Genomic DNA, 142,516 nt, shown 5'->3' on the forward strand with positions numbered 1-142,516 from the left:
CCACCTTTCCTTTTCTTTGCTGCATCAAGGAGGAGTTATGCAGTTTAAAGCTGTGCTGATCAGAGGATACCAAACAGACTGAGCCCTTCCCACCAAGAGTCCCTTTGCCATCCCAGGAAACTCTAGCATGCAGGATTGGTTCAGTGTCAAGCCCCAGAAAGAGTTCCCATTCGTTACTGACATCAGCAGAGCATGACCCGAGAACTAGGACCCCTCATTTGCAAATACTTCCATGATGCCATCCAGCAAGTAGCTAGAAGTTAACTGCACACATTGCAATGAAAATGGACTTGTAGAGGTCCCCCTCACTGTTTAGTATGGTTTCAGTTTGGGTTTTGGGTTTGGGTGTGTTTTTTTTGGAAAGGGAAGAGGGTTTTTGCGGGTGTAGAAGACTTGGCAGTGAAGCATCAGAGGAACAAGTTAAACAGACGAGAAATAAGGACTTTCATTTTTACATCTCTTGTCCTTAATCTCATCTTTCCTGCAACTAAATTTATGGGGAGGAATGTAGGGTGGGAAATCTACACTTATTTATTTCTGGAAGTTAAGATGAAGTCATTATGCCTTGCACAGTATGTTTGCTATTATGAAGCTGCAAATGGAGCTACAGAAAGGGCATTTAGTGGGAAATATTGTCAGCTGGCAGTCTCGGGCACTTGAGTACCCTCCATAACATGCATAACGGAATCAATTTAAACCTAGTGAAAGGGACATTGTCTGATAAAGTAATTCCTCTTTGAACACAAGATGGCAGCCTTAAATAAATGCAACCCCGCACAGCTTTTAATCTTACACATCATTAAATTCCTAATTTACACATTATGTTTTCATGGGCCAACCCATAACTCATTAGTGTTGAACTCATGAGTTGTAAAGACCAACACACTAGACAAATGTGGGTTTCTTTGTCTGCTTTTCTTTGGGTGGCAGTTCTCTTTTAATTTACCACAGAAACAGACTTCGAACTCAACACTAAGAAAGCTTACTGATCTTGTGGGCTTTGTGCACCTTCTACTCCCCCAAAAAGCCCTCTCTGATTACTGCTCAGATTTTACGGACAGAGCGTGGAATAGGGAATGGGGAATACCAGGTACTTTCCCCTTGTTCAAGATACTGGAGATCCTTGAAAGATGTATCTTTCTGCAGGAGGATTTCAAACAGACCTTGAAGTCAAAACCAAAACAGACTGCAAACAGCATAGGGTTTGAAGCTGGTCTTCCCACTTTTCCACAAAACTTAACACACCAACTCATGTTTTGCTCTCTTGACTTTCCATTCTCTTGTCCAGGTATTTTCTGAAGAAAGACAAGTCACAAACACCATCTGAGGAGGAGGGGCTCCATAGGGCTCCAGTACCATGACACGAGAAATAACCATACCAGAATGGATGGAAATGGCAAGAGAAGGGCTACAATCGCTTTCTCTGCTTTGGGAATGACTGCAGGTCAAAAAATGTCAAGTGTAGAAAAAGTCTTTGCAGAGACCTGGTGCCTCTGGTTTAGTATTGCATGTTAGGACACAAATGACTATTGGAGCAGGTCAGGCCAAGGACCATTTCGAGCCAGCCCCTGGTCTCAGATTCCCTATATAGACAGTGGCAGTGGGAAGCTTGACTCACTATTTGGGATCGAGGAAAGCAGAGCAGCAAGGCAAGGCTTGAGGCTAAGTTTGTTCTTACTGGACTGGGCTGCAGTTTGTCATGGCCACAGGGTCACCAGTCTGCCAGAGCTGCTACTTTGAAAAAGACAACCTCCAGCAGCCCAGGGCCCTGTGTGCCCTGCTGGAACTGGACTGAGGTTTATAGGTGGCTGGAAAGGCTGCTCATAACAAGGAGGAGTTCAGGATCTTCCCTTTCTACCACAGTTGAGCAAGCTGCTAGAGAAAGCCCATACTCCTCAGGGGGATGTTTTGCTGCGTTACTGCCCAAGAAAAGCCACAAGCCTAAGGACAGGGGAGGAATATTCACACCTCAAGTGTAAAATATTCCAGGATCTCCTCCCTATCCTCCACTAAGCCAAGTGGAGGCCATCCGCAACACCAGCAGAAGAAATCTGGATGAAAGTCCCCATCTATTCTCTTGCTAGTCATGTTTCCAGCATCTCACAGCTATTGCACCACTTGGCACCTTCAACTATTTTAGAGAATGATGGTGCTGACACAAGTCATCTGCTTGGCATCCCCATCTAGGTAACTTCTTCTTCCTGTAGGATGGATGTCTTCACCCTCACCCAGTCCATTTTACTGTTTGATTTATTACACAGGCATTCATTTTTCTCCAGTTTTCTTCATCCCTCCTTTCTCTTTCTTTTGGTAGAGGAGAACATGCAATTATGTTTATCCACCTAAAGAGGGAAAGTCAGTATAGAAAGACATAGCAACCAGTCAGAGTATCTTTCTACTGACACTGCTTTCCAAGGGCAACCTTCCAGTGAGCTTGTGGATGGCGAGGGACATGGTGTAGCAGTGGGGGACGTTCTTGTGTGGCAGGTAAAGGGACTTAATCCTTTTCCAGAGGCTAAAATACCTGGGGAAGAAGGTGGGCTTGTGATGTGAACTGAACACCAACATCAGCAGGTTTAGCTTCAATTTCTGGAAAAGATTTTCAGTATGACTTAAAATCATACTGGGCTTCTCTATGCCTTGGTTTATTCCTAGAGGAAATGGGTGTAGCACTCAGAGCATTTTTATGATAATTCCTCTTCATGCACCTGCAAACACCTTGAGACATGGAGACCCAAGTTTGCATTCTGTCCTTCCTCCATATCTTCCCCATTAGAGATCACTCTAAAGGTCTAATGCAACCCCCAGCAACATCTGTGCAGCCTCGTGAGGACATAATTTTATAACAATGCATTGCACAAACACACCAGGAAAGGATGGATTCTTTTCATGGTTAAAGCACGGTAGGAAGCCCTTCAAGATTTAGGTTCCATTCTCAGCTCTGCCCAATAGTTTGAACAAATCATTCAATCTTTTCAATCTTCCAGTTCCCTCTTATGAGAGGGGAACAGCTCTTGATGGGAATGGCCATGAGGATTAATGCAAGTGACATTAAAGAGGTGAGGGCTGTACTGCTCGAAGCATGACAGTGAGTCCTCTCCTTGGCTTGCCAAGTCTCCTATATTCCTGCCAGAGATGGGACACACGCACTCCAGAGGTGGCAATTAGAGCACTGCCAAGTATTACAGTGATGCGTGGCACACGGCATGGCCACCCCTCCTTGGCAGGGCGCCTCTCCAAACAGGGCTGAGCCACACAACAGCTCTGGGGCAGGGCAGTGCCCCTGCAGGCAGCCCAGCCCTGCCCACGCAGCTCTGGGTGTCTGCAGAGCCAGGGCAGCTGGCAGGCTCCGTGCCCTCTGCCGCCTCTGCTGCCGTGAGTGCGGCCGTGGGCTCAGTGCCTCCAGGGCTGGATCATGTCCTCTCTGCACTGCCCTGCTGCTCGGCCTGCCTGCATCCTGCCTCTGCCACCCACTGTCTGCCTGCCCTCCCTCTGCCATGCTACTGCCTGTGCCTCCCCACTGCATGTCCTGCCTGTGCTGCCCCACTGCCCGCCCTGCTCAGGCTGCCCACACCCCACCCATACCACCCTGCTCCCCGTGCCCCGACTCGCCAGAGGCTCACAGACGGTCCCACACAACCTTCTGTTCCCTACACCCTCAAGCTCTGCACAGTCCCTCTCCATCTGCCCTCTCTCCTCTGCACACAGGCCTCTCTCATGCACAGGGCTCAGACAACCCTTTACACGAGGAGCAACCTCTGCAAACCTCTCCAGAATATGGACAAAACATACCCTTCTTCTACACACTGCCAAAGACAGCACCTCACACCCTGCAGAGGGTTCCCTCTCTTTTGGCCTCATCTGCATACCAGACTTACTCCACACCCTACACAGACAGACCCATTCACTCCCGAGTACAGCCCAGGCACCTGAAGCATGCACGCACCTGTGGATTCAGAACAACAGAGGTACATATAATCGACCTTGAACAGGCAGGAGACTGAGTGGAAAGACAGCAAGGAGGTGTGATCAGATCATTAGCAGAGAGAGACCTTAAAACCCGGTCACCCAGTGTGCTCCCTCTTAGGAAATGTTGTTACCACATTTGCAACTGCATTTACCTCACTCACAACAAGCAGCTCCTTTACACACAATGTCACAAAGTTTTCATCTGTACTCACCACTCGCCTGTACCCCACTGACATTTGTCATCCAGGCTGTTCTCTAACACTGCTGTAATGGACAAACCCTGCTGCAGAAGCAAATGTTCTGAATCCCACATATCTCCCCACCAGTCTGGCTCCCCATGTGCAAATACACAAGCCCTGGCCCCAGGACTGTGCTGCATATCTCCCAAGAACTGCCCACGCAGCCCCATACCTGTACACTTTCCAAACTGCACATTCTTCTGTGAACACCCCAAATACAACCCCTACACTTCCACAGGAGTGATTTCCCAAGCCCTCTGTGCAACTCAAACACCGCAAGTGCATCCACACCTTCGCATGGATTTTCACACTATCCAAGTCAACAGTGCTCTACTGGCAGGGAAAGTTACATTGTGGTTGCCAAATCAAGAAACAGACCCCTTAGATTTTCATTAGAGGTAGACGCAGTTTGCCTGGAATGGAGATTCAGACTGCTTAGGGCTTTATTCAGCTTATTAATTTGTCCACTTGTATTTAACAAATTATTTTTAAAAATCTAATATTTATTTCTATTTTTGCAGCATTGTGTCTGATGTTGTGTGAACACAGATCATGGGCTGACCCTTGCACCAGACAGAATATATCCTGAGTAAGAAGACACAACAACTTGTAAGGACTAGAGATTATGGCATTATGTAGAGTTTTTCTGTTGTCTCCTCCTGCTTTACCGCATGAATTTCCATTCTTCACCCTGCAGTGGGCTGCTTTATGCCTTCCTGCACTTTGGACAGTAGGGAAAAAAAACATTTTTTTTTCTCTCTCTCATACTGGTGGCATAATCAGCTCTGCCTTGGTTTTCCCTAGCTTCCGTCACCAGCTCCTGGTCACGGTAGTGCCTTTGGTAAGATTTCACCCCATTTTTACGCCCTTTCCATTGTCACAAGGTTGGGTCACTTCCTTAGAAGTAACCTGCTGTGCTCAAGGTTGTTTCCTTGACCTGGTTTATTGCCTTCTAAATGTTTTAGTGTTTTGACTGTTTCTCAGGTTGAGCACAGAATGTTTGTTGCACTGGTAAGAGGTTAGTACTGCGAAGCCTAGGGAGTGATATATGGATGGTTCATGCTTTCTTTTGGATTTAATTTTTCATCCTCTAGTGCTCCGTGGTGAAAGGAATGTTTGCTGCTTGCCTAGGGAGACACCTGACATTTAGACTTTATCTTCTGTAAAGGCTTGGGCCAAAATTCTCTTCTCTGACTTTGGGAACGGCAGAAAAGGGCACACAGTTGAAGTGAAGCAGGGGGACAAAGAGGGATTTGTGCCCTTCTCATCCCAGGCCACAGTAAGGAATGGTGTAGCCCTCTGACAAAATCAATTCTCCAATATGAAGGGGATTTTCATCCCCACGTGCCTTGCAGAAACTCCTCAGTCCCATAGTACTCCTAGACCTGGGGGTAGAGTAGAAGAAAAGAAGAGCAACTTGGGCTACAGTGTCCTGCTATAATGTCCTAACCAAGGGAGGACTCAAATTCTGGGTTTGGAGCTTTCACGGCCCCTGAACACCCAAGTAGAATACAAAGGTTGAAGAAACTAGAAAAAATCTTTCCCTAGAATACTTAGTGCTCAAGCTCAAAACACTGAAATGCTCAGGGGTTTCCTTTCTTTTTCTCCCTCTTGCTGATTTTTTTTTTTTTATAATGAGTCCTAATTTTACATTGTCCTAACCTGATTTGACTGCCCCTGCCTCTGGCTCTATCTCATGTCCTGAGCCAGTAATGTTGATTTAACAGAGACAGATCTGACAAGAGCAGAAAGAATAGTATAAGGACACCTTTCTGGAGACAACCTTCCAGTGTAAAATAGATAGGTGTGTGAATCTTCCCATCTCCAGGGCATCAGGAGCAATGAATGTTCTCTCCAGAGCATTCACTCTCTAAGAGGTAAGTACACTGGCTTCCAGAAACTCTCCCCTTGGGTGCTTACATCTGGTTTGCTAGTTGGTGTAGATAGCACCCAGAGATGCTATGCTGGTGTTCCCACAGCTCTTCATTCCTGACTTTCCCTACCCCAACCAGTCACAGCAGCAGAGGACAGTTCTGAAGGGGAGGGCTATTCTGTGGGAATGCAAATGGCTGATCATGGATCAAAGACCCCAGGAGAGGTTTCTTCTGTGAATGAAAGCTTGAAACTTTGTGTTCTCCATTCCTAACACATGAACATCAAGTTAGTTCATACTGCCTGCACCCACACCTGCCCCTCCCAGTCATTCAGATATCTGAGCTGCAATGAGAGATGGTCCCTTAATAGCTAAAAAGCCCCCTTGGCACAACTGATAAAAGAGGTATGAACTTTCTCTAAATGGCACTGTTTTATAGTTGTTGGAAGAAATGCTACTTAGCTCGTTTCTCTATTTTGGATAAGGACTTCGTGTCTTCCTTGATGTGCTCAGTGTGAGAAAGGATCAGTATGGTTGCATTTCATGGTTGCCACTGCTGGCCTTCCTGTGGATAAGGAGTGACTGCTTGCAGAAGTGTAGGTGAACATCTTCTGAATAATTCTTTTATTTCATCAACTATGATGGGCTGTAAAAGATAGACCTGCAGCTTTTACTCCTATGGAAGAAGGACACTGTTGTGTTCTGTCCGGTCAGGTTTTTTTAAATCAGAAATTTCACTGGCAGATTGCATCTGTCAGGTGGATTCTCCATAGTACAAAAAGGCTGGGGAGCTTTCCTTGTCATGCTTTGAAAGGAGGCCTGAATGTCCTTGGTCTGATAGAATTTAGAGTGTGTTTAATTTCCATGTCGCTGAAATAAAATAGTATTTGTTTTAGAGATTTTGTGAAATACTGTTGTTGTTTTCTGGGATGACCTTTAGAGGCTCTGTATTGCCGTGGCAGTATGTTGCTATGGGGATCACCTCACATGGGTGAGAGCACGAACTAGTACATAAAGATATAGTGGGTGCTTTATGCTGCACCTATTCAATGGTGCTGTACAATTGGAAAATGCTCCCAGAAATCTGGTAGGCTGACTCATAAACACAGAGGCAGAGTGTGCTTCAACTTACATGCCTTTTTTTCCTGTATTTTCCTGTATTGTTTGGTGAGGGTAACTTTTTTTTTAGTTACTTATTTTCAATGGTGCAATACACTTTGTTTTCTATTAGCAAATATAACTTGCAGCAAATTGAGGATCAGTCCTGGAGAGGTCAGGTTAAGCCAAGGGTTTAAGCTATACATATTTAGGATGTAATTAAGTAGTTCCCTCTTTTTTCCTTTTTTTTTGTCTTGTTTTTTATATTTTTACATCACCTGTAAGGTAAAAGTGTGCCAGTGTTTAATTCCTCCTGGAGAAATCCAATACAAATTCAGAAATACTTTGCTGTTGGACAGATGGCTGAAAGGAAATGATTAATCTACTAACCTTGGATTTAGGAGATATGGATTTGAGTCTCTGCTTGCTGCAGATTTTCCATGTGACACTGATGCGTAAATATCCTCGAATATGGTCACTATCCCCTGTGCTTGAGTTCACAGACTGCAAAATAGCATCACCTTGTCTCTCGGGGCAAGGTGAGAAGAATGAAGGCGCACGGCCTCAGCTGGGTAATCCTGGCTTCTTTACAAGGGAGGCTGCTAGCCCACAGCCACAGGGTAGGCAGAAGATGGCTGGGACAGTACCTGAATTGAGTGAGGAAGAGAAGGGGATGGCAAAATATTTTGTTACAGTTCTGGAGTGGTGTAGACGTGCTACAAACTGAGGCTATTGGATGCTGTGGGGATGGGTACCACCCAAGTGCCTGGCAAAGGCAAGGCTATTTTCAGGAATCTAGACCATAATTTGCAACTGCTCATGCTGACACAGATTTTTCTATAGTCTCATGTCTCAAGCACACTTCTGTTCTGCATGGACATAATTAGTGTCACTGACCATCTCCTGAGGGAGTGTCTGAACTGGAACTCAGCCATCCTGAAGACGCAATAAGAAAACTATCCAAGGAAACAGGGACATCCTCCTAATCATCCTACCTGATCTCTTTCTCCGTCGTCCTCATCTCCTCATCCTTTACACAGACCCAAGCATTTATTAGTTCCTCAACTATTATGAAGGATAGACCCATTATTTGCCACCCTACATGCAACATGAAGCACCCCACAGGTTGACTATAAGCACCATATCCCATCTTCCAAAACCACCATACAAGTCAAATGCACAAGTCCCATAGAAGGAGTCTTTGCATGTGGAATGTACTTGTTAAATAGGTGTGATGGTCCCTTTAGTGATTAATCTACAAGGAAGAATAGTTTGTGTTTGTTGTTAAAAACTCTGTCTTCAGAACATCCTAAAAAGTGGAGATGAGGGCACACAAACCCAGTGTTCCACACAGCTCCTCACACATCTTCCACAAAAGCACTCTCTCCCCTCCCCCTTCCAAAACAGGTCCTCTCTATGCCTTTTTGATGAAAAATCCATCATCAAAAGTATTTGGTTTTTTTAAGTGAATCCAGAAACCCAGTCTTCGAACTGCTGTCTTTTGCAATTTCCTGAGCCAACCCCACTTCTCTACACAATTCATCATTGCTTGCTTTGTGCTCTGTCTGCTCTACCCCCAAGAAACATTCAAAGACGTGGAGTACAGGCCTTAAAAGTACACAGGCCTGCACACGGCTGTCTCTACACATCCTGAGGCTGTATAGGCTGAATTCTCTGGGATTTGGAGCTTGGGGGAGGAATGCATCAGGCAGACATGTCACAGGCAGCGGACAGAAGAGGTATTGGCAGAGTTAAATGTAAAAGTTGTTGTGTTGGAGAGAAAAATCACAAACATTCCCCAGCAACTGGCATCATGGTCCAACTCCAAGAAGGGCTTCACATCTGGGAAGAAACTGCCTGCAGGTAATTGGGTTTGCTAGAGTTGCCTCTCTAATTAATAAGTGATTTGACTTGGAGATTGGAAATAATAGTTGAAATGATGGCATAAGCACAGGGGCACTGGGGCTGCTGCTGCTGTACTATTAAGAAAGGACTTTCCTGCACAATCTAATGACACTGTATGGCAGTTTGAGGAATGTGAAGTTGTTTGCCCAGGAGACCAACAATGTGATAATATTGGCATATAACCTTCTAGTATTTGAGTAATTAGTTGCTTAGCTACTTTGGATAGGTCATTATTTTGCAAACTGGAAACATTTGCAAGTGGTGATATTTTCCTCGGTATGGTGAAAGAGCTAAACCTATTCTGGCAGTGTACAACTCCTAGAAATATATATGCATAAATTGTTTCTAATGAGACCATCTGCCTTTTATAGCCCCTTTGGAACTAAATAGTACCCAAAGACCACTCTGTCTTTTAGATATCTGTGGTCAGAAAGGCTGCTCCTCGCAATAACAGTATGTAGTTTTTTGCAGATAGAGAAGCTTTTTGATTCCTACATTTCGAGACGTGTTTGTGTGTGCATGGGTGTGCCTGTGTGCATGATACTGGTTCTATTTGTAAAAGTTATTAGAAATCACTGTCCCAAATCTCTTAAGAGATAGCATCTGGTAACTCATCTGTTAAATTAGTATTTTCAAGGATAACAGAAAGTTCGATCTTTCGCATACAGGGCTGGGTGCAGTTTGACAAAGATTCTTCACCATGTCAGTATCTTCCTGTATTTGCAAATGAATGGCACTATTTTAAAGGAATACCCTCAATTTAAAATCACAGCTGAGTTGCTCAGACTGAACACCTCACTTTGAGGAGCTCACATATTGACACTGGTATAAGAACCGTGTGAGTTGCAGGGTACTGTGCACACACAGCTCCTGCTGAGCAAAACATGTTGAGGACACAGAGGCCCTCAGTACCCCTCAGGCTTCAAGCAGCTGTTGTCCTGGTGCTCCCATCAGGCCTAGGGAACGAGTTTCTTCTCTTACTTGTATTTATAACCTCACAGCAACTACTACAAAAATAATATGACAACCTGTAATTCAGCACTTGCTTCCTCCTTGCCTTCACAGGGCTACAGCAGAGCGAAAATAGTGAAGTCAGGTGCTTTTCTTCACGTCAAGTTTTCAGTCAAATCCCCTTTCAAATCCTTCTGTAGCAACCTAGAGCTTTAAAAAGCCTCCACTGACTGTTTGTTTGTTTGTTGCTTTACTCTTACACCACGTGGATGTATTGGCATTAGTCCGAGGCTTTGTAAAGCCATGCTCTGTGTGGTTTCTCTTTAAATACTCCCTGCAGTTTCTGTCTGAGACTTCAGGCATGTGCTGGAGGGACAGCCTGTCTCGGAGGGACGATCTGGACGGGCCAGGCCTTGTGCTCAGGGTCACGTCCCTTGGCAGCTCGTGAGGCCAGATGGAGTCCTGACCTCTGGCTCCAAGCTGACTGCATCTAGGCACACTGGGTGTACTGGGCACACTGGTGAGCGAGCAGTGATCACTTAGTGAAACACCTGATGAAGGACAAGGAGTCCTGGGCTTGCGAGCAGGGAGAGGAGGAGGCCGGGCACACAGGTGGTGAAGCAGGGACACCCAGGGACTGACTTGAGGCAGCTCCATAAACCTCTCCTCCCTGAGGAATCTCTCAGTGTGCAGCTCCAGGCCCTCCAGATCCCTCAGAAAACCCAGTATAGGCACAGCCTTTAGCCTATTTCTAGATTAGCTCCACTAAAAGCCATGGGTGCCCCTGGGACAGCGCACAGGAGGGTTTTTCAGGGCGTACCTGGTAGGTGACCAGCCCTGAGGCAGTCAGATGTTTCCATGATACTCTGTCTCGAATTAAATATTCTCTGCCAGGTCACGTTAATTAACATTCCATCTGTCATAACACAGCAGGGTAGTGAGCTGAGGTGGGGGGGAGGATAAACACTTTTCTATTCACTACCTGCTGTTAATTAGAAGAGAAATTAAATAATAAAAAATAATAAAAGAGAAAAAAGTCTGCACTCTTTTTAAGGGTTGGTGAATCAGTGCTTTGTGGAAACTCAGCTGCTTTGGTTAAATCCAAGGTCTCAACTATAGCCAAGATTAATCCAGAACTTTAGTCAATGAGTCTAGTGCATATTCTCATCTTAATTACAGCCTGACAGTAGCCATGCTACATACAGCTCAGGACAAATGCACATTCAGGAGGCTCAGGGTTGGAGGTTTTTTCAGTCATCATCTCAGATGTCTCCCTTTGAAATCTCACTTGCCCTATTTCCTCTCAGAGGAAAGTTTTGCTGGGAAGTTTGATAAAACTCCTTTGGTGTTTTTAGAGCTGCAGTGCTTTGAAATGTACCTGAACTTTCCTTTAGAGAACTTTTTCTTTTTTTCCCTTTCTTCTTTCTCATCTCAAACACACTCCACAATTGCTTGGCCTTGTTGTGTACCTGTCTGAGGTAGGCTAACTAGCATAATAAGAATATCGACAAGTTGGTGCCTTGTCCTATTTTTTTTTAGTGCAGAAAAATCCCGTTTTCTCACATCAAGTGTGCAGTAGTCAGCACAGGGTTTGCTATTTTAACTTACTTTAAAGAAAAGTATTTGTACACACCATTGCAAGGAATAATACAACACATGACAGTTCTTATAAGGTAGACGGCTCTGCACCAAGCGTGTCCACCACAGCCAGTTGTGAGCAAGCATTGGTGTGATCCTGCCTCATGCAGGCACACTCACATCAAGCTAACCAGTCTCAGTTAGCTTGACAGCTGCTGAAGCTTTGCTCTTTGTCAGGGCTGGTTTTGTAGCTTTGCTGCTACATCTGCATCCACAGCAGAAGCACTTTGCCAGTACAGAACAGTGGTATTCCCCCACCTACAAAGCACCCTGATGCAGGCACTGTGTGACTTAGCTCTAGAGAACAGCTCTGACAAAGAGCTTGGTCCCTGATAGTCTTTGTTCCTGAGATAATGGGATTTCCAAGATATGGGGCTTGGGGAGAGAGTTTACTTGTCTTTTGAATACAATGGCTGGACTTGGTTTTGGTATTGTTTCCAGTGAAACACACTTTAAAGCAGAACTTTGTTTTCGTCTCAACAAGTTTGTTTGTTTGCAAATACAGAGCCTCTATCAGCAGGCCAGGTTTTCTGCAAATAAATGTCTTAGTGTGGTTAAAGGCCGTCCATACATAAAAGTTACCATCTGGTTTGTAAACCACAGCTCAGGGATCAGAGGGGGACTTCCCTTGCAGCTTTTGTCAGAGCTCCAAGATGCTTTTCTCTGGACTAGGTCACAGCTCTGAGCTGTAGTAACATCGTTACACATCTCTGTGCACTCCAACAGGAATGAGCAAAAGTTCACATCTTAGTCAACAAATGAAAGCAGCCCTTACAGTAAATCAACATGAGCAAATGGCTTCTGTTGCATTGAGAATGGTGTGGCAAACGTCACTGTGATGGACATAAATTAAATGTTATGTGCATGGAAGGATGTTCAACCACAGACAGGAAAAATAAAAGTTCAAAAGAAAATGCATGATGTAGGCAGAGCAGGGCCCACAGAAGTGGATGGCCAGAGATGGAGAGCAGGTGAAGAGCAGGGATGGATCTGTGGGAAGTCCAAGAGCGTGCTGGGATTTGTCCCTTTCATGATAATTGTAATTTCCTTATTCAGTTCAGCGCAGGCTGTGTCTCACCTAAAAAAATCCATTGCGCAGGCTGGAAAGGTAAAAGACCTTTCCCCAAATCTTCGTTCGCGAAGATGGGCCATAAATTTCCTTATGTGACAGATCCCCTAGAGAAGAAGGGGAAGTGATAAGACAAATGCCTACATTTATTTCCATAGGTCTGGGTACTAAAGGGTGGAATCCAAACTGGCAGGGTAGTTACTGTCTTGTGGTATTTCACACAGGTAGGGACACCAGTAGGAATTTTTACTCCTTTCCATCTCCAACATGAGGTGGACTCACCAGAAAATACTTACAAGACTACGACTGATATCAGAGCTTGACAAAGTGGTTACGGTTTAGAAAGCATGTCTCTGTGCTGCCGAGTACCTTGTGAATTATCAACCTGAGAGTTTGGGAGGGAGAGATGTACACCAATGGCCTTCACTAAGGTTGGTTCTGAACATACACCACTGGCCCACCACTCCACCTGCAAGAAAGCACTGTGTGTGTCCTTGGCTGGTCAGTCTCACACCAAGGAACTGAACACTGACAGGTGAATTCTGGTCACTGGACAGGGCAAGATCCTAAAACACTGAACTGTCTTCAACACCTCTTCTAGCAAGACCCCTATTTCAGGCAGCAAAAGAAGCAAAGTGTTTTTACACAGAGTGCACATACAGAGCTCAGCTCTATTTGTCAGCTGATTGTGGCTTTCTTAAACAATGCAATCACAGTCCCACTAACAGCATTAATGGGAAAATGTTCTTGCAATAGGGTTCCTGAAGGTTAACTCCTGACTCGTAAACTTCCATCTTCTACCCAGCCGTGTGTCAGATGTGCTAGGGTTGGGGGTCTGTGTGTATCTGTACACAGGAACAGGGTTTTCCTTTAGCTTTTCTGCCTCAAGTACCCCCCTGCAGACATGAAGAACGCAATTGGAAGCCGAAGTCATGAGGGGAAGTGTCTCCACCCCCACCTGCCAGTGCAGACAACGCTCACAGATTTCTAGAAATAGCAAGACCTCCAATAAGCCCTGGTGTTAAAATGTTGTATTTTGTGTTACAATGTTACAAAATGCTACAATAGTGTTAAAAGGTTACCACCAGGATTGACCGGAACCTCTCTGTGTTCCCTTCCTGCCTTTTCTTCCTGGTCTTCAGTTTCAGCTCTATCTCTTTAGTGCTGCTCCAGCCCTTTCTGATTTTATTTTATCCTCTTTGCACAAAGACGCTTTTCTTTTAGGATTTGTCCCTGTTCCCTAAACTATTTTTATCAGTTCCACCTCAGTCTCTTTCCCCTCTGATTCACTGCTGGGAATCCTCCCTTGGATCATTCCTCCTTCCCTCATCCCCACAGCATCACTCCTCCTCTGCTAGAGGTCAGAGCAGGAATCACTTCTCGATTCCTGGCTATAAAAAGAGTGATATCTTGGAAATCTGGTGCCTGAGGGTGGATCAGCGATTGCTCCTTCCAAAAGGGGAGCAAACAGGCTTTTGTGCCTTTTGCAGGGGTTAGCCAAAGTGCCCATCACTTCGTGATGTGAGGTTTGAACCCTTAAGGGAGATATGTCCTTACTGGTTCTGCTTGGTCCCTCTGCATTGCCCTGTGGATGCTCAGTATCTGTCAGAAGGGACTGGGCACTGGGTGGGAGCTTTTGGCCCCTACGTGGTCAGAAACAGGCTACCAGCTTCTCCCTAGAGATGACCACCTTCAAACTCCGTTTCTTACTGATGCCTCCCACCATTGCTCCTGCAGAAAGTTGTTCTCCTTGTCCTGTTAATAAATTTTTAAAGGCAATAAATCTTCGCTTCTTTTATAATTCATTTTCATCTGACCAGATTCCGGGTGGGTGTTTAGTTTCCCACGTTCTCCTAGGACTTTGTGGATGGCAAGGAGCCTGTAAACCACATCATTTGAAAACAGGGGTGCTCACAGACCTGCTCTCAGCCCCCCGACTGCCTGGGAACTGCTCCTTTGGCTCTCTCTGGCTGCCTGTCAGCAGAGGCGCTCAGTGAAGCTGTGTCTTTAAGAGCTGCATGCCCTCCCAATGCCATGCCTTTGAGGTTGTGCTCTCCCTCCCTCAAACCTTAGATTCCCTCTCTGCAGGATGTCAGCTGTCCTGCTTGTCTCCTCCCTTCAGTGGGGTGGCTTCCTCTGCTCTTGCTGTGATAAGAGTTTGTTTTCTTCTCCAACATACCCTGGGCTAATACCCCTCTCTGCATTTTTCTGCTTTGATACCTGCATTTATGTTCTGATTTCTTTCTCTCTCCTGGGGCCATACTGCTTTTCTTTCTCACCCAAAGCAGCTCTGCTGTAAAGACAGGTATAACTAATAACACTGGGCTTTGTCAATGAAGCAGAGTTCAATTTACCCTTTGCAGAGATTGTACAGGCAAGAAACATCGGGCTAAGATTTATGTGGAACTGTTTGTCTAAATGGGTTTCCTACTTCCGTACTTCCATGGAACGAGGAAGCTGCCAACATCTGCTCTGTGCCTGATAGCACTTCCGATTCCACCAGTGGAAAATTTCCCAAGAGGCAGGAGCAGGTAGTTTCCCAGGCTGGTGGGGTTTTTGCATCAGGGGCTCTGTTTCTTTCCACCAGAGAGATGAATAGGTGCAGGGTGAAGGTTTGCTCTGCAACTCCTGGCTGTGCACAGTCTACATGAGCAGTGGAAATCCTTTTCTCCAGGCAGCTCATACATCACTTGGCCTGTGAAGGAAAGGGGAGACACACAGCTTGAGGTCAGCCCTATCACAGGCTGCCCACACTGGGCACGAGAGCAGAGGGGCTCTTGCTTTGCTCAGACACCACGTACTTCAGTACTCCCCGTCCTCTCCAGAGAGAAAAAACCCTGTTATTTCCATTGCTGACGTTGTGCAGGGCTGTGAGATCTGATGCTTCTCTTGCCCAGACTGTGGCAGTCCTGTCTCCTGTGGGACAACATGTGGCTACTGGAGAACAAGCAGCATGTCCAGAGCAAGCTGCATGCTACGAGGTGCTCCCTGGGTTTGGTGTTGAAGGAAGACTCCAGTGAGCCACAGACCCACAGAAACTCTTTTACACCCAGGCTTCAACCAGAGAAATTTGGTTTTCTGCCTGAAAGTTACGTGGTTTATGGTTTTTGGAATGTATTCTAAAGCTCTTATGTGTCACATGTAGCCCCCTGCACTGCTGTGCAAGCATCCCGGGATTTTACTGTGCAGATACTCCTGCCTTCAGATGGAAGGGGATGTTGAAACTAATGAAAAATAGGCTGACTTTTTACTAACCCTGTAACAAAATAAATTGAGGGGAATGTGTTAACTTTTGTTTTATTTAACTTTGCCAACTTTCAAGTCAGCTCTCAAGCACCCAGAAGGTTTTAGAAAATGTTTAATCTAACTCAGACAATTTCCTGAACTCCCTAACTGGACCACCCCATTTTCTGAAACACTGCCAAAAGGCCTTAGTTACTCACAGGCTCCGGCGTGCTGCTCTTTCACAACTTCTTGCTGTCCTCTCACCCCACTCTCGAGCCGTTGCGTGTGCCTTAATATAGCCCAGAAAGAGGAACCTCCCAGACCTCACTGCCAGTGCCTGATGAAGCAAGCACTGCCGATAGCGGTGATGTGCCTGGTGAACGACTGTCCCAGTGTGCTGAAAGGCTGTGCGCTCTGTGAGCATCAACACCCCGCCTCCCTGCTCCTGGTGTGCCTTGCCCACCCTCCCAGCTCCCCCTGCCTGTGGCATGAGCCTCTGAGCTCAGGGCCTGTCCCTAGGCAGCCCAAGGACACTCCCTTTGTGGCCGTGCAGGACGTTGAAGTCTTTTTTCCCCCTGGCTCGCGTGCTGGGTGTGCTGTTCTGATGCCTCTGATGCCCCAACCGGCAGCCACTGCCTGTGCTTGCCAAAAACAAACAGGGGCTATTTCTCAGGAACACAGGATAGAGATGATGGTGAGCATCACCTCTCTTCTCTCACCTCCCTCTCCGCTCCACGCTGAGTCTATACAGCTGTATAAGTAAGGGCACACACAGCACATGAGGATGCTGTGCTGATGCCAGAGCCTTCAAAGATGCAGGTTTCAGGCCTTAAAAATTATTTATTTCTCCAGCAGAGCCAGAGCACAGCACAGTTTTAACAGAGCTGCAGCAAACTGGGGTTTTAGTCACTCTCTCACTGAGAGATGCTTGCTGTTTGGGGACTTATCATCATGTTATAAAAGTTGCCTCCTGAAACTTAGTTTCCTGCTTTTCTCCTGTGCTTTCCTCTGTTGTCCACCCACACTGCTGGCTCCAAATAAGGGCAGTGAGCTCCCTAGAGCTCTCCACCACCTACTCATCACCCTGCTGTCCTTCCTCCCCTGCCTACTTGCCCTGTCCCCTCCTGGTCACAGAGGAAGCAGGATGACATGACAAACTGGCTCAGCTTTTCCAGGGATTTCTGGAGCAATTTGTTCTCTCTCCCTGGACCTGGACCTGATTGACTCATCTTTAGGATTTTTACTGGAAGAGATGTTTTTCATCCACAAACCCAAATGATATAAAAAGCTGGGGGGAAGAGGATAAAGAGAGCAGTAAGAAAAGTGATGAATTAAGCTGCTAGGGTCTGCAGCTTCTTGCTGACTGAAACTGTCACAGAACTCATCATAAGCCATCTGAAGGGCCGGGGTCAGAGCTACCCTGGCAGCACAGCCCTGCCGTGGGATGCTCAGTCCCAGCATGTGCAGGAAGCGGGTGGTGTTCCCAGCTCCCCAGGCAGGGCTGGGGGAAGTGATGAAACCTCCGGAGTGCAGGTCTCTCCTCCCCTCTCCCACGGGAAGCAGCTTTGCTGCAGCGGGGCACTGCTGATGGGGAACAGCAATTTTGTCAAGGCAAAATATTGCCAAGGGCAAGGGCTTTCCTGGAGCCAGAGCCCCCTGAGACTGGCAGGCTTGGGTTTCACATGCTCAAGAGCGATGGCTTTGCTTGGGTCTGATAGGTGACATGCAGCTCTTAGGAGGTTAAACCTCCTGCTTCTGCTCACTGGAAGTCTCTGCTCTGATCATGATGGCATGCAGGGTCTTCCACAGCTTCAGAGTCAAGGAGTTATTGCTCAGATATAATTTCCCTATCCTTCACAGAATTATTGCAGCAGGGAGAGGATTAACAGGTATGCAAATCACAGTGGAGGTGGGGGGAGAGCTAAGCTAAAAAATTAATAAATGCCAAGGTGGTATTGCTGTTCAAGCTCTCCAGTGCCTTTTTAGGGAAACTAAAGTGTTTGCAGGGTGGCTGCAAGCCTGATGGGAAGTGGGAGCCAACCTTCCCCCTACTGGCTCCTGCTCTGGGTCGGGTAATAGGATCTCCTGCACAGCTGGGGTTAGGACCAAGCAGCCAGCACCCCGTGCACACACAGACACACACACACACACACTGTGTAGAACTTCAGTGTGTCCCCCCTCAGATGTTCAGGGCTGCTGCATACGGAGGAGGGGAGGTGGCAAAAGATGGCAGGAGCACAGCAAAAGCTCCCTGTTAAGCCAAGTGAGCGAGTAAAGGGACTCACCAGAGCGTCTGTCTCTGCTGGGACCAACTGTGGTCCCTGACACACTGGGCTGCGTTGAGACCTCATGTCATCCCGCAGCCACACTGCACGCCTGCTCCTGCCGTCTGGCTGTCATCTGTCGGTGGCCAGCGCCAGGCAGCAACTCGGGGTGAGCAGGCAGCAGAGTCCCTCCTTCACTCTGGGCACCCCCCCCCAGTCTCCCTGACCCAGCTCCCTTCCCGGGTCTGATTTAAACGGGAGGCAGCACATCTGCACCCCCACCTCGCCTACCCCAAGGGAGTTATGCACTGTGGGGGAGTGGCTACTGGCAAGCCAAAGTGATTTGAATAAGTGCCCTTAGTGCCCGATCTCCATCTCTAAATAAGTCTGCTTTAAATTACACTGATTTATGATTCATGTCTTTTTATTTGATCAGTCAGCGGTGCTGCAAAACCTTCAGGCGCTTAAGGTGTTTCTAATCTCCCCATCCTGCTGGATGGAGGCACCGCTTGCAAAAGGCTTGTTTTTAACCCCTGAGTCCACCGGCCACTCAGACAGGACCGGACGGAAGCCCGTCTCCTTTCCTCTAACCGAGGCTGTCTCTTTTCCTGGCTCTTGCACATCATGGTGCCCGGTGTGATCACAGCATAGATTATCCAGCATCTCTGGGGTCTCCTGCTGTCACGCCAGGACACCGAGGTGAGGATACTTTGGATACTTTGGACGCTGGTTGTGACAGTACACATCTCTGGGAGTTTACATTTTAATGTTTGTACCAGGAAATCGGCTCTCTCAGTGTCATGGGGTTAGACAAATACCTGATAAAGAAATAAACCTGTCAAATACATTTACTTTACAAAAAGACCAAGCCCTGCAGAAGTCTCTGTTGTGTGTTTTAAAAAATGCCCCACGCCTTCACAAACATTCTGCCTGGGATACTGCATTCCTCCGTGCTGGGGAGCCACCAGCAGCAGAAGAGGGACTGTCCTTGGGGTTGTTTTGCTGTGATTTGGCACCAGCTGCCGAGCAGACCCACTCTGCTCCTCCTCCTCCACATCCTCATCCTCATTCTCCTCCTCCAGTGCTGGCTGGGTGAAGGATGGGGCTGACTCACCTTGTTCTGCCTCTAAAGCAAAGCCGAGGGCCCCATAGCACCGAGAGTTACTGCAGGTGAAGTTTAAGCAAACACTGAGCAGGAAAGACTGTAGCATTGTAAGAAACTTGTGGGACGTTTGAAGTCCTGGAAAGTCAAACGTGGGCTGAGCATGAGGCTGCACTTTTTAAAGTGATCTGCAGCTGTAGAAATAAGCCTGGGAAGGGGCTTTCTGGGTTTCTCCAACCTGCACAGCTCATGCCATGTTTTCCTGCTGTGCTCACAAGATAGCCCCAGCCTGAGTGCTTGGGCGGCAGTGGGTTCTTTCCCTCCTGACATCAGTTGTTTACTATTAAATAACCTTGAAGACTGAGACGCTACTTTGTGTCCGCAGAGCCCTGCGCTGCTCTGAGCCGCTGGTTTCTCCGGAATAACACACCCTCCCTTCTCTAATGTTTCCCAACAGACAGAGCTGCTGCTTCCCGCTACCCGGGGCCTTGATTCCCAGACTTACAAAACACCTTTTTGCCGCAGCATATTTGCATCTCTTTGTTGACTTTGCTAATCAAGCTCACTCCTGAGCTTTTGAAAACAGTAGTACTCAAAGGCACTCTGGCTCTTCGGGCATGGCAGCCATTTCAGGAGAGGTAACCCCTTGGGGACCAGGCACTCTTTTGTCACTAGACTATTAAGGGCTGTGTTGAGAGCACCGGCTGGTGGATGGGCAGAGCATCCAGATTCCAGAGGCACAGGCTCACCCATCTTTCTGAGCCCAGGTAATGCCACACTGCCACCAAAAGGGGCAATGCTTCTTTGACTGTCCCTGACCCCTTGCCCTGATCCCAGGCCCGGGCAGCACTCTCTCCTACGCTTGCAGGGGGCTGGGGTGATCTCCCACCCTGTACCCCCCAACCCTGAGGGTCTTCTGGCTCTGGCTTCTTCTGGTTTAATGAGAGCAACCAGCCCATGTGGGGACATTCCCAGAGGGGTCCACCCCACCCAGCATCAGTAATTCCTGAAACAGGCAGTGCTCTATCGTGTAGCTGTTGCAATCACTGCCCTGTTCTGAGCTGGCCCTGCAGGGAGGTGTCCCAAATCCCCAGGTGCTCACAGCAGCCAGTGGGTAGCATAGGTAGGGTCCCTGGGCTGGGGAAGCCAAGGGACAAAGCTACCCTTGTGACATGGGGCTAGGGGACAGAAGGATGAACTCCACTCTGCACCCAGCTCCATCCTTTGCTTAACTCTGCCCGTGGGTTGGCCCAACGCAGAAAGGAGAATTATTTTTGTGTAGACTGGCATGTCACAAAGATACCTGTATTTACCTTAAGATGTCATGGAGTGGGGAGATAAGATACCCAGCTTCAAACTATTTGTTTCGGTTCCCTCAGTGCTTTGTGCCACCAGTTCCAGCAAGGGAGCCCGAGACTGGCCCCACTGAGTGGTCAGACACCAAACGCCCATTAGATTCCTGTGGGGGTGGAGGAACTTCTCCTAAACACACCAGACCACTGACACAACACGGAGCAGTGGCAGCCCAGGTGTCCCCACTCCCAGTGCTGGGCTCTGTGATTAACAGCAGTGGTTTGAGAGCAGCCAGGCCAGGCTGTCAGAGAAGAGTCCCTTCGGCACATGTTGGCTCCAGCGCTGAATTTGCATACTGTATTTGCCAAGGGTTATTAGTGTTGATCAGCTGTTAAATAATCTGCCCTTTTCATTTCAGGAGGCCTGTCAGGACTTGCCTTCACATAGGCTCTACTTAAACAGGAGTTTTATGGCATATTGGAAAAGGGTTTTCATTAGGTAGCCTTTTCCTTGAAATTTCGACAGCTACAAATACTAAACACTGTCTCTGACATCATGAGTGTCTGCCACATGTGTTGCCTAACCCTCTACATCTTCAGTGTGTGGAAAAGGCTGCAGCCACAGAGCAGTGGAAATCAGGCTACAGTCCCACTGACACCCTTCATTGTGCCAGGGAAAGACCTGAGCAAGGAGAAGAAGATAAAGACAGATCCCAAATCAGAAAATGAAATTATCCCCTGATGGAAAAGGGCACTGTGAGGTTGCTGTTAGAAGTTTTAAAAACAGCTTCACCCTGCTCTGCACTTGTAGGGATACAGTCTTTGGGGTGACTTATGGTTGCATTTCTCCACCCTTGTTTTTAGCTGTGTCTCCTCAGGGCCACACAACCTTTTCAATTAGCCAGAAACAGGAGCTCCAGAGCCTGTGGAGGCTGGAAGCACGGGCCAGTGGTTCAAAGGGAGTGGCTTGTGACTCACAAGGAAACAGCAGGATGGGGTAAGAACCACATTTGGCCTTGTGGTCAGGCAACACCATCAAGGTCCTCCGGAAAGTCAAGTTCAGGAAAAGACCTAACTTGAGGACTGAGGGGAACTGCAATAACCAGCTGGTTCCAACACCTGTAATTATGCCCAGTGCCCTACAAATTGTTAGAAGATCTAGAAAGAAAATGTGGTAGTAGGGATCTGAAGAGGGGTTTGCTATGAATGCTGGCTGGTCTTTAACAGCCCAATAGAAAAAAGTTGTGCTGATTTGCGGCCAAAGGACCTTCGCTGTTACCAGCAAGTGAACTAAAACACCTGCCTGTTGGATGGCCCCACATCTCCCATTCCTCCCACCTGTGGATTTTGAGTGGCTGTTGAATGCCAAGGGCTTTTCCACCACGGTTTCTTCAGCACAGGGGGAAGGAACCCACTGTGCCAGGGGAGGATGCTGCTCACTGCCCACCCGTCATGCTGGGGGCCAGGGCACTGCCCTCCTCCTTCCCAGCCACAGCTGGTGTCCAGGCAGTACCTGTGGGAAGTGCCTGCTGGCAGAGAAAAGGGGGAATGGGGGGATCCCTATGGAGCTGAGATGGCCGTGTTTTCCTCAGCCATGCTGAGTAAGATGAGAGGGTGGCAGCAGGTATCACACCAAGCTCAGTCTTCACTTTCTCTCTCACCACTCCTCTGGGGCAAAGAAACAAAAGCAACCATGAAAACCAAACAATTTGGCTGTAACGAACCATAAAACACGGGATCATCTCCTCGCCTCTGGCTCACCTCGCTGGTACAGTGACTTGGTTGTGCCTTGCTGGTACTGCCTGTGTTACGGTCATCAGGTGACAAAGCCAGCATTTAGAATTGATTAATTGATTCATACATTAAATAGGTATTTGTGCTCAATTATTGACAGGTTTGCTAATGGATTACTATTTAAACAATTGTGATATTTTAAATTACATGCTATTTTATAGATGCACATTTACTTAAAAAAAGAGCACCCCTTGCATCTATTAACATACTAAAAAGAAAATAAAACATTCAGGCTGTTATAATGCACAATGTGGCATTACTCTGGGTGCTTCCTAAGCTAGGGAAATCTTATTTGTTTAATAATAAGTTACCATGAATATGCAAATCTGCATCAGTGCAGTACCTCACTGCTGTCACTATTAATGAGTTGCAAATTAATGTGACAACAAAAGGAAAATCTATTTAGTGACAGATTTGTGGTTCATACCTGGCTCAAGAGAGCAACCATCTACAGTCACGTCAGTCTGCTGGATGATATGTGCACATGGTGTGGACAAGGTTTGCTCCAGGACTGGCAAACCAGAAACAAGCAATGTGCTGCCTTCACCCCAAGGGCAGAAGGCAGTGTTGCTTCTAATGATCCATCACACTCAACCCACAGGAAAATAGTCCCCTCACTCTGCAATCACGGCAAACCCATGAAAAGCACACTAAGGGGTGAAATGCAGAACTAGCAAGGCTGATGTGGGCGGACATCATGGTGCAGATAGAATTTCATCTGCTTCAGATCTGTTTGGGGATTTTGCCCCTGATGTCACTTCAAGCTCAGGAAGTTATACTTGTTGGATTCCAGGCACTTTCTTCTCCTACTCCTCCTTCTAGCAGAAATGCAATGGTGAATGAGCATATTAAGAAAACATCTAATACGTATCTTCACAATTATGGTATTCAACTCTTCTGTCTTGTGTAGTGGTGCCAAGACCTCTCCTACAAACACTGGACTCATACTGAAACTAATATAAGATCTTCTACAAACAATTTTCAGTAGACAATATACTATTTTTCCTGTTACTTTGCATCTGTGCAAGTTTAAAGTAGTAATGTGTGCCTTTTTCCTGTGTGAACTAAAGAAATTATGCTGAATGTTTACCAGCAGCCCCACAGAGCCTGGGAATGGCAGCTGCCTGCACTTACCATTCCCTGACACCTTGTTCATATTAATGCACAAATGATGGGCCTCATCTATAGTTTTATTATTTCACCCAGAAATGAAGGGAGGAGTCAGCTTCAAATTATTTTATTCATGGAGTGAGCTTGGCCCCTGGGAGCAGTTTTTAAAACAATTTCCATTCTGCTCCTGTGATCCTGCAAACCAGAATCATAGAATCATTAAGGTTGGAAAAGATTGTTAAGATCATTAAGTCCAACTGTTAACCTAGCACTGAAAAGTCCACCACGAAGCCATGTGCCTAAGTCACATCTTCACATCTTTTTGAACACTTCCTCTGGCCCTTTCTTGTCACACTGTATCAGTCTTTAGCACAAGACTCCAGCTATGACTCCAGAGTAAAGAAATGAGAGAAGTGGCTGAAGGGACAAATAACCCGAAGGGGAAACTCGCAGGGCTGACCCCACTCTGCAGAACCCAGTCCTCTTGGGTAAGGCAAAGGAGGAGTTTAATACTTTGTGTACTCAGTAGCATCGTTTATCTCAGGGGAAACCTCCCAGCACTAACCATGCCAGGGCTTCCCCTTGTACCCCCCCAAGGCAGCCAGCCTGGAGCTGGGTATTTCCTGGGATTTCCCAGCTAGCAACAAGTAAAACTTTTGCAAAGGAACCTCCCTTCAGTGAGACTCATCTGCCTGCTCTAGCTGGAGATGGGATTTTTCCCTACAGCCCCAGTGGTCCTCCCAACACCTCCACGGGGCAGCACAAGCTCACAGCCAGACAAATCCAAGTGATAAGCACGGGAAATTCAAGGTAACACCTTGGCTTTGGCTCCAACAGCATCAACACTGCACTTCCACCCTGCAGAAGGCAAGAAACAGGATCAGCAGGGTTTTACCATCCCCAAAGGCTGCGTTTCTGTTTCCTTATTTTTTATTAACCTGGAGCAATGCCAGTAGTGCGAAGCAAGCATCCATGGCCCAAGGAGGATGCACAGGAAAGTGCTTTAAAGGAGAGCAGCATGATTTCAGAAACTGAAACGCTGAACACAGCCCCCTCCCAGCCCTACCCAACCATGCTGGTTGGAGCTAGCCCAGTCCTGGCTTTCCACTGTGCAGGATCTAGACAATCCCAGTGCTGGCAAGGCAGCCAGCATTCCAGCTTCCCTGCCTACACTTCCTGTCACCGAGTTCAGTCCCTGCCAGCATGCTACCACCTCTCCTCTCCCCAAGGCAACTATCCCCTGGGCTTGCCTACTGCAAAACTGCTCCTACTGCATCCTGCATCTCCTGTGACAGTCTCTCCCAAACCACCCAGCACAGCGTCAGCCAAGCCAGCCTCATGCATCCAGCAGCGTGGGATGCTGCCCTCCTGCTTCGCTGAACCCTCCATGCTCCCTCCAGCACCCTCACACAGCAAATCTTTTTTTAAAAAGTGCATCCTAAAAGATGAAACGGTTACAGTTATGTCAAGGGACAGCACTGGGATCAGGTGTTCTCCGCCACAACCCTATTTTTAGAGCGCAGACAGCCCCGGGGCAGGCACACACTTGCATTACAACAGCACGAGGCTGTTACTGTATCTGAGCACGGATGCAAGCACCAGCATGGAGAAGGCCCAACTGTACTCGGTGGAGATAGTGGAAAGCTGACTAAGCAGAGATGCTTGGGGAGCACGTGCTCAGGATTATTTGAGGAGGAGCTGGGCAAAAGAGGAAGCCATGTCAATCCTCTGTTTGCCTGAGGGGCTCAGAGAGGTGTTTGCCACGCACCCCTGGAAGTAGCACGAAGCTGATTTATACTCAGCTCAAGCCATCCAAGCATTACATAGCTGACCAGATAAAAGGAGTCTGTAACAATTGCTTTTAGTGTTCTCCCTTGCCTTAATTTTCTGGCTCACCTCTTCTTTCTGGGAAAATCAGGGGGTAAAAGCAGCCAGCAACAGGGAGTAGAGATGTCTGTGTTTCCATACTCCCAGTGTGCTCATATAACCCCTGCAGGAGGGATCACCATCCTCATTATCCAAAGTCTGAAGCAAGACGTTGGTAGTTGTGTAAGGACTGAAAATTCCCTGTCCTGTGCAGAAATGGAACTTCAGCTGCCAGCAGCAGACAGATTTTGGACCCCTCTCTCACCTCTTAGCTTGGCTACAAAACCACCTTACCCACAGAAACAGCCCCACTGTAAGACACACAGGAAAAATGTTTGGCAAAAGACTCTATGGCAACACATCATGAGAAGCACCAGCTCTGAATCTCTCCCTCCACTGCACCTTCAGAAATGAGGCATCATTCTCCCAGACCTTGAGGACAGTGGAGAAACTTTTTCCCAGATGCTTTTCTCAAGATTAACCAGGTGCTCTGGTCGAGACCCTTCTGGTGTGGGTCCTGGCCCTTATCAGAAGAGCAGCACGATTTAAACACCTCAGAGGTAACTGGCTATCACAAGACATACTACTGATAAAAACAGCCCCAAAGTAAAACTCAGGAGTTTGGGTTCACAGCAAGAACTTCTTTCCACAAGGGGAAGGGCAAACACAGATCCCAAAGAGAGGGTCTGCCCAAGCCCAGGGTGCCCAGACTCTCAGATGCGAGTTCCTGAGCTGTGCAAAAGTGACATTTGGGTCACTGTCCCTTTAGATCCCCCTAAAGTGTGCTCACAGCTTTAATGCTCCACATCAAAACTAAAGCATTTCCCCTGGTACTGTTCTCCTCCCCTCTGCAGACTCCAGTGGAAGGAGAACTCAGCCAATTCAAATTAATGCAATAACAAAGGAGGGAAAATAATTGAACATACTCAGAATTCTTTAACTAAAAGGTGATGCAGAAAGCATTGTGAACACCATTTTTAAAATTCTGTCCCACCGAGTGTGCCTGCCTGATGTTTTCTTGCAACTTTGAATTTAGAAAGCTGAAACAGATTCTATCTCAGATTTCATCAGCACCACACCAGCACCTGTGCCAGCCCTGTTCCACTTTGGAAACTACTCCCAGAGCCTCTTTTCATAAACGTTAATGAGGCAAAGCTCATGTCACAGCCAGGCATAGAATTAACGGGAATAACTTTAGCCTCTTCATTTCTCAACAGTTTTATTGCCTTTAAGAAAATTTTTGTAAAATATAAATACAAAGGCAGAAGATTTACTTACAAAGTTAAAACACAGATCTCAAACATAAACACACAATTCAGAAAATTTAGTTTATGTACAGTTTCAAGCAACTTCAACATATGTTAGTTTTTCAATATTTTACAAGGTACAGAAAAAATAGTTCAAAGTCTTCTTTAAATAAAGAGCATAAAATGTTTAAACATATATAAACAATCCGGTTTGATGTGTGAAAACTAAATTTCACAGCTTTTAAATTAGGATATAAAAGTTCTTACAATTAGTTGATGCGTATGGATATGGTTTAATTTATATTTAAAACTATTGAATTATATTCAATAGTGCTTACCTGGCCAAAGCAGGTAATTCTGTAAACAAAAAAAACCAAAAATAATATAACCAAGTGCCTTACCAAATTCTATCTCCCAAACAAGCCACACGACTTTGATCACATCACCTAGAAAAAGTATGTTCTGTGTAATCAGTGCTTTGTATGAAACAAAGTCAATGTGTGGGTGTGTTCTTTAAAAAAAAAGTGTGTTCCGAGTAATAACAAACTTATCCCAAAGCCTGTGTGCATTTAAAGAAACATTATATAACAATTTTGTAAAAACTGATTGAAGTTAAAAAAAAATTCTTCCAAAATCCATCCAACTGGAATTCAGATCTCTTATATAAAGGAAAAGATATTTTCATATTTAATAGTGTCCTTTCTTTACAGAAACAATTTAATTTGAACACATATACATAATAAAGAAGTAGCTGTATAGAGCACTGTACATTAAATGGCCTGATGGTTCACCAGAGGATGTCAAAGGGAGGGTCCTCGTGCGGATGCAACCAGTGAAGCGAGGAGCCGAGCAAAGTCTTGAGTTCGCTTGTGAACTCCACCAAGTCCAACAGCTCTTTGCTCTCTGGGTTAAACGCTTCAAGGTCCGTAGCACAAGAGAACAACTGGCTGAGGGAAGTCTGTTTGTAAAACTCTGCCTCCGTGATGGTGACGACCTCCAGATTGGGGAAGTTGCAGCGGAAGATGCGAGACGACATTTTTAGCCTCTTCACCACGTCCGAGAGCAAAAGCCAGTTTCGTGGTCTGTGGAAGCGAAGGAGAAAGAGGCTCCAATAACTGACATTAAGTCATGGGCTTCTTGACTTGTCACTGTGTCACTGTGTGACAAACCCTCTCTGACCACACCCTCGTCAACAACCTCTCTGACATCAAGGCTGTGGCCCGATATAACAGATGTGCAGGAGTGTATGTATTTATTTGGAGTCCTGCTGCCCACAGCTTTGAGGAAGGAGAGGTCCAGGCATGCAAGGGCACTGGAGCATATAAAACCTGGGCTTATGAGTGCACATGTGGGCCAGCAGCCATCCCAACAGCTGCTCGTACAGCTGGTTCACCTGGCTGAGCCCAACCCCCATTTAGCAAGTTAGGAGATGGCTTATAGTTATAACCACAAAATTCAGCATCTCTGACTTCCAGAGATGCTGATATTAAACAGAAGTAAACAGTGAGTTGGTTTTTTTTCGCAGGTATTTTAAATTTAATCTTGTCCACTTCAGGGAACTTAAGTTACATCCATCACCCAAATCATAAAAAACACGGTAAAACCTGCACTCCTTCATGATCAATATTTAAAACTATTTTTCTCACAGCTGTCATCAAAATTGGTGCAAATGGTAAACAGTAGCTGTTTACAAAGCTAATTTATATCTTGAACATAATAGATAATACAACTCTCCAGGTCTTTGCTTATTATTAAACATCATAGAACCTTCTCCAAGATGCTTATTTGTTTGTTCCAATTCAGAGCTTTAAACCAGTTTTGCTACATAGTCTAGAAAAGCAGTAATGGTGTCATTTTGTCATCCGCAAAAGCGTGTCCACTCAGCAGAACAGAAAAGCCCATAAAATACAATTAACAATACCTTACAAACACAATATCCAAAATTAAGTGCTAGAAGCACTGGTATTTTGGGATGTTTTAACAAGGTGCTGTCTGGGATGAGGGAAGGAATCTTGTGTTTAAACGTCACTCGTTCCGCTTGAGAGTATGGCATTCAAAACTCAGCCCTGACAAATCAGCCTTTCCCCCTCTCACCTCCCATTGGTTTATTTCCCAAAAACCCCAGCAATCACAGCATTGATCTTTCATTCACACTGCATAAATGCAAATGCTTTTCCCCACAGACACAAACTGCCACCAGCCCAAGCTGATCACCTCAGCTGTTTTTACCCCGAAACCTGCATTTGTTCTTACCCCTGAGAGAGACACACTTGAATGTTGTAACACGGCAAGGGAGGCTCATCTGAAAATTCAAATTCAAACACATCGCTAAAGCCATCTTCATCTTCATCACCTGGGCCAGGAGGATTTGCCAAGATGTCAAATCCGGATTCATCTTTCGGATCTGAATAAAATTGAATAAAAGGTGCCAAGTCAGCATTGAAAAGACTGTTGCAGGCCTTGCTTTTTCTTCCAATAACGTGATCTGTAAATAAAATCAGTTTGCTTCCTTCCTAGCTTCCTCCACCATGAAAACTAAACAGCCCCCACCCCCACGTGCCGCATGTTTTTAAAGTCTCCGCATACAAAGAAATAAAGGGCAACATTTGCTCACCGCACACAGAGCTGCCATAGAAATCCCAGTACAAACCAGGGTCATCAACACTTCGACCTTGCAGGTCAGTTAAATACTCTGGAGAGGAAAAAACAACAACAAAAACATACTGATGAGAACAAAAACTGGCCAGTTTAGCAGACCGCGTGTCATACAGGCTCTATATGCATCCTCCATACCTTTCATCAAAAAATCCCACACTATTTTCCTGTTGCACATGCTACACACCATTCTCTCACATCAAATAATGAACCACCACATCAAACAATCACCCAAGGTCTAACAGGGACAGACACAACCCTAAGCTTCAGAAACTGAGAGCAGCATTATAGTTTTGTGAAAACAGGATGTTTTGGCCTTCACAATTAGTCTGGACACTAGCTTGGGGGTGAAACTGTGGCCCCAAATAAACTGATAAAAAAGGTTTTTCCCCACAGATATGTTCAGAAGATGTAATTTTTTTCTACAGACATAATTTGGGAGATTTACTAACTGCATTGATGAAAAGATATTGTAATTCAGGATGCTAAGAAGTCCAAGATACTGAATTTTTCTGGAGTCCTGACACACCTATGGGATTTCTACACTACACCATTTGAAGAGGTAAGTGGGTGAACTCTTAAACTCATTGACTATGAACTCCTTCAGAGGTAGGTTATTAGGGAATGCAGTGTCTTCATCCAAAACTAAGAGGAAGAAAACCCTAAATCCATGTTACAACATGGATATGTTTAAAGACAAGAGCCTTTAATGTAGTTTTACAGCATTTCAGATATAAAACAAGGCAGAACTTGCAAAAAGGAAAACACTTTAAGATAAAAAGCAAGACCATGGGAAAATATGAGTATGTTTAACAAGCAACAATTCGATTTGGCAAGTTTCTTATTTTCATTTCAAACAGAAAGCCGAATGCACGAAACAGTCCACTGACCTCCCACCTACCTAGCAAATCTGACAGTGGAATAATCCTTATGACTTATTAAGAGTTTCAATTAGAAGGAGCCCCCATGCATGGCTGTGCTTCCCACCTGCAGCTGCTGGGGTTTTGCAGGCAGAGAGGGAGCTACTGCTCACCCCAAGGCTTCTTGGCATGGAGCCATCCTTGCCAGGTAGGAGGGTCTTTGGGAGGCCAGGGAACAAAACCCCCCATTTGCCACGACCAGCAAAGCCCCCAGGCAATGTGGGCACTGACCTGTGAGGAAGGTCTCCATGAGCTCACTGTGGGTCATTTTCACGATGGTCCTCCCAGAGTAGGTTGCAAGTGTTGGATCAGCACCATAAGACAGCAACAGGCGGACGATTTCCAAGTGGTCGTTTTCGACGGCGTCATGGATTGGTCTGGAGGGAGAAACAAACAAAAAAAAATCACAGCGTTACATTTTGACTCAACAGTATTATGCAAATGTGTTTGACAAGAAACTTCTGACTGTAGATCAAAGTTATTTATAGAAAGTAGCACTATTAATACAGCTGCCAATCATCTTACTGTCGGTTTTACTTGCACATCACCCCCTCCCCTCGTCTTCACAGTCAGCCTGCTCAGGGCAGATATTTCTGTTACGTCTATTCATTGCTGCACACATTTTGAGGGCCAGTAAAATAATTACACCGCTGTAACAGAAAGCAGGAGTTTGTGTGAAGCCTCACAAACATAATTTTGCTGCAAGTCACTCTACCGTTCCAAATCTCTGCCAATTTAACAGCGTGTTGTGGAGTAAGGCTCGCTCAGGCTGCCTCTGGGCAAGCACGGAAATCAGTTACCCAAAGCTCCTAAATTATGTACACAGAAATAAGTTATGAAAATTTGCTAGGAATTAAACTTCCATGCAGAATATCCTCTTTAAACAGTACTTGTGAATATATTTGCAGCACAATTCAACCCTCCTAATCAGAGAACAGAAAAACATGTTATTTTAAGTGTAGTCCACCCAGAAATTAACATATTTAACGTGGCATGAGCAGTCTATACAAGCTCAGACATAGATTTTGTGAGCCTACAGAAGGATTATTCATTAATACACATGCCTGCAATTCCAGGTTTAGAATTCCTTATCACTAATTATAAATCGCATTAACTTTTGCCTTTAAAATTGATTATACGTAACGGGGAGTTGTCTGGGAGTAGAACATATTACCCTTCAGACTAATGAAGATGTGTTAAAATCCCATCCTTTCCTTAGACAACAAGTGCAGGGAACTGAAAGGGGAGTCAAATGCATGGACAGTGATCACGGCAGTTCAACTCAGCTCAGCTCCTCCTTTAGGCTATCAACACCACTGCCCCCCAAACAAGGCTTTCAAGCCCTCACAGAGCTTGTATTAAAAGGCAAGGAAGGACTTTAACTAGGATCACATACTGCCTTCCTGGAAAGCTTTCAGAATGATGTTACAAGGGGAAGTCATCTGGAAGCACAGCCAAGCAAACCTCTCCGCTCTGTCTACTGATCTGCCAAGCAACGCTCAGCTAACAACCAGGGCTTAAACTCCCTCCTGAGAAGAGGTCGCATCCAACCACTCCTTCTGCCTCCGGTGGCAATGTTCCCTCTATGTCACCACTCTTTTGGCATGAACTGGCATCCACATGAGCTCAGGGCAGAGGAGGGGAGGATCAAATCAGTCAGAAGAGGACGGCACACCATCGTTTTCCCATCTATCACACAGCACTGCTGGGAGGAGAAGGAGGAGGGGGACTCTGACACATCTCAAAAAGATGCTCCAGATGTGTTTACTCCAAGTACTTTTCAGTAGGGCATGACTTAGGGTGATTAATGGCTGTCACACGTGAAGGACTCTTGCTTGCCCCCATCTTGCTGGAGAGCTGTGTGCTATTTTGGCTTTACATATGCACGATATATTGACATGTGGAGGTGCACTTGGGGGCTTTGCGTCTTGTTCCCTATGGAGAGAGGGCTTATCCCATGCTGCCTGCCTCCTGCACACCCCATGACATCAGTGAAGAAGCAGGTGACCCTCAAGCTGCTGAGCGCAGTCCTCAATCCAGCTTGTGCTAACCCTCAGAGCCCTGGCAGCAGAGAGCACAAGATGTGGATGCCTTCAAAGCCCAACATCCTGTTCTTTGGAAAACCACTTTTACATCTTAAGACCGGAGAGGTCCACAAGGATCACTTGCAAAGGGGTCAGGATATCCCTTCTCAGTTTCTGAGGGAACATCTCTAACATAACACTGAAACTATATGATGCCTTTGAGACAGAACAGTGCTGGAGAAGCCAGCATTCCCGGGATCCCCCACAAGCCTCACCCTCCCACCTCCACCTCCTGATTCAGTGCTTCCGCACAGGGACTGCCGCAGCACCACGCGCCCACGCAGCAGCCGGAGCATCCAGGATCGGTGCTGAACATCCCAGGCGACACAAAGCAAGAGGGAACAAATAACAGAGGTGCCGACAGAGAGGCTGGAGGAGTATCGGGTGTTTCTGGCTGTCAGCAGGCGTCTGAGGCCGGAGCTGCCGGGTCACGGCACTCTGAGCATCTACAGCAGGAAAGGTCAGCCTTGCTGCAAACCCTCCTGTCCCCCACCGGGCACGAAGCATCCCTGGCTGCAAGTCTGGCAACAGACACCGGGAACAGGCGAGAGTTACGGCTGCTGCCAAATCATGCTTTTTTCTCCCCCACTCCTTCACTTTACTGGAGTCTTTAATTTCTCACAGTTTTAAATTTAATTTCAGAATTACGATTTTCTGGTTTGGGGAGGGGGGTTGAAGAGTGTTGTGGGATTATTGGCTTGTGGGTTTTCTTGTTTGTGTTGTTAGGGGTTTTCTTCTTTTTAAACTGACTTACCTAAGTGGCTTTTGAAGCAGTAATGAATTCAAGATGATCCCTTAACTTATTAAAAACAGCATCTAAATCACCACTCAGTGTTTCAATTGATTTAACGACACTCAAACGAGTTTATTAAAGGGTGCCTGGGCATTCCCCAGGAAGGAAAAATTGCAGTGCATGGGTTGTAACCCTGTGATGGAACCTCCCTCTCGCTTTCTACAGGTCACCAGGCCCGGTGTGGTGGTGCAGGCAGGCAGAGGCAGCAGGGCAGGCAGACCCACCTTTGTTGTCTAAGAGTGCACAGGGAGGCTGCCCAGGCATGAGAGGGGACTTGATAGAGGCAGGGGGAAGGAAAGGCGTAGTAAAGCCGTGCGGAAGAAGGAAGAACAATAAATAGAAGGAAGGAAAGAAAACACTGGCAGGGAGGGGGGAGAATAGGAGATTCCCCATAGATAAGTCAGGGGAAAAAAGGCAAAAACAGAGCACTGACAGACTCTTTCACTGGCTAGAACAGCTTCTTGGCAAGCTCACAAGTGGGACCATGCAAAGGCAGAGCTATTCGTTTGCTTCTCCCAGCAGGGCCAGCAGAGGAGGGAGTATTTTTCAGTCTTGGCAGAGTTTAACCATCCTCTTTGTAGGATGCAAAAGCGACTATTGGAATAGGCAACTTTTTCAGATGTCAAAAAAATAGATCCCTGGGAGTCTTCTCCTGGAGAGGATTTGCCCATACAATCTTTTCCGCCCTGAGCATCGTGGAAATAAACACTCTCTATCCCTAATGGTACAGTTAACGTAGTGCAGCTCGTTTCTAAAACAAACCCTTCAAAAGGCCCCAGAAGGATCTGGGGACATTCAAGAGCTGCAATATCCTACAGAAGACACACATCTCAACCCTCTCTTGTGTACTGTCGAATTCTTCCGACTATTTTTACCACCACTACAGTTAAGAAAACATTTCACTGGGGGTTTATCATTCCACTACCAAAATTATAAACTATTTAGACCAGTCAGGGTTTGCTCCCAGCCTTTCAGGCACCACCAGAATTTTCCTCACTGCAGTAAGAGGTCTTGTAACTCGACGAGCAATACCATATTCTGGCGTTTTATTTTTATTTCCATCCACTCCGTTACACAACACTGCCCCTCGGAAGAGGCAAGGCACAAGTTGCAAGAGGGCAGCTACGCAGGCTGACTCTTCTTTAACGCAGTTAGCTGCTGGAAGGTATGGCTCTGCCAAGACCAGATGAAAGGACACAGGAAGAGAGCCATCTTGGCATGGTCCTCCCAGGGAAAAAAATTAAAAAAGGCTGAGCTCATCAGCTGCCAGCAAGGAGGATACAGCAAAACTGGCTTCGGAGAGCAAATCTAGGGAACAAACTCTGGAGCAATGTGGAGCCCTCGCTAACAGGCAGGGGATACCTGTATTTTTGGCATGTGGCTTTGTTTCTATACTGGCACCGGTTCAGCTAGGGCATGCTGCAGAGGTAAGAGGAGAAGAACAAGGAGATAAGGCCAAAGACACTCGGCAAACATCCTTGCTAATGTCTGGCACCGGTCGTCGAACACCCCTTGATGAGCTACTGCACTTACTGGGGTCCTGTAAGGGAAGGGAAGCGCTCAACTCTTAAGCACGGTCTATTATTATTTATAGGTAAGACGATTAAGAGCCCTTAGTGACTGCGGCACCTCGGAGACAGGTCTTAAAGATCTCCGGGTTCTACAATAATCTTTGATTAGGCACTAATTGAGCAGCAGACTGCTTGTGTATTCAGGGTCTGCAGGCGCTGCATGTGGTCTATCAGCAGAGTTTAAGGGGAAAAACATCGAAAACCTACCACATTTAGCCTGGCCAGATGTGCTGTGAATAGGGCAGAGAGGGACTTCCTGCGCTGCAGGCAGAGCCCTGGCGCCTAGCTGATGGTGAAGGGAAGGACTGCACCACACCTACACTCCCAAACACTGTCACCTCCTTGCACAGCCACTACAGTCTGGTGCTTTGTTTCTGGTTTCACCAAGATTTCTGATGGTATTAGGAACCAGAGGCTGAAAGCCTGCCTTTACCTACTGAACTTAAGGCAGACTGGCTGGGTGGCTGCATAAAAGGCAACACCAAAGCAAGAGGCTCAGGTATTTGTTTCGCTCCCAGAACACACACGTGCAAAACCAGCACACCGATCAGAGCACCTGCTGCACTTCAGGCAGGACTGGAAGGAGAGATGCACTGAGTCTGCAGAACTTTACTACATCCTTCACATTCACGTGGACAATTTTTTGTACAGACTAAAGACACATCCTCACGCGTCAAAACTTTTCAGAGTGTCCTCCAAAAAGCTGACCGCAGAGGCAGCAAGTAACACAGACCAAAGCTTCAGGCAGCCGAGATCCAAGTGACACCCCAGGCTGCCACATTAACCAACAAGCACACGCAGTTACTCACTCCTCTGTGCTGTTTTGCATTAACTGGCTGAACAGAACTACACACATCCACTGTTACTGTCTGCAGACTTGAAGGCTTCCAGGTGAGGTGGCAGAGGGGACAATAAAAAGCATATTCAGTGTCGTTAAAAAAGCAGGGGAGGGGGACAAGTCTTTGATGATGGGTTTGTTTAGGGTGGTTTTTTTTGTTTCTTTGTTTTTAAGATTTTAGTATTTTTCTAAGGGTTGAACATGTTCAGGAATTTGAATTTTAAAAGCAGCACAGTTGAGGAAGACTGACACTTCTTTCCTCCTAAAAGTTAAAGGAGAAAAACTTCAGGAGAGAAATGGGATTTGTCTTATGAATGTCCTGATTGACTCTGCAGAGATAGAGAAGTCTGGTCCTGCCATAAGGAAAGGGATAACACCAATCCAAAGTTCCTTACAGAAGCTTCTGCTCTCTGTCCTGTCCAACTCAGGGCATCCAGACCACCTTTCATCTGTATATTAGATGTGTTTTGGATTCACGCTGTCTGTTGGGCAGCTTTCCAAATGAAAACGAAGTCTGTCCTCAGAAAAGAGAGGTAACAGCAAGCTGAGTTCTGACATTACCGCCTATGATCAAATCATCATTATGTTCATTTCTAAAATGCATTTTCCCCAAAACAACTTCTCAGGGTACACTAGCCAAGTTTCTTTCTTGGAAATCAGCTCCATCTGTGAATAGAAATCAAAGGTGGACTCCGAACTGGCGGGTGATTAAGACTGATCAGAAACTTCCTGGGGATAATTTTCTATATAGGTTATTCCAGCAAGTGAGACAAAAATAATTTAGGTTTCTTTTTATGGCAACTCGCCGCTGTTGCATAGGTTATGTATTAAAGCTGAAGGCAGCAGAAAATGCGAGGCTGTTTGGCAGCCTACAGAACTCAGAATTCTTACAAAAAAGTGGGCGACAGAGGAGGAATTCAGTCGGAGTCTCAATGTTTCTCCAAAAAGGCTTCCTTTGGGCCGTGATGGGCCAGTGATGGGCCGGTAACAATAGACCATCATGAACTTTTAATGGACCATCCTAACCAGCCCTCTTATTGTTTTCCCGACTCCTCCCTTCTCGAGTTAATAAATAAAGAGCTTAAAAACAAAAGCAGGCTCTTAGTTACGCTAATTTTACCTCCCTGGCTATTTGGATGGTGATAGGGAATGCGATAAACCATTTAAGATAACAAGCTGCAGGAGATTCAGAGAATACAAAGCGACCTGTCTCCAAAATGCATAGACTGAATAACGCATATGCTGAGGACAAGTTACCCCAAGGTCAGCCCCGCAGAGGTGGTCAAAGAGGTACTTTAGGAGATACACAAGAAGCTTGAAAAAAGGTGGGAGCAGCATTTTTATCTCCACAATGCAAAAAAGAAAAGCGTGCTATCTATTCTGCCAGCACAGGAACTAAGCACCCCTACCATTCTGTGAAGGAAACTAAAAAAAGGCTAATTCGGGATTTAAAAAAAAAAAATTAAATCCAAAATATCAAATGAGCAGATAGTTTAACAGTTCAGCAAAACAACGTTTTTATACAGCATATACGGGACTTGCACACCCAATCGCCACAAAACCCCGAAGTGCTCTTTAAAGTAACCCTCCTAACAAGGCAAACCCCACTCTTTTGGCACAACTCAAAGGAACTGGAGGGTAAGCGAGCAGGGCTGCAGCTCAAGTATCCCTCCTTCCTGCCCTGCAGCTGCCAATTTCACTAACTCTAAAAAAAACCCACCAAAAAACAACCAAGGCACAACATATGAAAATTCCCAGAAGAAAAAAAATAAAATTACACTGAACTCGAGTCACGGCAGAAGTGCCCCCACTGCTTTATTAACTGCGTGTGCCTGCCCAACGACCAGCAACAAGGAGGACCTTGGTAGCTTCGAGGGTTTCATGCAGGATGGGGAGGGTGGGACAAGGGGAGGATAATGGAGAAGGCACAGAGGGAAGGGGTCTGGTGGTGGTGACCACCCGATGCTGGGGCCAGAGGTGCTGCTAACCTGGTTCCATCCTGAGCACTGCAGTTGACATCGGCGCCGTACTCCAGGAGATGCCGCACGATGCTCAGCCAGCCTCTGGCACAGGCCTCGTGCAGGGCACAGTAACCCGCGTTGTCACGATGATTCACATCACACGCCTTGTTTTCCAAACAATACAGAACCACTTCCTGGAAACAGGAGGAAAAACAGATGCATCAGAGTTATTTCTCGGTGCGTGAACGCACAGGTTTCTCTATTTGAAGGAAAAAGGGAGGGGGGAAGGGCAAAAGACAAAATCCCTGTGATATGCCCTCTTTGAGATGGGTCAGTCAAAGGGAAAATAGGAGGGGGAGCTGTTGAAAGTCCTATTTATTCAGGAGACATAGCAGAGACCACGACTTCCCTGAGCAGACTAGTTTGGGCAAAGTGACACCGAGAGCTCTGCACCCCACAGGGACCTTCCCAAAACCCGCAACCTCAGGAATCATCACAGAGGGGGAATGTGCACACTTTGCAGACAAAACCCATAACCTTCCACTTCTCAAAACTTCCACACGTAAAGCTAGTTGGAAGGTTTTTACTCTTACATCTACATTTTTCAGCAGAAAATTCTGCAAGCGCAACAGCAGCACAGCCGACACAGTCAGTTCAATTTTAAAAAGAAAAAGTGCGTGACCCGAAACAAAAACACATTTAAGACACACAAAGGATGGTTTGCTATCGGCAAACAAAAACCAGCCCGGCTCTATCAAGATCGGGGAAATCCCATTTTCATCCACCCCGGTTTCTGCATGCAGAACTAAAGCCAGGCGCCAGGTTCCAGTAACGAGCCCGGCGCCGCAGGAAGCCATGTGAATTTAACACGATTCATCTTGCAGTCAAATATACCACGCTCGAGAGCCTAGGCCAGACTCAGCTCTTCGCTGTCCTGCAGCCTTGAAACAATGACTGTTCCATCACTCAACTAAAAATTCAGAATCTTCCTCGACTTGTGTCAGACGCAAAAGAAAGCAAAGCAAAACAAAACACATTTCTAAGAGATGCTCAATGTATAAAATAGCCCACACGTTCCCAGATTAGTGGTAAACCATTAATTTTGCATTTGCTCCTCTCCAAGGCTGAGTGACACCCTTGCAAAGCCAGGTACAGCATGGAGGGGGTGAGTGTTTGCTTTGCCAAAACAAGAGAAGAAAACAACATCGGGTGCGATGCATTTATTCCTCCCGTTTCAGAATCTACCGGAAAGCCCACAATAATCTGTGCTCTGGGTATACCTGACTCAAGAGCCGGTATCCAGGATACAGCATGAAGCTGCTCTTTTAGCAGGCCCTCACTAACCAGGGTAAAGCCAGGAGCTAATGAGCTGCCTGTCCCAGGCACCAGAGCATCCCCTGCACCTGCCACCAGTGATGCACCCACCCACACCTGATTCACCCACCGGTTTAACCTGGGACCCCCACAGTCCCCCCTCTCACCAAAGAGAGCAGGGGTTTTTAATGTTCCTGCTAACCAGCCCAAAGGCCAAAAATTGGTCCAGAACGGATGTTCTTTACCCTGCACATGCTCGAGCCCAGAAGAAAGGGCTGTGCAAAATTATACTGTGGAGGTATGAATTTTCCTTCAAAACCAGACCACCCTGCCAGGCAAATTAGCAGATGGATATAGGTAGCAGAAGCAGCTGCCGTATTCAGCTCTGCTTTTAGCACGCAGTTATCATTTAAAATAGATTCTGCAACTCAAAATAAAAGACCTTTCATCTATTTTTGTAAAAAGCAAAGGCTCGTCCTAGGGTGGAATACCTACTACTGGACAAAAAGGCTAATTTTGTCGGGCAATTCTGTGTTAAGAGGCTATAAGAAGAATGTCATTAACCACAAAATGTAACTATAAAGACCATAAAACTCTACATTGTTAATTAATTAAATGCCTCATTAACTTTTTTTTAACATGATTTATTCAATTTACAAAAAAATTAGCCATCGTTGCCAAATACAGGAACATGTGGTGCCACAAACACACTTTTGGTTTCACAAGCATTTCTCAATAACATTCAGGAAAGGCTGTGAGAATGCCACGGGGCAATTTAATGTCTGCTTAGGTGCTCTATTTAAATCAGCAATCTGAAAATCACTAGCAGTTAATCCAAAGAGTCAAACTAGCACCTCACCAGCCAAGGTATGTGCCACAGCCACTGCCACTGCCTGCAGGTTGTTAGCCAAATTGCAAACAGCAGAGTTAAAATATGCAAATATGCATACTCCATCCTCGTCTGCAAAGATGTGCCCTTTGCATCAGTCTCTCCCACCCAACCTGTACTCTGCAGCAAGTCCCACTCCTTTTCCAAGGGAACAGGTCAGCATCCCTCTGGACATTCCCCATGCACCAGGCACGCCTGTTGCCACCAAGATGCACTACTCCCCTCCATCCAACCTCAAAACACTACCCTTGGGTGAGGTATTCTATGCTGAGCCTTAATACTTCCCCACAGCACCACACCAAACCCCAGGAGTGATGCCCATTTCCGTGCAGGGTGCAGGAGCCCTAGGGGAGCACTGCAAGGGCAGGATGATGCTCAGGAGCTCCTGTGGCAGCCACACGGGAGATCCAGGGCCAGACCCTGGAATATGAGGCATATTCCCAGGGCAAACCCTCTCCCCCGTGCCCGGATAAGCCCTACCTTCATATGTGTTTAAACCCCCTGGAAACAAATATCCTCTCTCCCCCACCCTCTCATACACCACACATTCCTCTAATTTCACTGCCTTCGCAGGAAGGATTTAATACCAAACTGACCAGAGAACTTTGCGAGTCCACTGTCGTGGTTTAACCCCAGCCAGCAGCCAAGCACCATGCAGCCGCTCACTCACTCCCCCATCGGTGGGATCAGGGAGAGAACCAGAAGGGTAAAAGTTGGAAAACTCATGGGTTGAGATAAAGACAGTCTAACAGGGAAAGCAAAAGCTGTGCACACGAGCAAAGCAAAACAAGGAATTAATTCACTGCTTCCCATGGGCAGGTTCAGCCATCTCCAGGAGAGCAGGGCCCCATCACGCCTAACGGTGACTTGGGAAGTCAAATGCCATGACTACAAAAGGTCCCCTGCCTCCTTCCTTCCCCCCACTTTATATACTGAGCATGATGTCACATGGTATGGACTATCCCTTTGGTCAGGTGGGGTCAGCTGTCCCAACTGTGTCTCCTCCCAGTTTCCCACGCACCCCAGCCTCCTCACACCAGCGTGGCAGTACAAAAAGCAGAAAAGGCCTTGGCTCTGTGTAAGCGCTGCTCAGCAATAACAAAAGCATCTCTATATTATCACCACTGGGTTCAGCACAAATCCAAAACACAGCCCCACACTAGCCACTGCAAAGAAAATTAACTCTACCCCAGCCAACACCACCACGACCAGACACACACCAAAAAGCAGCACAAAGACAGCCAGCGTTTCCTCTCACATCAAATTCATTACACAAGCCTTTTTGTAATTTTTTTCCCCCCAAAAGACTCTACTCTCCCTGTAATTCCCTCTTCACAAAAACTAAATTACAGTTTTAAGACTACCATTATCTCAAGTCATTTGTTTCAAACGGGGAAAACAGAATGGATTGGAGAGTGCCCATACACTGGGATGGGTTGCTAACACCGTGCCAAAGCAAGGCATGGAGCAGAAGCCTAGTGAAGAAAAGGTAAAGCTTCAGCAGGGATTTCTAGAGCCGAAGACCATTTGCTGCACTGTCTTTAAGTAGCCTTGTTGGCTGCAGCCCTGCAATTTATCTGACCAGACACAAGCTGCATCTGTCCTTCGGCATTTCACTCTCGCGTCAGCTTTTACACGCAAAACTGTAGCCGCTTGTGTCGTGCTCCCCGCAATGATCTGGGGCACATCTGTGCTGTGGGACTGAGAGCAGGGCAGAGGCACATGACCTGGCAGCATTTGGGCTCCCCATGGGTCTGGGAGTGGCATTTACAGCTTGCCAGCACCTTTGCCTGCTGAAGGTGCCAGCACCGCCTCTGGGTTTGGAGTGGGATGCCTGCACGGCCTCAGGGCATCCCTGCTGCAAAGGCAGGCGGGCAGGCTGCCAAGGGCAGGCACGAGCTCATCCGGTCTCAGGGCAATACAGCATTCCTGCCGCTGCCAGGGCTCCCTGGTGCCCTGCGGTGCCAGTCACTTGCAGCTCTGAGTCCTGAATCAGCACCCGGCGTCCCTTTGCGAGCTCTGGCCCTGACGATGCAAACTCGTCTGCCTCCCCTGCCACCGAGCTGGCACGTGGCCACGGGGCTGCCCGCTGCCTTCGCAGCAGCTATGGGAAGCCCTCGTGTGCCCACCAAAGGTTGCTGCCCTGCTAACAGGGGTGGCAGAAAATAGACACGTGCAGTTGCCACAGCTCACAGACCAGCATATTACCTTAGACTCGTCCAGATTTCTCCTCTTTATTTTTAATAGAGGAATTTGTAACTTCCTGACCATTCTCATGTTTTCTGGAGACAGAGGAAATTCAGCTTTTCTAACTGCTGTAGTCTTGTCACTAGCAAGAAGAACTCCTCACCTACAGAGTTTCCACAACCAATAACAGAATCAGCTAGGTTGGAAAAGACCTCTGAGATCATCGAGTTCAACCTTTGATCTAATGCCACCTTGTCAACTAGACCATGGCACTAAGTGCCATATCCAGTCTTTCCTTAAACAGCTCCAGGGATGGTGACTCCACTACCTCCTTGGGCAGCCCTGTCCAATGCCCAATCACTCTTTCTGTGAAGAACTTCTTCCTAATGACCAACCTAAACCTTCCCTTAAGGGGAGGCAATTTAAGACTGTGTCCTCTTGTCCTGTTGCTGGTTGCCCGGGAGAAGAGATCAATCCCCACCTGGCTACAACCTTCTTTCAGACAGTTGTAGTGAGCAATAAGGTCTCCCCAGCCTCCTCTTCTCCAGGCTAAACACTCCCAACTCGCTCAGCTGCTCCTCATCAGACTTCTGCTCCAGACCCTTCACCAGCCTCATTGCCCTGACCAGCCTTGTTGGCCTAAAAATCATCACAGCTCACCACAGGCCAAATGAAGCCCCAACAGGATGGTACAGCCACCCACCATCTGAGACTTGAAAGACACAGACAGTGTCAGATCCCAGATCTCAGGTGCACACACCAGCCTCTTTCCCTGCCCCCCACTCAGCTCTCCTACTCCTCTCTCCCCCAACAACAGAAACCGACTGCTGCCAACACCGGCTGAGCAACCAAATCAAACGATCTGAATATTTAAGCCTATTAAAAACATGGTTGTTCACGTGAACTTTTGGGTGAATTCAAGTCAGAAAATCAAAATCCCCCATCAGCTAATCTTAGGAAGGCATGGGTGGCACACAAGGTTACCCCCCACCTCGGCAAGCCTGGGCATCCCCAGCTTTCTGCAACCAGCCAATGCTGCAGAGAGCTCCTGCTATCAAAGGAATGGAGAGCCCTGGGCCCCTGCTTGAGCAGGACATCACCCCAACAGTTTCGGAGCTACTCCCATTAAGCTGTGCCCAGTGGAGTGTGCTGAGCACAGAAAGTGAAGTGTCCAAGCATATTCACCCTGTCAGACCCCACGCAGGAAGAAAATACACAGCGATAGCTCGGAGTACATCCTACAACATATTTTGATTTTGGATCCATAGAAAATTAAACCATTTAAATTATGGAGAATACCACAACAATGTTGTAACAACCGTTTCTCCTCCCAGCTAGAGCTGAAGTGCCCTGGGTTAGAAGAAGCCTTTGTCTAGGGTAAACAAAACCTTTCCAACAAACCCTGCCTTCCAGAGCTGGACAAGGCCTCTCTCCATACAAAGGTCTCCAGCTATACAAAGGGCATTTCAAGGTTTCAACAAATTCCCAAGGCTGGGACAGCCCCACCTGGGCCTGGGCTGATGCCACCTTCCCACCTGAGGCTCAAGCCCAGCTCTGAGGTCCAGGCAGCCCTGTTACCACCAAGGCAAACCCTGCAGCTTTGCCGAAAGCAGCAGTTGTTCTGTGCAATGAAACACCTCTGCGCAAGACGTGACATCGAGCAACAACAGCGCTCATGCCCATATTTCCCCAATAAAAGCGTGCTTCAAAACAGCAGAGCTGAAGGATTCATCGGTTTCTGATTTTTGTAGCAACAGGGGGCCCGTTTCATTAGACAACATTGTTCCAGCTACGCCAAGCAGCTCCAGACTCCAAGTATAAAGCATGCAGAGTGCTCCTATGATGCGTCTGATCATGCAAGAGGACACTCCAAGCGCTACATCCTGTGTCACATACCAGATACCCCTTGGAGAAAAGAACATAAAATAAAACCCTTCTCCTAAACTACACGCTCTTCACTAACAACAAAAGCAGAAAACATACAGTTCATTAAAGATCACCATAAAGATTACTTGAAAAAAAAAAAGAAAAAAAAAGGCATTCGTTCTGTTTGCAGATGGTTTATATTTAAAGGGAAGTGAGGGTTACCAATAAAACTTTACCATTTGCTCACTCCCACAGGATGTTGCTCACCCTGTGTCCCTGCCAGTTGACCCAACAGCGGTGGGGACTCACTCCCGCAGCAACCTGCCTCTGAACCCCGCATGCCAGGGAAGGGAACTCAGCAGGGGAAGGGGGGGCAGCAAATTCAGCTGAAAATTTTCAGCACACTAAAAGCTGCTACTTCGCAGAATTTCCACCGACAAAACTGGAAAGAGGATTTTAACTTTTGAAATAAAAAAAACCCAAACCATCATTGTCCCGCGGGGCGCCCAGGGAGCCTTACCTCGTACCCCAGGCGCGCCGCCCGCTGCAGCAGCGTCTCCCCTGCGTTCTTGTTGACAATGAGCCTCCGCGCTTCGGGCGGCATCGGCCGGCTCGGGGTGGTCTCCTGAGGGGGGCTGGCAATCGGCAGCTGCGAGGGCTGTGAGACGGGTAGTAATGAGGGAGTCTGCTGCAGGCGATCATACGGCTTCTGCTCGTACGGCTTGGCTGGCGAGGAGTCGCAGTCTGAAGTAGGCTCCGGTCGCTTCCTGACTTTCCTTGTTACCGTTACCTGTCAAAACCATTATGGTGTTGGCACTTTTTTTTATCTTTGTTTTTACAGTACAGCAGCGGGACTATATTTTGTCAGCAAAGAATTACGCTTTTCCACTCATATTTAATTTTTTAAGAAAGACCCCGCTAGAGCTTTTTAACACAAGATGCCTCACCCCCTGCAATAGTGCCTTTAGCTCAGCTTAAGAAAAACAAATACAAAATGTGCAAAGCATCCACAGATGAATCTGAATGCAATCCCTGCTACCCTGCATGCACGACAGCGCATTAGTTTTAAGAAGGCTGGCTCTGCCTTTTCAGAGGCCAGTGGACAATTAAGTCTAAACAAAGATACCTTATCTTCAGCATTTTCGATATCTGTGGTGTCATCCCCTGTCAGGGATGACCTCCTTCTCCTCTCCTGCAGTGCCAAGTGTTTTGTTTTACACTGACGTTTCCCTGATGGCTTCTCACACTCGCTGTATTTCTGCAGCAGAGATGCATGTTGGAAATCCTCCTCTTCGTCTGTGTACAGCCCATCTGTCTTCCGGCTTTCTTTAATTTTCTGCTGTTTGGCAGCCAACCTCGAGGCTGGAGTACAGCTTGGCTGAGCCTGCCTTTTGCTGTTTGCATTGGTGGATGAAAGGCTCTTCATGTGCGGAGACACCGGGAATACGGGCAAGCCTAAATGGGAAGGAAAGGCATTACACATCGCATGGTGCGTTAAAAGGAAAATGCATTGCTAGCACTTAACACGAGCTCCTCGACTGCTTAAGAGATCTACAATTACATTTTCAAATCATTAATATTTTAAGCATTCCGCATCCCAACTGTAAATAGCGTCTCACCAGTTGACGTTACGTTAACAGTTTATCAGGCCCTCATAAAAATCCCTGAATGAAGTGCCCCGTGCCAGGTGCCGGGGCAGTGCCGGGGCTGGGCGGTGGCGGTGCCATTCCAGCTCGGCAGTGCCGCAGCCCGGCCACCACGGGCGGAGCGGAACGCCGCTGGAGAAAAACTCTCCTCCTTACCTGGGAACTGCTTTATCTGAAGGGGAACCAACTCCTCCGGCAGCCTGGGCCCAGCTGGGCTTGTCTGCCCTTGGCTCGGTGGGGTGCAAGGGCAGATACAAGGGTGGCAAGGGAAGAGGGGAAAGGAAGACAGGTGGGAGCGTGGATGAGGTCTGAATGGGACAGCAGAGGAAACGCTGAGCTTAGTCCCAAGATAGCCATAAGACAGGGAACATCTCCTCAGCAGCATTTTGACTTCAAAAACAAGCCAAGAGAAGAAAGACTACTCAAGGAGCCATCCCTACAGAAGCTCTGTGCAAGCTCTATCAGAAATCACAGGGATTTTGCAGGAAAAACAATCGGATGTGTTTTCCCAAGAACTCCATCCAGAACTGACTCTTTCTGGGACATCGAGGCAGTAAGGCCAGTGCTCTGCTGCCCATGGCAGGATAGTGGCAGGGCTGGGTTTTCTCCAGAGGTCATAGCTCCAACAAGCTGGATGCCACAATCTGGGCCACATGCAAAAAGCATGGTGAAGTTTTGGGGTTTTTTCAGAGTGCAAGCAGGTTTACAACAAAACAAGGACAGGAAAGTTGACTTTTTATAGTCTGAATTTCCCTTAGGAAGAGAATTGAGGTGACCTCAGAGCCAACTCCTCTGCGGAAAAATTAAAGGTTGCTGGAAAGGAAGGGACACTTCGGCCAAACAATACCACACCACTGAGGGAAGGTGCAGAAAAAACCCTGAGCACTTGAGAGAGGCTCCTTTGCTCCGAAGTCTCTGAAGTGATGCTACTTTCAGAACAGAAGAGATGGCAGGAGCAAATAAGCAGGTGCTCACAGAAGAGACACCTTTATTTAAAGAGATCCAGAGCCAGTTGGTAAAAAAGAAAATAAAATCTAGAATCCTCTTGGTGGGCAGTTTCACACTTTTGTCTTCCTTTAAATAGATCTGTGAAAGCAACTCACAGAAGGCTTTCTAGATTAGAGATGAAAACAGAAATCCCTCAGTTCTTTCGAGACACTTTCTAGAGAAAGACGCAAACTGTGGCTTGCCAAGCAGATGTCAGGGAATTTATGGGACACAGGATGTGCAGATTGTTCAGCAAAAATCCTGTAAATTTTTCAGGCTTTGCAATCCTGAAGGAAGGCGCCCAGTCGTAGGCTGAGCCTAAGGATGCAAGGCTGTCTTTCCAACTCAGTAGACAGCATGAAGTAAGGAGTGTTTAATTCTCCTGTTTAATCCCAACTAACCTAACTGAAGTAGCACATAAAAAGCCCAACTCCAATACAGAAGTATCATCATTACCTACTTAATCACTTACTGAAAAAAAAATTAAAAAAGAAAAGCTGGCAAGCAGCAGTGATGAGCTCTGGTGAGTGCAAACGGAACAAACTGTTGCACACAGAAAAACTAGAAGAGAATGAAAAACTGCCAGGTCTGGAGAAGGACAGAAATACTGAAAGGATGGAGAAGAAAAACACAGGAAGGGAAGCCTCTCTCAAAGAACCGCAGGTTTTCCCATGCAGAGATGCCGAGGCATTGAAAGCAGAAGTCTAATAACCACAAGAAAATGTGTATTCCCACCTGCAAGCTTCATGTAAACTGTGCTCCTCTCTGACCCTCCACTGTGGTGGTGACAGCAGGCACCAGGCTAAACGTGCACCGGAGCTAAGAGATGGAGAGGAGCTACGCTATGCCCAGGAGCTTCAGGATCAATAACATTGCAAGAGGTCAGCACCACATGGAACAAGCCAAGCATCAGCCTGGGAAATGCAAGACAACACTGGCAGAAAAGAGGCAAGTGATTAAACCTGGAATCTCACCCCATCGTTCTGACCACGTGAAGGGAGGAGAAAAAAACGGTGAGCAGGAATATCCCGAAATATCCGTGGGGAAAAAAAAAAAAGCCAAAGCAAAAACCCCCAAAAACCCAGACCTCTGACTAATGTATGTTCTGGCAAGTCTGACTTAGAGCAGGACCTGTCTCCCTTCCCGCAGGAGTGGGATGCAGAGAGGTCCACATGGAAAAGCAGCTGCTGCCGTGTCACCTGAATGCTCGCTTGTTCAGCTCCCATCCCAGCAGCTGCCTCCTCCTGCCTGCCAAGCCAGCGGCTGCCACGCTGCCTGTAACCCGAGGCAGCTCTGAGGGGCTGGCAGAGGTTTCCTGGTGGGCAAGATCCTCCTGGCTCCTCTCCTCAGGGCTTTTGGTTCCACGCAGCTTGGGTTTTCTCCTCACACCGGGTGAGCGGCTGCAGCTCCCTGGGGGACCATCCAAAGAGCTGGCTACTGCAGTCCCAGCAGCACGAGGTTATAGCTCAGCTGGGACCCCAGCAGAGACCTTGTGGCTTTTACCTTGGTCATGGGTCTGGGGAAGCAGCATGATGCCCTGAGGTTGCAGGCATCCCCATGCTCACAGACCTGCCACGTCCTGGAGACTCTGTGCAGCAACGTCACTTTGCAAGCAGGATCGCAGAATCATGAAATGATTTGGTTGGAAGACAGTTTAAAGATCACCTAGTTCCAACCTTCCTGCCATGGGCAGGGACAGCTTCCACTAGGTCAGCCTGCTCACAGCCCCATCCAACCTGGCCCTGAACACTTCAGACACTAGGCATCCACAACTTCTCCTGGCAACCTGTTCCAGCATCTCACCACCCTCACAGTCAAGAATTTCTTCCTAATACCTAATATAAGCCTGCCCTCTGTCAGCTTAAATCCATTACCCCCTTGTCCTATCACTACATGCCCTTGTCAAAAGTCCCTCACCAGCTTTCCTGTAAGTCTCCTTTAGGTACTAGAAGGTGCTATAATGACTCCCCAGAGTCTTCTCTTCTCCAGGCTGAATAACCCCTGACCTCTCACAGCCTGTCCTCACCAAAGAAGTGATCCAGCCCTCTGACTATCTTTGTGGCCTCCTCTGAACTTGCTCCAACAGGTCCACGTCCTTCCTATGCTGGGGGCCCAGGAGCTGGATGCAGCACTCCAAGTGGGGTCTCATGAGAGCAAAGTAGAGGGGCAGAATTCCCGTCCCCCGACCTGTTGCCCACACTGCTTTGGATGCAGCCCAGGACACATTTGGCTTTCTGGGCTGCCTGTGCACATTACCAGGTCATGTTGAGCTTCTCCTCCCCAGACATCCCCAAGTCCATCTCCGCAGGGCTGCTCTCAATCCATCCTCCCCTGAAATTATTTTGGGCAAGTCACATGCCAGCTCTCATGGTTCTGGCACTGACCAGGGAACAAAGGGGTGACAGCACGGTGGCAGCTTACAATGCAACACGTGACTCCTCCCACACTAAAATCCCAGGCTGAACACGACTGGCGCAACAAGCACAGAAGTCAGAACCCTCTGTGTTCCAAGAGATTTGCAAGCACAGGCAGCAAATCATCCTGCTGTTAGACTAAGGCTTCACAGGCATAGAGGCAGACCTCAATGTCGTGCTATGGCTCGCTGCTTGGGATACAACCAGCTTCCCACAAGCAGAGCCTACCACATCTGCATGCAGTGCTTGGGCACAGGAAACAGCTGTTCCCAGCTCCAGATTAAAAAAAGAAAGCTACAAACGACAGTGTGTATTCTCACATTGACAATATCTGCTTGTTTAAGAAAAGTTTGAGGACTGGTCCCAGGCAAGACAGACAAGCTGGAAGTCTCTATCTCAATGCAACTATCACACACAGGATGCTGTCATACAACAGGAAAAAATGTCTTCATCCTAGTGAACTAAAGACAAGGAGATTCAAAGATTCACACTTCAACAGAGCTGCTGGAGCATCAGCAAAATGATCTGAACGATCTCCAGTGCTCTGTACAATGAATAGCAAGGCATAATTTAGTCAAGTTTATGGTTTTACAGCAGTTTCCAAAACCAAGAGGTTTTTCATAGCCATAGGGCGACTGAACCTGAATGCCATTGGGAACGGTGCATAAATCAGTGCATAAATCTGGAGCCACCTCTTTTTCTTCCCTTAGGTCATGCACTAGAGAAAGCTTGTCACTGCCATGGGAGGCATCGCAGGGAAAAGTGAGAGCGTCCTTACACAATGCAGCTTCTTGTTAGTGACCCTCGTTTAATCTCTACAAGGTATCTCTCTCTGAAAGTACAAAGGGGGGCAGGTGATGGGCAGGGGTGTGTGAACCGATACCATGCTCACCAAGGCAGCACATAAAGCAAGAAAGTAAGAGTCAAAGCTTCTTTTAAACCAAGTTTTGATCTCCCGCTCCGCAAATCCTTTTGGAGAACCTTCCCCATCAATAAGCATCAAAGTTTGAGGTTTTCTGCCCTCAGATAATCCTACCAAGCGGAAGGACATATGAGGAGCCTTAGGGCCGAAGACAAGTTGATACTTTTGCCTGTGACTGTTTCGGAGACACTACCCAGGAAAACCCCTCACTGGCACAGGAACATCTGGACTCAGTCCTTTCCATGATATGGGATAAGAGGATCCACTCTCTCCATGCTTCCCTCTTTTAAGGGGATCTCAGCTAAACTACAGGTTAGGCCAACTGGAGTGTGAGTGCCTTTCAAGTTTGATGAAGGTCCCAGGTTTGTGAAGGAGGAGGGAGCCCAAACATCCAATTCAGAGCTCCCCCTCCCAGAAACAGCCTTTCCTCAAAAACAAGCAGAGGACTTCAAAGAGGCAAGAGGAGGAAGGAAAGAAGAGTATTTGCAACCTTCTACCTGACAAGTCAAAAGAGGAGACAAAGGCTTGCTGCTGTGCCCAGAGGAGACAGGGATTCACAATCAGGTACAGGGGATGCACGAGGGGATTTGCCACGTGGGCTGCCTGATGCTGTTCCCCACCAGTTCTCCAACTAAGCGGCAAAACATAGCAGGGAAGGAGAAAAGCATCAGAGCAGAAAAGGTGCTTAGGGGCTGAGGAGAGTAGAGACAGGAGAGTGAACTGTCCATCCCAATGAAAATTTGACAGATCGTCTCCATGGTTCCCACTCCCCCAGGACAGGGAACTGGCAGAAATGGGACAAAGGATGGGGAAAAGGAAAAAGTGGAGTTAGGGGGAAAGAAGCTTCCATAAACAAATCAAGGAAAGCTGATGTGCTTTGAGGAAACAACCCCTTAGGAGAGAGCTGCTGGGAAGATCTCTGCCAAGGAGCCAGGAAGTGGGGTGACAGGGGTTTACAGAACATGCTCAGGATGAACCAGCAAGGCATCCTCATCGGGAGGAGGATGAGCTCTGCTCTTGAGCATATGGCCTGGGAAATGCAGGGAAACCCAGCAGTGCCGAGGGTGCTGGAGGTGTTGGGTTCCCAAGATCAAGAACTGCTATCTGTTCTGACGCTTTTTCAGAGGCTCACAGCCCCTCAAATCCTACTTGTGGTTAAACATTCTTACATGAACTAGCAGCCCGTTTGCTCCCTCCCTCCCTCACCCAGAAGCATGCCTGCATTTTATGCCCCCTCAGCTCTCCTCTAGAAACATAAACTTCATCTTTGCATCATCTATTAAAGTATTTAAAGCCAAAACACACACACACACACACACACACACACAAACATATAGTTACACACACAAACACATTTTCTTGTCTGACAAATATCAGCTACAGTGCAATTCTTAAAGAGGAGGTGTCAGTCCTTAAACAAATGGACAGCTACAGAAATATATATATAAAACTTAAAAAGAAAAGAAACAAAAAAAGATCTCAACAATTCCTTAACATCGGTGGCAGCATGCGTCACTGTAAAGGCTAAAGCCGGCTGGTTTCCCTAGTAGTCTCTGCATACCTTGTTCATTGTCACTTGTTTTGAGGGACTCTTCAGACCAACTTCTATTGCTTTTGGCCTCTGACCTTTTCTTGGTGTGCCTTTCTTCTGTGAAGTCTTTGACCTTTGCAGTGGCCTCTGGCTGAACAGCCTCAGCTAAATCTTTCCTGCTTTGCCGGCCCAACTTGCCGGACGGGGATCTCTCTGGTGACACCTGCTGCTCCCATAGTTCCCTAAGATGCTGCAGGTGACGCTGCTTTTTGGGATGGAGCCCTGTTAATTCAATGCACACCTTCAGGTTGGTCACCTCATTACAATTGGGCTCTTCTAAGTGGTTAGAGGAATTGTTTGTCATTTCCCTCTCAGGCCAGTCATCTAATGGAAAAATAACTAAAAATTAATCAAAAAGCCCCCTCAACTTAAAACAAAAGCTACATTTCACTTTCGGGGCATATAGTCTCAGCTTTACCACCACACTATGCATTTTAAAGGTTCGCTTATTAAGGGTTACATGCACTACAGTAACTTGCACTGCTGTGGCTACAGTGTCCAATGACTAGTGCTTTATCCTTATATACCAAGCTTTTTATATATACATATATATATACACATATATATACATACATATATATACATATATATAATTTAAAGTGAAATGACAGTGCTCACATTAGTAACTAGCAAGTTCAAAAATGGAAACACATTAAGCCAAAGGGACATTCCTTTCACAAGACATTCCTTGAAAAGAGACCAAAGCAAAATGCTGTCTTACCTTTGGAGTTCTTCTTCTTTTTTGCTTTTGATATAACTTCATCCTGCTGTTCATCCACAAAGCTTTCATTTTGGCTGCCATCATTTTGCACTCTCTCACCAGAGTGTTTACGCTTCCTGTCCAGACGTGGACATGAATGTTGGCCAATATCTTCTGTTGGCTGGTCTTCCGCTTTTTCATATACAGAATGTCTCTCTAAATAACATTTCTCACTTGAGAGATCTTTCTCCTCTGGAGTTTCAAGAAAATGACCCCGGGTGTTTTCTGTACTAGTAAAGTTACCTAAAAATAATAAAAAAAAAAGAAACAAACTCTACAAGACCTAATAAATACAAAACAATTCATTGTGAGAGAGCTTTGCTCTCTTATCTCTTCAGTCTCATCTCCACCATGACTGATGGCTCATGAGACATGCAAATAAACACAAAACTGTACTTTGGAACAAGTCTCCTCTGGTCAGCCTAAGGCAGCAGTTTTCTCAACAGTTAAGCACAAAACCCCCAAAAGCACACTACTTTGTGTTGTTTTAACATTAATTTAAGAAGCACAATTTTCACAATACTTGTATCCATAGAAACATCACAATATGCTTTTTTAAATAAAGAAACATCTTTAAATACTGAAAACACAGATCCTTTTCAGAAAGCATCCTCACCCCCCAAAACCGTGGCAAGTAACAACCCAAGCCCTGCTTTGCAACTTTGTTTTCAAAAATATCTTCTGATGATAATCCTTATCTTTTGCTAACTTCTCCCATTGCATTGCAGAGTCTGACTTAAAAGCATTCGTCCCTTCTTGTAGAGATATAAATTGGATACGGAACACACACACACACACACACACACACAGGAATACCACTAAGAATAGCTGTGATATTTTGCAAAAAGCGCTACTTGAATCCAAGGTTATAAAAAGGCTTCCTCACCCCAAGTAACCAGCCAGTCACTGTACCTCATACGATCTTTGTCACCTCCTTTTAAAATAGACCTCACTTTTTTCAGGGAATATTTCCAGCAACAGCAAGCGGGTGAGCTCTGAGAAGCTTACTAGAAACTAGTCTGACAAATTAGCCACAAAAACACCCATGTTGCCTTGCCTGCCTGAACTTCAGCTTCTCTCCACTACTGTTCACCCAAATTCAGACAGCTTAAGTAATTTTAAATGGATGCTTGACTTAAAATTACACTTAATCATCATCTTGAATAAGGTGTTTTTTCTTGGGTTTAACCAAATTAGCCAAGGCATGGTTAGGCAGACATGCAGTACAGACTGCAACACAGATAATCAGCTTCCTATTTACAATTCTCACAAACAAGTTGGTTTTCCCATGTATTTTAGCCCTCCTCTCCTAGCTGGCCAATACTCTTTCTGCATCTCTGCTGCTGTTCGGCAAACTATGCTCCATCCTACTCCCCCACGGTTCACTGTCCCTTTTCCTATTCATCCTTCTTGCCCTTCCTCCATCTCCCATTTGCCTTCCCACAAACACATCTGCTGGTTTCCTACCTGGACTCCTGACAGCTCTGTTGTCCTTCCCTCCCCCGATCCTCCCTGACCTTACTCAGTCTCCTTCCCCTCAGCCTGGCCTTCAACTTCTGCTCTTCCCCTTCACCAGGGCAAACACTGCTTCCCTGCAGCCCCACCACAGCAGCATCCAGGCACTGGCAGCCTCTGGATGCAGCCCAACTCTATCCCACCTTATCTTGAGAGCACCCTCCTACAGCTCTGACAACACCTTCTGATTTCGTGACTGTCCTTGAAATACCTGTTGTCAGCAATGGAGGGTTGAGGGGGGAGGGGGAAAAAACTCCTCTGATGAAATTTCTCTTCACTGCAATTTGGAAATGGCTCCAAATAGAACCAGGGGCTCTGGAGATGTTTGCAGGCACCAGAAGACACCCCACATCATTTTTATGCTGCTTGGGAAGCTGCCTGCAGGGCTGCTTATAAAACAACAGAAGATATTGGCCAAGAAAAAGCAAAACACAAGTTGACTTTTTGCAGGCGAGCAGGACGCTCAGGCTGTTCTGCTGTTTGGTGATGCTCCTCTCCAAGAGGCTGTCTGGCCAACACATGCTCCCTTCAAGATTTTAAAACACACTTCGTCACACTTCTTCCAGTCAACAATGCTGACATGTTCCAGAAAACAGGTATCTCAGCTTACTATGACTGTGCCTCTAAATCGCTATGTCCCCCCAAACCAGGATGAATCTGGCAACACCCTACGTTTGCACATCTGGCGTGAAGATGCTACCCCACAGCTTTACCCTATAACCACACCAACAGCACCAGCAGTCCTGTTTCACACAGCATAAAAGAAGCTGGACCAGCCACGTTTTAAGTATCACTTCAGAAATAAATGCTTGTATCAGATTTCATTTTACATTTTTAATGCAATCTGCTATTTTCCTCCTTTCATAAGGAAACATTATACTCCTGTGGTCAGTTTCCCCGAACAGATCAGGTAAGGGCACTCTCAGCCACGCTCCTGCTGTTTAGAGCCTTCTTATCTCCAGCAGTACCCACAGCTACATGCCATGGTTCATGCTGAGTCTCTATGTCGGGATAACTTTCCTGCTCCTAACACCGTCTGGCCTGAGAAAAGGCAGGCACATCCTGACCAATTCCCAGAGAAGCTCTTGCAGGGTCAGAGGAAGTAGCAGGGTGTAGGGAGGGGGGGTGATGGTCTTAATCTTTACAGCTTGCAGGAAACAGCAAGCTAATTCCAGCCTGCCACCACCGAACGCGACCTGCTGCAGATTAATTCCTTCTCTATCTGCAAGAGAACTTGGCACAGGGATGCCGAACGCTGCTCACTCAGACTGTGCTAAAAAAATAAAGAGGAGAGAGACCTCACTAACAGCTTGTCACTGTCAGCGTTTCTCCAGGGCTTCACGTGCTGAGGAGAACAGCACACACCTACTGAGGTTCATCCAAAAGGCCGTCGCTGCCAGCAGCTCTGTGACACCTTGGCCTCCGCGCCCCGGTCACATCCGAGAGGGACCCCTCAGGGGATCAGAGCTACATCTCCTTGGCTGCTGAGCCAGAAATCCCTCTCAAGGACCGCCCGCGGCACACGCGCCTCTGAAATCCGTCCCGCTAGATGCAGTTAAGACCATTAGAGAAGCGGCATCTCCGCACACTAATCCCGGTTGTGTAATCATCCTGCAGCAACACGGGAGGACACCGGCAGTGCGGCCAGGAAGCCGCGCAGGACGCGTCCTTGCCTCTCTGCTCCAACGCCGATGCTCCCCACCTCTCCCACAGCCAGATTTTCAATGCCAAAGGACAAAGGTCAGCCGCTGTTCAGGACACGGCGTAACCCACTGGCTGTCAGGCTCTCTGCGCAGCCTGCACGGACACGTCGCATGCCCAGAGGTTCTTCCCTTTGGCACAGCGGCGACCGCCTCACGGAGCACAGGCTCTATTAATATTTTACCACCAGATTCCACTCTATCCTCAAACTGTTTTGGAAGCAACCCAGATCAGACACGATGTCTCCCCAATTAAGATATAAATGTCAACATGAGGCACAGCAACAAAAGCATAATGTGCATGCCCAACAAGGATGAAGAGAATTTACGTGCTTTTGTTCCCACCAACCCCTTCCCGTGCCATATATCTACAACATCCTTTTCTCCACCCGAGGAAGAAAACAACAACAAAATATTCGGGAGTTTTCGTATCATCATTATTCAAACAGTGATGAGGTAGCCAGAAACACAGGATAAATGCTGAGTTCTCATAGCAACACACCTCTATGAGTAAGGAGATTAAACTCTTAAATTGTGTTCCTTCCTCAAGCCTCTAGCATTTGCCAGTCTCACACCAGCTGTGAGAACCAGCATCAAGAACTCAAACCATTTCTCACCGTCACACCAAACTAGAAACATCTGGTTTCAGCCTGAAGCAGTCCCTCCTTAGCACATGGGTTACAATCTAACGAGAAATGGTTACACATACACACAAACACGCCACCCAAAAAAAACTTACTTTCGTTTTTCCATCTTCCTGTTGCTGTCAGCTGCTTCAGACCAAGCCCTCCCATGCAATGCAAACAAGGAAACACATCTTAGTGTTTAAGCTGAGATTCTTTTGTTCAAATAACATGGCAGCTAAAAACAGCCTTTCCTCTTCCCAGGAGCAACCTCTCATTGCGCTCACTTATGCAAGGCACCCTTTATTCATCCAAGAATGGTAATGACTATCCAAGTGCTAAAACCCAGTATTCAGCACAGACATCACAACCATAAGAAATTCCCTAAGACATCTTCAGTATTCAATTTTGAGTATCCTGTGGGGCAGAGAGAACCCAGCTGATTTCATTTTTCCCTCCAAGTACCTCTGTTTGGGAGCTTTCAGCATTTGTTTCATTCTGCCCAAGACTACCACACTGCACAAATGAGCAACCACCAGTTTCAATGTACAGACTGTTCTGTTTCTCTTCTTTATATTGCACTAGGTCCCGTGGCAGGAAGGTAATAACTGACCAGAGCAAAGGACATGTTTACTGTCTCCATCTTTCATTTGTTCCAGTATACACACAGCCCAGCAAGAGTAAAGCAAAGCAGGGGATTACCATGCAAAGGGACACCAGCACCTCTCCAGCACTGAAGATCAATAGTGTAATGTGCTTTGGCACATCACACCATTTACCTTCACACATAGAAACTGCTTTCACTTCTTCCTCGTGACCTCATGCCTTAAGATCAGGCTTCTAACATATTGGGGTAATTTTTTCCCAGCTAAGGCTTAAACAGGCAGTGTCTTCCTCCTAGAAAATTAAATGAACAGGCAAAACCATGCTGCCCAGTCAAGAAATTCACAGCTTATAGAATTTATTCAATCTTTCACACTCGGGTATGATTTTTAGTTCTAGGAGAGCTTTGTTATGAACGAACATGCGATCATCACATGCCCGTATTGATGCGTGTGTCCGTGCCAATAGCTTAAATCACTTGATCTCTGAACAATCCTATGACTCATGACATATGCATCCCATAATTTATCATGTTTGTGCTATGAAAATGCACCAGAGCAGCATTGCCTCAGCAACATTTACAAGTCACCTTGGCAACAAAGCAGCTTCACGGCTGCTCTCAGATGCCCGGTCTCAGATGCCCGGCAAAACCTAAATGAGATGGGAGAGAGCTAAAGCACTTCTACTTTACTGTTAGGCTTTAATTGCTCATTAATTAGCTAACATGGCTACCTCCCTTATATTGGGCCTTAAAAAAAAAAAAAAAAGGCAAAACAGAAAAAAAACCCCTAAACAAAACAAAAGCCCACCTCTTTCACCTTACTCCAGAAGGCATGATGAAGCATAAGAAGACTCCCAGTACAGCAAAGCCATGCACTGCCAAGCCAGAGGAAAAGTTTAGGCATCGGGTATTGTGCCTTCATTTGCTTCCAAGGAAGTCTGTACATGTGCAATACAGTTAGGGGAAAAAAAGCAGTTTCCATCCCATCAGATGCCTCTGTAAGCATCACCTGCCTGTGTTATTTAGCCCTTTGTGGCACTGGTAGATTTAGAGGAGCCAAGGGGCCGAGCAGCTGCCAGGGCCCCGATCGGCTCCAGTGCTCCAAGCCAAGCACGGCTGCGACTGTGCCGAGGCAGCAGCGGGGGAGCCCTGTGAGCTGGCTCCATGCCACAAGCACAGTTTTGGCTGCAGTTTCCTAATTCCCTGCCGGCATCGGGCAGGTGAAGTGCTGGCACAGTGGGGGTCACACCTAACAGCTCACCAGTTTCACTCCTAAATTCCCTGCTCACACAGGCAAAGGCACAGTGTTTCACTTTAGGATAGCGCCCGACAAACGCTACACTAAACAAGCTGTAACAACTTTTCAAGCAGCAAGATCGCTTGCAGGAGGAGGCAGAAAGGAGAACAGATGAGGCTGCAAACCATCAGCTCGTTCCTGTTCAGGAGCTTTAAAGCCAAAGGCACCAACAGTGTGGTTAGAAATTGAAAGCAAAGAGAAGGCAAGAGGTAAGTAGCCCTGGCTCTTGCTGGGGAAGAGCAGACAGAACTCATCACCCCTTCACCAGTTGCTCAGTGAGAGATGCATTAAGACTGCTGGTGGCTCAAGCCCCAACAGAGAGCACAAGCCACCACAGTAGAGGCATTCAAGAGGTGTGAAACTCGGCTTCCTGATTTATCAGCTGCTATCCCGAGGGGCAGGAGGTGAACCACCACGATAAAAAAACTTTTACTGAGACCTGAATCTGTACTGGTAAGTATTTGCTGCTGCCCAGGCAGGCATACAGAGAAGGAGCTCCCTCGGCAGAACAGATCTGTGCTTTTAGGAGTTCAGACATTCGGCCAAACTCTGAAATAGCCTGTTAAGTCAGAGCTAATTAACAGAGGAGAGGAATGAACTAACCTAAGACTGAACATACTTTCCCTGCTTCCAACAGTTATTTAACAGTCTCAAACACATTTTAGCCAGCAGATTCAAGGGCCGGAGACCTCAATAAATGAATTTACAGACAAACCATATCATCAGCCTTTTGTAAGGATGGGGGGATGGTGTTTTGGCACACAATGATGCTTTAATACTCTTCCTCTCCACAGCCCCCCACCGACCTCCCCACGTCCCAAGCAGCACATCCATGCCCCAGAGCAAGCCTTCCCTCTTCCCTGCATCCATCCCTCAACCCCTCAGCCCACCATCCCCCTCCTTGCTGAACCCATCTTGCCCTGCAGCCAGAACTAACCAGCAAGACTGCTGCTGCTGCTGCTCTTCTAGCTTTCCAGCACATCCAGGGTGGAATTTAACAGAGGACATCACCAGGGCATCCCAAGTCCTCTGAGGGGCAAGGAAGACCGTGGTGAGGGGAGGAGCTAGGGCAGCAGCCTGCCCAGCTCTCAGCTTTAACACGGGGACCACAAAGGCAGCTGTGCCTTCCTCTCCAAGGCTCCCTTGGTATAGCTTAGAGAAGGGAAAGGCCACTCAGCTTCTCCAGGGGCTCAGTCTGCCCCTCCCCACCCTGGTACCCTCTCCAGTTCCACAATGAAAACTTTCCCTTGCTATTTTGCCAGGCTGATTTCTGTTGAGGCCGTTATTCCAGAGACAGCAACACCACAGTAACTTGATTTAGGTGAGCAACTGAGCAAGTACGATTGACCAGCATGCTCTCCACCAAAAGTATTAACCAAAGACCAGAACAATAATTCAAAGTTATTAAATTGCCTGAACAGAATTTTCTACTAGCCCTACTCATGAATCTCCACCTACCGAAGAGCACATTTAACCACTGAGTTACACAGTGCACACACACATGCATGGTGCAGTCTCCAGTGTGTTTCCTCTTGTTTTTCAATGCTTTCAACATAGATTTTTTTTTTTGAGTTGTTCAAAACAAAGCAGCAACAGGAGGAACTGATCCATTCCTTAAATACATAGGTAAAGCAAAAAAAAATTGTAGAAACTGATGGAAGCCACATGGTCACCAAGAGTTCAAACAAAACAGAAGTGATTTTTCCTGCATAGAGTAAAAAATCCCCTAATACCATTTATTTATTTATTTATTTATTTGAGTTTATCTTACTTTTAGGATGTTGCATTTTCCATAGTCCTCTGACACCCTGCCACAGCCTAGAGGGAACTGCCAACCCCATGGGGAATTTCACAGACTCTGCCTGCCTGCAAGAACCTGTGCCACATGCACCTCCCCCAGCCACTGCAGCCAGAAAACACCCAGGCAAACCAGCTTCTCATCATTTGAGGTTGTTACCACCAGCTTTCATGGATAAGCCAGCCTAGCAGATAATGTCCTTTCCCACTCCCCATCACTCTTCTGTCCTCCCTCCTTGATTTGCCTGAAAGCTACAATATTGGCATCTCCCAGTGTTGCTGCAACTTCAGAAAGCTGAACTCCTTCTTGCCTCTCTCTCTTCCCCCATCTCCTTTCTGTATCTAAAATATAACCTTGGACCTCTGCTTTCACTGGCTGATGTGGTACCACACCAATTAAAAGGAGGATCTCTTTATGGCAGTAACTTAGTTAACTATCTCCTGAAACGCAGGTACAGCGGTAACCAGTTACTTGCAAACCCCAAAACAAAGCACAGAAGGCACCAGCTGTGGTAGCTGTGCACCTGCTGAGGTCAAGGCCAGTGACTTTCACCAGCAACACCATGAGAACACACAGATTTGCTTGCTTTCCTGCAAGCTGCCACGGCACAGAGACACATACACGCTTCAGAAAGCCATCTAAATTCGCTTACATCTGTCATTGTCATTTTGGTCAGCAATGGCATCTTCCAGAGCGACAGACTTTGGCTTCTTTTCACTGTTTCCTTTCAAGTTTTCCCAGTCTGCCTGGCTGAATCTGCAGACCTCTGAGTCTTTGGTAGCTGTTTGGCCTTCTCTCTCTTTCATCTCCAACTCTGAGAAGCGCATCATTGCACGCTAGAAAGAGAATTGATATGAAAAAAAAGTCTTGCAATAAAAACTACTTCATTTACCTTACCTTACATGAAAGCATTTCCAAAGAAAAACTGACTCAAAACCAAAGGTTTCAGATAGATAGCTAAGGGTAGGAGTTTAACACACCTGACTCATAAAACAGTGTTCTAGCATCTTATAAGCAAATAGCCACACAATTCTTTCATATATAAGTATATATATATAAAAGATTATATATAAATGTATATTGTATATAAAACAAAAACATTCCATTTTGGAGGTAAAAAGAGACAAAAACAAAAAGAAATAAAATAAAATAAAAAAAACAACAACACAAAACTGTACAATGAATAAAGACGACCATGGCCCACAAACTTCCCTTTGTGTATTTGGAAATGAAATTTAACTCAAAGGTTTATGTAAGAGTCTAGTAATAAAAATTTGAAGAACTGACCTCACAGTAAGCAGCAGGTAGACATAAAATACTGTCCTCTTGTAATCCTTCCATCTATGTAATTAAAATGGGCACTCAATGGATCATTTAGATAATTTCATCCATTTTTATAAGCATAAACCAATTCTTTTCTTAACAATGCAAAACAATTTGGCTTAACTCATCCCTTCATTAAAAGTAAAACACCCTAAGAATATTCCTACACAATATCTGTCTATCATCCCTCAGCATCAACCTCAATACCGCTCCTACTCTTTCCTACGCGTTCGCTTGGCGCAAAAGTTGCCTGAGACCCGCTAATACATGACTGCGACTCCTCTCCATCAAATGGCACATTTGGCATACTAATCACAACTTCTGGGTATGCTTTGCTAGCTGGCACTACAGGCCAGCTGAGAAATTACAGCCATTGCTAGCGCCAAGGTAACATGCATGCCTGTCCGACTCCCCTCGTAACTGCACAAACATTTCATTAACGTGCATTAACATTTTTATCAGATCTCAGTAAAAGCCCTTAAAAGCTTATTAGCCCGTACATACCTAAAAGCCACACATACTATTCTTTACATCGCCTCGCTCTCATTAACAGACTTACTTTGCTATTTAAAACCGTTTCCGGAGAGTATGCTCCTAACAAAAAAAACTTTTGTTTTTCTCCCACCTGCATTGCTTCTCTCAACTTTAAAACTCAACCGTGACTCGCAACAGAGAAATAATGACAAAAAGCGCGGCAGTTGTTGGACCACGCGGACTCACCTGCAACGCCCGCTGCTCCCGGCTGAGCTGGCTGGAGTCGGCGTACAGTTCGGTCGTCACGCACTTGAATCGATCACCTACATAACCGGCAGAGTTTGCGATCCTCTTGGCCAACTTAGACGGCTTGGGCTTCAGTATTTTGCCATCGGCAGATTCTGCATCGTCGGCTCCGTCTTTGGTATAGGTCTGGTTGGTGTCGATGCTCGGTGGCGCAGTCCCCATGCAGAATGGCTTCGCGTCCTCCTGCACCTTGCCAAAAGGCAGAGCTGGAGCATCACTCTCGTGAGCGCCTTCCAAGAAAACGGGTGACGGTTGGACCGCCACTCTCTCTTTAGGCTGGCTCACAGACAAATCTTCTTTCCTTAAGCCGAACACTGATGAACTCTGGGCCTGCTTGAAATTATAGGTTTCATGAAGATCGTTATTTCTTCCAAACTCCTCTCTCATTACAATAAAATCTCTGTGCTGCGGCGCCTGCTCTACCTTGTGCTTTGTAGGGTCATTAGTCTGATTACTGCTTTCCGTGGCAAAGCTGGCTTTCGTTATGTTTGCTTCACTTTTAGCCTCTTGCTCGTCTCGGAGAAGATCTGGGAAGAGGTGTTTGTCGCTTTTTGTCGAGTTTTTATTATGGCCAGAACTCTGGTGCAATTTCATGCTCTTGTCACTGGGCATTTCGAAATGCATTTTCCCACCACTCTCCAGGAGCTCTGGCAGCCGACCCCGCAGAGACGGGTCCTCGTATCGGACCCTCTCGTGAGACCGTGACCTCCTTTCTGGCTTCTCCTCCTTATTGATCTCCAGAGCTGAATGCTGCAGCAGCATGGGGTGCACCATCCCCATTTCCAGTGCGTTCTGGTAGGTCATGAACTCCCCCCGCCCTGCTGGCAGGCTGTAGGGGAGGCCAGGTTTGGGAGCAAGGTGGGTGGGGTAAAGGCTGCCGTTGGGCAGCAAGACAGGATGTGGATACACATGTCCTTTCCCATGGAGGGTGAGAGGGCTGATGGCTATCCCTTCTGGCACCGGGTACGGGAGGTAACTCCTGGGGTAGGGCAGAGGTGGAGAGCGAAACGCCTCGTTGGGTGGCAGGAAGATGGGGCTGGAGGCCAGGGCAGTCTCACTCGCCTTGAAGCTGGCTTCCTGGCCACAGGATTTGGCCACCTTATTGCTCTGTTTTGCAGGGGTGGCGACGGGCTGCCCGACGTGCTGGATAACCGAGGCGGTGCTCTCCACAGAGCTCCGGGCCGCCTTGGGACAGTCCGCGTTGGCGTTGGGAGCTGGTGATGCCGACGCCGGCCGCCCTCCCGCCGACACCGTCCCCGAAACACTGCCCACGACTGCCTCTGTGCCACCCATCCTGGGGCAGGAGGAGCTCCGCTGCTGTGGAATAGCCCAGTCCAGTGCCTTGTTTTTCAGTTGGACATTCTTACCAGCCTCCTCACTGGGGCTGGGACCAGGAACAATCCAGGAGGATGGTGCCGTGCTGATAATTTCAGGCCTGTAGATGGGGCAGCTGTTCCCGGGAGAAATGGTTTCTTTCTGAATGATGTCACTGCCAGGCAAGTGAGTCCCCCCTCCTGCTCTTCCATGCACCAGCACTGTTGGCATAATTTTCTTACCATGGTCCGACTTGCCAGCAGTTTCTGCATCAACCACTTTCGCCGACAAGTCCAGGGGTTTGTCGGTGACATCTTTAGTTGGGGTCTGCTTTTCCAGGAGTGGGGGAGACCTGCCGTCTTTCCGGTCATGGCCAGCTTTCCGTGCATGGGGAGCAGATGGTGGAGGTGCCTCACCAGCATCGCTGCCTTTGGGAAGCTTCCCATTGGAGAGGCGAGAGGGTGGAAATTCACCACCCACGTTCATGTAGGGCTTTGGGAGAGTAACAGCGGAGGAGGGAGAGGTGGTGATCCTGGGGAAGTGTTTGTGGAAATCCGTGTAGGCATCCCCCACCTGGGCGGGGAGAGGGAGGCGGGGGGATGGCCGGGGCGAGTGCGGCAGCAGGAGCGCGGGATCTGCCGGCATGTTGGCAGGGGCCGGCTTGGCAGCAGGGACTCGGGGCTGCTTGCTGCTCTGGATGTGGGGGTAGGCGTGCGTGTCGACAGGGGTGCCTGGGCTCACACCCATCTTCCACGACAAGCTCTTATCCGGACAGTGCACCAGAGGTGGGATGGCCGGTGAAGCCGAAGCAGTCGAGAGCCTCATGGGCGACGCCAGCGACGAAGGGATGTGAGGAGCGACGTAGTGGGAGGGAGGCAGGTATAAAAAACGTTCACCGTTCGTACATACAGGTGAGTAAGCCAGGTGCTGTGGCAAGCTGTAGGTGGACTGCTGAGGTAGCAATGCCTTGTACATGTTCAATGAATACTTATTTGGTGAGTCAAGGAAAGGGTATATGGCAGGCGTTGCGCCCTCCATATAGGGGTTTACCCAGGGGAGCCTTAGGTAACTAGCACCATTGACACCGAGAGGACTCTGCCTGTCACCCGCAGCTCGGTCCAAACCCAGCGTCTCCCCCGTCGGGACAGAGTTTTTTTGTATTCCAGGTGGCGTTTTGTAAATAGCGCTGAAGCCGTTCGGGGCTTTCCCAGAGACAGCTGCGCTTTCTACCGCTTCGGGGGGATTAGACTTAAACTGTATCTCTGGATTTCTTTCAGGAGTAAATCCGAGGCCGGCTATCGAACTTGTAGCATCCCGCGATTTTTCCGAGCCAAGTCCGCACAAGCTGGAATAGATACTGGGGACTCTGAGTCCTTCTCGCATGAGGCCAGACCTGTCCATACTCAGAGCTGCGAGACTGTCAATGCGATGTGCTGTAGTCGCATCCACCTTTACAGAACAAGAAGTATGTTACTTTCACATCTAACTAACAAGACTGCCACTCAAGCTACAGATAGATCAGCATTTCAGAAGATAAACAGTAACAACAGAAACATGGTATTTGTTCTGAAAATGTACAGAGGCTGGTCACACTTGAAAATGGGAGAACAGGAACCTAGGGAGCAACATCAGCACCAATCTCTCCATATCCAAAATTCAACAGCCAGAAACAGAGGTGTGAAGACCCAAGCAGTCAGAAGTGGTCCAGAGACGATGCTCAGTGGCACCACTTCTGTGCGACAACAGGCTTCTCAGCCCCAGCCCTGCCAGAGCAAGTGCATGTGGGCTGTGGCATGGATACCAGAAAGAGAAGGATGAAGTGCCTCTCCTCCTCCTCCAGGACCTCTCCCTCTGCCACAGCTCTGCTCCAAGACTCACCACCACATTTCACAGGGTGAGACTTCTGAGGATGCAGCATGAAGAAAGGTCTACCATCGAATTTCTTTCCCCCATGTACACTCAAAGAAAGAAAAAACCCACCAACTTTGCTGCAACATTGATGTACTTAATGCTTACTTTAACTATTTTTGTTACACGTGCCAGTATTCTGCATGACATTATTTGTAACAGCAAAATTAAGAATCTGACGTCATACAACAACATACACCACAAAGCCAGCATCAAGAGATTAATGAGATAAACAAACAAAGCCCCAGTTTCACTCATGTCCCCAAGCCTGCTAGAGCTGCAACAGAAACCTGTTTTAATCATTTCTCCAAATGGATCACATAATAATATCCAGGGGCAGGAGTTGGGGTGCTGAGGACAGGCACAGATTCATCTGCAGCATGAAGCTTTTAACTTCTTACCACACTGTGATTCAGGTGATTTTCTTCCCTCAACTCCAATCTGCTTTTCGGTGCATCGCCATCATTAACTGGAATTTTCCTATTAAAAAACAGAAACTTACTGTTTGAAAACGCTCTGCACATCTCGGATCAGTACAAAATCATAACACCTCCATATTTTGATCCCCCTCAAGAAGTACCATGAGATAACGTATTTATCCTCCTCTGTACCCAAGCACAGAGACTACTTTGAAAAGCAAGGACCATTTGAAAATAAGCATAAAGGGTTTTGACACCAAAAATACACTAAGCACATCTCAGAGCGGCCTCTTCCAAAGCAAGTGGTTTTTGTCAAGGTCTTCTCTTTTGCCCCTTGCCCTTTTCTTTTTCCAAGGGGAGAATATCCCATTTTAAACGTACCCTGTTCATGTACCACCCATAAACACTGCTGAGGAAAAAATTAAAACACACATGCTAATATCATATGAACGTCAGCTATTCCATGCTAAAGAGGGAGCTGCACATCTGTGCTATACCAGTGTTGCAGCACTGGGGCTTGTTATCACAGAAATCACCAATAAAGAATATACCTTAGTGCCAAATTTCAAATCCCAGGGATAAAAATCGCTGACATGCAGCAGAAGGAAAGTTTCAGCATTACCCAAAAGAACTTCTTTCAATCAAAGTGTTTAAAGGCACACCATCACCATAGAGCAGAAATACGATTTTAATGTATTTGTTTTTAAAAAGATTCACCTTTCCTGCAAATAACATGTAAAATTATTATCCCTCAATAATTGTAAGGAAATTGAGGATGAAGAGTGAGAAAGCAAAGTGAGACACTTGGTCGTTTTCCTTTAGCTTATGTTCACAAATAGTATTCCCCGCAAAGACCAAAAAGTTTCCCCAGCTTCTTGAAGGCTTTTCACACAACAGTGAGAACAGGGGCTGAGAAGACAGAAAAACACTAAAACCACACAAAACCAACACAGAGAACCGCAGGCGTATCTGCAGCTTCTGCTCAGCATCATTCTGCTTTTCAGAAAACTGGGATTTAAGGGAAAAGGACACCAGCCAGTGACTGTGTCACCCCAAGGAAAACTATTAAAGACTGTAATTTTAATCATCGACTGAATTATACTCAAGAGGAAAAAAGGTAGAGGGGAGGAGAAATTCACATGTGGGAGATGGAAAGGCCACTACTGATCCTCTTTCACAGGACAAGCTGTTGGTCCAAAGGCAGGGAACGCAAAAGTCACAGACAGGAGGCAGGAGTTTGAGGCAGGAGCCCCTCTGCCACAGAGTCCCCACAAGAACACATGCACTATTTGGTTTAAATCCCTTTCATAAATACAGAATAATAAATTAATTGTAAAAGCACCTTTAAGGGCTGTAAACCCTTTAAAGGGTGTCCCCACTTCACTGACCCAGGTTGCCTGTTAAATAGTAAATCAGCATCTGCTCTGCTGCTCTCGGGCACGTCTTGTTTCTCTCCCCTTGCCCTCCCTCCAAGCTGGGCTGATCTCGATGCAAGGTGGCAGCTATCTGCTCCACTACTAGGGAAGCGAGCAAACTCCGAGAACCTCACTCTGCAGAATTACAGTGTGGTTTAACTTGCCAGAAGCTTAAATATTTACCTGTCTTCATTAATTCCACACATGCGGACCCTTTCATTGCTCATCCAACTATGAACGTTGCCATACAGGGGAGTTGCAGAAAGCATGACGTCTTCTTAAAAATCACCGCTTTTCTTCACGGTTTTATATTCTATTAGGAAAAAAAAAAAGAAAAGAAAAGAAAAAAAAGTTGAGCAGATTTGTCTAGGAGGAAGTGCAAACACCACGGCGGAGCAGCCAGCCTCCCTCCGGGTAATTAATAATGAATGCAGGATTGGTGCAGGGAGTGAGCTGCCTACGTTAACCGCTAAGGGAGATACCCGGCAATAAAGGAGCAAATTGAGGGCATTTATAGGTCAGAGGAGATGGATCTTCTCCCCAGCGCACATCCAGAAAATTAAGAATCATTCCAGGCTATCGACAAATAAAAGTTTCTCCGCAGCCTTTCATTTCCACGAGAAATGACTCAGCTGGCCAAGTACACACCAGCCCCCAAATCCTCATCTTACACAGACTGAACCAAGGAGGGAGACCCCTTGGGCCTGGAGGAACATGTGAACTACCCACAGGTGCTCACCAAAGCCTGTGGTGCTTTGCTCACCAAAGGAACACATAGGAGCAGGACAGCATGGCAAGAACAACCACATACCCCGTGTATTCGCTACGCTGATCGCTGATAAGGCCTTTACGCGAGGACTTAAAACTGAAGAGACACTGCTACAGAAGGGATCTAAATAAAAACCTCCCCTTTAGCATCTGCACATGACTAACTTGGAGAAAGGGGTTAAAAATAGTAAGTGGGTTGGCAAGCTCCCCACCCCTTGATTTGATTAAGTGCGGAGCCCTGGTGGCTTCTGCATTGGAGCTGCTGCTGCTGCTGCTGCTGCTGCTGCTGCTGCTGCGAGTGCTTTCAGTAATTCAATGATGCCTGCTCACTCCAGGGAAAGAAATCATTAGCGGGCTCACTGGAGAAGTATTAGCAGTCCAAGAGGATCGGTGCCGTGTGCAGCCGGAGAGGCAGGTGAAAAGTAACCACATTTTCGCGTCCAGCAGCAGAGAGGGAAAGGCTTTTCCTCCCCTCTACCTTGCCTAATGCCACCTCCGTTCGCATTAAATTCTAGTTTGCTGCATGAGCGAAGTGTCAGGACAAGCTGCGTTTTATTAACAGGATTATCGCGGCGCATGATTTATTTCAGTGCAAGATTTTAATTGCTCTTCGGAGGTTGAGTCGTTTCTTTTGACTGAGCTTCAGCCTGCATCCTGCTGCTAAATGCTGGGTTAATAAGTAGGGGGAGCCTTTAATGCACAGGATATCCCTCAGCTCTTCCTCTCTCACAAAAATAGAAGCCTTTAAGCAGGAGGCATGATACTCCTTTTACACACACACACACAAACCAGTAACGGGCGATTGACCACTGGGAGTTTAGACTGGGAGTTTAATGCCTAAACGTCTCCCAAAGCATCCATGCTTCCCCAGCAAACTCATTTCCTTTGTCAGACTACAAAATATGCAAATGATCACTTTGGCATTTAATGGGGAAGAAGCCCAGATTGGGCCTTTAACACAATACTTCACACACGTTCAGAGAGGTTTAAGAACTGAAACGGCAGGAAAGCCTTGTTCCCCAACACTTTTTTCTCCCCTCAGAGAGGCCTTTTGTGCAAAATTCTACGTCTGGAACAAATGTATATTAATGAAACGGCATGTTGACACTCCTCTCTCCACAACAGTTAGCTTTCCCTAATGAAGTCCGCACAAATTGCTGTGAGGAAACAAAAATCCGTGGAGGTTGGATAGCGCACTATCATTCAAAAGGAGCTATTTCACTGGAAAGACGTTTTCTGGACAGATTTACTGGTTTCCAGATGCGCCGCTCGTAATGTTTTCAATAGAGGCAGCAGCAGCATGGAGAGAGTGATTTAGGGTTTTACGTAAGGTTAGTAGCCACCCCGAGCGCTGCCTTATCTGTGAGGGACGGGACACCAGCTCGGAGAAGGGCCTCGGTGGCACATGGCCCTGCTCCCTGTGCCCCGCTCTCCTCAGAGAGGCCGCCTGTGCCCGGCCTGGTTTCCTCGGTGGAAGTGTATCATTAAGATAAGGCGCAGTGCCTGAATTAGAGCCCATCAATCCCCTGACACGTGCAGATAGCGAAAGGTTGAAGTTGCACAGGGGGCCGAGAGCTTCTCCAGCCACAGCAGGTAATCTGGAGGCTCCATGTCCCACCAGCCGAGCAAGGGCAAAGCCCATCAGGTTGCAGGGAGGTAGTGGGATGCCCTGGGGGCCACTGGGCACAGAGCCCGCGCCCTCGACGGCTGCCAGTCCCTTCCCCAAAGCCACCCCTTGTCGCTGCCCGCCCTGGGTGCTCATGTGTGCAGTTATAATCATCGCCGCCCTGATGAACTTCTTGTGAACTGTTTAAAAGTGGAGGTCTGCTGAACGAGAAGCGGCGCCACTGCCAGCCATAATTTCATTGTAACAAGCAGCAGACTCTTAACTCTTCGCACACCCCGTCCCTCCCCCCCTCCTTTTCCCCGCAGGCAGCAGCCCGTCGGGGATGCTGGCTCGCAGGGGACTTCAGCGGCTCGGCCAAACGCCGGCAGCTCCTCGAGCCCTCCGCGCTGCAGCGACGGCGGCGGGGGCGTGGGGGGCACCGCACCTATTTATACTCAGCTTCCGCGGGGGAGGGCGCAGCCGGCCCCGTTATGCAACCTCGACGGCAGGCTGAGCGCCCCAGCGCACGGAGGAAACCGAGGACACGTCTCTCTTTTCCTCCCTCCCTCCTCCTGGTCCTCGTCCTCCCTGCCCGTCACCCACCGGGCCACCGTCGGCGCGCCTCGGGGCGCCGCAGCCCCCCCGGCTGCCCCCGCCGCTCTGCGCGGCGGGGCGCGGATCGGGGCTCGGCAGCCGGAGCGCGCACGGCATTTCCTCCGGGAGGTGTCTGGCCGATAAAGCCATTTGCGGCTAAATATAGACGGTGATGCACGGAGGAGGGAGGGAGGGAGGCGCGGGGAGGGGGGGGAGGGGGGCGGGAGTGAGACGCGCAACGCACACGCGGTTCCGCAGCGATGCCGCCGTGCGAAACCAGTTGTGAAAAGCGCCTGCAAGCACTAACCTGCCTCCCGGCGTGCTGCCGAGCGGGGCCCCGGCGTGCCGAGCCGTGCCGTGCGGAGCCGAGCCGAGCCCCGCCGGGAACACCCACCGGCCCGCGCAGCCCGCGCCCCGCCGGCCCCGCGCCGCAGAGGCAGGCACAGACACACACCGCGCTGATTAAAAAGGGAAACGTTTGGGTCTCCCTCGCAACGTCAACAGACTTTTGGCAGCCATTGACGCCAGCAGCAGCAAAGTTTTGTTAACACGCTCCTGGCGTGGAAACGAGAAAAACCCGATGCCCGCGGGGAGGGGGGAGAAGGAGGAGGTGGAAGCCTCCACTTCTCCGCGCCTCCGGGGGAAAGAGGGAAGGGGATGGCATCACCACCCGGGCCAAAGCAGCCTCCTCTTGCCCCCTCCCTTCCCAGCCCCCCCATGACCCCGGGGTGCCCAGCACCGAGTTTGTGAGGTGAAAGTCTCAGCGGGGAGGGAGGAGGGGGGGGTTGGAGGAAGCCCGGCGGGGCCGGCGGCTGCAGCGAGCCAGGAAGCGGGGCGGGAGGAGAATTGCAGCGGCGCACGAGTTCCCTTTTGGCGCCTTTACTCTTTTCCACCTCCGAGCTCCGCCTGGCAGCCCGCCAGTTTCCACTGCACAAGCCACGGAGCCGGCAGCAGCAGCGGCAGCGCAGCGGCAGCCGGCGGGGAGGGCTGCGAGGGGTATAAAAAAAGACTTCTGCGAGCGCCGATGGCACCGACGGAGCGGCAGGCAAACAACCCGGCCTTTCGGATATTAAAAACGATGCAATAAATTACGCGGCTCTGATCCCTCCCCCACATCACCACCACTTCCCCCCCCCCTCCGCTCCGCCACCGCCCGGTTCCAGGCCAGTGGAAGGATCATTTCTAGATTTGTGAAAATCCCTGAGAGAGAAGTGAAAAGCAATCGGGGACTCGTAGCGATCCACTTCGATTAGCCCTCAGCCCCGTTTATCTGGAGCTTGATTTAAAGGGCAGCGCTCGCACGGTATTTATAAGCTTAAATACAGAGCTGATGCTTATGAATGTGTTTAGGTACCTCGTTTATCTTGTACCTCCGACTTACATATTTACGAGTTACAAAAACAACGACCTGTGCCACTGCTAGAAAGGAGACTTCAGAGACACGGTATTGCTGCACCGTTTACAATGCGCCGTATAAAGCTCTGGAAGCAGCCAGCGATCTAATATTAGACAAGTGTTTAAAGAACAGGCTTGGTTGCGCTTTTTATACATACATATATAAAAAAATAAAAAATACTGTGGGTTATTTTTTGCAACCTCCACACGGCATCACCGCTAGTGACACGTTTTGTAAACCAGAGGAGGAAGCTGCAGACTAAGTAGCCGCCGCACGGATCCGCGGATTAGAGTAGAAGTTTGACCTTTACCCGGGACGTGTGGCATTTCATTTAACCATAAAGCTAAGCACAATGCGCCAGCGAGATCGCTAAACCGATTTAAAATACATATTGAGTCATGCACGACAGTAGTGCATCTCGGTTTAGGCAGCGTGCAGGCAGCGCAAGGGGGTCGGCGTCTATTTTTAAGCCTCCTGCCGCAGCCACCCCCGTCGTCCCCGTGTCCCCCCCTCACCGCGGCTCCCACACCGTCACGTGTCGAACAGCGACCGGGACTTTCTGCCGTGTAAACACGGCGCGGCGGAGCCGACCGAGGGCACCCGGGGCCGCCAAACCAGCGCCAACACCCGCACCAGCACCAGCGGGGCATCCTCCCCGCCCCGGGCACCGCCACGCCGGGCTGCGCTTGGCTCCGGCCCCACGGAGACACCCCCGCCCGCAGGGGGCTCCGGCGGGGGCGGCCCCTCCGGCACAGGCGGCCCGAGGGAGCGGCGGCCCCCGCGCTCCCCCCGCGCCGCCTGTCACGCCTTGGACCCTGCACAGACAGTCGCAGAGCCGTAGCGGCAGCGGCGCGTTCCCCCTCTCCCATATGCTGCGAGGCGAATCATTGCATCGCTCTCAGCGCCGGCGGCAGCCAAAAAGAGAGGGGGGGGAAAGTTTTCAATTAATGATAAGCCTAGGAACTGGGGAAGGGGGCGGGGGAGGAGGCCAATGAGGGAAAGTTAAAATGGCTGGCGATCCTTCAAATAACCCTGGCTGCCTTCCCCCGGAGCCCGCACGGCGCTGCCTGCCGTGGAGCCCCAGGGGAAGACCCGGACCCCCACACACACCTCGTCGGGGTGCCCTGGGGGCCAAGGTTGCCTCGGAGGGGCAAAGCTGCCTCAGCACACGGCGATGCCCACACCTGAAGGTTACGGGACATTTTGCATGGCGGGGGCACTCGCTCCCATCCCCATCCCCCCCCCTTCCCTCCCTCCGGTTAAAACACATCAAGGGGGTGCGAAGGAGAGACTGCAAAGGCTCCCACGCACACAGCGGGGAGAGGTGAGGCAGCTGGTACCCAACTTTGAGGCATCACTGCATGAAGGATTTCCCAGAGATTCGCGGGAAACACCGACCCCGTCCGCCGCACTGGCAGCCCTGCACCGCCGCTACGGCGTCCGCCCCCGAGCCGCCCCCCCCCCGGGCGGGGGATGTCTCCCCCCCCCGCCAGCGCACACCGCGGCGGCGGGCGGGATGCTCCCCCCGGGGGGGCGGGGGATTCCTGCCGCCGCTCCGGCCGTGCCGGGAACAAGGCTGCCGGAGGAGGCGGTGGCGGAGGAGGGAGGGAGGGAGCCGCAAACCGGCTCAGCCGCAGGAACCCCCCGGGCCCCCGCGCAGACGGGGCCCCCCGGCGAGAGCCCGGGCTCCCTCCTTCGCCCACCCGCCGCGGCATCTCCCTACCCAGGCCGTCCGCGCCATTTTAGACATACACACTCACTCACTCACTCGCGCACACACACGCACGGGAGCGAGGTTTCCGCTGCTGCTGCTGCTGCCAGAGACAACAGGCAGCAGCCGAGCCCGGGCTGCGCAGGAGGAGCAGCGGCAGCAGTAGGAGAGGGACACACACACATGCAAGCACACACACACCCACGCACCGCGGGCCAGGCAGAAATGTGCATTTCAGGTAATTTAAGGCCGCATTCCCGGAGCGGGGAAGGAAAAGCGCAGGCCTGCGCGACCCCCCCCCCTCCAAGCCCATTAACCCGCCGCGCACTCGGCATCCCGGGAGCCCTTCATTGTTGCTTTTATTCCGTATGGCTTTTGCTTTCCAGGAGGGGGATAGAAAGAATAAGAGAGAGGGGAGGGGAGAAAAAAAAGAAAAAAAGAAAAATACCACCAAGCCAGCCCCTTCCCCCCGCTCGTCCCCCATTGTTCGGCCGCGGGAGGCTGGGCGAGCGCAGCGCCACGGGCTCGCCATTAGCCGGGCTCCGCCGAGCCCCCCCCACCCCCAATAGCTCGAGAAACTTATGAGGCGAGAGGAGGGGGGGAGCCCCCCCGCGAATACAAAAGTCCCAGCGCTCCTGCGAGAGAGAGAGTTGGGCGAAGGCCTGCGCTCACTTCCGCAACGTTATCCTTGCAGAAATACCGGAGCACGGCCCCCCCGTTTCCTTCCCCCAGCCCCTGCCGCACCCCCGGGGGGAAGGGGGGGTGGAGTGATTAATGGGACGTACGCCCTTGGTTTCCCTCCGGCCACCCCGGCACACCGCTCCCCGGCGCGGAGCCGCCGCCGCACGCTGGGCGGGGGCGGCCCCCCCACGCATCCGTCGGGGACGTTGGGAGATATTGATCACGGACGACTTAATTTTGCATAACTGCGGCTGACAGGGCCTGTGGTTCCCTCATTTACGGAGCAACAGCTTCGCGGAGCTGAGGGATGGGGAGCGGCTCCCTCCGCTTCTCCACAGGGCCCCCCCTCCCTCCCCGCAGCGGCAGCCCCGCAGCCCCGCCGGGGGACGGCGGCTCCCGCGCCTTATGCAGCAAATGGCCGGCGCACAACAGGGAAATATTAAAGTTAGGTGCCTCCGTCTCTCGTTCTACCTAGCAAGGCCGGCCTGGGAGCCTCTCGCTCCCCGCAGGGCTTTGTCTGCACAGCCACGGCGGGGCCGGGGCCAGGGCACGGGGACCTTCGCCGGCCGCATGTAAGAAAAAGTGCTTGGGAAGTTGGGGCTTTTTTCTCCTTTTTTTATTTTTTTTAATTCTCTTCTCCTCCCAACAACAAACAAACAGCTCGGTTTCTGCTGAACAATGCATAAAAATTAGCCTCGCCCCAAAGTTTATGTCGGGTTTATGGCGCTAACGTTTCTCTTTAACGGGAAACGCTTTCCCGAGCACTTCTGGAAAGCGCTGGCGAGCCCTCGGTTACGAAAGCTGCATTATGAGCACCTCGACTAAACGTCTCTGCAACTCCGTGTCCCGACCTCACATCAACCTTCTCCAGACCTTTAGAGGCAAATGTCCAAGGTGGGCACAGCCAGCGCCAACCACCGCCCGCCTCGGCGTGCGGAAAACACCGGGGAAAGAGAAAAGGAATCCCAACAACCACGCTCGGTTTTTCCGTGAAAAATTGTAAAATAAAAGTAATTTTTAAAAAAAGGTAAGAAAAAGGATTAAAAAAAAAAGGACATAAAGTTGCCGGTGGCGGCGGTGCCCCGGCGGAGAAGAGGGCAGCACGGAGGCCGCCGCCGGCCCTGCCTTCCCATCCCGGCGCTCCGCACCGAAACAAAGCAGCGAATCAACTGCGATGCAGATGGGCGGCTATGAATTTTTTGCTGCTGCTTAGAGCTTTAATTACTCGTTCTTGATCCGTGGGACTACGACACGACACCGCCAAGGTTAAAATGCCCTGAACAGCTCTGAGCAGATGTGAACGAGTTGGCAGACGCGCAAATGAGGTCTGCCTCTAAGCATGATAACAAGTGACTAATACATTGCATATCGCTGAAAGAAAATTATTTTTCTCTAATTTGCATTAGCTTTTTTTTTTTTTTTTAACGCCGGCGACATTCCCTCCTCAGAGGCAGCAGCATAATCCTGAAAATATTGCTCCGTGACTTTAAAAGATTTGGAAGGAGGCAGCGATTGCCAGTGTTTTGGCTATGCAAGTGTTTTGGCTATGCAGGCTTGTTTATCTTTCCGCCTTTGCTCCAAGGCGAAACTAGTTTCACAAGCAGTATTCTTGCAGAAAAATGGCACATGTCATATAAAACACCGGTTTATAGGAATTGATGCTAAAATTGTTGAATGACTACTGGTGTACTTTTGCCACTAATAGCATAGCGTAATCCATAAAGGACCAAGGGGACAGTCAAGGCCAAAAGAGAAAAAAAAATAGATTGATTGGAGAGAAATAGATAAAGACAACCCATCGACCAAAATTACTAACACGGGGAGGGGGGGAGGAAATAAACATCTCCCCTTACCACCTGCTTTCCACCCCAGGGCCGCGTCGTCAAAAAGACAATAGTATGTGGAGGTCACTTACTATATAAAACACAGCGATTCTCGTAGGTAGCGAAATTATGTCAAGTACAAATATAGGCCGGAACCCAGTTCTCCAAGTTCCCTTGACTTTCCAGAGGCTCTTCTGAAAGGGCCAGGAGATCACTCTGGGTACCGGAGCAAACTTCAAGAACAGACCGCATTTTATATCCTACGCTCAGATGGTAAACCGAGGGGCTTAGATGCAGAGGCTTTGAGCAGAAAATAGCAATTTATGCACGAGGAGTTTTACACTGAAGACCTACTCCAGGGGTCCCTGCGCGTCCAGGTTATCGGGGGTCGCATGCTGCCATCTCAAGCGATAACAACTTCTCCTCTGCCAACACGTGTTTGGGAGGGAGACGGGCTGCCAGCCCCCGCACCGCCTTGCGCCCGAGGCCAGCAGCGGCTCGGAGCGGGGCTGCCCCCTCCTCCCGCGGGGAGGCCGGGACGCCTTTCCCGCTGCTCCCGCGAAGTCACCAGGGCCGGCGCAAACCTGCCGCCGGGGGGGATTTCCCAGCGCCGGGGCCGGGCACGGAGCCGGCCGCTCCTCCCGCTGCCTCTCTGCGCTTGTAAATCAAGCGGAGGAGGAAAGGGGGGTCGAGGGAGGTGGGGGAGGACGCTTCTCCCCGCCCAGTGGCGTTTGCTTAAGCGACGCGGCGGGCGGCCGGGGGACGATGCTGGGCGCCCCTCCGTCGCCCGGGATGCTCCGCAGAGCCCCGCGGCCGTCCCGCCGGGCCCCGCAGCGCCGGGCGGTGCCTCCGGGAGCGGCGGGGCGGCCCCGGGGCCGCTCCGGCCGCAGCGAGAGCTTTTGTGTGCGAGTGCCGGCGAGGCGCGGGCTTTTCGCGCTCCAACAGCTGTCACATTATTTGCACTGGCTGTAAACAGCCTTCGCCTTCCCCCCCCCACACCCCGCCTTGCCACAGAGTTAAACCCAGACTAACAATCCCCAGTTAGAGATCAAACCAACAACAGCAGCATTGTGTCTGCCTTCATTGCTTTACCATCAACTACTGCAGCTGGTTTACTCGAAACAAGGAACACCCTCTACCCACCTCCCCCGCCCAGGGTCCAGAAACGTGCTTGTTCCCAGCGGTTGGCCAGGCGGAGCCGCGCTGCTCCGGGGGGATTCTGCGGGCCGGGGCTGGGGGGTGCTGCTCCGCCAACGCGATGCCGGCGGGGTCCCGAGCGCCGCGGGGCTACTCCCCACAGCGGAGAGGGGTTTCCAGTCAGCACTCACGCCCGACGAAACGCCTTCAAGTCAGAAGTTGAGCTCCGCTCTCGGTCTGGCTTTTGGGAAGGGCGAGGGGGAACCCCGCTGTAGCGGGGAAAGCCGCGCCTGCAGCTGCGCGGCGCCCCGCGGCACACGGCGAGCTCGCCCCCGCGGCGCGTCCCCGAGCAGCCCTTCCCCGGGAAAGTCGGGCTCTCCACAGTCCCTGCCGGGCCGCCTCGCCCCGGGCCGCCGGTCCGACCTGCTGTGGCAGCGAATCTCCCGCCGAGGGCCCCCTCCGCCGCCCCTGCCCTGGGCGGTGACCCCGCAACCCGCGGCGGCCCCGGCCCCTCCGCGCAGCCGGTCGGCTGAGACGCACTTCCACCTTCCTCCCTTTCTATCGTAAGGCAAGGAAGAAAAGATGCCAATGACCTAAAGTACGTCTCCAGCTTCGCTCACGATACAACCACCTGGCAGCAAAGGAGTGCACTGCACACTCTCAGTGGGCCTTCTGTTGGGCACAGCTGGAATTTGAGTGTAAATCCTCGTACCTCCTTCCCTGCCCTTACTTGTTTTTACATCAACAGCAAAGCTAGAGGAGAGGTGGAATTTACTTTACAGAAGCAAGGGAAAAATAAATCTGTTCGAGGAAACCGTTCTGTGCCCAGTCTGACTCCTGGTATTACCCAAATTATGTGTCTCTTAAGGGAAATTCAAGACACAGCAACTTCCTCTGAAATTTGTGTCCCACACAAACTCTTGAAGAGGCTATAGGAGATGGAGTAACACTTTCTAGGTACCTATACGCAGTTTGAGAGCCGGCACCAGAAAGGAAAAATAGCTGATTTTATTGGAAACACGTCTCCATCTGGGCCTGACTCCTGCCAAAGGGCAGCACTCCCCAGGCAGGTTAGGTGCTTCACACCAACGTGATAAGTCTCCAATCGACTTCTGAATCTGATTCACTGACCAAAGATGCCAGTATGTACTCGCAGGTCAGTATCATCGACTCTTCATTGCCTATACGTAGCTAGAAATCTGCTGGCCTGGTAAAAACCACTGCTAACAGAACAATGTCAGCAAAGGCTGCAACAGAGTCTTGTGAGAGACGGGAGATTCGTGCCTACTGAGGCTCTTTCAGCACAAAGGCTTTTAGAGGAAGAAGAGAGAGAAGGGGGAAAAAAAGGAGGGAGGGCTCTCGTGTTTCAGGGCTGCTGTCCCCTGGGAACCAAGAACCAAGTGTAGCTTCAATCAAATGCTGACTTCTCCTCCGGGAGCTCAGTAGGAAACCTGATCTCACTAGCTCATGCCTGCCTCCATGCATATAGGCTGGATTTTCTTTCATACCAGCAATTTGTATAAAGAGGGGAGCCAATACAGTTTATTGCAAACGAGATCTCGCAGTAATGGATCTAGAGAGATATTTCTGTAGCTAAAATAAGACAACCTTCAGCCACCTGCTCAGGGCAGGCCGCGCCACAGCCGCCTCCAGCTCCACACGCATGGCTCCGCTGTGGGCGCCCCTGGCACTGCACAGCACAGCCTCCCACGCACCTCCCTGAGCCCTGCATCCTCCCCAGCTGGCAGCAGCCGCCCTGGGTTGGGTTTTTTGTGCAATGCCAGGTTACACTTCCATTAAAACGTTTACCCTGGGAGATCACTTCCTGCTTGCAAGTATTGTCCCGGCTTCCCCTGCTGCTCCCAACTTTAGCCAGAGTTATTTCTCTCCTCGCCCAGTGTGGTGTGGAGACCCCAGGGTCTCCATCCCTGCTTGTTGGCCCTGAGCTGCCCTGGCACGGCAAAGCACAGCATGGCACAGCAGAGGAGGTCTGCGGGGAAAGGCAGGCCAGTCCTCCAGGCGGAGCTCCGCATAACTCCGCATAACTTCACACCGGGCTGCTTAATTCTGCACGGGGCTTTGCTAATCCACTTTGTGCTTGACTACTGAAACGGGAGGAAAGGAAAACACTGCACGGGGAGCACGACCAGGCCAGAGCAGGTTGAGCCTGGGGGACCGAAGATTGTGGGAAAGGCTTTCCCCAACACCCAGGTCAGCCTCCTACTGCTGTGGGCAAGCTGAAGAGGCTTAAAGCACAACACAGCACACTGGGGCGTGGGAGCAAAGGGGATTGCCTGGGGATCAGAGATCCCTGTAGGATCTCTCCATAGCTGGGAGCTTTCACACAGAGAAAGTTTGGCTCAGGGAGAGAATTTACACTTAGAGGAGCTCAGCCCATCCCTTCCCGTGCCATTAACAATTTCTCTGCTAATTTCAAGGAGAGCTGAGAATATGCCCCTACAGCTTTGATTTCACTTCTCTGTCCCTACCTGTCATCATAGGCAAATGCCATACTCAAGCCATAAGTAAACAAGCCCCACAAAGCTCTCTCACCCCTCCAGGAGACTCCCAGCTACAATGCCACCCCACTCCCAGGGAACGCAGGGGAAACACAGCAGTGGGTGAGGGACAGGCAGCCCCACAGCACCTGGTCCACACAAGCACAAGGACACTCGTCGGGCTGCCCAAGCATGGAGTCTGCTCTCTGTGCAAGTACAGGTGTATTTCTCTCTTCTATCAACTGTTCCAAGTACTGGCTACTCTGAAACTCCCATGAAGTTGGAATTCTGACTTTTATAACAGAGGATACAGGCCCAAATGTTTTGTAATATGCAAGTACTGAAAGACACACAAAACGTCCAGGTGAGGTATTCCCAAGCCTTAAATGAGCACTTGAGGTAAGAGCAAGAGCTACTCCAGCTGAAAACTAAAAGCAAAACACACTCTGAGAAAGAACAGGCTGACTGGCAGGCTGCAACCCACCGTGGGCCGTCTAGAGGTGTGTGGGGAATGACCCTGCTACAGCACTGTGCCAGTGCAGCTCCTGGATGCGGGAGATTGCTCCGAGGGCAGCAGGAGCCATGGAAAGGAGAGCATGTTTGCTGGGAGCACTCTCATCTCTCCTGGCCTGGCCGGGGAGGAGCAGGCAGAGGAAGCACAATGCCAGGCTTTCCCAGTGTGGGCTCGGCCGCGCAGCGTGGCCCCGAACCTCCCCCTTTCCCCTGTGCTCTACTGAACACACTCAGCTCTTTATACGAGCCGTTCCCAGTGTGGCTGGTGGATTCTGCACTTTCCACTTTAATTGTCTTATCCAAATAAAGCTTTGTTTTCCTTAGCACGACAATCCCAACATTCAGGCCGAGATTTTCATTGGACAGAGGAGATATTTTATTCTCCGATTGTTTAGGGAGTCAGGGCTTACACGGAACAGCCCTGGCTTGTGTGCCTCTGCTCACAATGGGGTCTTTGCAGCCCCAGTCTCCGTCATGTAGATTCATTTTCCGGAGAGATCGGGATGAGAATCATGTTTCTCTCAATTTCATAGCTTTCCAAGTCTACCCTAGACTTTAACAAGTCTTTTAGTTTGCACCTAGACAATAAATTTAGTTTAATTTAGCTTCCGGTCTTTAATTTTAGCAGGTCTTCTTTTTGCATGCAAATCAATATGGCAATTACCATCTAAAAGCTCGCCCAGCCCTAGGTCAATGTAAATTGATCATTGTCCGCCTTCTACAAAATAACACCGGGAGTCTGTGGTGCATAATGAGATTATACTGAAAACTGTCTTTCAGATCACAAATTATATTTCATGCTGTCAGGATCTTCTCCAAGCGGACTTCCTTGCATGTCTAATCACACAACACCAAATCTGTCAGCTCATGAGGCAGTTTTGGGGTGCAAAGAGCGAAGGGAGAGTCCCAAATAATTCAGACAACAGTTTCAGAAAACAGGCAGGCAGGTACAGAGGTGTGCTCTCACTCGCTAACTTTTCCAGCAGTGGAAGAGATGAGAGGAAAAATAATCCCCGCTCAGCCAAGAACTGTTGTCCAGCAAACATGAAAAAATTAATTCCCTGCTGGAAACCAGCAGAACTTTCCTAAAGCCACATTAGCAAGGAGTTCTTGGCCTCCTTTCCATCCCCACCTCGTCTGCTCAGCCATTCAAAGGAGCTTTGGCAGGCAGCCTGCTCCAGAGAAACCCCCACGAAGAACACACTCCCCTGGCAGAGACGTCCCTGCCCGCCGCAGCCTGGGGACCTGAGCGGGTCGGGTTGGAGGGAAAGGTCGCTCCGGAGCAGCGGTTGCTGTAAGCCGGTTCCCTGAAAGGCCAGAGGATTAACAGGATCTGCTCACGGCCAGGGGAACTCCCCCTGCCTGCAGCCCGGGCCTCCGCGCTGCCTCCGGCACACACACGCGATGCAGCCAGCGAGCACTGCTCCGCGGAGTTAAAAGGGGTGAGCCCAGCTCTCCACCCCACCGCTCAGGTTATTGCAACACCAAGAAAGAGGGGAGCAGGCCCGCTCTGGCCATCAATTATTTCTAAAGCAACACCAGCCTAAGGAGGAAGTATTAAACTCGGCTTCAGGCTGCTCTTTCTAAGCCTGCACTAAAACGTGATCTGTTGTGGTGTTCAGGGGAAAAGACTGCATCACACATCACCTGTGCAACCCAACTATGCTGCAGGGTCCCAGCAAGAGTCCAGACCTCTGTCAAGACATGCAGAAATCAGAGATCACCTGTCCTCCATACCAATCATCGATATACTCCAAGACATATTTACTCTGAGGGCAATGGCTGCTACAGCTATGACCTGAACTGGAGCAGGCCTTTTGCCTGTCTTTGCAGGGGCCACTCATCGGTCAAAGTTGAGAGACCTTGTAAACGACAGCCACAGATTGCCAGGACTACTTTGGTATGTGCAGCACTCATTATTTTGGGCTGTGGTGGCCTGCATCCATTTTCTCCACAAACGGAGACACGAAAGCATGTCAACAACTTAGTGCGGTCTCGCAGCTGCACAGATCCAGAAAGTTTGCTTGCACAGACTGTACAGGAGCCCCTGAAGCTTAGTTGCTGTTAGGGGACCTTGGCTTCTTCATCAGTTTTTAAAAAAGTGAATTATCATGGAGTGGAGGAACAGGAGGGAAAAGGGATGACGATTTTGAACTGCCTGAGAAGCTGCAGCTCTTGGCACATCCTGGTAAAGGCAGATACAGCGTGTGACACGGAGCCTAGATTGTCCACCAGCACAGGAATAAAGCCAAGGCACCAGTATTGTTTCAAGACCCAGTCCATATTTGGGCATTCAGCTCACACATCCTAAGTATTGCTCTAAATATTAGAGACATTTGCCAATGTGTGGTTCATAATGCGCTCAAATGGGAGAAGTCATTTCTGTTCGCTCTCAGATTACTGCCTTGGTCTTGATGGTGGGGGTTTTTTGGGGGGGGGGGGGGGGAGAAGGGAGGGAAACCCTGCTGAGTCTGTTTGCACTGGTCTCTATTAGATATGCAACAAATCTGCCATTTCCGGCGTTGCTTCTATCTAATTAGAGATGTATTTAGATGTGACGTGTAAATAAGCGCTGAGCTGCCTGCTGCCCTGGCTGCGCGGACTGCTCGGGAGCATTTCCAATAAGGCTGTAGCGCCCGGAACCAGGGCTCAGACAAAGAGGGATGGGAATGGTCTGCGCTGCAGGCGAATCCAACAAAACCAGCTTTTATCTATCGCTCTAAAGCCTTAACTGCTTTTAATCTGTACCGCCCAGGCTTGCACGCCAGGATCGCATCTCATCCACCGAGGATGTCTCAAGCACAAAAGGAAGCACACACATGCACGCAGGAGCTGCAAATAACCCCCAACCCACCCGAGCCTCAACGCAGACGCTGCTCTCCACCTGCCCTTACACTCCACGAGGTATGTGTGCTCCCGTGGGCTTCCAAACACCCCGAGGCAGGTACGCCCGGCTCCTGCCTGCACAGACAACGAGCCGAGGGCTGCCCCACGCTGTGAGCACACACGCGGCCCCGTGGGGCGGAGGGCGCCGAGCTGCCCAGGGACAAGTTGACGGGACCTGAAGGTGGCCAGGGAAACTCGCTCCCCGCGTGGGGCCAGGAACATCCATCGCAGGGGTTCCACTGCAGCCCGCAGGAAGGGAGGCGGGGGGGGGGCACGGCGGGCCCGCGGAAGGCGGAGAGCCCCAGGGACACCCCGATGCCGGGCCCCGATGCCCCCGAGCCCGAGGGGCTGCGGCAGCTTCCCCGGCCCTGCGGCGGCCTGACCCCGGCTCCAAGCGCTCCTCGGAGTTTCCAGAGAGAGGAAACTCCTGGGAACAAAATCATCTGGCGCTTGCTTCGTGAACTCTTTTCCTGTTGTGGGAAACATCTCTTATAAAGCCATTAGATGGACCGGGCAGCGCTGCCTCGTCCCGCCCCCCGGCTCCGACAGCATCCCTGCGATCGCTGCTGCTATCGCTGCTTTCCAATCCGGAGCAGCAAGCCCCGATCTTCTCTCGGCCTTAAGGGTTAACAACCATCTCCACCGAAAAAAAAAAAAAAAAAAAAAAAAAAAAAAAAAAAGAAAAAAGGGGGGGAAAAAAAAAAAAAAAAAGAAAAAATATCGCAGTGACCTTTTCCTCTCCGTCTCCCCCACTCTCCCTTTCAGGCTCTGGTTCCTGAGCTCGCAGGGAGCCTGAGCGGCTGTCTAGACCGATCTATCACAGACGGACAAACAATACCAGGAGAAGCCCCTGCCCGGTCCCTCAGCCTCCGCCACTCACCTTAGAAATGGCGAAGAACAGAAAAGTGACCGCGATACAATCCTCCCCGGTATATTTATAGCCTTCCACACAGCCCACCTTCATGCCTGACAAATGAGATTTTGTCTGCTCTCTGAGCGTACGCTCCAATAAACACACACTTCTTTTTTTTTTTTGGTGCCTGTTTGTTTTTGGTAACATTCGGGGCTCGTCCCGCCGACCTCAGGGCGGGCGACGGCCCACCACGCCCGTGAGGGGCGGCAGGTTTGACAGTCGGGGAGGGAGGGGTTCGGGGGGGGAGCAGTGGGGTTCCCGGTCACTCGTCCGTACGCAACCTCCCAACCTGGAAACTTCAATGTCCGTATTCATCACGCCCCTTCGCACCCAGCCCCCCTCACCCGAAGTGCTCCCTGGTCCCTGCCAGCCCTCCAGGTTGCGTATTAAAGAGGTATACGGGGCGAGGAGCCGGAGGTCTAACGCTGCAAAAGGCTGGGGAATAACTAATGAGCTGTGCAGCCCATTGATCCGGTGCATACTTCCTAATTAACTCTGAGTCACCTATTTGTGACAGCAATTCAAAGAACCGCACCAGGGATAAACTGTAACCCCGGCGCGCGAAGGCAACCCGGCGGGGGGGGGCGGAGGGAGGGAAGAGGCGGCGGAGGGTGGGGGGCTGGGGGAGGAATTTGCTCCTAATCCTCCTAAAAGCAATTAGAGTGAGCGCTGCGCTGGCTACCTCTCGGGAAGAAGAAAAAAAAAAAAGAAAGGAAAAAAAACCACCCAGCGGCTCCGACAGCAGAACCGAAAGGAAATGAATCGGTGTGTCGCAAGGGCGACAGCACCGGGCTCCAGACAGACAGGCAAGCACCAGCGTCTCGGGGACGAAAGTCGGCGAGAGAGGCGGCTAGAGGAAGGGGAACGCCGGGCTCGGTTGGGCAGCGGCCCGCACGGAGCTGCGGGAGGAGCGGCGACCCGGGAGCGGCAGAGTCACCGGCGGGGGATGCGGACGCTGCCCGGGGGACCGAGACCCAGCACCGCCCGCCCGCTCTCGCCCCCAGCTTTGTTCCCAAGCGGCTCTGGTGGGGCATTGCTCTTCCTGGCCGCCCCCCGCGGTAGGGCCACGGGGAGGGGGCGGGAAAAAAAAAGTTAATAGAAACCTTTGGAAAATCCAGGCTTGGCTACGTGGTGCGGGTTGGGCTCCCCCCGCCCTCCCCCCCCCCCTTTTTTAATACAAACACGAATACAAAAGCTGCGGGCTCCAAAGAGCAGATGAAAGCAATGAACAGAGTTTCTGGAAAAGATTCATTAGTGGGAATTAATGCCGCGAGGAGCTCCGAGGCGATACCATTAAAGCCAGTCCCCATACTTTGTCAGTTTTGCACCGCTCACTAGGGTGGGGGCTTTTTTTTTTTTTCTTGTCGGGGTAGATGGGGGAGGTTCTTTTCGCCTCCCCCTCGCCCCCTCTACGATCACCAAACCCGGCATCCGACAGACATCGCGGAAACGAGAGGGGGAGGAAGGAGGAGGAAAAAAAAACAACCACCCAACACACACACACATCGAGAAAGAGGAACGTGAACGTTCCGCAGCCCTCGCCCCCGGACTCGCTCCGCGAACATCAAATGCATGCCTCATATGCTGCGCAGAGCCGCCCCACTTGGCCCCGGCTTCACAAAGCAGCCTCCGCTGCCTCCCCGCCTGGCCGTCCCCCTCCGACCGGCCCTTTGATGGCAAGCCCCGAGCCTCCCTCTGGCTCGCTCTCCCAACTCCAAACTACATTTTCGGGCTGACTAAACTTCCGTGTCACGCCGGACCTCACGCCAGCACAGCTCCGCGTACGGGAAAACCCCGGGCCGCCCTACCCCACGTGCGCGGCGGCGCCCGCCCCGCCGGGGCGGAGGGACAGGGGGGAGCAGCGCCCCGGGCTCTCCCGGCGAGGGGAAGGGCAGCCGACAGCGGGTTCTCCCCGCCGCTCACCTGCCCGGCGCCGCAGGACCGCGCTCTGCTCCCGGCGGGGAGCGCGGAACCCGGCCCTCCCGGCGTGGGGGCCGTCCCCGCTCCGCGAGTCGGCAGCGCCGCTCCTCGCTCGCCCCGTCCCACGGGAGCCCCCGCAACGCCGCTTGCTCCGGCGCCTTCCCAGTCACAAAAGTGCGAGACAGCGAGAACACCGCCACCACTCCCCACACGGACGCACCGGAGCCAACAACGCGACCGGGGTGCTTCCCCCTCCGCCTCCGCTGCCCCAAACAGGCATCTTTACCGGCAACTGCCTCCAAACTTCCCCTGCGCCGCCGCAGCCCCGGAGGCGCACCGGCAGACCCCTCTGACCCCGCCGCTCCCGCCCGAGCCCCGCTGCCCCGCGCCGTAACTTTCTGCGGCGCCGCCGCCGCCGCTCTGCCTTCCCTTCCCCGCGGCGGGTCGGGGGGAGCCCCGCGACCGCCCCGTCACCGCGGGACTCGGCGGCGGCGGCTCTTCCGCACGGGAGCTGTTCGCGGAGCGGAGCACAGACCTTCCTTCCGCGCCGCGGGTCCCCACACCGTCGCCTGGCCCTGCTGCTCTCTCCCTGGAAGGGCAGCCCCGTCAGGGGTGGGAGGAAGAGGCGAGAAAAGTTTCACGATCCCACTCTCCCTCTCTTTTGGGTGCGTGTTCCGCGGCTTGCCCCGGCGCGGGCGGGTCGGGGAAGGGGTGCGAAAAGAGCAGGGAGCTGCGGGGCGCCGGAGCGCGGCCGCCTTCTGCGCCGACGGGGCAGGTGCCCACGGGAAGGGCTTTACTCCTCGGCTCGGCTGGGCTCAGCAGCGGGAGTGGGAGCGGCAGCCCGCGATGCTCATTCCGGCTGCCGGCTCTGGTTTGGCAGCGCCATGTTGCTGGCTTGCTCCGGGCGAAGTTCCTGCGCTGGCGAGCGCGGCGCTCCCCACATCTCGCCCGCGCCGCCGTCTCCCGTGCCCTGGCCGCCGCGGCTTTGTGTGTGTGTGGCTGGGGATTTAATTCTCCTCCTCCTCTTCTCCTCCTCTCTCTCTCTCTCTCTTTTTCTTCCTCTCCCCCCCCTCCCCTCTTTAGTCCGCCGGGAAAGCCGCTCTTCCTCACCTTGCCGCTGGGAGACCGGGCTCCGTCTGCTGCACGCTGCGCTCCCCTCGCATCCCCCCTCCCCCTCTTCCTCCTCCTCCTCCTCCTCCTCCTCCTCTAGCCGCCGCCTCCCCTCCCTTCCCCTCCCCCCGGGCAGGCGCTGCACCGAGGGAGCCGCCGCCAGCAGCAGCGGCAGCAGCAGCGCCGCCACCGCTTTTTCCCTCAGCAAGTTTCCCCCTCCCCTGGCTGCGTTTCCCTGCCCAGGCAGGGATCGCCCGGCCGCTCGCCCGCTTCCCCCCCCCTTGCCCTGACTAATTGATTTGCCCCCCCTTGCCGCGCCGCCAGCCCCTCGCCTCGCCCGCTCCCCCCGGCTGGCACAGCTCGCTGCCAAGCTGCGGCGCCCCGGGGAGGACTCCGCGCTCCCGCGCTCCCCGGCCGGCAGGAGGGGAAAGCCGCCCCCCCGCCCCGCCGATACTCTCCTCTCTCGCTACCCAGAAGGCCAGTGGAGAACCGCAATTACCATAAAGCTCCGCTCACTCCGCTCCGCCAAGCTGTCAAAACCCCGGCGGCGGCGGCGCTGCCAGACATCGCTGCGAGCCTCCGCGGCGGGTCGCGCCGCGCTGCCACCCCCCGCCACCCTGCTCGCCCCCGGCCCCTCCGCTGGGTGCCCTCGATCCTCCCGCCTCGCTCCCCCCCGCGCTCTCCGCAGCACCGCGGTGCTTGGAATCCCCCCCCGGCGGTGCAGCCCGCGCCCCTCAACCAGACCCGCCGGCTCCGGGTTCCCCCCGTCGCGCAAAGGCATCCCCGCTCCCCCAGGACCTGCCGAGGGCTCGCAGCCGTCGTAACCCCCGCAGAGGGTCACACTAACGCACGGACCCTTTCGTCCGCAGCCTCCCACACTCGTGGAGGGCTGTGTGTGTCGCCCCCCGACCCCGGGGCCCCTCTCTGGTCCCACCCGCCGCCCCCAGGTTCGCGTGGTACGCGGCTCGGCCGCGCTGATTTCCGCGCTTCCCCCCGGTCCGCCTCTCCGAGCTCTGAATCGGGGTGGAAAAAAAGCCACTCGTTTGTCAACGTCTGCATTGCGGGGGGCGGGGGGGCCGAGGGGGACCTTATTAAAGCGCGTTTTCGCCTGATCCGGCTTTGGCAGCCCTTAACGCGCTTTTTACCGGGTGTGAGCGGTGTGGCAACCCGGGGTAGGGTGACGACTCAAGGGCCGTTTCCCTCGCTGGCATTTCTACGACTGCTTTAAGATTCCTGCCCGGAACGTGGAGCCCTTTAATCTCCGGGTTGGTAGTTATCGGCTGCATCTATTTACTTTGGCAAGGCAACTTTTGGCTCGGCGAGCTCGACTCGTAAATTTCACGTTCATAACGCCCATTCCCCGCCGATACTCCCAGGTTTAGTCCCGCAGAGCCCGCGGCGCGGAGGCTCTCGGGGCGGCCCCGGCCTCAGGGCCAGGCGGGCTCTCGGTCCCACTGCTCCTCCGCACCTCCCGGCGCCTTCCCGGGGAAGCGGGAGTTCTGCCACCTCAGCGCCGCCGGCGCCGCATCGAGCCCTTCTCCCCGCCGCTCGGTGTGGGAGCGACTGCCAGCCAAACGCCAGGCGATTAACGCGGACAGTTCGCCCCGGGGGGGATTTTTAATCGCCTCGTTCAGGATCCTGCGTGAAAAGGCTGCGGTGACGCTACGAGCTGCGAAAGCTTCCCTCGCCGAGAGCACCGGAGCAGCAAGAAGGACGATGAGAATGCAGCGCCGGAGCAGGACGGCCGGGGCTGCCTGCCTGCTCTCCGCCACTGCTGCTTATCTCTGAAGATGGAAAAGTAACAGTTCTTCAAGGTTCTCCTTACAAAGCTTTCCCCCTCCCAAATACAAAAGTTTTTAATCGAGAATCTATGCCACGTCTAGAAAAAAAACAAACGTGGTGGTCGGTCGATGCTCGGGAAGGGGACACGAAGTGCAAGCACACACACACACACACACACATCCACCCAGGTCACGGCCAGAGGGCTGGCATTTCATGAAACTGCCATACGGGCTTCAGAGTTTCTCTACGTCTCTCTTAAAAAACTCTTCCATCTTAAAGCAGAAGTGAAATATCCACCATCTGAAACCCGAAACTCCAGCGGCACCGCTCAGCTTCCTCACAGGGGAGCCCGGGGAACCGCCAAGTACGGCGACCAGGATGCGGTCCCACCGTGCTGACCAACGGGGAACACGGCCCTGGGCAGCGGCCGGGTTTGGTCCTGGCGCGCCGGACCACGCATCTGAAAAGGCTCCCACACGTTTTTTTAATCTCCGATAACAAGCAGAAGGACACCTGGCCTATTACGCTGTAAAGCTATTTTTTATAAAGATGTTTTAGGGCTAGACATTAAAAGTTATTAGACTGAACACACGTGAGTTACAGGCACACAGCTGGAGGGGAGGCCTCTGTTGGATTTTTTTTCCTTTTCCTAGGAAATCCTCATTAAAATTGCTTCTTTCCATAGGAAAGCAGAACTAGCGCGTTTCCTGGCGAGGTGGCCGCAGACGCGGCTTCCCCGCTGCATTGATCTGGGCTTTGTCTCTCCCCGCAAGTCTGGATTCGCGGTGCCAGCGGCCCGCACTTGCATCACAAAAGTCGCCCTCTCCCCTTCCCCCGAGCTGCGAACTACGGATCACATGTGTGTGCCTACAGTGTGGGGCTGGGATGGTTGGGGTTTTTTTTTGTTTTTCACTAATGACTTAAAGTTATCTCGGGGTAAGCTTGCTCCGCTTTTATTTTTAACCATAAACTTTCTTTCTTTGTGAACGCAGTTTTCTTCGTGGCGGGGAGGAACAGACCGGTTCTTGTTTGCCTCTGTGCCTTTTTTGTTCCCTGGGTCCCCGAGCTTTGCAGCAGGAGGCTGGCGGCTCCCGGCGAAGACATTGGGGCTTCAGTTCGCTCCTCTCGCGGCCTGCCCCGGCCCGGCTGCGAGGGTCCGGCGGGCACCGTCGAGCTAACCCCGGAAAATTCAGAGCATGCTCTTGCCTTGCGGATTACCGGGCGGTCTCCCCCCCCCTCCCACACGCCCCGGAGGGAGCTGACCCCCGGGTCAGGCCGCTGCACACTGCTCTCTCCCCGGGAGCGGAGGGGGGGCTCCGCGCTGCCGCTGCGGCCGCCGAAGAGCCTGGCGAAGGATGCGCTCGCAAAAACGGCTGCTCCGATAATGCTAAGTACTTAACCTCCTCGTAAAGACAAATCCATTGTTAATGGCAGAATGGGCTTCTCGCAGGAGGCTTCCAAGTGGGATGGCTTTATGCCGGCTCTCATTTACCTCCAGCGCCGCCTCTAATTGGAAGCTTCCCCATCCTCCCCGCGTCCCAGGCCCGCACACCTCAGAAAGTTGGGGGTTAAACCATATGAGCGGCGAGGCATGGCCCCCTCCACGCCCCGCTCCCGTGCCCACCAAAAGGCAACCTGAGCACACAGGTCCTCTGGTCACGGGAAATGAGACCGAGGGGAGATGGGCGCTGCGAAGGTAAAATGAATTAATGCAAGCGAGGTGTTCAGACAGCCTGGTGATGAGTGCTAGGAAAGGCCTATAAATAACAGATCACTGTCCTAAGCTCTGAATTGCCCTGCTTGAGTGTGTCTTAAATCAGACCTTTATCATTGGTTATTGTAAGGCTGTTTTTAATGGAAGTGTAGAAATCTGAATAACAAAACAAGACAAGCCTCAATTGGCGTTATACAGGGTCTGCAGCGCTTTCAGACCTGACACGGCGTCAGCATATTGTTACATCGCCATGCAACTCCCCGTGCAGTCAAAGGGGTTTTGCATAGCAGAAGTACTATAATTTCACTTCGTGGTTCAGGGCTACTCCGTTGACAGGAGATCCATAATTTTCCCTCCGTCTCCCCAGAAGAGTCTGAGACGCGATCGGTTCACGGACTAAGCGCCACTATCTTTTTTTTACGAAGGCAAATTGATAAACCGTTCCTGTTGTGTTTGCCTTGCTCCGCACCCCTTCCCTGCTCCACGAAACAGCGGAGATGCCCGCGGTCCCCGGGGCCCCGTTGGCCGCCCGGGGCGGACAGCCCGGGAGGAACAGGCGGACAAACACATGCACTATCGGCCTGCCCCCAGCCAGGGAGCTCGGCCTGCCGCCCGCTGCTGGGGAAGCGCTGGCTGGGCCCGGGCAGAGCTCGGTGCGGGGAGCGCAGCGCCGAGGCCACCGGGCCCCAGTCTGGGGAACGGGGCGGCAGCCCCGCTGCAGAAGGAGGGCAGGCTGGCTGCGAGCTGCCCCCTCCACCTCTCCCCCTTGCATACCACGGCCATTTTGTCTGCTTGCGGCGCGCCCGTGTGTGTGTCCCCCGCCCCCGCCCTGTCCCCTCGGGCTGCTGCGGACGCTGCCCCGGGCGCGGGGGCCGGGCCGGGCCGGGCCGGCGGTGGGGCCGGCGGGGGCGGGCGGAGGTGAAAGGCGGGCGGCCGGCGGCCCCGGCCGCTCCTGCGAGAGGAGAGATGCAGCCGCTAGGCAAGGCCCTGCAGGGGAGGGGGCGTGCGCCGCACAAGTCTGGAGAGGAGTAAAAATAGCGCCGGCGAGGTTGTCGCTCTCCTCGCCTCCCCCGAGCCCGGCGGGGGACAGCGGGAGGCGCGATGGGGCTCAGCGGGAGGGCGGCGTGGAGGGCGCAGGGGGAGAACAGGAGCCGGAGGCAGACAAAACCCCCGGCCCGGCCGGAGACCGACGCGGGCGAGGTTGAGCCTTCGCCTTTGAAGGCGATGCGCGGGAGCTGGAGGCTACAACCCCTTTTCCCGGTGGGGGTCCCTCAGCCCCGGGGGGCGCGGGTTGCGGCCCGTCCCCATCCCTCGGCGGCCTGGGGAGGAGCGGCAGCGAGCGGCAGCTCGGCAGAGGCTCGGAAGCCACCATGCTCCCGAGTTTAAATATAACACGGCGGCCGAGGGAACCGCCATGGTTTGAAGGTGTGTTTGTGCAGACTACAGCTTGTATGTTAATAATTGGATACAGTCGATGAATCACCTCCGTCCTCCTTTTGGTTTTGTTTTTGTGTTGTGTTTTGTTTCGAGGGGGGTGGGGAGAGAGAGAAAGCGAGGAGACGATGCCGCGGCTCGGCGCTGAATACCAATTCCGCGCCGGGGTTCATAAACACTGGGGTTATTCACTCCGCCCCAGAGGTGACAGCGGAGGCCCCCGCCGCCCTCTGCGCCCGCAGCCCGCGGCACGGCCCCCGGGCTCGCCGGCGTGCCGAGCGGGATCTGCGCCCCGGCTGGAAGCCCGGCAGCGGCGGGTGGCTCGCCGGGGTGCATACATATGAAATGAGAGCCTGCAACATCAAAGCAGCAGCAGAGCGGGGGCAGGGAGGGGCTCTCGGTGTGTACACGTGTGTACCTTTCCAGAAAAAAGCCCCTAATTTTTCAAATAGGAGGGCCCCCCGCTCCTTCACTCGCATGGCAGACACGCGGAGAGATTCTTTAGCCCTGTACTTAACACTTCACAGTGTTTTTAGCAATTAAGGCGAGAGGGGGGTGGGTATAAAGATAAGCCACTTTTTCGCCCTGCAAGTGTGAAAGATAAGATAACAGTAAGCTGGGGCAAAACGTCTGCTTACAACCTCCCCCCAGCGATTCTGATCGGTCACCTCTTATCGCAGAAAATGTTCATTTCGAAAGCAGCTTCAAAAAACCAAGGGAAAATAAAAGTATTTTCCGTTCAGAAGTGCCATTTAAAACCCCGTCCTCACTTCATCTCCGTACGTTGTCGTTCACCCCCCCGCCACCACAGTACCCAAACAAGGGCAGCAGCCGCTTCACAGCGCTCCTCTCGGAAGCCAAATCACGCAAGTAATCAGAGGACCGAAACCTGACAGGCGCCGAGATTAGCAGCTCCCCGCCGCTCCTCGGCCATGCCCGCTCGCCGTCCCTATGGCAGGCAGGGGACGCGGCCCCTCGCTGCCCGTGGAGCGGGCAGGGAGCTGCGCTAAGGGAGAGCCCTCTGCGCCGGCCCCACACGCGGCGGCGGGTGAGGCAAAGCGAGAGCCAGGATGCCTTTTCCAGTTCGTTTAGCTGCAGCACCCCCGACGGCAACACTCCCCACCTCCCGGCCTGCCCCCAGCCAAGCTACAGGATCTGCTGTGGGCGGCCACGCTCGGTATCGAGTGGGTTCTGCTCTTGAGCCTCTCGGCCACTTCCTACCCCTCGGCCGCCCCTGCGCCCCGCTGCCCGGCAGGCGCAGGCAGAGGCCGGGTGCGGGCACGGCGCCCGGAGCACACGGCGGCGGCCCTGCCCTCCGCGGCACCGGGCAAGGCCCCGCCGCGCCCGCCCCGGGGCCCGCGGGCAGGATGCGGGCGCCGTCCTTCCTGGCCCGGCGCGCCCGCGCCTGCCATGGCTGGGGTTACACGCTTCTTCCCCGTCCCCGGGGGCCTCCCCCCGGGCCCGGAGTTTCCCCCTCCCGTCCTTGAACCGTCGCCACCTGCGATAAAACCGAGATGTCGAGTAGAAAGACTTCCCGCCACCTCCCCCGAGGGCAAGGCGCGGCAGCGCCGTGTCCTCGCTGCCATGGGAAATCTCCACACGGGCCTCCACGCGAGGCAGCAGAATGCGTGTGGCGTGGGTGTGTATGCGCCCCCTGCTCCCCCAGCAAAGACACATCGAGGGCACGGCACGGGAGATGCGATAGCAGCGACCCCGCGCTGCCCCGACGTGCTCAGGGCCGGAGCGGAGCCGGCGTGGCTCGGAGGGGAGCCGAGACGGTGGGGGGGCTTCCCCTGGCTCGCCACATCCCCCGTCTCCTCCCGCCGCCCTTCTCAGAAACCCGTAGGTGCCGTGCTCTCGAAGTGAGTGGGTCAGCAGCTGATGACAAGGGGGAAAAAAGAAGAGAGCGAGCGAGAGAAAAAAAAAAAAACTCCCTCCCAAACCCTAGCCTGGCGCGATTACTCATCCCCAGAGTTCCCCTAAGTCAGAGAAACTTGGCGAAGTCCCAAGGCCGAGCCGTTAACACGGTCTGAGGCTCCCCGGGCACCTTCCGCCGCGGGGCCGGGGCCGAGGGGGCCAGGGCCGAGGGAGCCGGGGGCCAGGACCAGCGGGGAGTGCGCGTCCCCATCCCCGGCGCTGTTCGCGCTCGAATTATTGTGCAGCGTTTTATCTTCACAGTCACATCGGCAGCTAACGAAGCTCGGCGGCTGCAGCCCACACGACTTTGGTTCTCTGCATTTATCCTTCAATAAAAGCCGATTCCTTTATTAGAAACAGGAGACGTGTCTCCTACCGCCCCTATCAAATCCCAACTGGCAAGGCGCAGCCGACACCTCCCCCTCAGCCTCCCCTGCCCGAGAGGGGCAGGCGGCACCACCCCATGGCCTACGTCCCCCCTCCCGCCGGACCCCCCACCGCGAGCATCCCGCGCTCCCCGTCTCCAGCCCCCCCACGAACAGGGGCAGCCCTCGTCTCCTTCCACTGGGGCGGCCGACGCCCCCTCCCCGTGATCCCTCCCGGGCAGGAGCAACCGAGGGCAGCCGGCCCCTCCCGCCCCAAACAGCCCGCGCCGGCACGGGCAGCCGCCACCCCTCCCCTTCCAAATCAATCGCCCCCACCAGGCGCACCCACACGACTTTCGTTCCCCTGCATTTATCGTTCAATAAAAGTCGTTTCCTTTATTAGAAACAGAGTAGACGGTTCTCCCACCGCCCTCACCTCATGCCCCCTCCGCGGGAGCAGCCGGCGGCTCCCCCTTCCACGTCGCCCCCCGCCGAGCGCGGACCGCCCCACCCCCCCCGCTCCCACCACCGCCGCCCCCTAAAAATAACAATAACAGTAATAATAATAATAATAACAGCCGCCGTCCCCAGCAGTCGCGGCGGTGAGCACTCCCCTCCACCGAGCCCAGCAACCCCCTCCCCCTCCCTCTCCAAACCCCCCCCCCCCGGCGCCGCCCACCGCCCCCCCCCCCGCCCGCTTTTCCCCAGGCGCAGCCAACGACCCAGCAAATCCCCTCGCCAGGCTTGGCTCGGCCCCCGCCCGCCTCGCAGCTCCCCCCCGCCCCGGGCACCGAGCAGGTCTGCGCGGCGGATGCTTGTGTGCGACTCCGATCGGAGCTGCCGCTCCACCGCTACCGGGCGGGGAAGGCTTCCCCGAGCGCCGCCGGGAGACCCGGTGCTCGGAGGATGTCAGCCCGCCTTGCCGTGCCGTGCCCCTCCTCCGCGGCGCGGAGCGCCCGGCGGAGATCTCCCCGCTGAGGAGGGGCCGGGAGGGAGCGCACTCTGTATCGCATTAAATTAATCGCCCGGCTCCGGAGGAGGCAGGTGATTCTGCCAAACACAATGAGGGGTTTGAGCGCTGCGGAATAAAGCGCTGTTCATGGGGCCGTGGGCGGCGGTGCCCGGCTCCACCGCCGGATCGCTAGCTCCCGGGGGATCCCGGCGCTGCTCCCCGCTGCCGGCCCCCCGTGCGGGGAGCTCCGGCTCGGCGCACCCCACCCTCGCCCTCAGGATGGATAAAGGGAGGGCGCGGGGGGGGGAAGCGAGCAGCCGCCCTGGCAGCGGGGGAACAGCAGCCCCTGGGGACGGGAGACGGGGGGGTCTGTAGCCAGCTTTCCCCCTTCCCCGCCCTGCGTCCCCTCGGGGGCGGCCCTTTGGGATGGGGGGGCGGATGAGCATCAGCCTCCCGAGGGGAAGCAGGGGCCGAGGGACGGGGACCGCGCAGTTCGCCGTGCAGGGCGGCGGGGAGCGCGGGGCCCCTGGGCGGCCTCCGGGCGGGCGGCGCTGCCCGGGTTCAGGCAGTGGCAGGCGTTGTTTTCCTCGGAGAGCGGAGGAGGAGGAAATCTCCGGGTTTTTAATGAGGGGGTGCAGAAGGGCTGAGCGCTGGGATTACACGGTGCGGAGACAGAGCTGCGGGCTGTGTGTGCGCGCAGGGCTGGTAGTCTCCGCCCGTCTGCCTGCTAATCGCACGTTTTCCGCTGTTAAAAAGAAACCGAGACACTGTGGCCGAACCCAGCGCTGTCTCTGTGACGGTGACATGAAAAGATGGCGCTCTCTCCCCTCCCCCAGCCTCCCTCTCGGTTTACACTTCCTCCCCAACAGCTTTTGCCTTCCAGTTTTTAAAGCCCTCTTTGCTCCTTCCTTCCCCCCCTCTCCCCCGGCCGGATACCACCAGCTTCCCAGCCGTTCGGTGGGTCCCTCTGTTGCGACAATTTTTCTTTTTTTTTTTTTTATTTTATCTTTACCTCGCTATTTTCGTCTCTCCCTTTTCTCGGAAACCTCGATCTCTTTATGTCTCGCTCTTTTGTGAACTTCAGCGGCAGTTTGCAGGAGGCCGGGGGGAGGAGGGGAAGGAAAAGAGGGGAGGGGGTTACCCCGCCGCTTCTCCCCCCCCTCCATTTCCTCCCTCTCCCCCGAGGCAGCGGGGGCAGGAAAGTGAGCCGGATCTAGGTGTGTGCGTGTCGGGGCGGGCAGCAAGGAGGCTCAGGGAGGTGCCTGCCCGCGCCGGCGACCTGGTCGCGCTGCGGTTGCCCCGCCGCCACGGGAGCACTCGCCGGGAGGGGGGGAGCTGCGCTGGAGCGATGCGGCGGGAGGCATCCCGGTCGAATGAGTTTACCTGTCTAGAAATGTTTTACGGTGCTGCGAGCACTAAGGTGGTCCCAGCGCCCGGAGAGGGTTCGCGGTCCCTCTCCGAGGCAGGAGGGCAACTCCGCTGCCTTCCACATCACTCCTTGCGTTCATCACCAGACCGCTCCAAGTACTAAGTTTGGCTTTTTTTTCTTTTTCTGTTTTTTTTTTTTTTTAAAGCCTGCAAATTAAATTCAGCGCCGCTCTCCTATTTTAGTGTCTGTTATGTTAATTGCACTTAGCGCTGGGGCGCTGCTCGCCAGGGATGCATGAAGGCCTCGGAGATTAACCGCAGGCTCTCGGACTTTTCTGAGGCAGCAGCGAGTGCCGAGGGACTGACAGAGAGTCTGCAAGATCCCGTGTGCTTTCGGGCCGTGCTGCTGCCGGCCAGCACCTCTGAACTCGGGGCCAGTGACTCTCAGCTGGTAGGTCAGGCTGGCAGCAGCTCCCTGTGTGCCCGCAGATCTATTTGCCTAAGGATTTGCATTGCGGGACGACAGGTATTTTTCCTCCCCATGGATGGTAAAAATGCAAAATTAGCGTGACTGTTTCTAGGCAGAGAAGCCACGGTTACGTGATCTCGCTGAACCTGTCGGTTGTGCTTTCTGGAGCAGCAGGGAAACCGGACACCTTTATCAATGACTCCCGGAGCTGTTCTCCTGGGCGTTTGCTGTATTTATCGCCATCTAACCCCTGGCAGCCCGCTAATGCCGTGTCGCGGCCCCTGCCCTGCCCGGGGATGTCCGTGTGGCCGGTTGTGCCCTGCGGTGTTACCCAGCCTCGGTGGGAAGGAGTGGGCATGTGTGGCCTTCCCGGGCATGTCCCTTCTACAGCGCCTACTTCATCTATTTGTTATCAGGGGACGGCATGTGGAGTGACTGAGCCTAATAAGTTGTCCACTTGTTCATTTCAGGAGCATTGATTTCTGGTTCCAAGGCACTCTGTTCTAGCACTGGCTACAGCTGCGGGGCATTTCGCAGCTGGTCTTTCGCCTAGACAAATATCAGCGAGAATGTAAGCGTTATTAGCCACATAAATAAATCATTAACGTGCACACAAATGTTATTTTAGAATAACTTCCAGGGAGAAAATATCCCGGCGGGGCAAGGCGGCGAGGCGTGCCGCGGTGGATCGGCCCCGTCGCGGGGCTGCCCGGCAGCGGCGGGCGGGGGTCGGCGCCCCCCGGGCACGGGGCCGGGAGGGGAGGCACGGCTCCCCCGCTCCCGATTGAACATTAACAGGGCCGACGCGGCGTGGCACGGCCGCGGGGCCTTGCCTCGCAGACCTTTGTCTGCTCTCCCGAGGCCGGGCGGGGACGGCGGGCGCTTTGCTCCCCTAACGCGACGGCACTAATGAGATTACCGGCCGGCTGGCCGCGGCTGGGGCTGTGGAGCGCCGAGCCAGCGGGGCAGAGCCCGGCCCGGCCCAGCCGCTGCGCCCCGTTAGCGCAGAGCCCACGGCAGGAACGATGTTTGCTTTTGGCCTCCCGCGAAGGGCCGCCGGCTCCCCCCGTGCCCGGCGGCGGCGAGCGGGGAGCGGCAGCCGCCGCCGCCCGGGCCGCGCTCGCCCTGCCCCGCGGAATCCCGCGGGTGCCAGTAAAGCCCTGCCTGGGAGCCCTGCCAAGGCGGTCTCGCTTTGATATTCCGCGCCACGGCCGCTCCTCCGCTTGCTCCTAATCACGCAAATGCGAGCTTGCCCCGGCACTCTCCGTAATAAACACTAAGCGTGTTTCGCTGGGCTCCCAAAGTAAATACTGTCGGAGGAGCAGGGCTGCGCTGGGAAGCTGAAATCTTCCACTTTTTCGCACGTAGCAACCGAGTCAGGAGTCGTGTGCGCCCTCTCCGAGCCAGGCTCAGTGTGATTTACTTTCTGGTTGCAATGCAGATATTCACTTGTCAGTTCAAGGGCAGGACAGAAACTGTTGCAAGCGGAGTCTTGTGAACGGAAATCTCCCATTTACGAGGTTCTGCTCCACTACCAAAGCCACCCTCCAGCACCTTTGTTCTTCGTGCAGCTGCTTTTACACGCACACACACCCCTCCGCCCCCCACCCAGCCACATCATCATCCGACCCTTCTTCCCACGTCTCACTCCTCAGATGGATTCCTAGTCTTTTCCCGACTGACCCTGGGGGAGGCGAAGGGGGGAAGCAAGGGGGAGGGAGGCCGGGAGAGGTTGATGATGAATGACAAGGCAAATGATAAGAGCCGAAGCGACAGCAAAAGCAAACAGAAGTGGTCTCTCGCAGGGCCCAGCCCCGTCCGCGGCCACGGGACTTGTGCTTATGTCGTGAAGGCAGGATTGGCCTCTGCAGGCAGCCCGGGCTTCTCCGGGGCGAGATAAACACATTTCGGTCACGTGGCGAGCCTATACGGTGCCATGCTCCTATTTGCCTTCCCCGCTCGCTTTTCACAATAACATGCCATCCGCCAGCCAGCTCCGAGGCCAATCTCACCTCCCTGGCGCCCGGCCAGCCCGCCCGGGCCCGGCCGTGCGGGGAGAAGCCGTGGCTCCCGTGAGGACATTGCACCCCGACCTGGGGCTGGCAGCAGCCCAAGCCAGGGCATGGGCAGGGTCCGACTGCATCCCGCCTTTGGGCTAGAGCGGGAGATGGCTGCACCGGAGCGGGAGCAGGAGCAGGGGCCAGGGCTGGCCGCACGCCCAGGACAGGGCTCAGGGAGAGCGCGGTGTTCCCGCAGGGTGGAGTTTCGCCAGGGGACCGCAGGTGCGGGGCGTGTGCGCGTGGTGCCGGCTTCGGGGAACCCCCGCATCTCCGTCAGGGTCGTCTGGGTATGGAACAGGCTCCAAAGAGGAGAGGGGGATCGGGGCACCCGCGGCGAGACGCCAGCATTGCTTCCTTAAAATGGCTGAAAAGGGTGTCCCCGGGCATCCCCTTCCCGGTAGCAGCGGCGGCGGCGAACCTCGTCGCCCCGAGCACCGCGGCCGCCGGCGGCAGTCCCGGCTGGTTGCGGAAACAATGAGCCACCGTGGGTGCGCCCGGTGCCTCCCCGCTGCCGGGGCCGGCCGGGGGCAGCGCCGCGGGGCCGGGGGTGCGGGCGGCGGGGGAGGAGCTCGGGGGGAGCGGGAGGCTGGAGCCGGCCAAGTGCCCCCCCTCTCCCCTCTCCCCCCCGGCGGAACGAGCGTGCCGTTTAATCCCTTTATCCCCGCTCGCTGGTGGCGGTGCGAGCCGCCGGGCCGGGAGCCACCCGCCAGCCGCCGGGGAGGCGACGTGCTGGCTCGGCGCCGCAGATGTCGCCGGGTTGGGAGCAGGGAGCTGATCCCCAGCGGCACCACCTCCACAACGGCGGCAGCCCCCGGGGACCTGGGCACGGCTTGGCCGCGCACCGGGGGGCTCGGGCCCCTCGGAGCCTCCGAGGGCTCCCTGCCGTCGGGCACCGCAGCCGTGCCCCAGCACCCTGCCCGGGGCCCCACGGCCTCCGTATCCTGTTCGCGGGGCAGGCCTCGCATCTCTCCCCGCGGGAGCATGGTCTGCAGCCTCCTCTCTCTCCGGGCCTCCCCAGAGCCCCTGAGCGAGCGAGGGGCAGCCCCCGGTGCGGTGCCCAGGTTGCAGCCTGTGCTCCGAAATCCGGCAATTATGCAAATGCCCAGGATGCTCTCCCCTTTGATCTGAACTTCCTCGGAATGATCCCTTCTCATTACGGGGTATGAAAATGCCTCTCGGACGTGTAAAGTGAGCTACAGAGCTCCTTTCATCCCCTTTTGTTACCCGCACCGGGCTCGCCTCTCCAGCCCCGCATTCCCCAAGCGCCGGGAAAGGGGACGGAAAGGGGCTCCCGGGGGAGGCGGCGGGACGTGGGAGCAGCCCAGGCCGCCGGTTGTCATGGCGAGGCCAAGCGTCTTCCCAAGTTATGTGCGACTAATGGGTTTGTGCCCCGCTCGGCTCCGGGTTCACCTTTCCCCCCGCTGCTCGGATCCCCGCCGACCTCCCCGCCCGCGCCTCGGGGAGGCAGCGGCGCCCCCCGCCCCGGCCGCCCCGCCGAGCCCGCGGAGCCTCGTCCCTCTGACTCACTGCCTGCATATCAAACGCCGCGGGGGTTCGGAGCGCAGGCGGAGGGAGGGGGTGAGGACTCCTGCCGACGGGAGTGCAGTCCTCGAGCGACTTTAAACTCCATCTTTTCCTGCGCTCCCTTACCACCTCTTGTTTCAGTTTTGATAACTGAGGCTAACGAGGCACTGAATGTATCACAGGTTTAGAATGTCTACGCAACCGTGGATATGATTTTCAAGACTCCCGAGAGCCATGGCTGGGATTTTCTGCTCTTATTTTCTCTCTCTCTTTTTTTTATTCCTTTGAAGAGATATTAAGAAAGTTTATGCTGTCTTGGAAACTACTCCTCCCGTGTAAGAAAAACATTCTGACCATTCGCTGGAGGCCATTTTATGAAACCTCAAGGAGGTTAATAGCTTGAATAATTTCAGGAGTACCAGGTGTCTCCTTAATACCTTTTTCTCCTTCTCTGCCATTTATTCAAACAAACCAGGAGCTCTGTAGGCCAAGCACTCCCGTGACAGACAATGGATTCCTACCTATCTGAGGGGCCTGCGCTAGAAAACGGATGGACTCCTTCCCTGCTCTGCTCATGCACGGTGCTGAGAGAAAGCCTGTAATGTATCTGTGAGATTAAGGGATGTACACGGGAGAGGACATAGTATAAGGAGCCTACCCTAAGTACAGAGGTTGCTTTTTTCATTTTGCTGGAATTTGCTATTTTGTCTAGAGAAGCATTGGTAGATGCAGCATGAATGAAATTGTGCTGCTGCGAAACAAAGCTGAGCAAATGGGAGAAGGAGAATTATTTGAACTGTTTCTAAAATGTTGTCATGTTTGCTAACAGCTGCTCAACCCTGGTGTCTAACAAGCTTTGGAAAAGAAGTGTATTAACAAAAAAAGGAAAAAGGCAATGCCCCTGGTTGCTTACAATTAAATGATGACAGCTTATAATGCATTCCCTCAAGACCTCCAGTAATATCAAGGCTCAGGGGACTTGAAATACCTAATTCATAGATTTTTTTAAACCAAGAACGGACTGTTATGATCAGCTGGTCTGACCTGCTACATATCATGGGCCAGTGAATTTCAGCCAGACGTTCTTGTATCAGACTCATAAATTCTGCCTGAGCTTTTAACCTGGCATCCAATCTTGCTCTGAAGACTTTTAAGTAACAGGAAAAACCACTGCTTGCCTCAGTTGTTCCAGTGGTTATGTCCCCTCACTGGTTAAAAAAAAAAAAAGGCACCTATTTCTGCTCAGAATTCATAGAGCTTCATTTTCCAACATAGGATCTCATTATGCCTTTGTCTGCCACATTAAAGAGATCTTGACTATCAGAAATCTCCCCATAGAGACACTTAGGGCACTTAAAGACTATGATCAAACCAAGTCATAGCCTCCTCTTGGATAAATTAATAGATGGGATTTCTTTAGTCTTTTGCAATAAGATGCGATTCCCAGACTTTGAATCACTCTTCTAGCTCTCTTCTGATCCCATATTAATTTGCCAATTCACTTTTAAAATGCAAACACCAAAACAGAGCCGGACACAGTATTCTAGTAGCGGTCTCATTCATGTCAGAAGCATTAATGGCATCATTAAGTTTACTTGTTTAAAACCCTATGCAGATTGCCTTTACAGATAGCCTTAGCAATACTGACTTTATTAAAATCCCATTTAAAAAGTCACCTGTCTTCATGCAGACTAGTGTTGTTCATCAAATTCACAATGCTGAGCACTGCTTGACCAAAATGCAGAGCTGGCTTAGTTTTTCTAGCTGGGGCTTTTTCAGTGCTCCATCAGCCCTACCCTTCAGCAGGGCTTCATATTTTTTTCTTTTGTCTGTAAGAAGCAACTGCTGCATATTCTCACAATGGCTCTAGCCCTGGCTGTGCAATAACAGAGAAGTGCATAGACAGATCTCCACTACACCATTCCCTCCTTTCCCTCTTCCTCTCTTGCAATGCCAAAGCCCTAGTTAAGTTCCCACAAGACTCAGGGTGGTTCAGTCCTGTCAGTGACAGCGGTTGGGCTCAGTTTTGAGACACTTCTCCTGACAGCTCACAGAGAGCTTTTGAGGGCTTCTGCAGTCACCTCAAAGGGTCTGCTCTCACACCCAAGCCCATTCCCCATTCACCTTCTCATGAATGTCTGCTCCAAAAGATGAACATTAAGCAGGGTAGAGCTGTCCTGCTAGATACTAGATGAAACATGTCCTCTGATAAAGAAATAAGAATTGTCCTTCCTCTGCCCATCCTGGTGATGCCCATCCATTTTTCAGTCTGTCTCAGCTTCTGAGATAGCCTTACTGGGCAGCGTGAAAAAGCAGGAATCTCAGAGGACTGAGGTGTCATAGAGGGATTAACTGCACTGCTCTGGTACCTTCCCAATCTCTGATCTTCTCAGGCTACACCAGGAATCACTGCATGCAGTGCAAGCCTGACTCTGTTCTGCGTGAGAGGTGGCCTGAGTTGAAGCCAAAGTGCCCTCTCTCCCAAAAGCCTCAGCTGTAGCTAGGACTGCATTGTTTTGGGCCTTGTATAGCAAGGATGAAACAGTCTGTGATCCAACAATCTCTTTCCATATCATTTGTATTCTCAAAAGCAGAAAATCATATAGGACAGACACATTCTTGGAAATGGATGAGCCTCAGCTTCATACATGAACTCTGTGCTTCCTAGCAGGAGTCACACCTGAGCAACACTCCTTTATTTATTTTCCTCCCAAATGATAGGTCTTTTTTCATAATCCCAGTTGGAGATTCATGTTAGTCATGGTCATGCATCAGAACCAAAGGTGCTTTTCCTGCCAAAGCCAATTAGACTGGCTCACAGCATCTTCTAGCTCACTCGGTTCCCCGGGTTGTTCCCACTGAGATCTCTGCCCTAATAGAGGTTATGGCATATGCTGGAGACCTGGTGAGCTTGGTGGGCCTGCACCATGGACACCTTCAGTGGGAAAGCAGAAAAGCTGGTCCCCATGTAGGAGTGATTCTCCATTTGCACAGAGCTGCTTAAGGGACTTGCACACCGCTTATTCTGCTACTGCCTCTGGGGACGTGATGCTAGAGCATAAAGCTTCTGTAACTACACTTTTTACCCTGGAGTGAACAGTGATGAAGTTCACATTATGTTAGAGGACCTTGAAGCTGCTACTGCAACACCTGTCGAGGCCCAGCCTGCATAAACCAGCACCAAGACAGGGGCAGCACAGGATCAAGCGTGAAGTTTCCTTTATGCTTATGCCCCACCTCATGTTCTGCACCATGCAGTTGCACAACTGCCCCTTTAAGCCTAAATTATCCATGAGTTTAAGTTACTTTCCCTGTGACACATAGCACAGCCTTTATGTCCTACTAGTAGCAGCCCTCCCTTCGTTTATACTTTCCACATGCCCTCGTTTTACTATGAGTCAGACACACTTGCCCTCTCTTCCTATGACTTACACTTTCCTACCTCAGAGGACACATATATCAGCAGACACATCTCATGGCCCAGTTTATGGATATCTTCTCGTACAATGGGCATTACTCCTTTCCAAAACCACTGCTAGATAGCCAGAGGTTCAAATCAAATTCCCCGTTAGACCCGACCATGAAAAAGTGAGCACAGAGAAGTCACCTTTGTTATAACAAAACACCCTCGAGTTGCACTTAATTCTAGTAAGCAGCACATTATCCTCACTCGCTGTACAAAAATGCAATTTATAATTTTAAAAAGCAATAATCATTCAAACCATCAGACCTGCAGCTTTGAGGCAGGACGGGATTGCTTCTCTTCTGTCTAATTTACCTGCAAGCACACGTCGCCCAGCCGCTCATGACAATCTGCACTTCCTTCCTTCCAGGCTGCTGCAGCAAACAGTATTTGGGTCTGAGCGACTGTTTTGGGGTCTGCTCTCCTCCAACCCTCTAAGGGGTTTGTCGTTAGTTTTCATGGAGAGCAGAACGAGGCTGTATGTGGAAAACCAATATTGACATTTCCTTGTTTAAATATCATACATCAGAGGGGGGTCACAGGAGCCAAGGCCACCAGAAAGGGTTCCCCCACAAGCTATTATTTCCTTTTAAAAGCACCAGGGACCCAGCAGTCTCTGCTGGGCCTCACACCCGCATGTCTGCTCTTCTCTGTGAGCTGACTGACTGCTGCTGGGTGCCACTTAGCAAATACAGACATTCAAGTCTTTTTCTTTCACCAATGGATCTCACTCATCCCTGCACAGAGGACTGGTACTAAATGAATGCAATGTTTAACCCCTCTTTTCAAGGCTCTGCGAAACACACGCTCCATCCACACTCACCTCAGTCTTTGCTTGCAAAAATCCACAGCACTTTCCCATCAAATTTGAAACAAATGGCATTCAAACTTATTTTAAAAATTAATTGAACCAATACATCAACAACTTTCATGTTTTCAGAGCCTGCACAGCCCTCGCCTGGGAAATTAGAACTGCAGGAGGGTAATTTTGCATTTAAATCAATGGAGCTCTCTTTCCCGACAAGGTTGCCTTCACACTTTGTAAAGCCAAGCAGCTCTACCAGGGTTCAGAAGAAGGGAGCCCGTTAGGTGTCCTGCACCTACACCTACACCTGACCTCCTTGCCAGGAGGGATTCCTGGGAAACAGTGGATTTGTAACCATCACATTAGCACCATTTGGGGCAATGCTGTTGGGGCTGCTTCTATGCCATACACCCCGGTTCCTTTCTCCTCCCATTCATCTGAGCAACACCTCACCTGCTGTGCCTTATTGCCTGCATTTTCCCCCATTCCCCATGTGGAAGTGTGTCATGCTGAGAGTGGGCAGGCTCTCAAGGTGATATCAGATGCTGAGCTGGGAAAAAGCGTGTTTGGGGACCACTCGAAAAAAGGAGCACAGAAAGTGACAGAAGACATGCCCTTTCCCAGGAAGGGAATGGCTGCAGGATTTATCTTTCTATCTAAACCCCCTGAACAGATTTGCTGCCAAAAGAAAGGTAATCCACATTATGTAGAAACGCAATTACATTCACATGAACACACACATACAAACACACACTGTTCCCTTCTAACTGCAGACTTTGGGAGTGGTGCCCTTAGAAAGCTACAGCAAAGGAGCCCATGGAGCTCACCTGCCTCCCTGTACCACCGGTATTGCTCTCGTGGTCATCTACTGCTGTAGGTTTTACAGTTTTGCTTCCATTTTTTGGGCAGGCAGGAGCAATCTGCCTTCTGTGCCTACAGAGTGCCCAGCACACTAAAGCTGCTGGCAGGTAACACAATATTTGTGAACCTGGAAAGATAAAATACCACTGAAATTTAGCATATGTTGATCCCCCTGTTTATCTCAACATGTCTTGAGCCTTACCCCAGTCCAAAACTTCTGTTTAGATGATATGAGCAGTACATTAGATGATGCAAGGCAGAGTCTACTCTGAAGACCTTACAAATAAAACAGAGCCTAGACAGGCAGCAGAAACAGTTTATAAGAATATGAAGGTATCATTTAAGTGGTCGTGTATTGGTCTTCAAGAATTTTCGGTCACAGGACTTTTGAAATTGCTTTTCTGCATCTCAGGAGTGTTCTGAAGGTGGCGAAATGTTAGGAAATGGTGAAAAAGAGAAACGTCGTGACTTGACAAACTGTCAAAGATGTAAGCCCAGCTGCAAGAACGGCTGCAAGCTGGTGGGGAGGGGGTGCCTACAGCCTACTAGTGCTGGCAGCAAAGGGCTGGGGTTAGAAGAGGGGCCTGGGGTGCACCTGTGCTCAAACTAAAGGAGCTTTCACACCTTCTGGTGACCCAGCCAACTGCTTCAAGCCATCAGGCTTTGCCCATTCTGCTGTAGTGGTGTTCTCCACTGCTTTGTTTCTGAGGTTTAGCCATCACCACATAACAGCACTTCCAAGGAGATTTTAAAATGCCTTTGGGGCAGCGAGGGACAGCAGCAGGAAGACTATCTGAACCACTTTGGTCTGAGACATTGGGTCTTAGATCCATCCAGGTGTTAATTCAGTGAATGCCAGACACGATCAGGCTGAAACTGGCATTATGAACAGTTGGAAGCAAATCCACATAGTTTTAAGTACACGCAAACCATTTTCTATGGGGCCTTGGAGTGCTTTACGAGGGGGCTCAAGGGACCAGGTGACTTTTAGCACCGCGAATTTCAGCAGCATAACCAAGGCTTAACACTGTGACCATGGCCCTCCCTGAGGTAGGGATGACTGCAAAGGCCAAGCCAACAAGTTGGAAAGGATTGCTTTCCTTTTCCATTGCTAATGTCTTGTTTTCCAGCTTCTTGTTATGCATAGTGCTTAAAAAGTGATGTATGTAATCATCATGACACAATCCTGTGTTTTTCTCTCCCTTCTAAAATGCTGGATGTACCTAGTCAGAAAACGGCTCTGTGCAGAACCTACAGGGAGATGTGGAGACTCTGGGGCCATTTTTGCCTACTGCTTTTCAGGTTGCTCAAAAGTTTCAGTCTCGCCTTTAGACAATGAACAATAAGGCCCAGGGCTTCGAAACAGGGGTGGTATATAATACCTATGCAATACCTCTCCTGTCACAAGGCAGGGACCAATCAAGTACACCTAAACCCCATGAGGCCCCCGGGGAAATGAGTTCTAGTATTAGTTTGTCACAAACCTTGCCCCAAATACAGAAGAAGGACCTTGTCTCAAGCCAACCTGAAGCAGTTGACACACAGATATCCGCTGTTATCTCTTTCTTGCACTCTTCCTTCAGATGCTTTCTTGTCATGGGAGGGGGTGCTCCTAAGCCCTCACTCACATGTACCTACAGGACTGCTTCCCAACCATAGTTCGAGTTTTCTCCAGACAAGTTACTCTGACATCTTCACACACACATACACAGAGGGATCTTTCTGAATGCCACGTGCATGGTCTTTTGCTATGCTGCTCCCAGGCAGACCAGGGCTCAGCCTGCCCAGACATGTGCCACACCACACCTTGTCCCCTTGCTCTGCCCAGAGTCTGCCCCCATCTCCTGCTCCTTCTGCTGTGCCAACACCAGCCACGTCTGCAACACCAGAGCAAATGCTCTGGTGCAACAAGGGCACATGAATCATTTACCTCCCAGCCAGCCCTCTCTGCTGTGCTCCAGCAGGAGTGGCAAACTGCTCTTGCTCCTGCTTCTTAAGTGGTGCTCAGAGGTACAGGGCAGGTTATAGATTTTTGCCTCTCTCTGACTTTTGAGCTTAGCAGCAGTACTTTGTACTCGTCAGGCCTCGCTGTCTGCTGGGCTGCACAGGCAGCTGTTTTGCTGCTGTGCCCCTTCGCTTCCTCTGCTGTCCCTGATGCGTTAAAACGTCCTCCAAGGGCCAAGGGAGGGGGTGGCAGGGGGAGAAGGTAGGCTCTGTGGGACACTGGGGCTGGGAATTGCTCCGGGGTGCTGGTGACAAGCATGAAAGTAGCTGGTCTGCTCTGCAAATGCAGGGCAGCCAGGAGCAGGGGGCATGGGCTGGGAGGTGTCACTTGCATGACCTGGGGCCAGGACCACCACCAGGTCGGGGGGCAAACCACCCTGGCTGGCTCCTGTCGGGCTCCCCCAGAGCAGGGGCACAGCTCACGGTGGAGCCAGAACATACTCCCAGCCCCACGCTGCAGGGCCTCGGGCACATCTCACAGGGATGTCTCTCGGCGAGCTAACCCCGTGAGACACCCAGAGAACCCCTGGCCCGGTGCTGCAGCCCCCGGCCCCAGACCCGAAGGCCCTGCCAGGTCCGGCCCTGCCCGCCTCCCCCAGGGCTATGAAGTGGTGCTGGCCCCGGGCAGCGGGTGTTTCCCGGGCCGTGGAAGGTGGCCTACATCAGCCTGATCCACAACCCCCAGCGGTGAACACCACCCCTGTCCTGGGGAGAGCCTGCGATGTCGTGCCTGGCTGAGGGTAGCGGGGAGCTCCCAAAAATACCAAGTGCGTGCTTGGACTGCATCAAAGGTATTTATTTTGATTGTCCCTTGGCTGTAACTTTCATCGTTTGCCTTTGTTTTATAGCTGCTCAAGTTTACTTCCAGAATTAAGACAGATTTTGGGGGGAGGGGGAGGAAAGGGGTAGGAAGCCTTTGTTCTCCGGAGTGTGCTTGTCTTACTTTTGCATCATGTGGCCTGAGCGGCACACACACACACACACACATCCCCCCCGCCCCGACCGTATTTACTCTATCTCGAGTGAGTCCTTTGAAGGAGAGGGCAGAGTCGTCGTTAACCCCCTGCGTGCCTGCTGGGCCCTCCGCCGGCAGAGCCCGCCTGCGGCGGGGACGCAGCGGATCCTAAATCCCAGAACCGCGGGTGTCGCTTTGACGGACGGCATCAGTCCTGTGGTTGTCACCCCCTCCAAAAAGCCCAGAGCGGCCATCCCGTGGCCGGTCTCCGCGCCAGCCGTGCGCAGGGGGAGCCGGCGGCGGTGGGCCTGTCGGAGAGAGCCAGGGGATACCCCCTTGATCACTAGCAGGCTGGGCTGCTTAACACGAGGTTGGAGATGCCTACAAACTCGAAACAGCTGCTGGGCTTTGCTCTGGCCTGCCTGCTAAAATACGCCGATCTCCTTTTAATCTGTTTCATATTCACAAATTAAGCACTTAGCCTAGGTAATAAATCATGAGGCAGTTTACGAGGCTAGCAGGAAACAAACAAGTGGAAAGGGAAAACAATCGCCTAAAAGTAGATTCAGTATAACTGAAAATATAACTCGGAAATGTAACAAATGTAACTCGGAAAGCCTAGCCCGGGCTCCCCGGGGCGGCAGCAGCGCCCCGCGGCCCCACAGAGCACCGCTGCTGGCCGGGGGGCCGAGCCGGGACCGGTCGAGCCCGCACTTGCCCGCGCCGCAAGGCTCCGGTCGCAGCCCCGGCTCCCGCCTTTGTCTCCCCGGGTACTGGCCTCCCGCACCGGCTCCACCTGGGAGAGACTCCCGCGGCAGCCGGCCTGGAAATAATGACTCGGGCTGGCAATAACCTCGTCTCGCACACACGCACACCGGCTCGGCCCCGGCTGGGGCGGGGGGTGAGGAAAGGGATGATGAAAAAAAAAACAAAGTGCGGGCTCGCCTCACGGAGAGCCGCTCGCAGGAGCCCGAGAAGGATGTGGCACTGCCCGGTGTCCCGGGGTAAAGCAGCCCCGAGAAGTGCCAGGCGGCTCCGGAACGCACGTGGCCACCGGGGAGGGGGGGTCAGCTGAAAAGTAGCGCCCTGGCTACCGGAGTTGTCCCCTGGTCCTCTTTCCAGGATGGTCGGTGCAGGCGAGCACCGCGGGTGGCGAGGGACACACGCTTTCCCCACCCCCCCGCGGGGCCACTGTCACGCTCTCCCACTCGAAGGGGCGGCGTGGGCAGGACGGGGCTCCGGAGGGCAGGGCTCAGCCCGAACCCCTCAGCTGCTGCGGCAGGAGAGGGGGGCCAGGAGGCGGGCGAGCCTGCAGAAGTGCCTGCCGGGCTCTGGCAGCGGGGGCAGGGGCGCTGCTGCCCGCGGCACAACCTGGGACGCCCCAGCGCTTTCCCCGGAGGCTCTTCCCGGGAGAGCCGCCAGGCACCCCGGGGCACGCAGCCGAAGGCCCCAAGACAAAAGATCCGACGCTAAGACCTCTCCTGGCAAAGTCGCAGCCTCCCGAAAGTATTTCAGCAGAGACTTTTCCCCCTCCCCCGGCGGGGCTCCGCGCCGGGCCGGTGGCGCCGAGCCGTGCCGAGCCGTGGCAGCAGGGCCACAAGCGGTTGCGGGAGGGGGAAAGAGCACAGGAGGGCGGCAGGGCTGCTGTGTGGGGGACGGTCGGAAACATCCCCCGGGAGAGGTGGCGGCGGGGGAGGAGTGGAGTGGTGATTTAAAGGGACTCCCGCGAAAGGGAGCGACACAGACCTGCGGCCGTCCGCCGAATCCAATCTGCCGAGCTGCGGGTGCGAAGAGACGCTGTCAGGGGCTATTTATCTCTCGCCGGAGCGGCGGCTCCGGTCCCCGCATCGCCCGCCGGTAACAATGGCAGCGGCCGGCGGCTTTCCACGCGCCTGGGCGGCGGAATGGATGGCGGAAGATGCCGCCGCGCTCCGCTCACACGGGCTCGCTCATGCATCCCTCTTGGCCAGAGCCTCTCGCTACTGCCGCTCCGCCGAGAGCTCTGGCCCGCTCCCCCCCCTCCTCCCCCCCCCCCCCCCCGCAGCCCGCCCTTCCCCAATTTTCCATTTTCAGGACTTTGGCACGGAGCCAGACATGTCAGGAGGGGATGAAACTTGACACAGAGATCTCAACCCAGAGCGATTTCCTCCTCCCCCCCCCTCCCCACCTCCCCCGCCTCCGTCCCCAGCCCTTAAGTTAACTTGAAGATAGTTTGGCCGTATTTCAGTTTGAAAAGAAGGGGAAATTGCAGGTCACTGGTGCATGGTCGGGCCGGGTGCATTTTTTTAATTTAAAACGGTAGACACCGAGGCCTGAAAAGCATCTGCAGCCCGTGCACTTTAACTGCTCCTCCCGGTTAACCCCTGTGGGCCTCGGCCGCCAGCTCCGGCGGCGTCCCCTGCCCGGGGGGACTTCGGACCCACCCGGGCAGCGAGCCGGGCGCGGAACAGCGGAGGGCGACTGGACGGCGGAACCGAGTGCTACACCAGCCTTCCACCCCCCACCCCGCCCCTCTTGGCCACTAAACTCCGGGGCTGCGTCGTACCCGCCGGCAGGATGAGGCCCCCAGCGCGGAAGGGCGGCCGAGCGACAAGGAGCTCGCTCAGGAGGCCCCCCCGCCCGGCCCCGGGCGGCAGAGGCAGCGCTCCCCGCGGTGCCCCCGCAGCGCCGCCGGGGCAGCGGCAGAGATGCTCCGCTGCTCCCTTCAGCCCTCAGCCGGCCCCCCTCAGTCCGGGACACACCGGAGAGCTTTCCTTGTCCCTGGCCAGCTGGGCATGCTGATAAGGGCGGGCGATAGGCGGGGAGGGGGGGGGGCAGGGGAACGGGAGCCGGGATGGGGGGGGGAAAACTCCCGAAACGAGGAGAGCAGGGAGCGGAGCCCGAGCTAACTCCGGGGAGGATGCCTCAGCACTTTCTCTATTATGCATTTCCAGCACAAGGAAAGCTAATTCCTCCGCTGAGGGCCTCAATCAGGCATTTATTTGACACTCATGATGCATGAACGGCTAAACACTAGTCTAAGCGGAGGATCAGCCGCTAGTTTATAGCTCGCGAGGTTTTTTTTGATGCAGGTGAATTATGGTGATCTCTGAATGCCTCGTATTCCTGGGGGGGGGAGGGAGGTGCGGAGAAGATCGGGAGGAGAGAGAAAGAAAACAAGAAGGGAAGGAGCGTGGAGGAGATCAACTTCTTCAAGCTCTTCTTCCGCACACCCGGGAAACTCTCTCTGGCCGGGAGTTTTGGCTGGCACCCCTCCTCGTGGCCCTCTCTTGACCCCCAGTGTCCCCCCCTCGCTCCTCTGAGCTGCGTTCTGGTCCGGTTGAACCCCTCAGACATTCGGCCGGGCCGGGCCTCTCTGCAGGGCCCCTCCACGCCGCAGTGGGGAAACACTCCCTCGGGGAACGGAGACGTAACGTGGAGCGGGGAGAGTCACGGAGACAACATGGAGGGGGGGAAGAAGAGGAGGAGGAGGAGGGGAGAAACCATATGGAGCAGGAGGGAGGGAGGCGACACGGAGCGAGCGAGCCGGGAGAGCAGGGGAAGCAGCGGGGAGCTGGGCGGCCGCCTCGGCCCAGGGCGCTGGGGCGGGCGGGGGTGGCCCCAGAGGGACCTGCAGAGGCTAGGGGTCTCGGCGGGGCATCGGCCAAGCCCTGCTACCCACCCGGGATGCACTTTCTCCCCATCTCCTCCGCATTCTCCCAGGCACTGCCCTTTATTTCCCTCGCCCCCCCGGAGAATTTATTTTTAATTTTTTTCCCTCCTGCTGGCCTCTTTCCAACTGTTGTTCCAGGACCGAAAAAAAAATAACAATTAAGTAGGAGTCATGTCTTGTGACTTGCACAATCTCTTCTAACGCCTGAGTTCAATTTTACACAACATTTAATACAAATATTAAAAATCAATATATCAAGGGGGTTGTTAATGAAATGTTACAGTGAGTGTGTGTCACCAGATAGGATTTCGGTGGGAAACATGTCTGATTTAGCAAAAGCTGAACGCAGTTGTATTCTTTATCCTTCTGCTAAAAACAAAAGATAAAGGTGTTCATTAAATCATATCAAATCGAATTAAACTCTATTGGCGGGTCCCTCCAGCAGAACAGAAGTATGAAAAGCAGGGGTTGGAAAATGAATCTCAATGCATCTCTTGACAACGGAACAGGAATCGGAACGCATTAAAAATAAATCAGAGCTCTGCTGTAGGTCACAACAGAAGGATTAGATTGTAGTGGAATAATGGGACGAGAGACAGAAAGGCAGAGACTACCCTGCAGGTACACCGTGGCACTAGAAGGGGAAGCCAGATTTTTTAAACCATGGGTCACACCACATCTGTAAGATATAGTCGTTGCCCTGTTCAGGCTGCTTCTTCATCGCCCCTTTGCCCGGCTGTCGGGGCTGTAGTGTTCCCCAGCTTCTTGGCAATGCTGCCAACTCGGCATTTTGCAGGCCGGTGGCTTTGCCTGTCGTTCCCCCCGGCTCTTTGCTTCTCTCCCTTTTCTCCACCCTGACCGGTCCCCGCTCTCCCTGGCTCGATTCTGCCCTCCTTTAGCCCGGCCTCTCGCACTATTCAGCTATTCCCCGTGACCCGTCTCAGCCCTTGCAGGAGTCCTTGGGAGCCGTCTGCAGAGCGATCTGCCAAAAGCCTGGCAGCTGCCCGGGTGGCGAGGAGCAGCAGCGCCGCTGACAGCGGCCGCCGTCCTGCCCGGTCGCAGCCCCCGTTGTCTCCGTGCCCAGCTGCGGGGAGCGGCGCGGGGGGGACGGGACGGGGAGTGGTTCTCCTCTCTGCCGCGATGTGGCCGAGAGGTGATGGTGACGGCGTAGCAGCGCTGGGAGCCCAGGCCGCGGCTCCGTGGGAACTCGGGGGGCTCGGCTCGACCCCGAGCCTCCTCCCAGCGAATCGGGGCCCCAGCTCGGGCCGTGCTCCGTGGGAGCCATGGCAGCGGCGAGAGGGAAGGGTCTGTGACCGCCGGGGCGAGTGCTGCCGACCGCTTCCCGAGCTCTCGTCCAGCTGCCCCAGGCTTGGACTTCGTTCTCGGCTCTCTTGACACAGCTCCCTTCGCCCTCCTCTGCCGAGGGCACGCAGGGGTAGTCCCTCCCTCACCCCGCGAGCGTTGGGGCTTCTCCGGCCCTGTTAGTGGCTGGGTGCTAAAACGATGTCCCCGCCGAGCACTCCGCGAGCAGAAGATCTGCACAGCCCCTGCTCGGACGGGGGGGGCGCCTTTCGCCCCGTGTGGGCCTGCGGCAGCCGACACTGCAGAGAGGCTCGGGAAGGGCGAGCGGAGGAGCGGGCCCCCGTCTCCCCCACCCCTTCCTCGGGCTCTTCCTCGAGCGGTAGCAAGACGTAAAGGCCAGTCAGGGGCCAGTGCCACTGGGGAGACTGCGGGATCAGCTCTGCCCTGCCGCCTGCAGAGCCGGGAGTGAGCGAGGCAGCGGCAGGAGGCAGCGGGGAGGCTGATGCGCGGCAGCCGGGAGGGCTCGGCACCGAGCCCGGAACGCGCCGCGAGAGCGGGAGCGCGGCGCCCCCGCGGTGCGGCCAGAGGGGCCGGCACCGCCGAGCCCCGGGGCGGGAGCCCCGCGGGTATCGCTGGAAACCCTCTGGCAAACGGCCGTCTTGCCGCTTCGCGATCGGGAGGCTCCGCTCCCACTCCCTCCACCTCTCCCTTCCTGCCTCCCCGGGGCAGGCCGTGCCGCACAGCAGCGGCTGGGCGTGCAGCACCGCCGGAACGCGATAAACAAGGGCGGCCAGCTGCCCTCCGCCCGCTGCCAGCTCGCCAGCAACGCGCCCGGCAGCGCAGGGGCGCAGCTTGAGCCGGCCCCGCTCCTGTTCCGGTGCCGCGGGACCCCGGTGCGCCGCCCCCGGAGCCGGGGCAAGCTGGGGGGGCCGGGGGGCAGGAGATGCTCGCCGTGGTGGCTCCCTACGCGGCTGCACGCTCGCCCCGCGGACCACGCCGCGGGCTCATCTCGCCGGGAGCGCAACTTCTGCTCCGACCTGAAGTCGCAGCTCCTCTGTTTGTTTATTTCCCCGGCCGCGATGGCCGGCTGCCAAGCACGCCGACCTTGCCTATTAAAAACCCATTTTTCTTGCCCTGCGCGGAACAGCAGTTTGCTCGCCGCGCTCCGTTGTTCCGTTAAAATAAAGCGCTGCAAAGTCTGCTCGGGGGTGCCGGGAGAGGGTGGCAACGGGGGTGGCGGTGGAGCTCTGCCCACCTCACGCGTCCCGCCCGGGGCCGCCGCGCGGGTCCCCTGGGCGCCTCCCGGCGCAGCCCGCGCCGGCCGTCGCCGTGCCCCGGGATCGCGGCGGGGCGGGGTGACCGCCCCGGCTCCCCGGCCAAGCCATTTCCTGCCCTCCGAAGCCGCGGCCTCTCGCCGGCGGCCAAGCGGTAGCTGGGTCTGGCTGGGGGACGGCGGGCAGCGGGGCCGGGCGGAGAGGTTGGAAAAATCAACACGCGGCAGCGGTGGCGGAGGGCAGTGGCTGATCCCATTAGCCGCGTCGAGCCGGAGCGGCTGAGCCGGAACAGCGGGGTCACCGCTGCCAGGGGCGCCCCGGGGCGCCGGTCCGAGTGGCGGGAGGGTGATGCTTGCCCCCTCCTCCTGATATCCGCCTCCGGGTCCCCTCGCCCTTGTCGGACGTGTCAGCTGAGAAGGGTGATGGTGGGGACGCACCCACCCCCGGGGACAGGAGCCCGAGGGCTTTGTGTGGTTGGGCGCGGGGGGCCTTTTCGACTCGCCGCTTTGTTCTGAGGCGGCCCTGCCCGCCGGGACGTGCTCCGGTCAGCCCGCTCGGCTGGGCCCCGGCTCGCAGTTCCCTCACCCTTGGCACTACCCCTCTGCGCCGAGCCTCTTCCGATACCCGAGGGCGGCCTCTCTCCCCTTCTCCTCTAGGACGATCTGAAAGTCGTCCGAAGCAAGCTGCTTTTAGAGCAGATGCAACAATAAAGTATATTGAAATAGGTCTGCGGTTGGTGAGTTTCCAGCGATACTTAATGGCACTCGCGGTAAACAGTCCCTCTCTGTGCGAGCGGGGAAAATCATCCAGACACAAGCACATTCCACCCTCTTTAGGGCTCCCTGGCTGTTATTATAGTTATTGCATTACTCTGGTGTAAGCCTTTTGTAACTAAGCTTCTATAAAGCCCCGCTTACAAGCACCCTGATTAGAATTTTCCTTGCCAGTAACCAAAGGCCACCCGCTTTCCAGTGCTATACAGAGGGAGCCGTCAACAGCCACCCCTCTGAATGTACGCTTTGTTCCTGGCAACAAGGAAACGAGTGGGCTTCTATTGGGGAGAATGCAACCCTTCTTTTAAATATCACACAGCGAGAGCTGATGGGGCACTGGGCTTCGGAGAGGCCGCGATGGAGGGAGAGAGACACGGCGGGGTCACGGGAGCGCGGAGTGGCCGAGCCCTAATGCTACCCACGAAACGGCTGCCACTCAGCCGAGGGCCTGAGGATCATCTGGCTGATCCTGGCTCAGGGGCGGGCGGGGACGGAGCCGGGGCCTGGAAGGAGAAGAAAAGGAGGACGCAGGGTAATTGTTTCCCAGTGGCACACACCGCTTGGGCACCCTGCCTTCCAGCTCTCCAGGCACGGGTCGACCAGCAGTTCCCAGGCCCGGGGTGGACCCGAGTGCAGAGAAACGATTGCGACCCACCTAGAGCTGGGGCACACCCCGCATCCCCACGCCCCGCGTCCAGCCGCCCCGCCAGGGATACTCGGTGCCCTGGTAAAGTAAACGCCGGGTGGGTGTAGGACATGGCCATTTCTGCACGCACGGCTTGGCTGGCGGGCACCCCCATCTCCAGGGAGGAGAAATCCCCCGGCGGCGAGGAAGGAGCCCGGCTCGCCCGGGGCGATCCCTCCGTGCAGCTGCAGCCCGGCCTCCCTCGGCGGGCTCCGCAGCCAGCCCGGCTATTGTGAGCGCCCGAGAGCCCGTCTCGCCGGGTGTAAGCAATTACTGTGGTATGTCCAACATGTATGTTAGTGACATTACTAAGGAGGTGAGAGCTTGGCGTTCAGAGAGCCGAAACGCTGCGCTTTCACTTTCATTCAGGATGTGTGTAACACAGAGTCTTTTCTCAGCTCGTCTGATTTTTAACTTCCTCTAAACCTCTCTTTCTTTTTCCCCCCCCTTTGCTCGGAGAGCAGCAACGAGAGACCGAGAGGAAACACGCTGCTGCTGTGCAAAATGTGGACCATGTGTGGGAACTATTTACTCAGAGTGCAAACTGCAGGCACCAGGCAAGGGGCTGGCAGAGCCGGGGGGCGGTGGAGAGAGAGGCTACGTCTCTTTCTCGCTTTCCCCCCCCTCGTCTTCCCTAAAGCCAAACCACGTCGCTGTGTGTAACGGTGCGTTTTACTGACTTCTCGTTGGGCTCATGTTGGGGTTGTTTTTTTTTTTTCCAGTCCAAGTCTTTCGTGATCTGCTTTTGTGCTCACCCACCTCAAGCCTCAAGCAAAGGGTTAAATCTTTGGAGCCCTGCTAGGAAGCTGAGTTTCAGGGGGAAAAAAATAGAAAAGAAAAGAAAAAAAAAGAAAGAAAAAAGAAAGGGGGTGGCAAGAAGGAGTGAGAGTGTGAAGAAGTGGGCAGAGAGGGCTGCATGGTCCCCTGATCGCCCCTTTGACTGCTGTAGAATAATGAAAATAATTAATAATAATCCCCCGCGTTTATTTTCTATTTGGCTATACCAGGAAGTGCCTCTGGCCTTGAAGCACCCTATTACCTTTCTTCCCCCCACCCCCCTCCTTTCCTTGGGAAGTGAGAAGAAAAAGGTCTGCAGCTGACAAATATTATCCATCCTTTTCATCGATCGGAGCATATACAGATGTGATAGCTTGATGTACACTGCAAACCGGCTGATCCATCGCTTTCTCCCTCTCTCGCTGGCTCTGGTTCGGCCCCCTCCCCCCCCCCCCCCCCTTTTTCTCCCCCCCCCCCCCCCGCCTTTCCCTCTCTTTAAATAGATTTCAAGGCGCTGCCTGTTGGAGAGCAGCTCTCCAGAGAGAGCGAGCTATTGCTTCCCTGCCGATAGCCTCCCCCCTTCTCCGGTTTCCAAACAGAAAACAATCCCCGGCCCAAGGAACCTGTGCTGGGGCTGGCGGAAGAAGTTAAACTGACAGCGACGAGCGAGATAAGGAGGCAGCTCCCTGCACCATCGCGTTCGAGTCCTGTGTTTAAAAAAAAAAAAAGAAAGAAAGAACATAAAATTAAAATAAATAACAATAAAAATAAATAAATAAAAATGTAATTCGTGGCTCCCCGTCGTGCACCATCACGTGGAGAAGAGGCAGTTTGTTCGGGGCAGCGCCCGACCCGGCGGGCGCTACTCCGAGCCCCGGCCTGGCCGGCGCGTCTCGGAGCGGCTGGGAGGCGGCTGGAGGCGCGGAGCGAAAGGGTTAAGCCTCCTCTCCACCGCCCTCCTCTCTCGCCAGAGAATAAGCGCTCTCACGAAGCGTTTCTGGGGAGGCAGGCTGCGAGTAGGCCTTTCACAGTGGATCCATGGCTACCTCGGCGCCTGTCACCGAGACGCTGACCCTCCCCTGGTGCCCTGTGCAGTTAGAGCGGGCTACTACCAGGCACTTGCGATCAGTTTTTCGAAAGGTTAGACAAGGTCCCCGCTCCTCGCAGACGGGAGGCATTACGAAACCGCCTTTGTATCTACAGGAACTTACACAAAAAATAGGCGAGAAGGAGGCGAGGGAGAGAGAGCAGCTCTCCCCAGCCGAGGAGCGAGTCGGGGAGGTGGGCCGGGGGCTCTCTCCGGGCGGGTGTAGGGACCCCCACGGGCACCTCCCTCAGCCGGGGCACCGCGACGCCCTGCAGGCAGCTCGCCTTCGGAAAACCCTGGGTAGCCCTCGCCCAGGATCCCCCCCAGCCCTGCCCGGTGCTCGCTCGGTGCCGAGTAGAACCACCCGGCGCCGGGGCTGCCGCGGCGAAAATGGAGCGGGAGGAGGGAAAAGTGCTATCCGGAGAGCTGTTGTGACAGATGCTAAGCTTTGCCCTACGCGTGCTGGTGAGAGAAGGAGTTAAAAGCAAGCTGCTTTTTCGATCGAGCTGCTTCCCCGAGCGTCGGAAGGAGCGGCTTGCTAGAAAGCCGTCCATCAGCAACCAGTCCAACCTGCCCGTGATAATATGCGATCAACACCAAATCACCCCCGCTAGGCACGATCCATCATCGCTACGATGCAATCGGCCCTTGTATGGATGTGTCTACAAGGGGGGCGGGTGGGGAGAGAAGGGGAGGGAGCAGAAAAGAGAGAGGGAGACCGTGTGTGGATGTGTGTGCGAGGTGGGGGGGGACCGCATCATTCACCGGAATGGGAATCGCCGCCTCCCCCGGTTCTCGGCGAGCGGAGGTGCCCGAGCCAGCGGAGTCGAAAGTTGCTGGGCCGGGGCTGAGCGGGGAGCCTGGCACACGGCCCCGCCGCCGCCGCCTCCGACTGACATCAGCCTCCCCTCCCCCTCCTCGCTCCTCCTGGGCAAGCTTGACTGGCGTAAAATTAATAATTAATAAGGTGAAATTGATTAAAGGGCTGGGCGCACGATGGGGGCGCTCGGAGAGCCCTTCCCCTACCCGGTCGCTCCGCATCCGCCTCCCCGCCGGCAGCGGCCCGGGAGCGGGGACTGGCCGCCGCCGGCGAGCCAGGGGAGCTCCGGGGGCAGCTTAACCCAAGCAGGAAGGAAAAGGGCGGCGGGGACCGGGAAGGAGGAGGGAGGCGGTGGCTGCAGCAGCAAACCCTGCTGGGTGGCTGGCTGTAACCGAGATCGGCCGCGCTAGCGGCGGCGGCGGCAGGCGGAGGCTGGCTCCGGGGCTGGCTCGGCTCGGCGCAGCTGGGTGTGTGTGTGTGCGTGTGCGTGAGTGTGTGTGTGTGTACAAAGCCGGGTCCCGGGAGCTGCCCGAGGGCGGTGCTCGGCAGCACAAGGCCAGCCCCCCTTGGCCCCCCCCGCTTCTCCCCTACCACGATCAGTCTCTGCCACGGAGGGAGTGGGGAACCGCGGGGGACGCGGCCGGGCCAACGCACGCCTCAGCCTCCAGCCCCGCGGAGGTGGGAAAGGGTTAAACGTTGGAGGGAGACGGGAGGAGGACGGGGGATGGGGAGTGAGGGAAGGGGGGCCGCTGAGCACAGCGCTGAGCGCAGGGAAACCACAGCGCACCTGGGCTCGGCTCGGGAGCCGGAACGAGCCGCCGCCTCCTCCTCCCTCTTTCCCTCCCTCCCTCCCGCCCTTCCTCCAGCTCGGTGCCTGCCTGGCCCATATCGCGGCTCTATCTCTGCAGCAGCGGGAGCTCAGCTCCTCTCTTTCTATCAGCTGCTCCCTCTAACCCCAGTGACCCAGATAAGCGCGGCGACCTCCCCCCAAACCCCCGCCCGCAAGCGCGCCGGGGCCCCCGGTCCGGCTTCTCAGCAGCCCTCCCCGCCCGCTGCGCCGTCTCCCGCTGCCTCCTTGTGGGGCCGCCCCCGGCCTGCCGCCTCAGCCCCAGCGGGTTCCTCCCGGCCCCAAGGCTCCGGCCCCGACCTCCGCGGGAGGCAGCGAGCCTGGCCCGCCCCCTCTCTGGGCTCTTTTCCCCCCGGGCTGGGGCGCTGCCCCCCCGGTGCCTCTCTCGGACGGCTTGGGGTTATTGTTTGCCAGCGCTGCGCCAGCCCGCCGTCAAAATAATAATTAAAAGCAAAACAAACACCCCGATCCGGTCTTTCCTGGACACGCGGGTCGGAGCCACCGCAGCCCAAGTGTTGTTATTCCCGGGCTGGAAATAGCCCTGACTCCGCCCTGGACAATCGCCTGTCAGAGGCCTCTTCTCTCTCCTCCCTGGAGGCCCTTCCCTGCCCTGCTTTATTTACTTTTGAAGTGTCTGGATTGATGGAGAACTGCGGACGGCACTTTCTTCCCCCGGCTCCCTCCTGCACCAGGGCTCCGCCGGAGCCTCTTACCGCACCCGGCGCTCCACGCCAGCGTGACCCAAGATAACCCGGCCCCGGGGAGGCCGGGGCGAGCGGGGGAGGGCGCTTAACCAAACCAAACAGATCGATCTGTCCCCAGCCGGGGCCGCGGGAGCCCGGGGTGGGAGCGGGGGGAATATCGGGGCGCCCCTCGCAGCGGCGCCCAGACGGGCGGGGGGGGAGCCGCCACCCCCGCCGTCCTGGAGTAGCCCGTCCCCCCAGCACGCCCGATGGGGGCCGGAAGGGAGATCGCGGCAGGGCCCGTAACGACACAAGGGATAAACACCAAAGTTATCACCAGCCGTGACCAAAATAAATGCCTGTGATAAAAAAGCACTGACAGGATGATCCATTACGCGGGTGTCACTGCCTACAACGAGGTTCAATCAGATACGCCGGTTGCCGTGGACAACGGGGGAAGCGGCGGTACCGGGCTGACGACTTTTCTGGAGAGGCGGGTGGTGGTTGCCATCAGGGAGGTGACACGGCGCGATCAGCATGAGGGTGGCCCGGTATCGCGGGGAGGGACAGACCGCATCTGCCGCGGCCGCCGCTCGCCTCGCGGCCCCTCCGCCCGTCCGGGAGGCGGCCCCCAGTCATGGGCACATCCTTGGGGAGAGGAATGTCCTCCCCTCAGGCGGCCCCTGAGACGTGCGCATACCCTCCGGTCTGGGATGCCGTCGGGTCCCTCCCCGGTTTGTGCCCCCCCGGTTGCGGGGCCGGGAGCGCGGCACGGCTGCCCGGGCGCCTCGCGTCTCTCCGCAGCCCGGCGGTGGAAATCAGTGAGGGCGTGCGGCGCGACCGTCTTCTGAGCGATGCCCTGGTGTTAGGGAAAGGGGAAAAGGAGAGAGAAGGAAGGCTCTCTACGGGATCAGTGCCGCACGTCCTCGCCTCTGGCGGAGCTGCTCGAAGGTGCCGGAGCGGGGGCAGCGGGGGCAGCGGGGGCCGGGCTGGCTGTCAGCGCCGCCAGGAAGAGCCGTACCCTGGGGCGTCAGGCTAATCGCATGGCAGGCCAGCTCGGCGGTACGCCGCGGCCCCGGGCGGTGCGATTAATGCAGGCTCAGGCAGCGGGGATGGGCTGCGGGCCGGTCTCCCTTATGCCACATTCCTCCGGATCGGATCGGGCCGGGACTTGCCCCTCCCCTGGGACGGGAGGGTCAGGACAAGGTTCACCGAGCCGGTGGGGGAGCCGCCCTTCTTCCCTGGCCCTTCACACGAACAAGCAGCCTTTGGGAACAGCCGTTTCCGAGGTGGGACACGGAGGGATACAAGGGAGGATGCCCCCCACGCCCGCGGGAGGAGCGATGCCAGGGCCGTCCCCGCCGGTGCCACGGTGCGTGACACGCCAGCCCCGTGTCTCTTCGGGGTGAGAAACTTCCTGGCTGCCAGCGACGGGTGGCTGCGCTGCCGCAACGCATCCTTCGGTCCCGAGATCTCCCCCCCAGGCGTAAACGCATTGCCCCCCCCCCTCGCCGCCGCCCCCTTCCCGTCACGATTTAATGCTTTTCATGTTCTTCGGCAACTGCGTTTCCGCAGAGAAACCCCGGCGCGCTCCCAGCTCGGCTGCTCAGCTGTATTGTGGCGAGCTCAGGCACAGCCGGAGTGAATCCATTACGCCTCGATCCTACAATACAGGTTTATGCGGATACCCTCTGATTTACATTTAAAACAGTGCACAGGCATTGTCTGCTAGCCTGAAAAGAAAACACAGCCCCGTAACTTCAAATGACCTTCAAAGCAATGCAATTAACTCTCGTAATTATCAGTACACGCCTTTTAGAAAAAGACACAGGTGCTCGCCTCGGTGCTGTTCCACCTGATTAAGCATTCTCGTCCTACCAGGGAATGTCCCCTCCCCACCCCCACCTCTGGAGTCCCCAAATCTGGGACTTACTCCGCCGTTCCTACATGTCGAAACCTCCCTTCACCCTCCCCTTCCCCCGCCCGCCGCCTGGGCTGAGGGACAGCTTGCTCAGCGCGGCGAGGCTTTGTCACACCGCCACACACACACCACCACGTCGCTGGCTGGTGCCGGCAGCGGGCGGCGTGTTCGCTTTCCCGGCTCCCACAAAGCGCTCCCCTCCCGCCGGCCCCCGGACCGCAGGCCACGCAGAGCCGAAATTTAGGTTAATAGGATGGGCTTTGATCCGTGGTCCCCTTCGCCCGCCCCTCACCCCGAACGACATCGATCCACTGCATTTACTCCCGCGCCGATCGGCCCTCGGCTCTCCCGCAGTCATGCTCGGCACGACCGGAGAGAATAAATAAATATCCCCGGAACACCCAGGCCGGTGGCGGCCCCCGGCCCTGCCCCACGAACGAGTGACCGGTCCCCAGCGGCTGAATGTGCAGTGTCATGATGGCTCCCACGGCCCACGAGCATCACCGGGGGCGATACCGGGAGCGGCGGGGACGCGGGCAGCTCCGGGGGGGATGCTGCCGGTCCCGCAGGAACAGCTACCCCTCCTCCCCTTCACCCCTCTTTTGCACACACGCACACACAAAATAAATAAATAACGAGGCGGCTGGAGCCATCTGGGGTTGGATGGCTTCTCATCTCATTACAGAGCATTAGGAGAAACAGGCAAATATACAGCTATTAAAATTAATCGCCTCGCGCTGTCAGCTGAACATAATGGAAATTATTTATAGGCTGCCTACGATGCCTTTCTCGTCACGGAGGCTTGGTGCGGAGAGGCGCACTCGCGGCTCCCGGCACAGAGAGGCGTATGGGGCCGTGAGGGGGTCGCCGGGCTCGGCTCGGCCCCGACCAGCGAAGTTTGGGAGGTCAGGGCGGCGAGGCACAGGGAAAGGGAAAAGAAAAGCAAGCGGCAGAGGCGCCGCGTTGAGCGAGTTAGGGTGGCTTGTTTTCAGGTGACTGCAGGGGAAGCGGCAGAGAAGCAAATAGGGCAGACCGCGGTGCTGGGGGCCTCCCCGGGCTGCTCTGGCGGAGCTTCCCCGGGGCGGTGCGAGGCAGGGTCGGGGGCAGCGGGCGGGCTCTTGCAGACAGAAACCTCTGCGAACGGCGCTCAGTACTTAGCAGGCACCGTGCGATGCGGCGAGGGCACGCCGCGGGAGGGGGCGATGCGCTTCCCGAGCGATCTGCCTGCAGATCTCTGCTACCAGAGGAAATGTTAATTGTCAGCCTTTCCGCTTCTGCCTCTGGAGCGGGCTCTCGATGCTGTTTGCTTATGCTCCTGGGGACAAGGGGGTCTCTTCCGCTCGGGGAACAAAACCCTAAACCCATAAGACTATGCCAAGGAGAACTGGCCTGTTTTTCCGACCGAGAGAGAGAGTGCGTTTGGGAAGCGAGGTGAAACACTCCCCGTTCATTTCCCTGCTCCGTCCGGGGCCGTTTTGGCCAAAACAGCCACCTCCGAGCTCGGCAAGCTGCCTCCTCGTCCCTCCCGTAGCTGTGGGGCTCGGCGCGGTGCTGTGCTGGCGAGGAGACCGAGAGCCTCCTCTGCGGGTGCCGGAGAAGGCAAAGTACGGCTGCCAAGGGCAGCGGAGGCCGCCGGGGCAGCCCGGGTGGAACCTGCTGGGACGGAGGGAAGGTGCGAGAAAGCCCGAGCGAGAGCCTGGAAGCGCAGCTTCGCCAGGCTTGAGAGGTTAATAAATACACCCGTCCCCTCTCCCCAGCCCGCCTGAGGCTAAGACTCGCAGCTCAGCGGGTAATTGACAGTCTCAATCCAAAATTGAAACATGTGTTAACAACAACGCCACGCATCCTAGGAGCTACCCGGGAGATCGCCACCTCACGGTCTTTATATATTATTTGAATCCACCGGAGGAAAGTGTCACGAGGTTTTCAGAGCACGTTTCACCCTTACCTGTAAATCAGCTCTTATCACTGCTGGCTGCTCAGAGAGAGCCAGGCTTTGCTCTGTAGCGCAGGAGGAGGAGAGCCATGGCTCCCTCGCAGCGCTGTTTCCGTGCCGCCTCCATGTGGAGTCCGCAGGCACCCCCCACCCCTCCAGGGGTGAGCCCAGCGGCGGGACAGTGCCCGCTCGCCCGTATCCGGGCGTGGGAGAGGACCCGCGGATCCCAGATCTGGACACTGCCGGGGCTGAGTGGCTCCTTGGCGCCCCAGGTCCCCCTCTGCCAGAGCAAGTGGGACCGGTGCCCGTGTCCCAACCCCCCGCCCCCTTCGGGCGAGGGTCACACAGCCGCAAATGGGAACGGGAGCCCGTGCTGGCGGAGCAGCTTTCCCATGCGGTTGCTGATGTTTCTGGGATCGTGCCGAAGCGAGGTCCTTGCTCCCGGCAGCGCTTTAACAGCCACAGCAGGGTCACCTACTCCCTGTGGTGTAAGTAAGCTGGGGATTCCCTCCCCCCGAAACCCCTTTAAGGGCCTATGGTGTCCCTGGCAGGAGGGATAGGGCCGGGGCAGGGAAAGCGCAAACTTGTGCCGAAGTGGTTGGACGTGCAGAGGCAGGACAAGACTGGCAGGGTTCCCCGGGTAAGGCAGATCTCCAGGGCCTCCCACCGCCAGCTCCATCCCTTCCCCCCGCCGTTGCCATCGTCCCCTTTTCACATCGGGAGCCTATGTGAGGATCAACGTCCTCCGCCGGGGAGGCGGCAGCAGCTCCCGCTGCCCCCGCAGCCCGGCCCCGCTCACGGCCCGGTGCCTGCGAGCTCTGCTCGGAGGTCACGACCAGCGGAGCAGGCAGATGGAAAATCCCAGTTCCTGCCGCACATAAACAAGGTGGGGACGGGCAGAGCAGCCCTCGGCGCTGCGCGGGAGGGGAAGGGCGTGGGGTCCCTCCTCCATGGCCCGCTGCCCGCCCAGCCACGGCTCTTGCCCCGGGAGCTCCCTCCTCCGGCGGGCGCCGGCCGCGCTGCGCTGCGCGGAGGCGGAGGGGCCCGGGGGGCTCCGTCCGGAGAAGGGGATGCGACCGCCGGCGGGAAGGAGCCACCGCGGGCGGTCCCGGGAGCGGGGGCCGCCCGGGCAGGGCGCCGGTATGGCGGCGGTGCAGAGTTTCTGCCCGGCGTCTTCGTCCCCGCAGCGCGTCCGCCCCCCGCGCGGCTCGGAGGCGCTCGCCCACGCGTGCACTCACACGGTCGCGGGCTGAGTCACACGGGCGCGCTGCCTCTCGCACACCGTGTCACGCAGACGCTGCGTGTGGCACACACACACTGCCTCTTCTCGATCGCGCCGTGTCACGCACACGTTCTGTGTCACACACACATTGATTCCCACGCACAATAGGCTGCCCCTCTCGCACGGGCACTGCATCCTGCGGGAAAGCACGGCAGCCTCTCACGCGTTCGCCGCCTCTCTCAGCCGGGACACACGCCGAGAAGCTCGCACGCAGCCAGACACACTCCGTTTCTCACACCCGGGCTCTGTCACAGCCACACACACTCACGCTGACCCGCACACGCGATCGCACACGCTCAGGGTTTCCCACGCAGGGACACGCGCGCCGCCTCCCCCGCCTCCTGCTCCCGATCCCCCCACGCGCATCGTCTCGCAGGCACTCGCCGCCGCGGATTTCTACACACGGAGCCTGCCGCCGTCCCCGGTTGCTCTCCGGGCACGTCACCACCCACACACCCACACACCCACACACCCGCGCGCACACACACACAGGGGCCCCGCTGGGAGCGGTCCCAGCGCCGCGCCCGGGCGACCGCGTGTGTGCGCTTGCGGGAAACCCGAGGACCTTCCCTGCGGCCCCTTTGGCAGCGCTCCGCCGCCACCGCCGGGCCAGATGCGCGGCCCCAGTCCGGAACAGCTTGTGTTTGTTCCCACCAGACGGCCGGGCGGGCGGGGGGGGAGGAAAGGTCAGCAGGTCCCGCGCCGCGCAGCCCGGGGGCTCCGCGCCCCGCCGTGCCGTGCCCCCCGCCCCGGGCCGCGCGGAGCAGCGGCGCAGCCTCCACCTGCCGCCGGGTATTCCCGGCCCGGGGAAACACCCACTCCGCTCCAAACTTCGCTGCCACCCTTTATATCCCCCTCCTGATCCCCATCCCCCGTCCCAGGCTGAGGCTGAAGCTGCGGCCCGGCCCCCGAGCGGGTGGCCCCGGCGGAGGCAGCGCCGTGCGCTCGGCGGCTGCGACGTGCAGGCTGCCAGAACCAGCCGGGGAAAGGCCAACGGCGCCCGAGGCGCGGGCAGAGGTAGCGGCTGATCTCTTGGCAGATCCAAGAGCGATTTGGCCGCCGCAGCCGGGAGGCCGGCCCGGATTATTCATCACGGGCGGGCGAACACAATCCTTCCCCCCCTCCCCCTCCGCGCCAGCCCTGGATATTTTGTCGCGGCCGCACAAACAATATTCAACTTGTATCCTCTTCCTTGGAGGCACCGGGAAGCCGGCGGCTGCCAGGAACAGGCTCCCGTGCAGCGCGCGGCAGCGGGATCCTGTTTCCCGAGCAGCCGGCGCGGAGCTGCGGCCCCGAGGGAAGCGGGAGCTTTCCGCCCCCGCCCGGCGCACGGCGGCGGCCCCCGGGCCCTGCCAGGCGTCCCCGGCGGGGCTTGGCCGCCGCCCGCGGGCGGGGGCCCCCAGCGTGCAGCCGCTGCTTTGCAAACCGCACGATCGCGGCCCGCGGAGGGCGGCGCTGGCAGCCGGCGCTGCCCGCCCGTGCCAAGCCGCGGGCACAGCGGGGCTCGGCGGCCCCGAGCGCTCCGCTCGCCAGCCAAAGCCGGAATGAAAGCCAGCTCCGCGAACGCCCCCCGGGGTTTGCCTGTCGTCGGTTTCCCCTTTTCCTCTTCCCGCGGCCACCGGGGAAGGGCGGCCCTCTCTCCAGCGGGAGCAGCCAGTGGCGCGGGGGGGGGAAGGCCCGAGGGAACGAGCTGCCTCCCCCGGGCCCCTATGCTGACCCCTGCGCCGCCGCGGAGCCCCAGCCGGGCTTCCCTCGCCCTCTGTTGGAAAGCTTCGCGCGGTGCGGAGCCGCGGCAGCAGCGGGATCCCCCACATCCCACCATTCCGACCGAGGGGACGCAGGAAACGTCGCCTCCGCGCTCAGCGCCGAGCAGCGTGGACAGCACAGCCCGAGCAAGGCCCAGGGGCCTCCTTTCCCTTCCATTTCTCATCTTTCCCCCTTTTCCTGCCTTCCCTTCACAGTTCTCTTTCCCCTTTCTTTCCCCGGCCCCCCCTCGGGGGCCACCCCGAGAGCGCGCTCAGCCGAGTGCATCTCGCTCTTAAATCAAGCTTGGATATTTAAAGCTTAACTCCCAGTTTATTTTCGTCCTAGACCAAAGGCGCTCGCTACTTATTCGGGAAGCTATTTAAATACCTCCCCCGACCTCCCCTCGGGGTTATGAAAGTTTGCTGCTGGAGAATTTCACAAAGGTATTCAATACCGTCGCCCCGGCTCCCCAGGACGCACCGCGGGAGCCGGGGACCATTGCCGATGGCGAGAGGGGACGTGTTCTGGGGCGCTGAAGGGAAAAGACTTCTTTTCAGCCAGGGAATCGCGGTACTTCACACTCACTTCGTGGTTTATTGCTACGGGAGGAATCTGTTTATAGTCAAACCGTATTACATTGGGCCGTATCGATTTTCCAGCAGTACTCCCCACCGATTTAATTGTTTTTAGGAATGTCAATTGCAGCTCTCACGTTCCCTGAATTCATCAGTGTTCAAATGATAAACCTCATCATCACTCTAAATCATATGGCAATCTGCTCGTTACCGGCTGAGTGTCCCCCCCCGCGCCCCCAGCCCCACACGACTGCACTGTACATGTCTCAGGGTGTATTAAACTTCACGCAGAGTCCCAGTAGTGCTCTCTCGCCTCTCCCCCTTTCATAGCCCCTCCACTCCATCTTTTAGGTTTTACTGTCTTAAAATGAATGCACTGAAGAAATACACCCCTAAATTAGTCACGGTTCCTGGTTTCGGGTTCTACAGCTCAAAATCCCCATTGCAGTGCAAAGCAGACAAAACCAGAGGGAAAAAAGAACCGGCAACCAACCAACTAAAAAAAAAAATCAACAAAAAACCCCAACCAACCAAAAAAGCACAACCCACACAGAGAAGTCATCGAGTCTTTAAAAAATAATTAGGAAGAAAAACAAGCTGAAACTGCGGACAGGGCGCTGGAAACTCCACGCTGCTGCTGCTCGTGGCTGCGCTAGTCCCAGAAGGCGAGAGTGGATGGATGCCTTGCCCACCGCTCTGTCCTCTGCGTCCGCGCCCGGCCGCCTGCACACGCGTGGGCAGCCGTGGGGGATCCCGGCGGCCCCCGGCCGAGGTCGGGGCTCCGAGCAGCTCTGCTGTTGCCCAGTGACCCTCCTGCAGGAGCGACAGCGTCTCGAGGACCAGAGTGGGCATCTTCCCCGGGAGGGCGAGCACAGCCCACGGTTGCCCGCGGGAGGCGAGGGTCGCGGGCAGCCCCCGCGGGAGCCCACGGCTGTGGCTGAGCGCCGCTTAGCGCAGCTCTTTCGGCAGCTTTTCCTTCTGCTGCTGCGGCTGCTCGGGAACCACTTTCCCCCGTCACAACATGCCCCGCGGGCAAGCTCAGCCCCCACGGCGGTTTCCCTCCGTGGCAACCTTTATGCGGGCTCTCGCCGCGTTAGTTCCCAGAAATATAGTGAAGTGCCTTGACGGCAAGCAGATCCAGCGCATTCATTTGTGCTGCAAAGTTAGCCGCTGTCTCTTGGGGAGGCTGGGGGGTGAAGGGGTTAGTTCACGGGTGGGAAATGAGGTGAGAGATGCGAGGCCGGCTGCGGTCCCCACAGTGCCCATGGTTAGGGGGGGTCAGGGCTTAGCGAGGCGACCCGCGGGCAGGAGGCAGCTTCTCCCTGCGGTGAGTCTGGGTGGTTTAAGGCGACGGCAGCGTCCGCCCTGAAGGCACGAGTTACCCTGCAAACTCAGGTTGGACACCCGCTCCCAGACTAATAAGACGTGCTGCCCGTTATTCCCCCCGAAGTTTCCGCTCAGCAAGGGGACGCCAGCGCACTGAAACATCACCCGCACGTGGCTCAGGGAGAAAGCCCAGGCGCTGACCCTTCACTCCGCTCAGGAGCTCCAGGGCACGACTTGATCCCGCGTCTGCCATCCCCTTTGCACGGCATTCCCCCGCTTCTCCTTCGGGAGAACGGCAGGGAAAGCCTTGTTACGCGCTCTGCGCAGCTACAGCCCGCCGGGAGGGCTTTGAACCGAGCGGAGCCAGGAGTAAGTTGAGCCCCTGCGGTGTGCCAGGCGTGGGGAAGCGGGTACTGGGATGCACAGGGACATGTCGCACCTCTCTCCCCCACGGGGCCGGAGAGTGGCGGCCAGAGAAAGTCGTACGATGGGCATCCATCACCTTCCTCTGCCATCTCCCGCGGGCAGCCCTCGGCTGCTGTTTATTTTGTTATCAAATCAATTAAGCTGCCGCTCTCTTATAAAACGGGGGCGGGAGGGGAAGGAGGAGGAGGGGGTCTGGAGTAAAACTGTGGCCACGCCTTTGACATCGTCTCACCAAAGCAAAGAGCTCCTCCTATTGGAGAAATGATTTCCTGCCGGATGGGAAACCCTCACAGCCCGCGAGCGATTTCATTATATTATTTTATTTTGTGTTACGTGGTTTTATGCTGTACTATGTCATAGTTTTATTTTATTTTATTTTATTTTATTTTATTATTTTATTTTATTTGTCAGTGGTCTCTGCACCAACAACCGTACCAGTCACCACTTGGTTCTAATGCTCTTCTCTGTCACTGTCATGTCTGGCCACTGGTGCAACCGGGAGGACTGGTCAAACACTAACTTCAAAACAGTGGACCCTTCCTGTGCTGTGGATAATGATCCAGCCCAGGTAACACCAATGCAGTATTTGGCACCTTGTGAGTAACCTTTTAGCAGATGTAGGATTTCTTGGGTTGATCCAAAGTCTCCCAGAAATCTGTCCTGGTTGATGGAAAGATTTATATCAGCTCTCAGAGGTCATCAAATCAGCTCTTACGCAGTGCAATTTCTAACCTGTACACTGCTAAGTTCATATCCATGGTTATGTTAAAGTTTTTTTAAACTTGTGGTTTCTGTTAAGCGAGCTAAGTTGAACTGGGGACCAAGTGTAATCACAACTGGTATCTTTTGGGGAAACCTTGGCAGAAACCCCCAAGCATTTGATGAACCTTGTGCGTTGCTGGGAAGTGCTCCTCTGAACACAGCGTCTGGCTGGAAGCATTGATCTGGCTGCCAGAGGAGAGCTCCTGGCCAGCCCGCCCTGCAAAGAGCAGGGCTGCCAGGTTTCAGCAGGGGCTTTTGCTCTTTCTGTCTAAACAAACTCTCCTCTTTCCCACTCTAGTTGCTGCCAACAATTTAAGACTGTGCCCTACTAAATAGTGATATGTCATATTTGATTCTTTTATAGTAGTGCAAAGAGGATCCAGATCTCCCCAGTCACAGAATGCTATGTTATAACCTCCCATTGTTTAGTTTAAAATAAGTTACAGTGCTCATTATAGATACTGAATCAGGAGAAAAAAGGTGCTCTTGCTCCCTCCCCGTGTTGTAAGCACTCTGAAGACAGAATCCAGTGCACTGGATAGGTATTTCATGGGAGGCACTTTCAGAAACCACCACTGATTACAAAGACCTTAATTTCTGGGCACTCAGCTGTAGCCCATACGCAAAAGTGGGCATGCTCACAATCAGCAACAATTAAAAAAAATTCTAGGTTAATTCTATTTGGCCAAAAGTGGGTAAAAATGCTAAGACATGCAGATGCAGTAACGTTGGAGGATGGCGAAAACTGTGAGCAGAGGGTGAGCTTTAAGATATTTTCTACTGTTTCTGTACAGTGAGATTACCCATTTTAGAATAATTGACTTTACTGCCTTTGCTAAGTACAGTTGATTTCTTTTTTTTTTAACCAATGACTGCCATCTCAGGCCATCTGCTCCTCCTACCCAATCCTGCAGCAGCCTGGAGCTCCGTGAGGTGCAAGGGCCATGTCCGAGCCAACACAGAAAAGCACTCATGTATTCACACCAACATGGGGAGAAAAGTGGGAGAGTGAAGCCAATAGTTGTGACCTCAATGTGTAAACAAAACAACAAATTTGAAAGTATGACAACTTATTATTTTTTTATGTTTTAGTGGTTACTCCCTACTACCACTACCATCCTCTCTCAAAATTTACTGAAAAGAGAAAAAAAAAAGAAGAGTGTCTTACCTATACCAGGCACTTCCAGAGCCATAGAAATAACCAGTGAAGTTGCCAGTGTAACCTTCTGCCAGCCCTCGCAACCTGCGAGCACAATTTCACCTTTTCCACGTTACATCAGCCACATCCACCACCCACAACCCACACACCTCCTCCCTCTGTCCCCACACAGGCTGCGGAACTGCAAGCTCAAACTGCGCAGTGTAGTTTGCAAGAGGAGCAATTCTGTGGATCAGAGGTACCCTGGGAAGCAGTGGGAGTTCAGGGTATGTGGTCTCAGCAGCTGGTGGAAGGGAGCTTTGTAAGATGATGCAAATGTTTTGTTTGCTTGTAAGTGGGCTTCTATTGTGGGAGAGTCCATGGTTTTGAGAAGTTCTCACCTACTCCCTGTGCTGGTGTGTGAGTCAGGTGGTGCACCGAGGAAGTACGATGTTGCATTTTGTATTCTCTGCAGGAGAGGTTTGTGTGCAGGGTTCAGGTTAAAGGTTTCAAGTGGGAAGGGAGGGAGGAAGCCTGCGGGTTCTAGAAGCTGGTGGGGTGATGTGCCGAAGGCGAAACTGTGGTTAAGGGTTTCAAAACCCGAGTGAAGGCTTGGCTAGGGACTTCATGGCTTTCTAATGTTTTTGTTGGTGGGATGTGCCATGAGCAACTTTAACGGATTTTAAACAATATTTTTGGTTTGGTGGGATTTCTATGCAAACATTGACAGATGGCATGGGTAGCTCATGTATTTTCATCTCTCTTCCTCCCATAGTGTCTTGCAAAGCCCTGAATCTTCACACCTCACTTTCTGTATGACCTTTTTACTTGACTCCACTTTTCTGTCACCTTTTCTGGACCATGTCCTGGATTAATTCTGTATTCAGCTGTTCCTAGAGCCCAGACTAACCTTTTTCTCCTGTTTTCTGAGTCCTTGGTCAGCTCTTTCACTGCTCATTTATACAGAATTAGTGGAGATAGCCATATGAGTCAATATATTACAGAAACAGAGAAAAAAATTAAGGTGGCAAGGGAGAAGAGTAGGAGAAAGGGGATATGTGTGGGACAGTAAGGAGGGCAGCATAAGAAGAGGTGGTAAGATATTGAAGTGTAGGTGGGGGCTTGTCTGTAATGAGCTTTGTGGGTTTGCAGGACTGACGAGCTCCAAGGGGGAGGGAGATGTGAGAAAACTGGCTCTATAGCCAATCTGGACCTGAGCAGGGAGAAACAGAAGAATTGTAAGCTGGCAAAGCCTGTGCAGCTCCTCTACCCTGAACATCTCTCATGTAAGCTCTCCCTCCCCTTCCATGCTGTCCCACACCATCCTACTGCTGCAGCTGCCTGCATCCCCTCTGCCACTGCCAGCCGAGCTGCCCCTGGTACAGCTAAACAATGTACCAGGGGGAGGGACTGAGGGAGCAGAAGCAGGGCTGGGTTCCTGGGGGGGTAAAAGCCCAGCAGTCTGTACCCCCATGGGGTCAGTCCTCAGAGGGAGACCCTTGCTCTTGCCTCACCTCTGTCGTGCAGTCAGGGCTCATGCGCACCAGCACGGACGCACGAGCTGAGCACAGAAGAGTAGAAGGTGAGAGGGGTGAGACTTCTGCAAGGATAGCTGCCCAAGCACTGCTGATCTGCTGCAGTACCTCAGGGCCTGGGGCTTAGTCCGTTCCTCCTCTACTGCAGAGACACTGAAGCACTTGGGGCTTAGTGGGGCTTAACCACTTACATCCAGTGCTGTCGCTTGCTCATCACATCATTTGCGCACTCACACGTATCCCACACATCTCACTCCCCTGTTACCTTGAAAATCCACCTCCGTAATTTCTATTATCAAGTAAGCAATGCAAGAGGTGGAAGGCTTTTAAACTCACGTTGCTGGCAAACCCAAGTCCCGTTGGCTAAACTCAGCATAATTCGGATCTGCCACGTGGAGCAGGAGGAATGATTTGTGGTGCCTGAAATTCCCAAGGTACAAAGCAACGGAAACCTTAAGGTGCCATCAGATCTTCCATCTGTAAAGTCTGGTGTTTACAATTATTTAAAAATAAATGAAAAAGAAAATGAACATCATTTAGAAATGAGTAGATATGCCAGAAAACGTTGTTAACTCCTCCCTGCCTTATGTAAGAGCTAGTCTTTAAAATCTGGAGATTAAACTTGGTCAGGAAAGTTTTATACAGAGGGATTTGATTCCTCTTTTGGCTTCAAATTCAAAACTAACTTTAACTGTGACCTCAACACTGACATCCTCCCTTTTATTTGATTGAGCAGTTTATTTTAGCAGTATGCACACCAACTTCCCTTAATATGAATCCCTGCCATAAGAAATCACTAACATCCCTTCAAAATGCCATGAAAAGCTTTTGGTCACTGCTTGAGAGCAGAGAGAAGAGAGACCATGTCTGAAAATGGGGCATGGAAAAGGAAAGACGTAATATTTAAACAAGGTTCTGAATTCCTCCCATTACAGAGGCACCAGGAGCAAGATTCAACCCTTGCTTTGCACTGTCACACATATTCTGCAAAACAGTAACTGCGCTTTTTTTGTGGTGCAAGCCAGAAGAGGAACTGATCCAAGCTTTTGAGCCACAAGCTGTATGTTATCACCATCACAGGGTGCCTGCTTTGTTTATACAACTCCTAATGGAGGTAATGCATTGGCCACTCTTTTTGCACCCTACTGATGCTAATGCTTCACCTTAAAGGAAGAAACTGTGCCTTTGCCCCCATCTTCAATGTTTTGAACCACATGGTCAGAGCCAGACAAAACACAGGTGTAAGCCTATTTATAAAAATGTAAACATTTATGACAAATCATTCCAGTAACCTCTTTTCCTCTTTCTACATCTTAATATTGCTAGGTAAGGCAGGTAAGGCAGCTGGTAGGGCTTAGTTAAGCATCGTTTTAAATGCCAGATTGAAAAAAAAAAAGTGATATTTTGCCAGGTTGTGGAAGATTGGCCTCTCCTTTGTCGGTGATTCTTACTGAAGAGAAACTTTAATGGTATTCAAGTCTAAAAATATTTTAAAACCTGTTTCTTGGGGAAGAATACAGACTCCAGGCGCCTGACCACGATGGTAAATTGCTGTCAGTGACACAGCCTATGCATATTTAGGGGACCTAGCTCTGCCCTCTCCTTGACAGGATAGCGGGTTGCCTTGGGGTTCATCTGCTCATATCACTGTCATCTGTCATGACATATTCATATGGGACCCAGCTGCTGAAGCTTACACTAAGAAAGAAAAAATGTAAAAATAATTGGTTGATGTTTATGTCGTTCCTTAGGCTACACCTACACAGCCCTTTTCAGGGCTCACTGTTTGAAGAATCATTAACCTTACATATTTGTGTTGTCCTATATCTTAAGTAATATACCCTTCTACTTTTAACTTTAAATAATGTGAGTGCGGAAAAAGCCTTGTCACTACTGAGCATCTCCTAGTAGAATTTGGCTGCAGCTTGATGTGAATAAAAGCAGCACAACATTTTTGTAAACTTGTTTTTGAGGTGGGATTGATTTGCTTAGATTTGGTGGGAGATTAGACACCTTTTCAACCCCTGAGTTTTAGAAACACTCATCATTGAAGCCAGCAGTCTGAAGGTGATGAAAGCTTTTGTTCTGGGGCTGAGCTTGTTCTGGGCCTGCTGCAAAGTACCCAAGAAAAAATTGTGTCCCACCACAGGCATCTGCCTCAGAGTTACTCCCTGCAACAGAGGCACCTGGGATCTCCTGGTAATGCAGCCATTGTCATGGTGGGCCCTTCCTCCTCTGGATCTGGGGAGAGAGATGACATTCCAGTCCTGCCCTAACTCCCCATGGAGAGACAGCCTAAGGGCTCAGACTTCAGCAAGGAACAGGATGTTGGTACTATAGTGTGTATGGGAGCCATCTGGAGAAGAGAGAGGAGCATAGACTGGGTAAAGCATATGGCAGTGGCTGCTTCCCTCTGAAGCAGTGTCCCAAAAGGATTTGGGCTGAATGATTTGGGTGCATTAGGAAGAGCATTGCCAGCAGGTGAGGGAGGTGATCCTGCCCCTCTGCTCAGCCCCAGTGAGGATCATCTGGAGTGCTGTGTCCAGTTCTGGGCTACTCAGGACAAGAGAGACATGGAGCTCCTGGAGTAGGTCCAGTGGAGGGTGACAAAGATGATTAAAGGACTGGAGCATCTTTCTTATGAGGAAAGGCTCAGAGAGCTGGGCCTCTTCAGTCTCAAGAAGAGACAGCTGAGAGGTGACCTTACCAGTGTAATGTGAAGGGAGGGTGTCAGAGGATGGACCAGGCTCTGCTTGGTGGTGCCGAGCAATAGGACAAGAGAAACAGGCAGAAACTGATGCCCAGAAAGTTCCACCTGAACATGAGGAAGAACTTCTTTACCGTTCGCTGGAACAGATTGTCCAGAGAGGTTGTGGAGTCTTCCTCACTGGAGATATTCCAGAACCATCTGGATACAATCCTGTGCCATGTGCTCTGGGATGACCCTGCTTGAGCAGGAGGTTGGACCAGATGACCCGCTGTGGTCCCTTCCAACCTGACACATTCTGTGATTTTGTGATCCTGTGATTCTGGATCATTGTGGTAACAGCAATTACAAAGCAATGATCACTTATTTGAATATCCCCAATGCAGTGCTGTGTCTTAAATATTATCATTAACCTGGCTGATTCAGTTATATGGAAAATGAAATGTGTAACCACCATCTTTCGTTTAAGAGATTGATTAAACTGAAATGGGTAGCTATGGAAATAGCTGGAAGAGGATGCTTTTATGTATGATAAGTAAGAGAAACCACATGGACAGCTTCAGGAAAGTCAGCAAGCAAGCAGTTAGCACAGCACCACCTGTAATAGGACTGAAAAAGTGCTGAGAGAAAGTGCTCTGGGGTTAAAGTGCTTCCAGAAAAACAGTTGAAGCTGGAGGAAAAGAAATTGTTTCGTCTCATTTGATCCCTCCTGCATTCTAGGTATCAATCATTTGCAAATAAACAGGGCTGGGCAAAAGAAATAGCTCACTGTTTCCAGTTTCTAATAGACATGAATGCTACATTTTAACCATGGTGCCCACCAAAAAGGGCAACTATGTATTGAAGGTGGCACAAAAATAGAAACACATTTTCAAGTAATGAAAATTGTCGATGTTCCTTTTTTAATAACTCCCAAATTGTGTTTTCTACGATACCTCACCTCTGGTTCTGCAAGGGAAGAGCAGTAGGAAAAATCCCTCAGATTAGCGCTATAGCAAAGTGCCCGTGTTTATGGTCTTTGAGGCTTGCAAATGTTGAGCCCCTGACTCTTGAGGGAGTCTCAGAGAACTGCTGCCACCGTGTCGCTCTGAGGCAGCACAAGCTCCTGCTCACACAGGGCTCTGGCTGCTGCCGGCCGTGCTCGCCACTGCCCGGGCTCCCTTTGCTCCCAGCGGAGTTCGCACCGTCAGCAGCGCTGGCAGAGCCTCAGCCTGGGTTGTGTGCTGAGGCGATACGTTCTGCATACAGCAATATGCCGCGTGTGCGTGGTATTTGCTCAGGCAGTATGTTACCAGCGCCGGGAAAGGTTTAAGTGGGGGAGGGGGAAAAGCACGGCCACTTAACACAGAGAATCGCACGGCAACGGCTGGGTGAGGGAAAGCCCTGTATCCCCAAAACACAATTTCAGGTCTATTGTTAGAGCGTAAGGAAGGCAGTAATTACAACTGGAGACCAATTGCGCTCCATTGCCGGGGAAGATAATTCTCACCTCAGATACACAGCTCTATTTTTATTCTATCATTTCCTTTTTCAGCATGCTGGAAAACTGAGAGAAGAGCAAGTGACAAACAGAATTCAGAGATGTCCAAGTAGAGTTACTTTGGAGCGAAGCATAATCCATCATGATACCATTTGCAGTGTCTATTTTAGTAAAAGTCCCCAAACTACCGTTCTTTAGGATTAAAATAAATATTGATATAATGCATAATATAGGCAGCTGGTTTCTGGATTGTACTGCGCTATCATCTATCACCGTAAGTAGTTTTTAATGTAAAAATGAAATATATATTCTGCTGCAGCTACTTATGTTTTATACTGGGTTGGTTGTTTGTTTTTAACCATATTGTGTTAGATGGGGAACACAAATTGACTGTCAAAGGGCCACGTTGAATATAAGTCTTTTACAGCTGCTACACTGAATGACTCCTGGTGTGAAGTGGTATTAGATCAGACCATACTGTGCTTGGTGCACGTCAACAGCACCCACAGAAATAAAGCACCCACAAAAATAAAGCACCCACAAAACCTGGGCACTGGGACTTGCTGAAGTGTGGTGCCAGAGCCTGCAAGGGTGACATGGCCATCAGGAATCCTGATCCCATTCATTGCTGCACACGGAGCAGGCAGCTCCAGTCTTTGCCTGCCTGCTGCCATTTGAGTGCTGTGACAAGCTTAAGTTTTATGGCGCTCATTTTACCCCAGCTCATGCATTAGTAGGCTCTTTGGACTTGCTTTGGCAAGAGGTACATATGCTCTCCTTGAAGCAAAATGCAGAATAGGATTTTCCTAAACGCACCCAAAGATTATTTTTGGCTTAAATGAAAATGCTCATTGTACAAAAAAGAGAAGCATCACAATGCAGAAATGCTGAGGGAAAGAGATGAACTAGAAGTGTACCTGTTACATGAGCTGAAATATGTGTTTATGTCATCTGAACTAATGTTTGTTTTAGAATACAATAACCCATGATCCTAGACCAGAAATAAAGATCATCAAAGTCTGTGTGCTTCACAAGTGTATTTCTGTATATCCCAGCTCCTACCTGTAGCTTCCTATCATGGAACAGAGAAGACAGCAGATCTGTTCAGGGGGAACCTTGCTTTCCTCCAGTATCAGCATCTGGAGGGTACAGTGAGAGCAAGCCACACCGGGAGGCTTAATGACATCTTCAGAGAGATGGGGAGCAGCTTCAGAGAGGTGTACAATCAGAAGGACACCTTCAGAAAACTTCCCAAAACCGCAGGTGACAGACACTGGAGGCAGGTTTGGATGCCACCCTACACATTTGGGAAACAAGCTTTCTTCAGTGTTTAACACAAGAACTGCAAGGGCACCTTCACACACCTTCACAGACCTCTCAAGTCTGCTTTGCTTCTCTGAGTTAGAGAAATAGTATCACTCACTGGATTTTTTTTTAATTTTTTTTTTTTTTTGAGAGAAGTGGAACATGTTTCTTCCTTTCCTGACTGGTACAGAAAGAACATTTTCTCTTCTAATCACCATTTGACAGAAAAATGGAAGAGCAAACGACCTACGTTTTTCCATTGTGAATGTTCTTTTCTTCCTTTTATACCTTTCTCTCTGAAAAGTGCCCATATCCCCCTGCCCCCTATTTCCCAAGGTTTTTCTGTTGATCGTGTGTTATTGTGGGGATTAATGCAGGGGAAACTTGAAAGCAGCAAAAGAAGCCTGCAGGCTCTGTCGGGTTTGAGGAATGGGCTGTTATCCCTCACACCTCCTTGTTGCAAATCCCATTTGGTGGTGTGCTGCTACTGAAAAGAAAACCTGTCTTTTGCAAGTGTTTGGATCAGTCAGGGGAGAAAAGAGCCTGTGTCAGGGCTGGTTTTAGAAACAGAAGGGGCTGATTTTGCTCCCAGACTGCGCAGTCCCTTCCTCCTGCTGGTGAAAGCCTTTTTCCTGCTCTGGGCTTGGCTTTCCTATCCACAGCATCTTCTGTGCCAGGAACAGAGCCTGTGCTGAGCACCCTGCTCCCATCCCTCGATCTTGCTTCCTGCTGAGATGGGAGCTGTGGGAGCACAAGGTCTCGGCAGAGGCAGCTGGACATAGGCTGAAAACCTGAATGCTGTGGAGTAGGAAACAGGCATTTGTCCCTTACCATGAAAAGACTGCCCATTAGGTCCCACACTGCATCTTCCACCATCAACAGGATGATTTACCTTCAATTTGGATGAGCCTAGTATTTTCTGAACTCTTTCTATTAAGTTCATCTTAGTTATGAGTAGTCAGATCCATCGTAATAGTCAGTCTCTGCTCACAGACTAGGCAGGAGCAAGTTTCCCTTTGTACAGGCTTGTGATTTACAACTCTTCAAGGAGACTTAGTACCAATGCTCTTTAGCAAATTAATTTTTTTCCGCAAGCCAGTTGCTAAGGACATTTGCTACTTGCTATTCTCTCTGTATGGTTGTGTGATCTATCCCAAGAAATAGTCCCTATTCCAGGAGCGGCCTCACCTCTAGCTCTGTAAACTGGAACCCTCTCTCTGCTCACTGGTTATCCACAAACATATTGAATTGTTCCTTGGATCCATTTCAGTCACCAAGAAAAGAAAAAACAAAAAAAAAATGGAGGTTTCCTTTCCATGCAGAGCTGCTTTCAGTGCAAAGGCTCTCACGGGCACAGGTCATGCCAGCACAGTTCATTTCCTACAAGCACTCTGGGAGATAAAAAATCTGATGTACCTGGGTACAGGTGAATAATCTGTATAAATGAGTAACAAATATGATAACAATAACAATATAAAATAAAAAAATATAAATAAATATAAAATAAAAGAGATGGGAAGTAGCAGCAAAACTAATGAGGAGAGACTGATTCCCGGGACTGAAATGAAAGCCCTTCTGTGGCATTCACCTTGCTGACATAGCAAGGACTGGAGGGTTACACTGGAAACCAAACCTCCTTCCCAGCCAGCACAAATGGTTTAATAGTATGTTACGTAGACTTCCTGAAATAGCTGCCCCCTGTTTCCTCAGCCGCGCTCGAGGAGGAGGTGGGAGGGAGCACACACGGATGGTAAATGCCACCGCAGGCTCCCCTACGCAGGCACCCCCATCGATGCCAATTTTTGATCCAGCAGCACAGGGCGGATTAGCAGCGGAAGATTAATTCCTTCCTGTCATCTCCCCAGGGAGGTTAAATGATCTCAGGAGCAATTTCTCTTGCTAGGAACACTGTAATCCCGAAGCAGACTGCTAACTGCTACAGTTTATGTGGGGCTCTAATGGTGGCAAGGAGGTTCCAAGTTTGGAGAAGGGTCATTGTTCAAAGAGATGTTTATTTAATTAAATGGTGATTTCTTGCAACCTTTCTCTCACGTGAAACCTGCAGCTTGAAGGAAACATTTAAGTAATTTTTAAAATGTCTGAAGAAGAAAAATCTTTATTAATTAAAAAGGGAGTCCTAGCGAGTATGAGCAGTTGAACATGGTGCATGGACTTGGCCTTAGCCATGCCTGTTACCCATCTGTGTCCTTGCCCTATTTACCCAGTACAGCTACTTGAAAACAAAACTCTGGTTTAACCCTTTTTCCTCTGTTGTGCAGACTGTCTGCATGCACAGCTTCCCATCAATCTGCTCCTCTGTAGCCTGACATGCCAAACTGCTCCGAGCATGGTCTCCAACCCGTGCTAGAAGATGGCCCAGAGGAGAGTGGAGCAGCTGAGGCTCATGGGCAGCTGTGTGACACCTCCGCTCCTCTTCTGCCTTACTCTTGATGCAAAAAGCTGCCTCACCAGCGGGAAGAAGGCATAGGAGTATTCCCGACCGTGGAATCAGGGATAATAGATAAAAATTCGTCACAACACTGTCCTGTCTGCGTTCAGACGACAAGGTGCCTTTTCCCCAGGTCACTTCTGCACAGCATTCCAACACGTCATTTCTGCTGGGCAGCGAGTACACGTGGGGCTTCCCTGCCTCAGAGCACGCACTCACAGACCAAAATAAAATGCAGACCAAGAAGGGAATAGTAAGGAAGAGCTGAAGAGAGATGAGATGAGAGGAGAGGAAGGCTTCTGGTAATCATGGGTTTTGAAAGGGAGTCTCAAATAGAGACGGTTCTTGGCAGCAGGAAACAGAAGACAGCTCTAAGTGGGGAGAGATGCGTGAGTGACATACAAATGGGAGCGTGGGAGCAGCCAGCCCCTGCGGCTGGAGCAGCAGCAGTGAGGGGAGGGGGACCACAGGAAGGGCGAGTAGAGCCATCGGTGGACTTTGGGTATGCTTGGGCACTGGAGGAAAGGAAGAAGAAGGTTAACTGGGGTCTGTGGCACTTTTATTGTGAGATACACTAACGTGTGGATCACACTTCAGCCAGTCTAATACAATGCTCGTGTGCCTGCTCTCACTCTGGAGATGTGTGAAGCAGAACTGGCACAGACACAGGGAGTGTCACATTCACTGCAGGTACCACTGGTTAGGGCATTTGCAACCAGCCGGTTGCCCCAGTGTAGCTGACATCCAGCAGCTGATTGCCCCTCAGAAACCTGTTCCTCTGTTGAATTTCTCCTTCAGGGGCCCAGTTTCAACTTAGACCTGGTTTGTAGGGGTTTAACGCGCATCTGCTAATTACTGGCTACTTAAGTTTTGTCCCCACAGAGAATTTGTATCACTTTAGTTTAAATCAGATAAGAAAACAGTGGAGACCACTCTGTAGATAAAGTGTTCAAGTAGGCCCCAGGGGGTTATTTTACCCTGTGTGCTTTCAGGGGCAGAATAAATTCATATACATATTTCAACCTCTATGTGCCTATTTGTGGAAATGGACTGTTCTGGCTGAACCACCTCACCACCCCGCCTTTGGAGAAATCATAGTAGGGAACAACAGAACAATAGGAATGGAAGAGGGGGAGGCAGGCAAAGATATTTTGAAGTCAAAAGCAGAATGAGAGATGGGATGGGGATTACAGAGATGAAAAGCAGACCACTAAACCCAGGAGTGTGATCCTGTCCCCTGCTAGGAATTAATAGCAGCTGTTACACGTATCTTACGTGAGGATATAGAATTGTGTCTGCATTGCAAAGGATGAATTCGGGGAGGATAACCAGCAGCAAAAGCAATAGCTTGAAGGGCTTCTTTGCTGACCATGCCTTTGGTTTCAGTCACTTTTTATGCACTAATCCAGTCAAACATGTGCTTTTCTGTAAGCATATGAGTAGTTTCACTGATTGCAAAGGCACAACTCAGTTGTCATAAATGTAAGCAGAAGCTTGAGTGCTTTGCTTGCTCCATCAAGCTTTCCAAGAGCTGGTTATGCAGCTTCTAAACATCACCTTAAACAATACCCTGGGACTGAAATAAAGCCTCTGAGAATTAGAATAGAGGGAAATCAGAGACATGCAGAGTGGATGCTTTTTAAGAAAATTGAATAGGCTGAAGGTGAACTTCCTGTGTATTAACAATGTATTGTGAGGGTTTTAGGGGTGGGTTGTTCCCCTAAAGTTGCAGGGTAGCTGCTATTCCCTCAACCCAAAGTCACTAGTGGCACCCAGTGGCTAGAAGGGTTAGTCAAAAATGTACCTTTCTCCCTCATGATTTCCCTTTTGCACTGAAGTCAGCATTTAAATGCAAATACCACCGTCTTGGTATTACATGTATCAAATCCAGACGTAGCTATTTTTGAGTGAGGTTTCATCTGGAAGGTATCTCCTGAGTAATGATCGCAATTTCTGTTCACAGAGGCATTTAGTCTGCAAGGTAAAATGCTCAGGCTTCTAGTGCAGCACACGACAGGCTACAAACTGACTGCATTTTGGCACAGTTGTGGGATAGTTAATGC

General features: G+C 52.5%; 1 protein-coding gene across 7 annotated transcripts; it reads right to left on the reverse strand.

The window, feature by feature from the left end:
- Positions 1 to 26,592: 26,592 nt before the first annotated feature.
- BCOR (BCL6 corepressor) lies at positions 26,593 to 86,357 on the reverse strand. Of its 7 annotated transcripts, none has more exons than XM_027689020.1 (15): positions 86,293 to 86,357; positions 66,920 to 67,049; positions 65,304 to 65,382; positions 61,621 to 64,443; positions 60,865 to 60,918; positions 60,230 to 60,413; positions 52,002 to 52,283; positions 51,251 to 51,502; positions 44,847 to 45,175; positions 44,241 to 44,510; positions 37,492 to 37,658; positions 30,449 to 30,594; positions 29,257 to 29,334; positions 28,896 to 29,046; positions 26,593 to 27,724 (listed from the first exon to the last, which is right to left on the reverse strand). In XM_027689020.1, exons 2-15 carry the CDS (start codon positions 67,003 to 67,005, stop codon positions 27,430 to 27,432), a joined length of 5,196 nt encoding a protein of 1,731 aa, XP_027544821.1. In that variant the 5' UTR covers positions 67,006 to 67,049; positions 86,293 to 86,357; the 3' UTR covers positions 26,593 to 27,429. The 7 variants fall into 7 exon arrangements, with proteins under 7 accessions (XP_027544821.1, XP_027544816.1, XP_027544817.1 ...); XM_027689015.1 differs by having other exon boundaries at positions 51,251 to 51,604; XM_027689016.1 differs by lacking the exon at positions 86,293 to 86,357 and adding an exon at positions 85,718 to 86,271 and having other exon boundaries at positions 51,251 to 51,604.
- Between the last annotated feature and the right edge of the window lie 56,159 nt (positions 86,358 to 142,516).

Source organism: Neopelma chrysocephalum, unplaced genomic scaffold (genome assembly GCF_003984885.1).
Source record: "Neopelma chrysocephalum unplaced genomic scaffold, ASM398488v2 Primary Assembly neopelma1_76, whole genome shotgun sequence".
NCBI lineage: Eukaryota > Metazoa > Chordata > Aves > Passeriformes > Pipridae > Neopelma > Neopelma chrysocephalum.

Bases quoted from the DNA above. Each gene is read 5' to 3' on its own strand.
- BCOR (XM_027689015.1), bottom strand. From the start codon at position 67,005: ATGCTTTCTGCAACTCCCCTGTATGGCAACGTTCATAGTTGGATGAGC. The intron at 60,414-60,864 runs GTCAGTTCTTCA...TTCTCTTTCTAG, and splicing joins TACCTGCTGCTTACTGTGAG to CGTGCAATGATGCGCTTCTC. The intron at 51,605-52,001 runs GTAAGACAGCAT...TTTTTCCATTAG, and splicing joins AAAGAAGAAGAACTCCAAAG to ATGACTGGCCTGAGAGGGAA.